Here is a 144,179-nt window from a genome sequence, read left to right as displayed (position 1 = left end):
AACAAACACTACAATCCCAGCCAAGTTTGTATTATGTCTGACATTTCCTATGATAACATTTATTTGTACTTAAATAGTACCTTACTGTTTTTTTAAATTATTGCTATGTTTCCTTATTGCAGTGTGCTATTATAACACATTACGTTTACCTAATAATAAACAGTATCCTGTTGGTTAGTACCATTTTAGAGCCTTTGTTCAGACTAAGTCTTATCAGGTCACCATGCTGTGACAGAACAATGGTTCTGTCACTGGTCTGGCATCATGTCAAACCTATGCTGTCCCTTGTTTTTGAAAGATGCCAGGTACAATAACCACGTTCCCCTATTACTTTATATACAATGCTAAGTCTAAAGGTAAAGCAGACTCAGCAGGATTGCATTGTGTCAGGGACAAAAGTTGATGATTTAGTCCCTGCAGTGCAGACACATACTGTGTACACAATTATGGAGACAGAGCTGGGTCTGTTGATTGGAGTCATGGCTTCCTGGTGTACCTTTAATCAAATTACCTGTTTTACATTAGTCTCTCTATTGTTTGAGATTTACCATGTTATAATTTATTTCATTTTTCCATTGGCCTCTCATGTCCCCGATTGGTCACTGTTGTTTATGTATTATTGGGATAACTGCTATATATTCTGTCTATGAACCAGAATAAAGTGTGTTTGTGATTTACCAAGACAGAGTATGTGTGTCTCTTGAAGCATTCAGATATATTACTGTTTGACGTCCTCTATACAGTAGTAACTCATAGAGAATTGCCAATAGACTAGATAGACCCTATATGAACGACGGATACACTACTCCAAGTATCGAGTCTTAGTGCCTACTATAGAGGTTATATGCCAATATGCCAATATTGAAGACATCAATTTGCACAATAACAATAATAATTTAAAAATCTAAGTGTATAGGTAAGTAACATTTCCCTTTACATTCCCTGTACAGGTTTTATGGTGTTTTCAAAAGTTACAGAGTCAAATATAAGGCTTGTGTTTCCTTTTTTTCACATTAAAATTCGCCAGATTGCTTACGTTGCTTTTGAGACCCTATGGTAGCCCAAGAATGAAAATTACCCCTATGATGGCATACCATTTGCAATAGTAGACAACCCAAGGTATTGCAAATGGGGTATGTCCAGTTTTTTTTTAGTAGCCACTTAGTCACAAACACTGCCCAAAATTGGCGTTTTTTGCATTTTTCACACACAAACAAATACTAGCGCTAACTTTGGCCAGTGTTTGTGACCAAATGGCTACTAAAAAAAGACTGGACATACCCCATTTGCAATACCATGGGTTGTCTACTATTGCAAATGGTATGCCATTATGGGTGTAAATTTACTATACAGTCTCAAAGGCAACGTAACCAATCTGGCGAATTTCAATTTCAAATGTAACGTGCAATATTTGACCCTGTAACTTCCCAAAACACCATAAAACCTGTACATAGGGGGTACTGTTTTACACGCGAGACTTTGCTGAATACAAATATGTGTATTTTATTGCAGTAAAAGCAAACAGTATTATGACATTGACAGTTAAAATGTCATGTAGAACTAAACAAATAACAACATTTCTTATTTTCTCCCATTTTTTTCATATTAAATTATATTTCATAGCTAAATATTTGATACTAAATGAAAGCACTGTTTCCCCTGAATAAAATGATATATAATAAGGGGGGGTGCATTTAATATGAAAGAGGTGAATTACGGTTGGACAGACATATAGCGCAAATGCCAGGTTTTGTTTACGTTTTGTTTTGTTCACAACGTGTACATTTGGCTCAGTCCTTAAGGGGTTAACCCCTTAAGGACAGAGCTTCAGAAGCTTGTCTTTCACTTAATGACAACGGCATTTTTTGCATTTTTTGCTATTTGCGTTCAACTGCAATTTACATTTTACTAATTTATTGCACCGACACATATTATATACTGTTTTTTAAAGGACAGAAAGGGCTTTAATTTGATGTAACACATATATGTATAAATGCTTATTTATTATAAAAAAATACAGAAATATGCAAAAAAATAATTTTTGTGTGTTTTTTTTACAGTTTTTGCAATAATAATGTGTACATAATTAGTGCAGGTTAAGGAAAGTAATTAAAAATAAATTCATTTAGTTGTTCTGAATTACAGAATATATAATGTGTCTGGGATTTTAAGTTTTTTTGGTAGTTACAGGTCACAAAGCACAAGGAGTAAAATAAACTTTTTATGTGGAGCGATTTTAGAATTTGGTATGTTTGTCTTGTAAGCCTAATAGCCATAAAAGAAAACAAAATTGCCACACAAAAGTATATATTTATATAAAGTAGACACCACAGGCTATTTACCTAAGGTTGTTTTGACACTTTCATCGTAGCCATTTTACCGCCAACCTCTGCTAAATATTGGAGTAAAATTGTGTTTTTGGGGGGTTTTCGCACACAAACTTATAACAAAGAACTTCTCATGTGTATTTTGTAAAGTTGGTGTGTGCTATTCCTGTACAAAGTTTTATTATGTGTTCAGTTACTTCTGCTGAGTACAACGGTACCCCCATTGTATGTCTTTGGCACTATTTCGTGAAGCTACAGTGCCATATAGGAGACCTGTCCTTTTCAGTATTCACAGTAGAATTTTGAGAGACGGATTTAATGAGCCTATGCTTCCATTTGGGGTATTATAACAGTTTGACTGTTCAAAAAAAACCCACAAAGGCCTACCATTTGTAAAAGTAGACACTCCAGGGTATCTCATAAGGTGCATATTGTGCCTTAACATGCCCCCGTTTTTTCACCAATAGATGCCAAAGTATGTGGTAAAAAATAATTTTGTGCGTTTTTTACATATGGATTGCATTTGTGCTGGGCATTTTGCATATTTCACATGTACCACTAAGTTCAAACCCCCCAAATTATGTTCAGCTAAGTCTTCTGAGTAAAATGACACCCCCATTGTATGTCTTTGGCACTAGTTCGTGAAGCTACAGTGCCATATAGGAGACCTGTCCTTTTCAGTACTCACAGTAGAATTTTGAGAGACGGATTTAATGAGCCTATGCTTCCATTTGGGGTATTATAACAGTTTGACTGTTCAAAAAAAAACACAAAGGCTTACCATTTGTAAAAGTAGACACTCCAGGGTATCTCATAAGGTGCATATTGTGCCTTAACATGCCCCCATTTTTTCACCAATAGTTGCCAAAGTATGTGTTATAAAATAATTTTGTGCATTTTTTACATATGGATTGCATTTGTGCTGGGCATTTTGTATATTTCACATGTGCCACTAAGTTCAAACCCCCCAAATTATGTTCAGCTAAGTCTTCTGAGTAAAATGACACCCCCATTGTATGTCTTTGGCACTAGTTCGTGAAGCTACAGTGCCATATAGGAGACCTGTCCTTTTCAGTACTCAGTAGAATTTTGAGAGACGGATTTAATGAGCCTATGCTTCCATTTGGGGTATTATAACAGTTTGACTGTTCAAAAAAAAACCACAAAGGCCTACCATTTGTAAAAGTAGACACTCCAGGGTATCTCATAAGGTGCATATTGTGCCTTAACATGCCCCCATTTTTTCAACAATAGATGCCAAAGTATGTGGTAAAAAAAAAATTTGTGCGTTTTTTACATATGGATTGCATTTGTGCTGGGCATTTTGTATATTTCACATGTGCCACTAAGTTCAAACCCCCCAAATTATGTTCAGCTAAGTCTTCTGAGTAAAATGACACCCCCGTTGCATGTCTTTGGCACTATTTCGTGAAGCTACAGTGCCATATAGGAGACCTGTCCTTTTCAGTACTCACAGTAGAATTTTGAGAGACGGATTTAATGAGCCTATGCTTCCATTTGGGGTATTATACCAAATTGACTGTTCAAAAACAAACCACAAAGGCCTGCCATTTGTAAAAGTAGACACTCCAGGGTATATCATAAGGTGCATATTGTGCCTTAACATGCCCCCATTTTTTCACCAATAGATGCCAAAGTATGTGGTATCAAATAATTTTGGATTACATACATATGGATTGCATTTTTACTGTGCATTTTGTATATTTCACATGTGCCACTAAGTTCATACCCCCCAAATTATGTTCAGCTAAGTCTTCTGAGTAAAATGACACCCCCATTGTATGTCTTTGGCACTATTTTGTGAAGCTACAGTGCCATATAGGAGACCAAGCCATATCAGTTTTTACCGAACTTTGAATTTTGACGCTGGGCCTATGTGCAATTTCCAAGCATCTTAGCAGGTTTTAAATTTAAACTACCCCACAAAGGACTACCATTTCTTAAAGTAGACACCCCAGGGTATTTCAAAAGGTATATTCTAAACCTTAGTGTAGGATCATTTTTTTGTTAGTTTGTACCAAGTCTCGTTGCAATTAGCATTTTTGTCTGCCTTTTTGACACACACTTGGAGATGTTACTGTATATTTTGCTATCCTTATGTGTGCTATGGCAGTATAACACCTAATATGTTGCTCAGCTATGTCATCTTAGTGCAATGATACCCCCATATACAGAATAGTTGGGGTAAACTTATCCGGGGGTAGTACACAGTCATCTGCGTCCCGGGCAAAGCTGTCATGGATTCCGAAACCAAAACACAGACAGACCACAAAGAGAGAGAACACAGAGAGAGAAACTTGTGTAGCGGAAGGCAGTAAGCCTGTCCTGCAAAATGCCTGTGTGACTGTGTCCGTATAATTTTTCCCTATGTTGAAATTGCTGTTCGCCTGTTTATTATGTGAATTATATGTTATTCGGTAGTTTCCATCCGTACTATATACTTATGGAAACTACCGAACGGAGGGGCCACCCCGGAGAGAAGTGTGCCAGCAATTAAGGTTCACATTCTTTCCAAACCGCAAGTTAACCGGCTCATTAACAATGTATCTGGGTGGCCGCCATTCGGCATGCGTACACGTGGCGGCGGCCATCTTACGCATGAAAATCCCAGCGGTGTTTGGTCGTCGAGTGTCTGGAACTCAAATCGGACACTCAGACAATCAAACACCGCTGAGACCTCCAGAGCTCCGTAACTGCCGAACGGAGAGACATAACGAATCCCCATTCGGTAGTAATAAAGTACCGAATGAGGGAATCACTATCTAGGTGAATGCAAATGTGGATGGCAATTGTAAATGTCTATTTTAACTACCGAACGGAGACCGACCGCAGGGCCCATTCTCATGGAACCCTTTTCGGATACCAACCCGTGTGCGGTCGGTCAAACTTCACTTGCCTGTAACTGCCGAACCCCTGGTCCGATCTGGGTGAATTTTGGATATTATATTCACCCAGATCAGGGCTACCCAGCGGTACCCTGATATTAAAGATATATGATGGTTTAGGGGTACATCCAAGTTTGGGGTAAACTACTGTACAACTTAAGGGGATTATGACTCACTCTGAGGGGAGGAGATGTGTGGGAGGTAACAAGAATGGTATTGGTTACTGTCCTAATTACTGTAGTTCCCTCCCTTGCATGGGAGCAGGCTTTATAAGAAACCTTGGAATAAACGATTGTCAGTTCTACTCCTGAAACTGTGTGTCGTCCAGTTATTGGGAGTGCTGTGGGGATACTGCTGTACCGTTTTACCTGCTGGAAACTCTGCTGTGGATTTACTAATGACTTGTTCCTGAGCCTTCCTTGGATCTAAAGTGGAGAATAGCTGCGAGAAAACAGCTCTCCGCTACATTGGTTGGCAGCGCTGGGATCCAGACTCACAGAGGAACAAGGATTAATGGAGATTGACCTTTCTACGCTAAAAAGAACCACCTTGAAAGACCTTCTGGAAGCAAAAGGTGTCTCTGCCAGCAGCAAATCCAAAGCAACGCTTATCACCGAAGTAATGGCAGAATACAGAGCAGAGGAGGTCCAGGCCACGGAACAAAGACCTGAAACAGAACAGGAGGAGTTCCAAAGGCAATTACAATACAGACTGGCCTTCTATGGGGAAAACCCACCCACAGAGATCATCTCTAAAACCATGACAGAGGTGCAGGAATTTGTAAAGAGAAACAGGAGACCACAAACACCAGAAAGAGGCACCGCAGGAGCTATAACACAAGAGGGTAAGCCCAAAATTCCCTACCAAGCTTTTAAAACGTATGTGGAAGCAGAGGAGGATATAGATGCCTTCCTACAGGACTTTGAGAGACTATGTACACTGCATAACATACCAAGGGAAGAGTGGGTACCCATATTAGCGGGACGGCTGTCAGGAAGGGCAGCGGAAGCCTACCGCACTGTACCAGATGTGGAAATTAGAAACTATAACCGGGTGAAAGAGATTATCTTGGCCCGGTATGCAATAACACCAGAGGCATACCGGAGACGTTTCAGGGAATTGAAAAAGGTGGACAAAGATTCACATGCGGAGTGGGCTTGCCGACTAGAAAGGGCAGCCCTTGGGTGGATGCAGTCGAGTAAAGCGAGGTCCATGGAGGACTTATTACAAATGCTGCTGTTGGAGCAGTTTTATGAGGGGATATCCTCAGAACTGCAGGAATGGGTGAGGGACCGTAACCCCACCACCCTCACCGAGGCTGCCAAAAAGGCAGATGACTTTATGGATGCTCGCAGACAAACCAAGACAGTGGGTAACAAACCGGCCATGCGGCCACTGGGGGTAAATTCATTTTCTCCTAACCCTCAAACCCCACCAAGATCCCTTCCTCCACCAGCACCAGCAGCAGCGCAGCCGAGATACCGCACACCTGCTTCTGTGCAATGCCACCGATGCCAGAGGTGGGGACATTACCAACGAGATTGTCCGCAGTCCAGGGAACGCAACACCTGGATCCGACCAGGGCCCCCACCACCACCACCGAGAGCAGCAGCACATCATTACCAGGATGAGGTACCACTTCCCTACAGCTCTGCCGTTCCAGTCACGACTGTGGAACAGTGGGAAGTGCTGCATGAGGCCAACCCCTTACAGGCACAGGCGGATAACCGCCAGCACCATAGGCAAACCGTATATCTGGAAGGGAAGCCTATGCAGGGGCTCAGAGACTCAGGAGCCACCATCACCCTGGTGCAAAGCCATTTGGTTCCAGATAAGGCCAAACTTAATAAGACTGTGGCTGTCAGGGTTGCAGGGGGAGCCGTGTATCGGCTAGACACAGCCAGGGTACATTTGCATTGGGGTGCGGGGTACGGGAATGTGGAAGTGGGACTAATGCCGCAATTACCTGCTGAGGTGGTCCTGGGGAATGACCTGGGCAAACTCACCTCCGCATTTGAACCACAACCTACTGAAGAAGCACACCCAGTAGTCACCAGGCAACAGGCCCGCACCCAACAAAACAACGCACTGCCGGAGGTCCAGGTAAGAGATTCCTCCCCTTCCCTAGACTGTATCCCTTGGGCCCCTCCTGACGAGTTTGTAGCCGAGGTAGTCACTGACCCCACCTTACAGGTATACCGAGACAAGGTCACCTCTATCCAACCGGGGGCGGAGGGGGAAAGATTTGTATGGGACCGACAGTTATTATACCGGGAATCAAGTAAACAGATAGATGGGTCAGACCCCATTACCACAAGACAGCTGGTGGTACCTCAGAGGTACCGAACCGAATTACTCCGGATAGCGCACGATATTCCGCTATCCGGACATTTGGGGGTCAGCCGTACCAGATATCGATTGACCCAGAGTTTCTTTTGGCCAGGGATTAGCCAGGAGGTATGCAGGTACTGTAGTACCTGCGACACGTGCCAGAGGGTGGGAAAGAGGGGGGATAAGCATAAGGCGAAGCTGCACCCCCTACCCATAATTGAGGAACCCTTTCATAGGGTTGCCGTAGATATTGTAGGTCCCTTCCGGAAACCCAGCCCCTCGGGCAAACGATACATCCTGACTGTAGTGGACTATGCCACGCGCTACCCCGAGGCGGTAGCTTTAACTAATATACATGCAGAGACGGTGGCTGAGGCGCTGATGCAGGTTTTCTCCCGGATGGGGCTACCCAGGGAGATCATCTCGGATCAGGGCACTCAGTTCACGGCAGAGGTTACCCAACAACTCTGGAAGTTCTGTAAAATTAAGCCTATAATTAGTGCTCCGTACCACCCCCAGACTAATGGGCTCTGCGAACGGTTCAATGGCACCTTAAAGCAGATGCTCCGAACCTTCGCAGAGACTCACCGAGACTGGGAAAAATTCCTGCCGCACTTACTGTTTGCTTACAGGGAAGTGCCGCAGGAATCTACAGGATTTTCCCCTTTTGAGCTGCTATTCGGGAGGAGAGTAAGGGGACCCCTAGACTTGATTAGAGAACACTGGGAAGGAGACCGTAGCGTGGACGGTACCCCTATTGTACCATATGTGTTGGCCCTTCGAGATCGCCTGGAAGCACTCACCAAGACGGTAAAGGAAAACCTACAGGCAGCTCAGACGCGGCAGCGCACCTGGTACGATAGAGGCGCCAGGGACCGCAGCTTTCAGGTCGGACAGAAAGTTTTAATTTTAAAACCTGTTCGACACGATAAGCTACAGGCCGCCTGGCAAGGCCCTTATAGAGTGGTAGAACAACGATGTGACACCACGTATATAATTGGCCACTGCGCAGGGAATGGGGGGCGACGCATGATCCATGTGAACATGCTGAAACCTTACCAGGAACGTTCAGAGGAGGTGACAGCGATCTGCGCCCCCACCTCTGAAGAGAGCGACAGCCTACCCCTCCCCGATCTGTTAGAAGACGGACAGCTGGCTGGGGATTTAGGAGCAGTTGTATTGGGGGATCGGTTGAGCCCACAGGAGCGTATCGAGGTACAACAGCTACTGCAGGAAAAGCAGGAAACCTTTTCTAATGTACCTGGATACACCCCTCTGGCTACCCACCGAGTAGACACCCCAGGTCAACTCCCCATGCGCCAGACCCCGTACCGCATCCCTGAAGCGGTCCGGGAGAATATGCGCAAAGAAATTGAGGAGATGATACAATTAGGAGTGATTGAGCCCTCAGATAGTCCCTGGGCATCTCCAGTGGTCCTCGTACCAAAGCGGGACGGCACGACCCGCTTTTGCGTGGACTACAGGAGACTGAATGAGAAGACCGTATCCGACGCATACCCGATGCCTAGGATCGATGAGTTACTAGACCGGATGGCCAGGGGGCAATACCTTACCACGATTGATTTGTGCAAAGGGTATTGGCAGATTCCCCTGGCCTCGGACGCCATCCCCAAGTCCGCCTTTGTCACCCCATTCGGCCTGTACCAATTTAAGGTCATGCCGTTTGGGATGAAAAACGCGCCGGCTACCTTCCAGCGGATGGTGGACCGTCTCCTAGATGGGTTCCAAGACTATACCTGCGCATATCTCGATGATATTGCCATATTTAGCGATACCTGGCAGGAACACTTGGCCCATATAGGAGCGGTCCTAGACAGGATCAGGGAGGCGGGTTTGACCCTAAAACCAGCTAAATGTAGTATCGGGATGGCCGAGGTACAGTACCTGGGCCACCGAGTGGGCTGTGGTAAGCAGAAGCCGGAACCCGCCAAAGTAGAGGCAGTATCCCAGTGGCCTACCCCGACAACTAAAACCCAGGTGTTAGCCTTTTTAGGGACAGCAGGGTATTATCGGAAGTTTGTCCCCAATTATAGTGCCCTGGCCAAACCCCTCACTGACCTGACCCGTAAAAACCTTCCCCGCCAAGTAACCTGGACCCCGGAGTGTGAGCAGGCATTCCAAAACTTGAAAGACGCACTTGTTAATGCCCCTGTCTTGGCCGCTCCCAATCCAACTAAACGTTTTCTTGTTCACACAGACGCTTCTATGTTTGGATTGGGGGCAGTATTAAGCCAAGTCGGGGCCGATGGCGGAGAACATCCCGTGGCTTACATCAGTCGCAAACTTTTACCCCGGGAAGTAAGCTACGCCGCCATCGAGAAGGAATGCCTGGCTGTGGTGTGGGCCTTGAAGAAATTGCAACCCTATTTGTATGGACAGGCTTTTTCGCTGCTCACGGATCACAACCCGTTAGTCTGGCTGAACCGGGTGGCTGGGGACAATGCCAGGCTGCTGCGCTGGAGGTTGGCGCTACAGCCTTTTGACTTTAACATTCAATACCGCCCGGGTAAGCAAAACGGAAACGCCGACGGGTTGTCGCGACAAACTGATCTGGAGAAATGATCCGTGAGCACCCCGGTCATCCCCAAGCCGATCCGTGTGGGATCAGACTGTGTATGCCGGCTTGTGGGCAAGGGGGAGCAGTGTAGCGGAATGCAGTAAGCCTGTCCTGCAAAATGCCTGTGTGACTGTGTCCGTATAATTTTTCCCTATGTTGAAATTGCTGTTCGCCTGTTTATTATGTGAATTATATGTTATTCGGTAGTTTCCATCCGTACTATATACTTATGGAAACTACCGAACGGAGGGGCCACCCCGGAGAGAAGTGTGCCAGCAATTAAGGTTCACATTCTTTCCAAACCGCAAGTTAACCGGCTCATTAACAATGTATCTGGGTGGCCGCCATTCGGCATGCGTACACGTGGCGGCGGCCATCTTACGCATGAAAATCCCAGCGGTGTTTGGTCGTCGAGTGTCTGGAACTCAAATCGGACACTCAGACAATCAAACACCGCTGAGACCTCCAGAGCTCCGTAACTGCCGAACGGAGAGACATAACGAATCCCCATTCGGTAGTAATAAAGTACCGAATGAGGGAATCACTATCTAGGTGAATGCAAATGTGGATGGCAATTGTAAATGTCTATTTTAACTACCGAACGGAGACCGACCGCAGGGCCCATTCTCATGGAACCCTTTTCGGATACCAACCCGTGTGCGGTCGGTCAAACTTCACTTGCCTGTAACTGCCGAACCCCTGGTCCGATCTGGGTGAATTTTGGATATTATATTCACCCAGATCAGGGCTACCCAGCGGTACCCTGATATTAAAGATATATGATGGTTTAGGGGTACATCCAAGTTTGGGGTAAACTACTGTACAACTTAAGGGGATTATGACTCACTCTGAGGGGAGGAGATGTGTGGGAGGTAACAAGAATGGTATTGGTTACTGTCCTAATTACTGTAGTTCCCTCCCTTGCATGGGAGCAGGCTTTATAAGAAACCTTGGAATAAACGATTGTCAGTTCTACTCCTGAAACTGTGTGTCGTCCAGTTATTGGGAGTGCTGTGGGGATACTGCTGTACCGTTTTACCTGCTGGAAACTCTGCTGTGGATTTACTAATGACTTGTTCCTGAGCCTTCCTTGGATCTAAAGTGGAGAATAGCTGCGAGAAAACAGCTCTCCGCTACAACTTGTAATACCGGTCCTTAGAATGGCCTGGCTATACAAGCAGAGAATTGTCAAGGTACAAGCCGAGGTCAAAGGAGTAAAGAGAAACGGAACAACGATAGGACAAGCCGAGGTCAAGGATCAGAGAAGACAGGATAAACGGTAGACAAAGCCAAGATTCGGTAACCAATCAGACCGATGACTAAAAATCACACCCCAAAACTGGTCTACTTATTCGGCCTGGGTGTGAAAATTTTTAAAACAATGGCCAATACATAGGCCGGGCTGAGAGGGGCAATCAGGGCAGTAATAGCTGGTCTCAACTCTTACACCCCTCTTGTAACACACCCTGCACCTTTTCTGGGGGTTTTGTTTTTTAGGGGTTGGTGGAATCTTAAAGCAGAAGTGACCTGCCTCCATTCTTCTGCTAGGCTCCACTGATGGTCTCCTTGTGTGGCATTCTAGCAGCTTAGAAATAAGCTCAAACTGGAAAGAAAGAAAAGTGCTTTTCAGCCCAGCATTTGCCTTTTTAAAAATGACAAAGGCATTGTGGATTGCCATCTGCATCAGGTATATGCCCACTTTTTTATACCATGCCCTGGTCTTTCTCATGATCAAATATGGCTGCATCAGTTGATCGGACAGGTCAACGCCCCCATATGCCGATTATATTGCCGTATGCAGACTGGCACCCGTTTATATTCGTCTCTGCCACGAACTGCGACCCTCCGAGTGTTTTCACCATGGATGGTGGTTAAGATGAAGACATCCTTTTTATCCCTGTACTTGAGTGCCAGCAGTTCATTCTGGCAGAGAGCTGCTGTTTGCCCCCTTTTCATTTTTTTGTTCGCTAGAGCCTTTGGGAAACCTGTGCGACTCTTCCGAATAGTGCCACAGGCCACGGTCTCGAAGCAATACAACATTTGTAACAGTGGGATGCTATTATAATAGTTATCGATGTATAGATGATAACCTTTATTAAGTAGTGGCATTATTAAGTCCCAGACAATTTTCCCACTTGTCCCTACTGTATCTGGGCAACCTGGGGGATCAAGGTGGCTATCCCTTCCTTCGTATACACGGAAGGTGTATACGTAGCCACTGCCACTTTCACATAGTTTATAAAATTTGATCCCATATCGGGATCTTTTGGATGGGATATATTGTCTAAACTCCAGTCTTCCCTTAAACTTCATTAGGGACTCGTCAATGGAAATGTTTTTATTGGGGGTATATATAGCGGCAAATTTACTGTTAAAGTGGGCAATTAAAGGGCGTAGTTTGTAAAGAAGATCATACTGCGGATCACCTTTTGGGGGGCACTTGTTGTTATCACTAAAGTGCATAAATCTTAGTATGTCTTCATATCTTTCCCTTGTCATTGTCTCGGCAAAAATGGGATTATTGCAAATAGGATGTTTAGCCCAATACATCCTAATTGTGGGCTTTTTAATTAGCCCCATTAACATGGTCAGTGCCCAGAATTGTTTCAATTCTGGCACACTGGTTGGGTACCATCTCTCTTTCCTAGAGATAAGAGAGTCTGGATTGCGTGCCAGATATTGCTCCGCATAGAGATTAGTCTGGGTGACTATCTCCCCAAAAATATCATCCCCCAAAAACAGCTGCATAACATCCAGCGCACTATAGGCAGACAGGTCCGCCTGTATGCCAGGATTGGCTGTAAACACTGGGATGTCTGGGGAAAAATTATTAGGGGGTACCCAGTCATCTGCGCCATGTTCAGCATTAGGGGAATCGTCGATTTCCCCTGATGGTCCTGCAGTATCTGGCACATAGTCCCTGTCCCCTGCATCCCCTGCGTCACTCCCTGCTTCACTCTCTGAGGCAGTGTCAGTCGCCTCTGAGTCGGCCGCTAACAGGGCATAAGCCTCCTCCGCGCTATACTTTCTAAACATTGTTAATACACAGCTAACAAAACTCTAACAAAAAAATATTTATTTATTTTTATTCCCTAATTCCCACTAAATTCCACCCACCAAAATAACTAAATAACAAATTAATAAAATCAAATAATAAAATTTAACCCCTTAGGGTTACAAAAAAACTAAAAATTAACCCTTGAAAGTAAAAAAAAAATAGATCACAGTAGAGTACTGTGACCTGTATATTGATCACTGCTAGCAGTGATCAAGCAGCAGGGAAAGGGTTACATTTTTTTTAACTACAGGGAAAGGAATTTTATACTTTATAAGTACTTAGCAATAACGCAGGGACACAATGTAGCACCGATCCCTCTCTCTCCACTTCACAAACCCACACGAGGTGGAGGGAGGCGGATCAGATATCCCAGCAGCATTGTGACCGCTGTGACTGGCTGTCACAGCGATCACATGGGCTGGGATATCCGGATTTGCTGCTGCTGGTCTGCCCCTGACTCGGAGGGACCCAGCAACAGCATTAACCCCGCGATCGCCGGCACTGCGCGATCGCGGGGTTAATTTTAACGCGTGACGGACGAGGTCCGTCACTCGTCATTAACGCATTCCCCTGAGTGAAGGTCCGTCACTCGTCGTTAAGGGGTTAAACCTCTTCTGCATTGAAATCACAATCAAAAACTTTGTTTACTTCCTAATTTAATTTATTGGTGTTCAAAATACTTAGTAGTCACCTTTGTGTGCTTTTATTAAGTAACATGTTGGATAATTAAAACAATGTCTGCTATATTTAAATTACTGTGTAGAGTTTGCATGTAGTATTTGGAAGCTTGTTTTAATTAATTACATAGTTACATAGCTGAAAAGAGACTTGCGTCCATCAAGTTTAGCCTTCCTCACCTATGTTTTTGCTGTCGATCCAAAAGAAGGCAAAAAACCCAGTCTGAAGCGCTTCCAATTTTGCAACAAACTAGGAAAAATTTCCTTGTTGACCCCAAAATAGCAGTCAGATATCTCTTTGGATCAAACAGCTATTACCCCACTAATTAGAAATTACATCCCTGTATGTTATGTTTTTGCAAGTATTTATCCAATTGCTGTTTAAACATCTGCATGGACTCTGATAAAACCACCTCTTCATGCAGATAATTCCATATTCTTATAGTTTTTACTGTAAAGAAATATTTTCTTTGCCTTAGATTAAATCTCCTTTCTGCCAGCCTAAATGCTGCTTCTTTTGTGTTTGGATCAAACTCATTTATTATTTTTGAAAGAGTTCATATCCACATAAAAACTGTACTGAAATGAAGAAAGTATCTGCTGCGCATAGAAAACTAATTTGTATTGATCTTCAGGGTTCATTTCTTTATCCCCTAAGAAAATATAGATTTTAATAAGTTTTACAGTATTTGAATAAGTCGTCAAGATAGCACATTTATAAGAACGTTACTCATAACCATTTAGATGAGGCATTGAGTAAAGATTTAAGAAAGAAAAACAAGAAACTTCTTGGGTAAATATAGAACGACTATCAAATGATTTAGACTCAATGGGCTTAATATGGTTGGATAAAATAACTTTTGAAATTAAAAGTACAAAATAATATCTTGATAGAACTATATAATTATATGAATTATCTAAAAAAAAGACATAAAATCTAAAATAATATTTCAGTATCCGCTCCAATAGGGGTATTGAAGGGATATCTAATTGGTATAAATCTGAACAAATGGAAACAGGAAGGATATAAAGTCATGGGAGATTTTTATATAGATAAAAACATAAAGTATTTTCAAGAAATCTATGAATTGAATACCCCTTTAAAATCTTAGTTCTTAGCTTACCAAAAAATAAGAAACATTCTGAAAACTGAGTGTATTTAAGAAGAACTGATAATTTCAAAAATAAATAGAATATTATATGATTATACTCCTAGGAACAAATTAAATAAAATCAGTAGTTGGGAACAAGAAATCAAAATATTTTTTTTCTGAAGATTGGGCAAAGGCATTTAAATATAAAAAAAAAAATACATAATATTATTATTTATGAGAATTACATCAAGATTCTACATCGGTGGTACATGGTACCAGTAAAACTTTTTAAATTTCAAACAGGTTCTAGTGATATTTGTTGGCGATGTAATCTGTTTATGGGCACACATTTACATATATGGTGGGATTGTCCAAGTCTTCAATTAGTGAAAAATAAATTGGAAATGGTAATAGGTGGAATTTATGGAATGAATATCCGATTAACCTCTTACACATTCTTATTTCATTTAGATTTACCAGATAGCAATATTTATTCTCATAGACTGATGATACAGATTATAATGGCATCAAACATTTTTATGGCTAGGTGATGGACAACTAGTTTAATCCCGTCGTGGACGGAGATACAAGCTCAGATACATTTTCAAAAAATGATGGAAAAAGCAGTGTATGTTAATATGGGGAAAAAAAGAGGAATACTATAGAATATGGAATCCCTGGGAGAATGTGGACGTTTCAGAGGTGACCTAAAGGCTGATCCCCTCTCCTCCCAACAGTACTCAAGAATGTATGAGATTAGTGTGAATGGATGTGTAATTGAGGTAGACTGTAGCTACGTCATTTTGTTTAAATATAAATATTTATTATAGTACGAAATGATAAAATAATTGTTTTAACAAATGATAAGGTGTCTGATATTAGAACATATTATTATAAAGATGTTATGAATCAAATACCATTATCTGATGTTATAAAAAAAAAAAAAGAAACTAAGAAAAGTCACAAGCTATAAAAGTCATGTGTATAGCACAGAGCGGTATGCTTACAGATAGAGTCACAAGGTAAAAAAAAAACAACTCTTGACAATCAATTTATACATCTCTTTATATTTCACTGTGTGACGGAGCTCCCTTAAAATCATCTGGGTACCTCTTCAAGTCCACTTCGTAGCCACTTGTAGGGACCCTGGAACGCTTCTGCCCCAGTTGCCGCAGCTTGACTGGGGTCCTTCCGGAACTTTTGCACCTGACCAAGCGGCAGCTCTCCTTCCAGGCAGGTATTGTCCCCTCTGCTTATTCTGCTGCTGCTCTTACAGTGACTATAGTCATTGCCTTTACAAAGGCAATTGTAACTCTCAGGCATGGCTCTCGTGATTTATCCCAGGGCTAGAGGGATTCTGCAACAAGCAACCAGGTCCAAAGACTGTCACTAGGATCACTAAAAATCCACACATGACACAAGATCCAAAAAGGAACTGACATACAAAACTTTATTTTTCTCTGGACTAGACCATAGACTCATTACATGTAGATTGCTGTGACAACTTAAATAAAATACAAATAACCAAATCATAGCAAACAACACACATCATTTTATTATAACACAATTACATATTTATAAGGAGATGGGAAGATAATAATTAACAATAAAATATATATTCTGCCTGCAGAATTAGCAATATGCAAATCAGCAAGCCTTGCTCTTCAGTTAGTGCATATAGCTGTTGCTGCAACCAACAGAGGGTGCTATACAGGCTCCACAGCCAAATCCTCCTAGTTGGTAGCAAGCATCAGGAGGACAGGAGAACACACAAGCAATTAACGATAAATACATAATATACATACATTACACACACCCTGCACCTACAATGGGCACAGGGTGACTTAAACATAGGAGTTATCCAGGAATCTAATTGAAGTGTCTATCTTATGTTCCCAGTGAGGGTGACTACCATCACACACTAGAAAAATTGTGACTGGTGAAATATTGAATACAAAATGTTGCCAATTATTTTAAGGACACAATAATGCATCAAAATATGTTGCAGTGTATTACAATTTTACTAGAATGTTGTTTATATCCACCACAATGTGTCTCCCTACTTGTCACAATATCCTATATTGAACACAATGTTAGTTAACTTATAGGTAAAATCATGTTGTATTTGCATAATTTAGGGATACGTTCAGGGTTATAGATTGGATTGGTGTTGGGGCCAGGGCCAGGGCCAGGGCCAGTGCTACCATAAGGTAGTCCAGTGGTAACAATTTCCAGGGTACAAATGAGACTAGAGTGCAGAGAGCTCTTTCCTCCTGTCTGTTACTCTCAGTAGCATGTATTTGCAGACCAAGGCTGATGATATTCTTTAGGATAAATAGAAGTAGGCATAACGGACACCCCTGTCATGTGCTGTTTAAAAATTAAAATTCAAAGGGAGTTGGACATGCTCCCACAGTAAATATAAGCTTGTTAGTGGGTTTGAGTATAATGCTTCAAAAACCCATAACAAATGAGACAAGAAATTCCACACATTTATAGAGACCAATAAAAAATAAGGCTGCTCCAATCTTTCAATGCCTTCTCTGCATCCAGCAAGAGGAGCAGTAAATGTGCTTTGTAGTGAACTGCCCACCAGATCAAAGTGGGTGTCATAGGCTTAAAGAGTTCATGTGAAACAGACCTGTTCCAGATAGATAATACAACTCAGCAACCCAGTGAGTCTATTTGCTTGCATTTTCACCATGATTTTTATGACCGTGTTCAAAAAGGAAATTGGTCAATAATTAGAACATTCTTTTGGGTCTTTGTCCTTTTTGGGAAGTAGGACAATGTTGGCTAAAATTGTTTCTTGGTAAAAATTGCATATTGAGTGAATATTTTGTGCATTGTGTAGGCTAGCTCATATCCATCCAAACCAGATGTTAACATCCAGACCAGAGATGAAATGGCCATTTTTCAGTGATTTCATGACCCAGTGCCTCCAAGTCCCAAAGGAAGCAATACGAGATTTTCACTTTTTATAAGGTAAGTTAGAGAACTCTGGGTGTGGTGAGAAAATGAAAATCTCCACAAGGACACTGTTAATGTTTCTGATGTCTAACATCAGTGATCCAATTTGATGTTGCACCACTGGAAATGACCTAGCCCCACATATCATGTACATCGTGTTATTTTGTTATATTGGATTTGTCATAAAATAGGTCTTTGGACAATTGCAGCCTTTTTGCCACATCCTTCAGCAATACTTGGTTAAGTGATTGCCGGGCCATGTCTCTTTTTTGGAATAAAATCAATTTCTAGGAGAGAAAGTCCTTTTAGTAGAACTCCTAAGTTAATAGGAGGTTGCTGGGTAAATAAGAAGATTGTAAAATTTGTTATGAAGGATAAGCCACTGCATAGAGTGCTCCTGATCAGTAGGAGCCCAAATAGTTGTTTTTATTTGTTTTAATATATAATATTTTTATGTTCAAGATTCCCAAGTTCTCTCTGATAAAATAGGATTCTTAGGGGCCCCTATGATGTGTTTTTTAATTTTTTCGAATGTTGTTTTGTGGGAGGGAAGGTAATGGCTAAAGAAAGTTCAAGATATGTAGAGTAGCTGACTCATTTATTGTCCATATACCTATTCAATATCTGATAGAGTAGCGTTTCTCATCTTTTTCCGGAAAAGTACGCCTGCAGATCTAAAAAAAACACCTAAGTACCCCTGCTTCGAGAAAATAATTTCTACTGATTCAAATTCCAAAAGAAATGTGTAGACACTGATATTTAAGTTAATCCCATAATGGAGAATAGGCCGGATTAAATGTAGTAAAGAATATTTTTTAAATAAATATGACATAATGGGAATATTGTATATGTAAGAAGGAGTGTATGAACTATTAAAAGTCACGAAATGAAAATATAATAAACACAAAATAGTTACACACATAGTACAATGGCACACACACACATTTACAAACAGAGGACAACCACACACATATACTTACATATAGAGGACACTGACAGACACAGTTACACACAGAGTACAGTGAAAACACAGAGGACGCTCACATACACACAGTTATATACAAAGTACACTAACACACACAGTTACACACAGAGTACACTGAAAAACACACACAAACATTTATACAGAGTACACTGACACACACACACTTAAACACAGATGACACTGACACACGTACATTTACACACAGTGGCAATTGACACATGCACTTACTGTTAGACACACTCTCACTGATTTGACACACACTAACAGATACACTTACTTACACACACATTCACTGACAGACATAGACACTCCCTAACAGACATCCTCACTGATTTGACACACACTGACAAACATACACACATTCACTGACAGACACACACTCACTAACAGACACATTCTCTCATACACACTTACACATAATTTTTGTTTTTTATTATTTTTATGTCCACCAAGCCTTTCTACCATTTAAAAATCTGGAGTGGATCCTTCCCTAGGGTCCACTGGAAAACCTTTCCCTGGGGTCTAGTGTGTCTTCTGTCATCTTTATGTGCTTCTTGTTCTGCTCCTTTGGGCTGATGCTGGGCTCGGAGTGATGTCATAACCTGGTTCCCAGGATCACTGCAGGGTGCATGAGGGAGCAGTGCTGGGAGAGCACAGTGAATAAAGCTCTCTTGCCACCTGGCTCCAGCCTTCCCCCAGGGAATGTAATTAGGCAGACTAGGTCTGCCTAAGCAGGTGTCTACTCAGTCTTAGAGTATAGCTGGCTGCCTCCTGGGGGCCCTATAATTGCCAGCTGGCCACCTCTTGACATTCCCCCTGCAGTAGGTGTGCATACCCCCTGGTTTACATGTAGCGTAGGATGATAAACCAGACAGGAGAGTACCTTTTGGTAAATCACTCCATAATGGTATACAATCTAAAATAGAGAAAATGAATTTATCAAGGCAGTTTAATAAAAGTTCTATTGAAGAATCACCCTATACTTATACTAATACTTATTAAAACTCCATCAGTATGTAATTTGTAGTATAGTGTGTTAATGTTGTGAACAGTGATGTATTACCATATATACTCGAGTATAAGTCGACCCGAATATAAGTCGAGACCCCTAATTTTACCCCCCAAAAACTGGGAAAACTTATTGACTCGAGTATAAGACTAGGGTGGGAAATGCAGCAGATACTGGTGAATTTCTAAATAAAATTATATCCCCCCAAAATTATATTAATTGAATATTTATTTACAGTGTGTGTATATAATGAATGCAGTGTGTGTGTGTGTGTATATAATGCAGTGTGTTTGTATGAATGCGGTGTGTGTGTGTGTGTGTATGAGTGCAGTGTGTGTGTGTATGAATGCAGTGCGTGTGTGTGTATATAATACAGTGTGTCTGTGTATGAATGCAGTGTGTCTGTGTATGAATGCAGTGTGTGTGTGTGTATGAATGCAGTGTGTGTGTGTATGAATGCAGTGTGTTTGTGTATGAGTGCAGTCTGTATGTGTGATGCAGAGCCTTGGTAGGGGGTGGGCATTTTTATTATTTTTTTTATATCATTATTATTATTTTAATATTTTTTTAATATTATTAATATTTAATTGTAATTGTATTATTATTTACATTTTTATTTATTTATATTTTTCGTCCCCCCTCCCTGCTTGTTAGCTGGCCAGGGAGGGGGGCTCTCATTCCCTGGTGGTCTTACTTGCCTTTCCTGCAGCTCCTGTCAGCTCCCTTCTCTCACCTCTGGTCCGGTCAGCTCCCCTGTCAGCTCCCACTGTAAGTCTTGCGGTCTCTCGCACCTCTCGCTAGACTTACAGTGGAGCTGACAGGGGAGCTGACCGGACCGGAGGAGAGAGAAGGGAGCTGACAGGAGCTTCAGGAAAGGTAAGTAAACGCTTTCTGCCAGCCCTCAACAGGACCGCCGGGCTTGCAATGAGCCCAGCGGTCCTGGTCTGTATTATGGCAATGTAAGTTGCCATAATACAGACACTCACTCGAGTATAAGACGAGTGGGGTTTTTTTAGCACAAAAAATGTGCTGAAAAACTAGTCTTATACTCGAGTATATACGGTAAATTACTGTTAATTTGTATAGTAGTTTAAATCAAATGGAAGATATATATATATTTTATTTATTGGGCATACCATATGGTCCTAATGGTTCTTATCTGCTGTCACATTCTATGTTTCTATGGATGAAATGTACTGTTTTCTCTACAAAAAATAGCATTCTTTATTTAATGTATTGGTGTAATGATATAAGTATTCACTCTCTCACCTCTGGTCCGGTCAGCTCCCCTGTCAGCTCCCACTGTAAGTCTTGCGGTCTCTCGCACCTCTCGCTAGACTTACAGTGGAACTGACAGGGGAGCTGACCGGACCGGAGGAGAGAGAAGGGAGCTGACAGGAGCATCAGGAAAGGTAAGTAAACGCTTTCTGCCAGCCCTCAACAGGACCGCCGGGCTTGTAATGAGCCCGGCGGTCCTGGTCTGTATTATGGCAATGTAAGTTGCCATAATACAGACACTCACTCGAGTATAAGACGAGTGGGGGTTTTTTAGCACAAAAAATGTGCTGAAAAACTTGTCTTATACTCGAGTATATACGGTAAATTACTGTTAATTTGTATAGTAGTTTAAATCAAATGGAAGATATATATATATTTTTATTTATTGGGCATACCATATGGGCCTAATGGTTCTTATCTGCTGTCACATTCTATGTTTCTATGGATGAAATGTACTGTTTTCTCTACAAAAAATAGCAGTTTATTTAATGTATTGGTGTAATGATATAAGTATTCACTCACAACTAAAAAAAAAAAAAAGAAAAACGCTCAGAAACCTTCAGCCAAATCAATTTGATTAAATACTGATGACAGGTATTCATCAATTAAATAGATATAATGATGTCCTATTTGCATTATTTTTAGTAAGTTTGTCTGAAGAGCTATCTCCAAAGTGAGTAGATTGAGCTGTCTTTAATAGTAAGACTTGGTTCTGAGCTTTTAATATATGTTGTTTATAGCACAAATTTTGCATAATTCTCGAAATACATAAGACATGCAAACTCTTGGAATTGCAATAAACATTTTTTTTGTTTCAGAGGCATTATACTCTTTCAAAAAAATCTATTAATGAAAGAAAATTGTGGAGTGTATTATTAGATGGAAAAAAGAAAAAAACTGTTCTAAAAGCTGTCTCAAGGAAATTATAGCCATGGGAAAGAATTAAAAGAAAGATAGATTTTAATTGAAATCGTCATCAATTAACACAAGAGACCATAAGAAAAATGCACCAGAGCATGAAATTTGATTAAACAGATCTGATGACCTTCACAATCCAGACACTTTGTAATAGATTGTAGTGTGGGCTGAGGAGAAGATTACAATTTCAGTAAAAACTCATACAGAATATAAGAAACACACACTAAGAATGGATAACAGATTAGTAGTATACTCTATAGAAAGCCCACTCAGGAGGTCTCAAATAAGTTTTGACAACATTGTGTCTATATATGTGACATTACAGAAGAAACATTTAATATTACATACAAAGGGAGACCAATAGTGTAGAAGAAAAAATAAAAACACATAAAAATTGAAGCTAAAATGCACTCACAAACATAGGCATAAAAAGGCAGAGTATAGTCAATCCTCTTCAAGCGTTTTTCTCTCTTCTTATTGCAGAGATAGATGCTTAAAATAAAGCACAAAAATAAAACATAGTGTATAACTGTATAATATGAATAAGTAGCTTTATTGGATACACTTACAGGATAACAGAAGTAAAAGGCTCTTCAAAATCCAAATCAATGTCTTCCCACCATAAATGAATATAATCGTCAAAATCAGGATATGGAGACAGATAGGATGAAGAGATCCACAGTAAAAATTTAAATATAAGAATAAAGCTTGCCACCCTACGCGTTTCGCCACAAGCCCCTGATGAAGTCCCTGTGACGAAACGCGTAGGGTGGCAAGCTTTATTCTTATATTTAAATTTTTACTGTGGATCTCTTCATCCTATCTGTCTCCATATCCTGATTTTGACGATTATATTCATTTATGGTGGGAAGACATTGATTTGGATTTTGAAGAGCCTTTTACTTCTGTTATCCTGTAAGTGTATCCAATAAAGCTACTTATTCATATTATACAGTTATACACTATGTTTTATTTTTGTGCTTTATTTTAAGCATCTATCTCTGCAATAAGAAGAGAGAAAAACGCTTGAAGAGGATTGACTATACTCTGCCTTTTTATGCCTATGTTTGTGAGTGCATTTTAGCTTCAATTTTTATGTGTTTTTATTTTTTCTTCTACACTATTGGTCTCCCTTTGTATTTTTAGGTTGTGCAATGTTTTGTGTTGTGTACTTATGATATTGAAGACATTGAGGAGTCTTCGCACTTCCTTAATTGGGGTATTTGTATATTTTTATATATTTCCCCCACTTTGATAGTCACCAAGGTTTTTCTTCTGTTTTTTTGCTTTTTTGCAAATCACCAGTTTTTTTTTTTATATTTAATATTACATGACTGTATAAAAGCAAAACAGACTCAAAGGTCATACAAGTACCTTCTATAAGAAAGGCAAATAAATCACATATGTGGCAAAAGTGACCTTGCAACTGGTTTTTGGAGGGGACTACTTGCCAGCCTTTTACTCTGTGACTATGGCCCCTTTAATTTATTGTGGTTGAGAGACCCTATTTGTGGCTATTGGGAGTTTAAACAATGGTTCTTCGAACTCCCGAACAGTGAAAGTGGCTGCCATTCGACATTCGAACAAGTGGTGGTGGCCATCTTGTTCGTATGGACCAAAACTGCGAATAGACTTCAGAGGAACATAGCTGCAGATGCCCTGGCACTGGTCGGTCCTCCAGCGGCACTTAGCCGCGATTCTATGGAACTCTTTTGGGCATGAAATCCTGTGTTCGCCTGGGCAAAAATATGACTTCCATAAAATTTCTGAACCCCTTATCTTATCTGAGTGATTTTTTACTATCAGGGGTGTAAGGTGATGTAAGATTTATGGCGATATGTTGTGTTGTGGGGTACTTATAAAAAATATGTGTTTTTTTCTGCCTGGGGATAATTACATTAATGCTTTATCTGCCTTAATTATATCACAGGAAGAGGGGAGGGTATGTGTACTGCATGTGGGAGTGTCGATCCTTATTACATTGTTTTTATTGGCTTGCATACTTTGTGTCCTGTTCCCAACAAGGTCCACCTGGGTGTCAACCTTGTTGGGAAACTTGCATAAAAGGCCAGTGTGCCCCATTGAAGCTGAATTCATGTTTTACCCTCAACATAGAGCCTTGTCTCATGTGTGGGGGAAAAGGCTGCATCTACTCTGGGGATTGCTATATCACTATACTCTCCAGGGATTATGATCACTAAGCTCTTTTCCTGTTCCTGCTTGACTCTCTGGAGGAAAAGAGCTTCACCCACTGGAACCTGGAGCCTTGTCGAGGTCCAGGGTGGGTAGGAGATGGTGAGTTCCCAACCAAGCTGTAACGCTGGACGTGGGGACTGCAGTGCTGATGGTGTCTGGAGGAGTGCTTGGAGTTCTCGGTGAGCACTAGGAGCATCCGTCGGCTGAGGTACCCAACCAGATACAGGAAGCTCTGTTACAACATACAATTGTTTAATTTACCTAATTTACCCCTCCTCTAGGTATAATGGACAATAACTTCACATCTCCATTAACAATTAAAAATTAGGTATTAAAATATATAAATGATGTGTATACATAGGCTTCATTGTACTTATATCTGGAATACATGTCTATTATTCCTAAACTGGCAGTTAGCAGTTTCTAATTTGTCTTTTCTGCGTTACATATGGTTGAAGTAGTTGCAAAGTGAAGTGAACTAGTGATTGCATTCAACATGCTGGTTTCTTTTACCTTCCATCATGGAAACTTTATGTTATTAAGAATTCAGCATTTCTCATATATTTCTATGGGAGATGGAAGAACTAGGAGCAACTACCAGGGGTTAAGATTTTCTAGTATATACAAGTCATGCTAGTAATTAACAGTTGGTAAATGAGTGTGATAAACATGGAAATAATGTGTTGTTCGGAATTTTTATCAAGTTTTATTCATAGATGTGTCAAAGTCTATTAAACAGCAAAAGTATATATCAATGGAAACATTACATTTTAGATGGTATTGATGTTCCATCTGAGATGGCATATACTCTTACATGGTTAAATATGTTACTAACGACTAGCTGCTTAATAACATAAAACAGGGTTTGACAACCTATGGTACATGTGCCATGCATATCATGTGAGTTGCCTTTGCATGGCGTAACATGGCAAGTAGACCTTAATGGACTAGATGGGAATCTCCTCAGCCAGCCCGGAGCATACCAGCGCACAGAACGCAAGGGATTTTGTGGTCTGCCTCCCATGTGGTTGAAGCTCTGCCTCTCAATCCAAAATGTCTCAGTTCAGGTTAGCATACTTTAATAAAATTATATATAAAAAATATTCTAAAATTATATATAAAAAATATTCTAATTTTTCAGAGAAGGAAAAGTACAAGAAATATATATAAAAATATATATATATATATTCAAATCATTAAACATAGAGATATGGCTTGATGGACACAATTCAGTTTACATTTTCATATTCTGACCACAATGGAAATACTCATATTTACTAAAGTTTGGATGGCCTGAGGGAATCTGCAGCAATCTCCTGTATGCATTCAGTGTCTGTAGTAAAATCAGTGATTTTGCATGTGAACCCTATATAAGGGATTCAGGAATTTCACAAAGTGCTGATATTAATAAACTTTGGAAACAAATGCATTTGGCATGGTGCACATTCACAAATTGGGTGGGGTGTCTTTAACCCCTTAAGGACCAAACTTCTGGAATAAAAGGGAATCATGACATGTCACACACGTCATGTGTCCTTAAGGGGTTAAAATAAGTATTGAGGGTGGGCAGATCACTGTCGACTGTCTTTCCTCTGCCCATGTGGTACCCAAAAAAGACCCAGGCAAGTACCACCTGATTTATCACCTGTTGTACCCTCACGGGGGTTCAGTGAATGATGACATTTCATCTTATCTCTGTCTGGTGTCCTATGCTTCATTCGATGCAGCGATTCAGATGGTAAAGGGCAGCGGGTTCTGGGGCTTTAGTGCCAAAGTTTGTGGAATCACTTCTTAGGTCGCATTTTTGATGGACAGTATTATGTGGATATGACCCTCCCTATGGGTTGCTGTATATCCTGCTTTTTCTTTTATGAGTGCTTTTTCACTTTCCTGGAATGGGTGGTGCAGAGGAAGGTGGAAGTTGACTTGCTTCTGCACTACCTGGATAATTTCCTGCTGACGATGCTGACGATTTTGAGGAGGTGTTTCAGTGATTACGGTTATGATTCTTTGGTACAGAAATATATTCTGTGGTCGAGGAGTGACACATTCCCCTTGATAAAATTCAGAACCTACGGCTGGACTTGTCTTGCATAAGATCCAGCTGTGCCAACTGCAGTCCCTGCTAGAATTCTGCCTATTAAGATTGTTGACAATGTTAGGCACTTCATCTGGTTTACTCATCTGTTGCAGGAAGATTTGGAGGTGTGGGGTTCCTTCCTTCCTGTTCATCTATAATGGCAGAACCTACTAGCAGAAACCTGAGGAAACCAATGCTGCCCTTCATCTTTATAATGATGTGTCAGGTTCAATTGGTTTTGGGGCAATTATGGGGTCCCAATGGCATGCCAAAACTTGGTTGGACAGCTGGCACACCTCTAGCCTTACTCAGAATTTAGCCTTTCTGAATTTTTTCCCAATTTTGGTTGCAAGTGAGCTGTGGAAGCCTCAGTTGGATGGGTCATTGTAAAATGTGACAACCTGGAGTGGTGCAGACTAAATTAAATAATTTATAAAGTTTTAGATACACAGATATAAATGTGTGATGTAGTATTTATAATATGTTAAATAAATGCTGTGGCCTGTTTCATTTCAAAGAAAGCTGTAAGATCTAAAACTTTAATAACTGGTGTTTTTTTAAGTCCCAAAGTGATATCATGGTATCCTCCTTGTGGATGACATAAATCCCGAACAGTGTTCTAGCAGTAAATCTACTCCAGCAGTTACACCACCAGCAATTTGCCAAGTCACTGCCCCCTTAACGCTACAGGCGTGCACCACAACCATTGAGAGTTATGGGAGATTTACCTGCGCCTCAGGAGGAGGTCTCAAACTGCACTGCGGTGATATTACAAGGTGGGTTATCATCCATTTCCCTGTAGAAAGGCCACTCTCCCAGAACACAGTGTTCAAATGCACTGTGCCTTCAGAGTACTAAGAGCTCCTGTTCCTGTGCAAGCCAGTACCTGTAGAGATTCATTACTTTGCAAATCTGTTCCTGTGCAATCACGTACCTGTGCTGACCTGATCCTGTGTATATCTTAACTTGTTCCTAACAGTAACTGTGCAAACCTCCTCCTGTCAAATTCAATATATGTGCAAACTTGCTCCTACTCAATCGGCCATTCATGTGCAACCTGCTAATCCAGCTCAATCTGCCATTCCTGTGCCACCTGTAGTTCCTGTGCAAACTGCAACTCCTGTGTAACCGGCAATTACTTATCCAGCCTGTGAATACCTTCATAGGCCACTTTCCTATACATGTAATTGAGCTTTCTACAACATATGATCCACTTGTACACCTGTAGAAATACCCACACAAGATGTATTCCTGTGCAGCTAACACTGCCACTGCTGCCCTGTACAAGTATCTTTATTACATGTATCCCTGTGTGGGGATTTATTTATCCCTGTTCTTGAGCAAGATGGACTTTTATAGACGGGTCTGTCTTGCCCTTTTTGCCCTCTTGCCCAACTCCCAAGGTATCAGCAATGAAGGTCAAAACCTCTAAAATATGTAAAATAACATTACAAATAAAATACTTAAACAATATGCACATTAATTAATTTAAACTTTAGTGCAGTAACTCTTATTGACAGGTGATGGCAAGCTACTAGGTGACTATAAGCTAGAATGTTGTAAGATATCAAATAATTTAAATGGTGACAAATAGCATTTAGCTTGAAATGATCAAGAATTTTCATGTATAAGGTGTTATGATCCACAAGATACCCTATTATTAGACTTGGGCATTCGTTTTAGGACAAACATGTTTTCGTTTGAATTTCAGCAATTGGTAGATTTTTTTTTTTTTTTTTTTAAATACGAATGAATACAAATTACAATGAAATAACTGAAGAACGAATTGTTTGTTGGACTAAATTTCATCCATGCAATTTATTCTTTGTTTGTTTATTTTAGTTATTATAAGGAGTTAGCTACAGGTTTGAAGCTCCCTCCTTGTAATGATTAACAAAAGAAGCTGCCTCCTAATTCCCCCACTCCTCCTCCCCTCTGCATGACCTACCCTGCTAGTTCATTTTGGAACTGTGTGTCCTGTGTCTAATTTGTTTAGGGATTCTGGTAACAAAGTCATCAGACCTGTTGGCTGGCTGCATGATCCCTGTAGCATGGGAAAAAAATCAAAAGAGGCCTAGGCCTAAGAGCTGCAAGCGCCTTTATAAAGGCAAGAGCTATGTACAGTGAGGGCTGAGGTGTGGATAACCTGCCTAGTAAGGAGACCAGCATAAAAGTAGGCAGAGGGGATGATACCTGCCTGATCAGGTGGAAGAGCTCCAGTGAGACCCCATTAAAGCTTCAGCGACTGGGTCTTGATTGTTCCAGGGTCCCTGAAGATGGCTAGGAAGAAGACTTGGTGGAGGTACTCGGCACAGTATAGCAGCTCCATCACATAAATTATCTATATACATAACATACCCATGATGCAGTACATTGACACATGTTCCTTTAAATTGGCTGTAACTTTGCTAGCTAGAGTGGTCCTGAAATACATAGAATTTATCTTCATGGTCCTTTTTTCTTTTCTCTGTTTCCATTTGACATTTTTCACAGGAACTCTAAGAAGAAAAATGCAAATATATGCCTTTTTCTAATTCAAATTATCTGTCAAACAATCTCTTATGCTTTCTGCTGGAGCAGCAGTTCTGCTATTGATAGTACCAACCTACAGATTGTAAACAAGGTTTCTCTGCCTTACACAACAACATGTTGCAGGTGGAATCCAGATAAATAATTGCTTTGCAGCTAATAAAACTAGCCTCTCAAGAAGTATAGAAAGGCTTTTCATCAAGCAGAGATAAAAATAGCAAGTGGTTACGTGGATTTAAAAATGAAAAAGTATACATACACACACACACACACACACACACACACACACACACATATATATATATATATATATATATATATATATATATATATATATATATATATATATATATATATATATATATATATATATATATATATATAGATAGATAGATAGATATAGAGAGAGAGAACTTTTTTGAGAGAATATTATATTTTTATTTGAATTTGTATTAAGTTCATTATTTGTCACCAAACCAAAGCATATGCTCAAATTTAAAAATGCAAATATATGAAACAAGGGGAAGGGTGGCTGCACTCACCTGAACATGCATAAATGGGGGTGCTGCTGGGTGCCAAATTATACAATACACAAGATCTAGCGCACTCACCTATCCACTAAACAGCAACTTCAATGTTGAAAGATTAAAAAAAAAAAAACACCTAATCTAGGCAAAAATAATGGGGGTTTAGTTACAATATATGATCATACATTGAATAAGCCTGCCACAACGTCAATGTACCCCATCTTTGGCAGGTCCTACACTAACAGCCTAATGTCTGCTCTTATGAGATTAACCCACTTACTCGGGGGGAAAAATCCATCTGCAGCTCTCTGCAGTACAAGGATAAATAGGGCCCTGGGATGAGGCACCTGTGACAGGGAGGGGTGCAAAATATATTTTATTTTTATTTTTTTCTAAGGTTAAGGGAATAATTTTAGGTTTTTTGGTTGAATTTTTTTTAAATAATTGTTACTTGGTTTTTAATTTTGACTCTTGTTTACCTTTTTGATAGTTGTATTTTTGTTTTCATTTATAAATTACTTCAGCAGGTGATATCACCAGGATATCCCTGCAGTTTATAGAATATATAGCGCTGTGAACTGTCAAATCTCAGCATCAGAGGGACAAACACGCTGTTTCATTGTATCAGTCCAGATACAAATACTTTAAATATGCAGAATTTAAATATACACTTGCCACAATAATTTGATATGTATAAAACCGCCTTCACATGCACTAACTCCTTTTATAGTTGTAATTTTGCTTCAGAGATATATGTATTTTTAAGCACTTTTTAGCAAAGTATTAATGATGGAGAATTATATTGCAAGGGTAACATTTTATTTCGCACTCATCCTTTTGGACTTTTTTCAATTATCTTAATGTGTTGAAAGTGAGAGTTAAAAGGATGCAATTAATGGTCAGGTGAGCTAATTGCAATAATGAATTTCAACTCTTCAGCAGAAATGAAAGTCATATTAAATCACATTGTGCATTAAACTACAATTTTCATAGTTCTTTAAATTATTATTTTATTTTTTTTGATGGTCACTTTCACTAAATCTAGCTAATAACTGCTGTTTGTCAATTGTGCTACTTTGCAATGATTTGAAGACAAGGAACAATGATAGAACTCAATATTTTTCAGAAAAAATAATCTTTAACCCAATCAATCATGCATATAAAAATATATATAATCAATAATTAAATTAATAAAACTGTAGAGCAGTAGTGCATATTTTGCATAATGAAAAATACATATGTTAATAAATATTCTTAGAAATAATTACATAAATGCAAATTATATGTTATTTTTAAACTCTTTAAAAGAACACATATGAAATAGAGAATTCAATTTATTTCAAAGCAATATAAGCTTGCGTTGTGCCATCCTTTACAGTATAATTGAAACACCTTACTGAATGAAATTCACCAACACAATACTCCACAATGTCAAAGCTTTGTTGAGACAGCATCCTTAAAATGAGTACAATATATCCAAATAAAATGTAAAATGCATTACTTGCTTTTAGTTCTGTTTGTATCTCTATACTGCCAATCTCTGATCAATCTGATAGAGTTTAACACTTAAAACAACTGATGTTAGAGAAGAGGAGGGGGGCGGGGAGGGGGTGAGAGGAATGTAATAAATAGCAGAAGATGTGCCTGACAGCGAAATGTGCCTGTTGGCTGAGAATAACCAGAAAAAGTAAATAAACAGAGGAGAGTCAATAAGCTAGTTTAACCCCTTCAGGACGGAGTCAATAGTGCACGTTCTGATCAAAACAAAATGTAAACAAAAACTGGAATTTGCGCTATATGTCTGTTCAACCGTAGTTCCCCTCTTTCAAATTATATGCACCCACACTTATTATATATCATTTTGTTCAGGAGAAACAGGGCTTTAATCTATCATTAACTATTCATATATGGAACATAATTTATTATGAATAAAATAAAAAAAAAGGTGAGAAAATAAGATTTTTTTTTTAATTTGTATTTCCGTCTGCCATTTTAGCTGTGAATGTCATAATACTGTTAGGTTTTACTGCAAAAAAATGTGCATATTTGTAATCAGCGATGTCTCACGAGTACAACAGTACCCCCCATTAACAGGTTTTATGGTGTTTTGGAAAGTTACAGGGTCAAATATAGAACGTTCCATTTTCAAATTGAAATTTTCCAGATTAGTAATGTTACCTTTGAGACAGTGTGGTAGCCCAGGAAAGAGAATTACCCCCATAATGGCATACCATTTGAAAAATTAGACAACCAAAGGTATTGAAAGTGGGGTATGTTTAGTCTTTTTTAGTAGCCACTTAGTCACAAACACTGGCCAAAATTAGCGTTCATATTTGTTTTTGTGTGAAAAAAGCAAAAAACTAATATTTGGCCAGTGTTTGTGACTAAGTGGCTACTAAGAAAGACTGGACATACCCCACTTGCAATACCTCGGGTTGTCTACTTTTGCAAATGGTATGCCATCATGGGGGTAATTCTCATTCCTGGGCTACCATACGCTCTCAAAGGCAACATAACCAATCTGGCAAATTTCAATGTGAAAAAAATGAAATGCAAGCCTTATATGTGACTCTCTAACTTTCCAAAACACCATAAAACCTGTACATGGGGGGTACTGTTATTCTCGGGAGACTTCACTAAACACAAATATTAGTGTTTCAAAACCGTAAAACATATTACAACAATAATATAGACCATAAAAGTGCCGTTCGCTTGTAAAAAATGCGAAAAACTTCACTTTTACTTAAAATATCATTATTGTAATACAATTTACCAGTTTGAAACACTAATATTTGAGTTCAGTGAAGTCTCCCGAGAAAAACAGTACCCCCTATGTACAGGTTTTATGGTGTCTTGGAGAGTTACAGGGTCAAATATAGTGCTTGCGAATTAAATTCTCTGCACTTTCTCCCTGTGTTGTCAGGCATGTCAATCAAATTTTAATTAATCAAATCACATAATTACGTTAAAAGATTATTTAAATATACACATAGAATTTTAATATATATGCATTTATAGGTATTTAAATTATACGTGTATACTAATGTAATCTTTTCTGTAATTATATGTATTTATCTATATATATATATTTGCGGTTATTTGTATTTTATACAACGATAGATATATATAGAATGTCATTCTAAGTGTATTTTGTTACCGATATATATATATTAATAACAAAATACAGTTAGAATGAAATTACATATGTATATATAATTTATATTAAATTTTGTTTCAATATTTTATTTATTTATTTTATTATTTTATTTATTTATTATTTTAATTATACGTATTTATATATAATATATATATGTACATCTATTATATATATAATATATATACATATTATATATATGTAACGTCATTCTAAGTGTATTTTAATATTAATTTATATACTTATATTAATATTAAAATACACGTTGCATGACGTTACATATATATAATATGTATATATATTATATATATAATATATATACATATTATATATATATTAAAATATATTTAATTTATTTTTAAACATGTTTATTTTATTTTTTTTACACCTCCTACCAGCAGGGGGACTGTCTGATATTTCAAACAGTCCCCCTGCTGGCAGATCCATAGCCAGCTATAGGGGGCCATGTGATCGCTCTTTGAGAGCGATCACATGGCCCCCGGGGGCCTCATTTGCCGGAGGGGGGCTGCCTGGGCTCTCAGGCAGCCCCCCAGAAGAGGATCGTGGCGGAGGTGAGTAGTTGCTGGCTCCTGGGGGCTTAAACCGTTACGGCGTTCCATGCCGCCGCAACGGCTTTAAAGCCCATTTAAAGCGCGACGGCATGGAACGCCGTAACGGCGTTAAGGGGTTAAAAAAAAAAAAAGGTATCATTGCAAACTGCAATACTCTGGTATTGTGGCATCTTGTCTACTGGACTAATACAGCTAATCCAATCTAGACTACTATATACACATTTATTCCTGATAAAATGCCATGGCAGTACAACAATGGTCTCCCCTCTTACCCTTTCCCACCCTCAGTCTTGTTTACAGCAATATCCCAGTGCTGAACTTTGTGATGCCATGGTCTATAGCCAGGAAAAGGAAAATTATGTTAAGTAGAAATACATTTTCCTTTTTCTTGGCCATAACTATGGCAGCAGAACAATGGGTAATGCTCCAGCAATAACCAAGGGAGGAAAATAAATACACAAAAACTTCCAGATTACCAATGCAAAATGACAGCACACATAATAAAGATTATCGTAAGTGAATACTGAAAGCCTGCTCTTGCCAAATTATCAATTGTCCAGCTCTAACATCCCTAGGAAAATGCCTGATGAAAGAACTGACTGAGGACCAAATAGTTTTACATATAAGTTCTGGGGAGACTTTGGCTGCTACTGCCCAAGAAGAAGAAAGAGCCTTAGTGGAGAAATATTTAAAACCCTCAGGTACTGTAACCCCTAAGATTTAGTAGTCTGGATTAGCATAGACTGGTGGCTTCTGTAGAAGTTTGAAGATCTCTTCAGGTCCATTAAGAAAGAGAAACAGACAGAATCAGAAGAATGTCAGATAGCTTATCAATAGACATAGATCCTAAGACATCAAACTAGGACAAGAGGAGACGTTTTTAATTTCTGAATCTTCATTTTGATCAATTGGATTTAGAGCTGGAAGAATAGTATATAGAGAAGAGTCACTTTATGACTGAATTCAGGAACAATTCCGAGGATTATTCTATCTTGTTAAAGATAATAAAGGGCTCTTTCCTTCCAATATAGTGCTTAAAGATCTGATAACCGTCTGCGATGGATACAGCTGACTTAATATTAAGCAATTGTGGTGAAATAGAGTTCCATGGTTAAAAGATCAAAGATTTCAAAGCCCATAAAACCAGGGAAGGAATGGTGCAATGGTTTAACTGGAGTATTCATGCTAATACAGTCATCAGATATCTATAAACCTCCATATCAAAAGTGAGAAAAGGGCTAAAGTAATGTAGCGCTGTCCTTGAAAAAAACCTGGATTGAAGAAACTCTAGTACCTCCTTGTTAGAGGGATTGTGAATATTCATCTGTTTAGAATTAGATCAGGAAGAAAAGCATCCCAAACTCTATAAAAGGTAGCCACGGTGTAATGCTTCATTGGCCTTCAGAATGGTATTTACCAGTGCAGCCAATAAACCCTTATCTTTAAGTCCTTCCTTTTCAATACCTAAACATTCTGGTTGATCGAAGATGGATTTTGATGTAGCACTAGACCAAGATAGAGGAGGAATGAACTCTTTGGGAGATCCAGTGGAGGTTCCTTATGGAGCATTAGCAGAAGCATAAACCATGCTCTGGGTGGCCAACATGGAGCTTTCAGGATGATCGATTCTGGCTCTTGTAACCTAGGAGAGGAGCTGGGGAAAAGGCATACCCCGGTTTGAATTACCATTTGCATGAGAGTGTCCTTTATAGAGCTTGGGGATCAAGGCTTCCTGAAAAGAACCTCTGTACTTATCTTTAAATGTAGGTTGTCATGTTGGGAGCAAGAGAGCAGGTGTTACCTTCTTCCTGTATGGTTTATATATGCTACTACAGAGGTATTATCTGATCTCATCTTCACCCATTTGTAATTATCACTGTCTAAGGTATTTCTTTTGGAAAGATGTCATCCTCCATTGTGCCCATCTCATTAGTCCTGTGGTGGAGGACCCGGAGCCTAGGAGGTTCATAACTCTCATAACTGATGATGTTGACAGCCAAAATTTCTCTTATCTTTTTGATAAGTCTTACTGCTCTTTCTGAAGTTGTACTGAGCCATGGACTGCGCTGAACGATGCTCCTAGCTATACCATGCACTGCGAGGAAGAAAGGTAACTTCTGAAGACATTTATCTGCCAGCCACAAAGATGAAGAATTTGAAAGTATCCTTCCACTACAAGTTTTGTTTTATTATGGACTGAGGAGATTCAATGTTTTAATGACAAATGTTCAGGAATCCATTGCACTTGAGTAGATCTAGTGTGGGTCTCCATCTGCCTGATGCTTTTGTTAGAAACAGGTGGGAGTAGAATCCTTGTGTTATTTCTTCTTTGAAACTTTCACAATAACTCATTTTATTTCAAGGGCTACAATGCAATATTACAAATTGTCTCTTTTTTTGTTTCTCTTCCTCTGATAGTAGAATGTCCATTCCTCCAAGAATGAGATTTACCATACTCTTTTCCTGTTCTGTAATACCTGTTGTCCTAAAAGGAAGATAAGTCTGAGGGACTGTTGGATCAAAAGGATATCCTGGCCTTTGGTCTTGAGACAGACAAGCTTTTCTGCCTTCTTCTGATCTCTTGATACATTCATCTAGCAGTATGCCTCAATGGACAATGGACGAAGCAAAAGAGCCTGTGTAGCAGACACCAAGAGAGCCATGTTTCTGGCTTAATGTCTTGTAAACTACCAAAAAAAAGGTGATATGTTTATACTATCTCTTATATCCTCCTCTAAATTATACATTCAAATCTTTAGATTCCTTGAGATTGAGGTAAGTGCTACAGCTGGAAGAAAGTCTGTGCCAGCTTCTACATTGGTTTTGGAGAGGTTCAAGTCCATTCTTTTCTACATAGAGAGAGAGCATGCATTGTTTACAGGCAAAGTGGTACATTTAGCCAGTCTATTTACTGTAGTGTCGACTTAGGAGCAGATACCCAGGTACTAGCATCTGAAATATCAAATGGATATCCCTTGTGTTGTAATTTTTTTCTCAGTTTTAGAAGGTTCTTATTGGTATCATGAATTGGGAAAATATGCTCTATTTCTTTTGACATCTGAAAAGAAATGGCTAGAAGTAAAAGGCTTGTCCCTAGAAGATTCTTTCAAGTTTAAGGACTTGAGGACTCAGGAAATCATATCATCCACTTAATCTGATTCTTGAGAGACTAATATAGGCCAAATATTGTCATCCGAAGTTGATACAATAGAAGTGACTGGTAACCATGAATACATATTGCAAAGCAGGTACATAGGCTTAGTAATAGAAAGATTGACAAGGACTCAAAATAGAATTGTCAGGATACTCTAACCATTCAGATGAAATAGGGTAGAAGGGGGAATACATATAAATGATCTGTATGTGTCTGCTCAGCCTGCTACTCCATGTGTCACTGCAGGAAATACAGTATGGTATACAATCTTGCTATCTTTAGGAATACACCTTTGCACCTTGCAATGCTCAGAGAAATTGCAAATAAAAAAAGCGTTACATCTCAGACTTTGTTGGCCACTGTCAGCATGTTAAATGTTAAAGCTATCGACAGTACAATTATAAAAAGACTGAACAAGTATGTTTGGAAGGGTTGTGAGGAGAAATACTCTTCTCTCTAAAAATAACATGGCAGCATGGTTCAGGCTCGTATCTGAACAAACCACAAGACTTCTGGAACAATGTCCTATGGACAGACAAGACCATAGTGGAGATCTTTGACCATATTGCACAGTGCCACATTTAATGAAAACAAAACACAGCATATCAGCACACACACTTCATATCAACTGTCAAACACGGTGGTGGATGGGTAATGATTTGAGCTTGTTTTTCAGCCATAAGACATGGGAACCTTGCAGTCATTGAATTGACCATTAACTCCTCTGTATACCAACATATTCTAAAGTCAAATGTAAGGCCATCAGTCTTACAGCTCAAGGTTGCCTAAAATTGGATAAATAAGACAATGATCCCAAGCACACCAGCAAATCTACAACAAAATGGCTGGAAAAGAAAATAATCAAGTTGTTGCAATGGCCCAGACTAAGTCCAGACCTCAACGCAAATAGAAAATGCTGTGATTGAATCTTAAGAGAGATGTGCATAAACAAATGCAAGCAAACTGCAATGAACTGAAGCAACGTTGTAAAGAAAAGATTGATAATCCCATACAGAAAATTATTATTTCATGTTATTGCTGCTAAAGGTGGTTCGACAAACTATTGAATCATAAGGTGTACTTCGTTTTTCACACCTGGTTTCTCCATTTAGCTTTATTTTTGTTAAATTAATTATTACAAGGTGTATTATGTCATGTGTTGCTGTTTATCTGAGATTGTATTGCTATTTATCTGTGGTTGTATTTACCTAATTAGACCTGCTAAGGAACAGATGATTGTTATTGTGTTTTGTTATGTAAAACCATAGAATTCAAAGAGGGTGTAATTTCTTTTTCACGTGACTGTATTTAGTATTACTTTCTTGTAACTTTTGATTTGAATTTCTCTGGTTTTCTTTTGTAAATATTCATTGGCCTTTATATTAAAAAAAAGTTTTGATTTAAAAAGGTGTTGTCTTTCTTTAATGTACTTTAATGTAAATATGTTCTTCTTGGGAAATAATTAAGGTTTGGGGCACCACCAAAAACTATGTTTTTCCAGAATACTATTCAATAAAATCTCATCTTCTTTTAATATATTGCAGTGTTTATTGACAATATTTTTGATGTATTTGTTGTTGTAAAATTGTTGGTATTCTTTGCATATCTTTATATTTGATGAGTTCCTCCATTTTTAGCTTTACTTCATAATCAATTGTTTTTTGTACATTTTGTGTTTCTCTTCTAACCTACTTATTTCTGTTTTTTTTTTAAAAGTTCCTAATTTGATTAGATGTAGTTTGATTTCTTACCACCTCATGAGCCTCTCATAATGTTACCCTTTTGACATCTGAATGATCATTTTCCCAAAAATAAAATTTTATGCAATTCCTGATATCTTCTACTTCATGAATAGTATCAAAAATATGGTTGTTTTAATTTAATTGTTTATAGGAATCAGTCTCCAGACCAAGACTTCCCAAGACAGGAACATTATACCTCTTTGTAATTCTACCAATAGATTGTAGCGTTACTTACCTTATCCGGGGGCCGGCCGCGGTCCTCTCTTCGAGCCGCGCGCGGCTCATCCGACTCTCCTAACAGGAAGACGGGCAGTGACCGCGAGATGCGGTCACGTGTCCCGCCTGCAGCTAAGAGCGCGCCGCGAGTCTCGGGCGCGCTCTTAAAGAGACAGTGGGAGCCTAAATTGCAAAAAGGCTCCCATTGGCTCCTGTCATGCCACCCTCACCCTTTTCCCTTAGTTCCTTGCCCTATCGTGGTTTCTGCTACAGTTCCCTTTAGTGCTTGTTGTGTTCAGTTGTGTTTCTCCGTATTTGACCTTGGCTTTGTATTCTGACTTCGTTTTCGCTTTATCCTTGTCTGTACTGTTTGCCGGCTTGCTGATTCCTGTGTACCAGACCCCGGCTAGTTCTCGTTTACGCTGTCTCTTTGTGCCCTTGACCTCGGATCGTTCCTGACTCTGTCTTCTCCTATTACGTCGAGTCCGGCCACTCTAAGGTCCGGTAGACGTATCTCTCCTCTGTGCTGTCTTCTGTTTGGCTGGATCCTGCGTGTAGGGGTATATACTCGTTACATTACGATAGGGCCATGGACCCCGCAGATTTAGCTCAACAGATGGCGTCCCATGAGGCTAGATTTGTAGAGCAGGATCACCGTATGGATCAGATAGCTCAGGCTCTCCAGACGCTCTTAGCTAGAACCATTCCAGCAACCGCACCTAACCCTCCTACACCCCTGCTTCCTGAAGTATCGACTGTGCCTAATGCTACGGCCCATTTAACGCCTCCTTCTAGGTATGGAGGGGATTCTAAGACATGCAGAGGGTTCATTAACCAAATAGAGTTTCATTTTGAGATGTATCCACGTTCATTTCCCACAGAGAGGTCTAAAGTTGGGTTCTTTATGCACCAACTTACCGACAAAGCACTTGAATGGGCAAACCCTATTTGGGAGGCTAATGGACCTATGGTGCATGACTTTCACAGTTTCCTTACAGCTTTTCGCAGAACTTTTGATACTATGAAAAGGTCTAAGAATGCCGCAAGAGCATTAATGAGGGTTAAACAGGGTTCTAGGTCTGTGGCTGATTACGCTATACAGTTTCGTACCCTTTCCTCACAGGTAGATTGGACCAACAATGGGTTAACTACTGCCTTCATGGAAGGCTTATCAGACTCTATATTGGATGAGGTAGCAGCTAAGGAGCTTCCTGTTGCCTTAGAGGACCTTATTGACTACCTCATCGATATAGATAATAGGATTCGTGACAGGCTCTATACCAAGAACAGGAATAGACGTTTTGTTACACCTATTCACCCCAGAGTTAATACACCGGAGAGTGTAAAAGTATCTGAAGAGGAACCCATGCAATTAGGGGTTGCCAAACTCTCTGATAATGAAAAATTACATAGGAGAAGGGAGGGACTCTGCCTATATTGTGGTAGGAGAGACCATATGGTAAAGGAGTGTCCTTTGCTCCCGGAAAACTCTCGCACCTTATAGGGGACTGGCCTTGGGTGTGATTTCTAAGTTTCCTACATTGCCTCCTAACCGACTGCTTCTCCCTGTTTCTTTACATATGGGAGAGAGTTGTATAGTTGAAAATATATACGCCCTGGATGACTCTGGGGCAGCTGAGAATTTTATAGACTCTGGTTTTGTAAAGAAAAACAATATTCCCATCAGGGAGAAGGAGATACCCTTGGCCGTTGAGGCCATAGATGGTAGACCATTGATATCTCCAGTTGTTACTCACGAGACTGCACTGCTACACATGTACACAGGGGTTCTACACTATGAAACCATTCGGTTCCAGGTCATCACCTCTCCCTCTTCACAGTTGGTGTTAGGGTATCCATGGTTACGTGCCCACAATCCCATTTTTGACTGGGAGACAGGGCAGATAAAATCATGGAGTGAAGCCTGCCATGAGTCATGTACTATTGAAGTCACGCCTGTGAATTCTATTAATGTTCCTACCATTCCTCCTTTGTCTACGGCTATACCCTCTCAGTATTTATCTTTAAAGACTGTCTTTGATAAAAGAGAGGCTGACAAATTACCGCCTCACAGACCCTACGATTGTGCTATTGACTTGTTGCCTGGCACTATACCTCCCAAGGGCAGGGTGTACCCTCTATCGGTTCAAGAAAACCGTGTCATGGAGGAGTACATTAAAGAATCATTAGACAAGGGATTTATTAGGAGATCCTCTTCTCCGGCTGGAGCGGGGTTCTTCTTTGTATCAAAGAAAGAAGGTGACTTAAGACCTTGCATTGATTATAGAGGTCTTAATAAAATCACCATCAAAAATGCTTACCCTATACCATTAATAACAGAATTGTTTGACAGGCTCAAACATGCTACGGTATTCACCAAATTAGATCTTAGAGGAGCATACAATTTGATACATATAAAAAAGGACCACGAATGGAAGACAGCCTTTAACACTAGGTCAGGTCATTATGAGTATACCGTCATGCCATTTGGGCTTTGCAATGCCCCAGCAGTATTCCAAGAATTTATTAATGATGTCTTAAGGGACTTTATTCACTCATTTGTTATTGTGTACTTGGATGACATTTTAATATATTCTACAGACTTACACACTCATCACAGACATGTTACGACAGTTCTGAAGACCCTTCTTGCTAATGGTCTTTATTGCAAACTAGAAAAATGTCTATTCGACCAATCCGAGGTCCAGTTTTTAGGGTATTTGATTTCCGCTAAGGGTTTTCGGATGGATCCCCAGAAGCTCGCTGCGGTCATAGAATGGCCTCTGCCGCAAGGTCTGAAAGCCATCCAGCGTTTTCTGGGTTTCTCTAATTATTATAGACGTTTTATCAAAGGTTTTTCGTCTATCATAGCACCTATTACTCGTATGACTAAAAAGGAAGGCAATACACGTACCTGGTCTACCGAGGCACTTCAGGCTTTTGACTTTCTTAAGACTACGTTCGCCTCTGCACCTATTTTACAGCATCCTGTCCCCTCATTGCCATATATACTTGAGGTTGATGCTTCCGATATAGGGGTAGGTGCTGTCTTATCCCAAAGAGAGTCTCCTGACAAGCCATTGCATCCTTGTGGCTTCTTTTCTAAACAAATGTCCAAAGCAGAAAGGAATTATGATGTGGGTAATCGCGAACTCCTTGCTATCATTTTAGCACTCAAAGAATGGAGACATTTGTTAGAGGGCACTAAGGATCCTATCCTCATATTTACGGATCATAAGAACCTATCCTACCTTAGCGAAGCTAAAAGATTGTCTTCAAGGCAGGCTAGGTGGTCACTGTTCTTGTCTCATTTTAATTATATAATCACCTATAGGCCAGGTGATCGGAACACTAAAGCGGACGCTCTGTCCAGACAATTCGAGACTATTGACAAACAGGAGATTGATGTCACTCCTGTCATTCCCCCAGACAGGATAATAGCAACTACTATATTGTCTATTTCCTCGTCCCTCTTGCAGGCCATACAAGCGAAACAAAGCATGGCACCTAGCGAGAGGCCTAATGATAAATTGTTCGTTGACGTTCCCGAGAGACGGGATATTCTGTCACTGTATCATGATACTAAGACTGCTGGACATCCTGGTATTTCCAAAACGGTGTCAGCCGTTTCTCGGTATTTCTGGTGGGATACCTTACGTAAGGATGTTACTGACTATATAAGTGCTTGTACTACTTGTGCATGTATGAAATCCTCTCGTAGAGTTCCTTGTGGGCTGTTGCATCCGTTACCTGTTCCCGAGAGACCTTGGTCTAATCTATCAATGGATTTTATTGTTGAATTACCCCCTTCGAATGGTAACACAGTCATCCTAATGATAGTAGATCGGTTTTCCAAAATGGCTCACTTTGTGTCTCTTCGCAAGTTGCCCACTTCCAAGGAACTGGCTCTTATCTTCGCTAGAGAAGTGTTTCGATTACATGGTATTCCCTTATCTATTGTATCCGATAGGGGTAGCCAATTTATTTCCAGGTTCTGGAAAGCCTTTTGTTCGGAGATGGGTATTTCTCTCTCATTTTCTTCGGCTTACCATCCCCAGTCTAATGGAGCTGCTGAACGTGCAAACCAGTCTCTGGAGCAGTACCTCCGTTGTTTTGTGTCTCACCATTAGGACAATTGGTCTGACCTGCTTCCTTGGGCTGAATTTGCTCGGAATAACGCCACTCATGATTCTTCCGGCAAAAGCCCTTTTTACGTTGTCTATGGCCAGCATCCCGTGGTTCTTCCGGCTGCATTCTCCTCACAGGGCATGCCGGTTCTGGATGAGCATTTGGCTGGTTTGCGTAATACTTGGGAGCAGGTTCAGCGTTCTTTGGTGGACTCTGCTGCCCGCCAGAAGGCTCAGGCTGACAAGCATCGCAGAGCGGCTCCTTCCTATGTTGTGGGGGACAGGGTTTTGCTTTCCACACGGAATATTCGCCTCCGGGTGCCTTCTATGAAATTGGCTCCCCGCTTCATTGGTCCTTATCGCATTATACATAAGGTTAATCCCGTTTCTTATACCTTGGGTCTGCCTAAGAATCTGCGTATACCTAATGTATTTCACACCTCGTTGTTGAAGCCTTACGTACGCAACCGCTATACCCGGCATACTCCCCCTCCCCCTCCTGTCTCTGTGGAGGGTCATGAGGAGTTCGAAGTGTCTGCTGTTATTGACTCTCGTTTCCTTAGGGGTCGGCTTCAGTACTTGGTACATTGGAAGGGTTATGGGCCTTAGGAGCGCAGTTGGATTTCTGCGAATGCTGTTCATGCTCCCCGCCTTGTACGTTCTTTCTATTCGCGTTTTCCTGCCAGGCCTGGTCCTGCTCGCCCGGAGGGCGTGTCCTCAGGGGGGGGTACTGTAGCGTTACTTACCTTATCCGGGGGCCGGCCGCGGTCCTCTCTTCAAGCCGCGCGCGGTCCTGCGGCTGCACGAGCCGCGCGCGGCGCATCCGACTCTCCTAACAGGAAGACGGGCAGTGATCGCGAGATGCGGTCACGTGTCCCGCCTGCAGCTAAGAGCGCGCCGCGAGTCTCGGGCGCGCTCTTAAAGAGACAGTGGGAGCCTAAATTGCAAAAAGGCTCCCATTGGCTCCTGTCATGCCAATCACCCCATACACTTACCTGTTGGGGGTGTGGAAGTGACAGGAGCCAATCACATTAGTTTGAAGGCTACTTATACTCACCCTTTTCCCTTAGTTCCTTGCCCTATCGTGGTTTCTGCTACAGTTCCCTTTAGTGCTTGTTGTGTTCAGTTGTGTTTCTCCGTATTTGACCTTGGCTTTGTATTCTGACTTTGTTTTCGCTTTATCCTTGTCTGTACTGTTTGCCGGCTTGCTGATTCCTGTGTACCAGACCCCGGCTAGTTCTCGTTTACGCTGTCTCTTTGTGCCCTTGACCTCGGATCGTTCCTGACTCTGTCTTCTCCTATTACGTCGAGTCCGGCCACTCTAAGGTCCGGTAGACGTATCTCTCCTCTGTGCTGTCTTCTGTTTGGCTGGATCCTGCGTGTAGGGGTATATACTTGTTACATAGATATAGTTTTAACCAGATGTAAGTGATGGTGAGATATCAGAACCATGTCTATTTTTGTATATTTTTGCTGCCAGGAAAAAAAAAGTTCAATCTTTACTTTATACGAACTATCCATATGAAGCATATAATATTCTCTTAACCCTGGCAATATTAGAATACAATAGATGGGACCTACCATCAGAGGACTCCCTTTCAGAGTCCAACATTATAATAAAATCTCCCCCCACAAGTGTTAAACCTTTGGCAAAGGCTCTTAACTTTATTTATTTACTATATATGATGATTATTTGAATTTGAATAATTATTTGAATTTCTCTTGTTTTCTTTTGCATATTCACTTCATCACACGCTGTGGTGTCTCACAAACTTTTGTGAGCACAACACTAAATCGGAGCACTCATTGGAGACACAACATTAAAATAGAGAGTTTTGATCTGGACTGTATTGTTGCCAACTGAGGAAGCTGTACCCAGTGAAATGCATTTTGGCATTTTGTTATTGGACCTATCAGGACTGTGATAAGTGCACATTACATTTATTTGTTTTTAAAGTAATTTGTAATAAATACATACCTATAGCACTACTTGGCAGTCTGTCCACTCCAGATTTCCAGATGACTGTTTCACCCCACAAATTGACACCAAGTGTCACCTTAGCGCCAAGGGCAATAGGGCTCTAGGCAAGGGAAGAGTCTAAATATAAATTTTAGTACATTGAAGCATTTTTATGCTGACATACTACACTGTTATTTTCTGTGTGTTTTGGAGAGTACCAACATTGGAAGAAGGTGGAGGGCTGCCTGATAAAGGCACTACTATGCAATTATTGAGCCTTATACAATCAAGCTCCACTCAATGTGAGTTTACTCACCTGACCAATTCCTGCACGTTGCACTTTTTATTGTACTATCTACATACTGTTTTATGTTCTTGTTTTACATGTTTTAAGACTATATTGAGACTTCCTCTGTTTTTTAGGGGCAAGAACTACTGCATGTAATTGTCAAGCTCTCCACAATTAAGTTATGGAGTTATCACTTATAATCACTGTTTTTTGTATTAAAATGTAAACAGTACACAAATAGGTATAAAGTCTAAAATGGACTAATTTGCCTTAACTAAAGACATTACTGGTGTTGAACAAATTGTGGAGTGTTTTTTTTGAGTGGAAAGGTAAACCACATCAAAATATATCCAGTGGAGCACTAATATTTTACACTTACCCTTAAATAGGGTGCATTAAAGTATACCAAATGTCTGAAGAAGGGAAAACAAAAATAAACAAAATCTTGTGTAGTACATCTAGACAGCTAGATTTATTGTGAGATATATATCTAACTCACTCACATGGCTCAGAGCCTGGGGGGATAGACTCAGATCACAAGCATAGGGGTATTTAAAGATAATACCAAAACTTCTATTTGAAGATCCAAATGCTCAGAGAGAAGAGAAAAAGAGACAAGACAGATATCTTGTGTATTATCCTCAGTATATATGTCTATAAAATAATGCAGGTCACTGCTCACCTTATTGAGAGCCAAAATACTGTGCTATGCACACTGTGCCTTTTTTAGGGCACTACTCTGCTTTGCAGCAGGAAACAGCAGGAAGACGTGGGACTTAGATAAATGTAAAACTATTTATCAGACCAAAGTATTGGAAAATAAAAACAAACAAATAAAATACCACAAGTTGGTAGTCCCAAAATGAAATCCTAGCCACCCGAGATGCATTTCGACTTGTTCAAAAGGCTTTTTCAATCGGATTCCTTTTCTTCGTGCGCTTTGCCAGTTTATACCTGGTGCTTCTTAAGCAGCCAATCCGTTGGCTCGTATAAGGGGGTATGTTCGGACCCATCTGATGATAGTTAACTCTGTATACACGGAAGTGACGTATCAGGAATCTCATGACGTCGCTTCCGATTCTGCCACATTTTTTTTCATCTGTCCCATTTGTCCGTGCATAACTGCATCTCGGACAGGTTATTCACAATGTCCATTATGATGCATTATAAAAAGATATTAAAGAAAAACATAATCAGTAGAACATACTTCTGAAAGAACTATATAAATTAGGTAATACAAAATTGGCTTTACTTCATTGAGTATGCATTCCAAAATACAATGATTCAAAAGGGTTTTCAGTATTTGCATAGTTTTGTATATGAATATAGAACATCATATATATATTCATACTTTTCAATCAAAGATAATAAAGCAAATACCAACTATCCAAAAGAACAATACAAATATTTGATGTGTACATAAAAAAAAAGAATTAAAAAAAATATAAAAAAAATAATTTTATTAAAAAATGACAAAGTTCGAAATTATTATTTAAACCCTTTGGATGTAGAGTATCTAAATCGAATATCCACCTCATCTCTGATTTTTTTAATTGCATCATCTCCCCTCTAATTTACTGGTGTTACCTGGTAGGGAGTAAAGGTCTTCTCAAGGTGCGTCCCTTCCTGAAAAAAAAGTGGAGCAATCCCTTCCCTCCTTCCTGTTATTCTCCTCTCTTCCTCTTCCTCCTTCTTCCTCCACTTTACCTCTCCTATTCTCCTCTCACCACATTTGAACCAAACTAAGCTTTATATTTAATGTTACATCATTTTTTATTCTCTTCTTCTAACAAGTAAACATTTTTACAAAATTTTACAAGGAAAAAATGTACACAACTTCAGCACAACTGCCTTTATCTCTTAAGCTATTAAGTTATGTTTTAAAGATTAAAGGCATGAACAGTGCTTTTTTCTTTTTTTCTTGCTCTTTCCTCTCCCATTTTCTGTAATAGTCAATAGATTGTAATATGCAGTTATTGGGTTGATGTTCAAACCTTTTAGTTTGAATCACCGTAGTTCTAGGAGCAGTATAGCTCAGAACATGGAATGATCTTTTTTATAAAATACTGAGGACAGACTTAGAGCTACAATGTAAACATTGCAGTTCTCTGGGCTTCCGAAATTGAAACGGACCATTGGTCCGTTATCTGATGATTGAAGTCCTCATGCTCTGCATGAGGACCTCCAGCATCAGATTTTCCCCATAGGAAAGCATTGATTAATGTGGAAATCATAATGTGAGGGTGGCATTTGCTGTGCATGCATAATAGGTCTCCCCCGCCAACATCAGCTGATGTCGGCGAGGGAGGAGCATGAGCTGAGCCTGACCCAGCGCCGAGGGACTGAATTCAGGTAAGTGACTGAAGGAGTTTTAATTAGAGTCGAGCGGACACCTGGATGTTCGGGTTAACCGAGTTCGGCCGAACTTCATCTAAAAGTTTGAGTTCGGGCTCGGGCTCGAACTTGACTCGAACTTGACCCCGAACCAGAACCCCATTGAAGTCAATAGGGACCTGAACTTTTGGGCACTAAAATGCCTCTAAAAATGTCCTGGAAAGGGCAAGAGGGCTACAAAAGGAAGTCAAATTGGGGTAAGAGTAGGACAAGTGCCCTACAAACAAATGTGGATAGGGAAATCACTTAAAATAACATAAAATACCTACAAATTAAAAATACAGCTGAGCCATAAAATAGCACTAGTTGGAATCTTTGATTTTAGCTTTGGAAGAACATAGATGGAAATCTAAAGCAAGGCTGTCAGGAGGATCACCAGAATTATCCATTTGAGAGAGGGTTGGAGTGCAGGGTATTCTCTTTCATTGTTCAAACTGAGCTCAACTCCTGATGCATGGAGAAAAGGCCTTCACAAGCCTCTGCTATTGTGTACATAGTTTATACTAAGTGACCCATAGGTTGAGGAGGCGGTGATCGTGGCGGTGTAGGTGGAAGCGGCGGTGGAGGAGGAATGCTGACGTTCGGGGCCAGGGATCGCAGGTGGGTAGGTGGGTGCTTCCTCTTTCTCTCCAGTGTTTGGGAGATGGACAGCTGAATGCTTCCATGGGACATTGTGGAGATGCTTGGGGAAGGTGGCGGACGTGCTGGCGTTGCTGCCACATCCTCTGTTTGCGGGGTGGAGGAAGAGGTGCAGGAAGAGGCTGAGGTGCAGGAAGAGGCTGAGACAGCAGCAGAAGAGGAAGCAGGAGGAGCCTGAGACCTTTCTTGGTTTTTGACTTCAAGGCCGCAAGTGTACTATTTAGAAACAAAAAAAAATTAATTTTTGAAAAGTGCGATGTAACCACAGTATTTAGCGGTTCTATTTGACTCTCAGATATGAAGTGCACCGCAGGCCGCAAATGTACTATTTAGCACCCAAAGAATTTGAATTTTTAAAACTGCAATGTAAGCACGGTATTTGACGGTTCTATTTGACTCTCAGATATATAGGAATGCAGGCACCAAATTTACATTTTAGCACCTAACGAATTAGAATTTTTAGAACTGCTATGTCACAGCAGTATTTGACGGTTCTATTTGACTGTCAGATATGAAGTGTACTGCAGGCCGCAAATGTACTATTTAGCACCCAAAGAATTTGCATTTTTAAAACTGCAATGTAAGCACAGTATTTGACGGTTCTATCTGACTCTCAGTTATGAAGTGCACCGCAATCCGCCAATGTACTATTTAGCACCCAAAGAATTTGAATTTTTAAAACTGCTATGTCACAGCAGTATTTTTTTTTTTTGCATTTTGCATTTTTCTTTATTTTTCAAAATATTTTCAAGAAGAAAAGAAAAAACAAAAAATACAAGGGGGTACACAAAGGGAAAAGGAATAAGGGTACAATCAGTAGTGTTAAATCATTTTGGCCATACACTTGTACAATACAATACATACAATATTGTGCATTTATCATATTGCATTTATATAATATATATAATATATAGATCCTGTCCATATTTATTATATTTAACCTCGTTGATACTTGTGTGTCCACTCTATAATTCCCCTCAGGATATATTAACAACTACTAGAGAGAAAAGAAGAAAAAAAAAAAAGGGGGGGAAAGGTTCACTCCGAAACGTTCATATATTTAAACTGGTCTAACAATAGAGGCTTATATTTTGTTTAGTTGCTTAATATTATCAAATAGATTATATATCCTGCTTATTGTATATATCTTGAATGTTATGTTAATGCTCGGCCTATGTAAATAATGGAGACTCATTAACCCCTCATCGACACACAGCATATATAGTATGTCACAACTCCCTTTTATTCCAGAAGCCCGATCCTCAAGGGACTAGACCAAAGTTTTAAAAGTTTTAAAAGTTGTTATTGATTTTCATTAGTTTCTACTGAGTTATATTCTGAGTTATATTCTGATAATAGCTAGAGTATAGGTTTAATTTCTCACATCTTATTCTAAGTGTATACCCCATATGTCTATTAAGCTTATATTATTATTATTATTATTGTCTTTGTATATAGGTTTTCCAGCAGTTAGCTACTTTTAAGCTTAGTTTCCCAATTTTGGTCTGGTTCCACATGGTAAGCTCGTAATCTGTAGTCAGAGACATTAATGTTTTGATTTCGTCTGTTAAGGGTAAGTTTGTAGTCTTCCAGTTTCTAGCTATAAGGATTGACACTATAGATAATAATAAAAAAATTAGTTTACGCATAGATTTAGGTGTGTTGTCCGGAAAAGCTTTGAGAAGTAGCATTTTCGGTGTGTGATCCAACTTATAAGATGTCACCTCTTGAATCATTAATTCAACCTCTCTCCATAAGCTATTAACGTTTTCACATGTCCACCATATATGAAGCATAGTTCCTTTATAAGAGTGGCATCTCCAACATGTATCTTGTATGTCAGAATAAATTGCATGAATGCGAGTAGGTAACATATACCATCTGTATAGGATTTTCCGTGATATTTCAAAGTGTCCTGTACATTAGGACATTCCCATATGTGCCGTAAAAATGTTGCTCCATTCATCTTCTGATATAGTTTCTTGGATATCAGTTTGCCAATCTATCATAAATTTTGGTGTTGCTGTTTCTCTTGGATTTGTTAAAGTGTTCTAACAGAGCGATAATACTTTCCTAGGTGGGGTAAGTGCTATACACATCTCTTTCGAGTTATTCGGTGTCCTACATATAAATTGTTGTTAGACAAAAGAGCTTTAATCTGCCAATATGCAAATTTAGATTGTGGAAGGAGTGTAAATTCCGATTGGAGAGCCGAAAAAGACTTTAACCCCTCTATCGTGTAGAGTTTAGAGATATGTGTAATTCCCTTTCTATGCCATTGTAAATAAGGAAATGTTTCATTACAACTATACAAACTTTTTATGGGGGTTGCCAATGACCATGGGTGCCCTGAGCATAAGCTTCCTCTATTACTGTCCCAGATTTTAAATAAAAGTCTTGTCGAGTGTAATATGTTGGGGGTTACTTTCGGTTTTTGTTGGGGGGGGGCATATTAAAGAATAAAGGTCCTGGGTTCCACAGCAATATTCTTCTATTGCCCCCCATTGTGGAGTATATCTATATATATATAGCTGAAAATAGGTCTTTTTCCCTTTTTGTAAATCTAATTCCCAGATACAGAAGATAATCTTCCCTCCAATCATAATGATTGTCTAGTTTAAGTCTGATTGGAGAGCTGTCTGAAGGATGTTGGATAAAAGTGACTGAGATTTTCATCTGAACAGCTGCGGGTATTAGAGGAGAGGTTGTTGTAAATAGTTGTCGTCCATATCTGGATACGGAGCAATGAGAGTCAATTTGTGATTTTCTGGCTTGTTTCTGTAAATAGTAAGAGACATTAGGGGTATAGTATGAGATGTGCAAGGGGCCCAAACTCCCTTATTCAGGGGATTGCATGGTACGGAGGTTGACATTGTCTGTTGGAATCCTTGATCTCTGTTGTGGTGAGACAAATCGTTGGTCATTTCTTCTTTTTTTGGCAGGTGTGACCCATCGTTGTCTTTGAGGGAGAATTGCTGTATCCTGTTGCGGATGTATCCCGTTCCAATCTATGACATTGGTGACAGGTAAGTCGAGTGCTTGAAGGAATGGGGGAACATCCAGCATAGATGAGATTGACAGCAGGTTTCCCTTGTGATTCACTATTAGGGCAAAAGAGAACCCCCAACGGTATTTAATATTTCTGTTCCTGAGATGTTCAGTAACTGGTTTTAAGGCTCTACGTGCCTGTAGATTGTACCGGGAAAGGTCCGGGTATATCTGCACTGGATGCCCATGAAAAAGGAGAGGTTGAGAGGTGTCTCTTAGAGATTTTAAAATATTCTCCTTTATTGAGAAGTAATGAATCCTGCAGATGGCGTCTCTGGGGGTTTCAGGTGAAAGGCCCCTAGGACGCAGGGATCGGTGGGCCCTATCCATTAAAATTCTATTGTCACTTTGTTCTCCCAGTATTAGGTTAAAGAGTTCTGTTAAAATTACCTCTATGTTCTCACCTTGAGATTCTGGTAGGCCTCTGATTTTCAGATTGTTCCTTCTCCCACGATTATCAAGATCGTCTAAGTGCCTCTGTGTGGATGCTAGATGCAGGGAGTGGGAGTCTATTGTAGTTGTAATGTTGGTTAATTGAGCTTGGATTACGTCTCTTTCTTCTTCTAGATCCACCACTCTGAGATTCAGCTGGCGGACCTCTGTGCCTATCGCCTCCATTTTCGTATGGAACGTGGCTTCTAATTTTCCCATTGTGGTTTGTATATCGTTTTTCATACTTTGTAAATCCATTTTTGAAGGCAAGTTTTTCAGCAATGTACGAATGTCTGCCTCATGTGTTGTGTCGGAGGAGATGTGTGATATTTCTGAGGCTGAGGGGCTGCTCGGTTGCGGATCTGTGTCCGCCATTACGAGAGGGGACGCCGCGGCCTCCTCCCCGCGATCAGGATTTTCTTTAAAGTATTGGGTTAATGTTCCCGATTTCGCGGAAGGTGTTTTCCCTGATTGCCCCTGAGTGGTACCTTGCTTCTTCTGATTGCCCATTTCGTTTATTGGTCTCCGATTATAGTGGATTGGTGTCCGGGTCCTTTGGAGCTAATTCAGCATGCGTCCATTAGGCTCCGCAGTCGGCCACGCCCCGTCTAGTTTAAGTCTATCTTCTTGAGATTTATGAATATTAAAGCACATTGCTTGCGATTTGCTTGTGTTAAGCTTATAGTACGAATTTTGACTATATAAAAGTAGTTCTTTCTTTAGGTTTGGTAAGGAGATATGTGGCTGAGTGATTGTAAATAAAATATCATCTGCATAAGCGTTAAGTTTGTATTCGCTCCGCCCTATTTGAACTCCCTGTATATCTTTATTTTGCCGTATTGCTGTAAGTAAAGGCTCTAAAGCAAGAACATAGAGCATCGGCGATAAGGGACAACCCTGACGTGTTCCATTAGTAATGTTAAATGGTTTTGAACAAAATCCTGAGGTCAATACTGTAGCTGTGGGATTACTGTAAAGAGCCTTAGTGATTGAAAGAAAGGCAGAAGGGAATTTGTGTTCGTTCAAGGTTTCACGTAAAAAGGTCCAATTCAAGCGGTCAAAAGCTTTTTCAGCATCTAAAGATAATACGACACTTTCCTGCTTAGATAATTTTACAAAATGATAAATATCTAATACCTTCCGTGTATTATCTGACCCCTGTCTGCCTGACACAAATCCCACTTGGTCTGTATGAATTAAAGTAGGTAAAATAAACTTCAGTCTTTCTGCGTATATTTTTGCGTATATTTTAGCATCTATATTCAATAATGAAAGTGGTCTAAAATTTTGACAGACCGTAGATGGTTTCCTTAATTTCGGGATGGTAATTATTTGTGCCGCTAAAAATTCTGTAGGGAATTTTCCTGCCTTAGTGCCTTCATTAAAAAAAATGGGTCAGTGGGTCAGCCAGGGATTCCTTAAACAGAGTTTAATACAAATCAGAAAAACCATCAGGTCCTGGTGCTTTCCCTTTGGCCATTCTCTTTATTTGTTGAATTACTTCTTCTTTTGTAATGGGAACTATAAGCTGTGCCGCTTGCGAATCCTTTAAGGTAGGTAGATTTAATTTATCTAAATATTGACCTATTCCTCTGAAGGTTGGTTTTGGAAGATTTTTTTTGATCTTTTAGGTTATACAATAGCCCATAAAAAGCTGCAAATTCCTCACAAATCAAATTTGGTTGAAGAATTTTTTTTTCCTGTCTTAGAAAGTATAAATGGAATTCTAGATTGAGTCTGTTTATCGCGGAGTCTCTGTGCAAGTACTCTGGTAGCTTTATTACCCATAGAATATGATGTCGCCTTTAGTTTTTTCAAAGCAATGTTGGTTTGTCGTTGATGGATTTCATTAATATCATTTTGTATTTGTTGTATGCTGTCTTGCAAAAACACGGATGATCTTGCCTGATTCTGTTTATGGAGATCTTGAAGTTTCTTTAGGAGGTTCAGCCTAGTTGTTTGATTAGACTTTTTAAGATATGAAGCTCTGCTTATAAATAGACCTCTTATTACTGGTTTATGCGCTGACCATAATGTTGTGGGGTTTATATCTCCGGAGTTGTTTGTATCAAAATATTGGCATATTTCTTGTTGAATTTTATCCAAGAATATAGGGTCATTTAATAACTGGTCGTTTAATCTCCATGGGCTTCTGTTTGTATAATTGTATTGATCTATTAAACTAAGTACCGTATATACTCGAGTATAAGCCGACCCGAATATAAGCCGAGGCCCCTAATTTTTCCCCAAAAAACTGGGAAAACTTATTGACTCGAGTATAAGACTAGGGTGGGAAATGCAGCAGCTACTGGTAAATTTCTAAATAAAATTAGATCCTAAAAAAAATATATTAATTGAATATTTATTTACAGTGTGTGTATAATGAATGCAGTGTGTGCGTATGAGTGCAGCGTGTGTGTGTATGAGTGCAGTGTCTGTATGAGTGCAGCGTGTGTGTGTATGAGTGCAGTGTGTGTATGAGTGCAGCGTGTGTATGAGTGCAGTGTGTGTGTGTATGAATGCAGTGTGTGTGTGTATGAATGCAGTGTGTGTGAGTGCAGTGTGTGTGTATGAGTGCAGTGTGTGTATGAATGCAGTGTGTGTATGAATGCAGTGTATGAATGCAGTGTGTGCAGGGCCGGTGCAAGGATATTTGCCCCCCCCCCCCCATATGTCCTGACCTCCCCTCCTCCTCCCTGAGTGGTCCTTACCTCCCCACCCCCGTGTTCCTTCACCCCCCTCCCCCAGTGGTCCTGACTCACCCCTCCCCTAGTGGTCCTTACTTCCCCCTCCCCTCCCCTAGTGGTCCTTACTTCCCCCTCCCCTCCCCTAGTGGTCCTTATCCCCCCCTCCCTCCCCTAGTGGTCCTTATCCCCCCCTCCCTCCCCTAGTGGTCCTTATCCCCCCCCTCCCTCCCATAGTGGTCCTTATCCCCCCCCTCCCTTCCTCCCATAGTGGTCCTTATCCCCCCCTCCCTCCCATAGTGTTCCTTTTCTCCCCCCCTCCCTCCCATAGTGGTCCTTATCCCCCCCCCTCCCTCCCATAGTGTTCCTTTTCTCCCCCCCTCCCTCCCATAGTGGTCCTTATCCCACCCCCCAGCCTCCGATAGTGGTCCTTATCCCCCCTCCCTTCCATAGTGGTATAGTGGTCCTTATCCCCCCCCTCCCTCCCATAGTGGTCCTTATCCCCCCCCCTCCCTCCCATAGTGGTCCTTATCCCCCCCTCCCTCCCATAGTGGTCCTTATCCCCCCCTTCCCTCCCATAGTGGTCCTTATCCCCCTCCCTCCCTCCCATAGTGGTCCTTATCCCCCCCCTCCCTCCCATAGCGGTCCTTATCCCACCCCCTCCCTCCCATAGTGGTCCTTATACCCCCCCCCTCCCACAGTGGTCCTTATACCCCCTTTTTTTATTATTTATTTTTTTATTATTATTATTTTTTTTTATTATTATTATTTCTTATTTTATTTTTTTTTCGTCCCCCCTCCCTGCTTGATACATGGCAGGGAGGGGGGCTCTCCTTCCCTGGTGGTCCAGTGGCAGTTCAGTGGGGGGGAGAGGGGGGCTGGCAGAGCTGTACTTACCTGTTCTGCAGCTCCTGTCAGCTCTCTCCTCCTCCGCGCCGTCCGTGCAGCTCCTTCTATCAGCTCACACTGTAAGTCTCGCGAGAGCCGCGGCTCTCGCGAGACTTACACTGGGAGCTGACCGAGGTGCTGAACGGACGGCGCGGAGGAGGAGAGAGCTGACAGGAGCTGCAGAACAGGTAAGTTACAGCTCTGCCAGCCCCAGTCTGTATTATGGCAATGTAAATTGCCATAATACAGACCTTGACTCGAGTATAAGCCGAGTTGGGGTTTTTCAGCCCAAAAAATGGGCTGAAAAACTCGGCTTATACTCGAGTATATACGGTATAACTGGATTATGATCTGATTCTGTCGAAACCCCAATCTCACAAAACTTAACTTGTGTTAAGTGTGAGCTGTGCATATAAAAAACGTCTATGCGTGAATATGTGTTATGAACTAGGGAATAATGCGTATATTCTCTAGTATTAGGGTGAAACGTTCTCCAGATATCATAAAGTCCATAGCCTGTTAAAGTTTTGTTAAGAGTATTACATTTCTTATGTAAAGATGAATTTCTTTTTCTTGAATGGTTTACTGTTGAATCCATGTTAGGATCTAAGACATGATTAAAGTCTCCCATGATAATCGTGATGCCGGTTTGGAATTTAGTTATTTTATTCATGAGTGACTGCATACATTTGTTTTGGTTCACATTGGGAAAATATGCATTCACTATAGTGCATGTAGTATTATTTATTATGCAAACTAGAATAAGAAAATGGCCTTCTGGGTCTGTATGTGTTGCTATCTGTTCAAAAGTTAATCGATAACCCAATAAGATTGATACACCTTTAGTTTTCTTAGGAGATGTTGCATGGTATTGAAATGGAAACTACTTCAGATTTAATATCGGTTTGGAATTGTGTTTAAAGTGAGTCTCTTGTAAACAGATTATATCGGCTTGTGATTTCCGAATTTCTTTAAGAATCATAAATCTTTTATGAGGTACGTTAACATTGTGAGAATAAATTTTCATTTTTTAACCTGTAGGTTATATTGAGGACCTATGAAGTGAAAAAGTCCAGAGTAAAAAACAAAAAAAATGAAAACACAAAGCAAGGGAGGGAGGGAAAAGCAGAGGGCAGGAAATAGATAAGGGGAGGGAAAGAAACAATTCAGGTATTGGGCTGTACAGTGCCGTCCCGGGCGCACAGCAAACTACACAGTACAACCTGAATATGGCTTATTAATAGACTAAGTCTAAACAATAGGGTGATACTTAAATAAGTGTCAGAGTATCCAAATGACACTTCTTGGGTGGGGGTAATGTGAACGGTTAGAGCTATAGTGCCAGCTACGCTGAGCTCTTCTATGCTTAGCTGTCCCGAAATGTAGATTATATATCTCCGTAGATAGTATTTATAGATCTTTGTAGATAAAAGTAGACTTTTAAGTAATAAAGTATAGGGAAAGAAGAAGGGAAAAAAATTAAATAAAAAAATAAATAAATAAAATTAATTCCAGAATAACTCCCAAACAAATACACCGATACTCATTTACAAATGGTGCGCTACTGTATATAAGACCGACCACTGAGTAGTATAGTGCAGAAGTAGTTCTTATTCCATATCGCTAGTCTTTAATAGTAGGCTTTAAGCTAACAAAATCCTTGCTTTAAACTTATATTTAATTTCTTAAGTCTATCCGCTTCCTCTGTTCTTTAACTTTTAATATTTAGGCCTGTATGTCTTCACTTGAAGTATTAACGTATTACCTAGTAGATTAGTATTGATTAGCATTAGTAGCATAAGGTCAACATAACATCCTACTTCTCCATCAAACATTATATCAGCACAACAAAATAATTAGGTAACACCTCGACTGGCTGCCCTATTACATTCCTCTAGTGTCCTATATCGACATATATCATAACCATATTATTTTATCCTTATAAATTCTAGTATCTATTAATAGATACACAAGTGTATTTATTAAGGTGGCATTAACTTATTAATATTCAACCTTAACCCATATTCTTGCAAAATCCTTGCATTATAATAAGATATAACTTGCAAATTTATGCACCTTAATAAAGCACTACTTTGAGGTTATATAGTGCCCTATAATAGGGTGTAGCATGTTTCCAGTTATAATACGCTATAAAAACTAATACAGGTCTAATATAAATAAACAAAATTATATATTTTTAAACATAGTATCAAAGTGTTTTAATTAGCGGTTGTCGAATAAAAAAAATATTATAAACACTTTACACTCATAATTGCAGTCTTGATGACAATGTAGTTGTTAAAGTAGCATTAGCCTAATAATTTCCTCTATATTCTTGCAGGGTCATTGTATTATATAAATTAGGAGAATTTTTTTTCCTTTCTTTTTGTTTTCCCCCTTTCTTTCCTCTCTCCTCCCTCTTTCCTTTTTTTGCTAATTTATGCTTTAATTTAATGTCGCTTTAAACTCGCCTCCAGCTTAATAAAGCGGTACTTTAAATTTATATAGTGCCATATAGTAAGGTGTAGCGTACTTTAGATTATAATGCCCCCCCAAAAAAACATTAAATCTAATATAAATGGTCAAAGTTATATTTATGAGCATGATATCAAAATAGTCGGATAGCGTTTTCCAGGGGGGAGGTATTATAAAGGGGATTTAAAATCCTGTTTGCAGTCTTAATAACAGCTGAACAAATTACCTCTATCTTTCCTACTATCACCCCTTTCCCATCCATTCTCTTCCTTTTTCCCCTTCCCTCCTCCCTTCCCTTCCAATCTTTTTTTTTCTTTAAGCTATTATTAAATAATAAGGCATAATTAAGTACAGAAATACCAAGTTACCAGTTACAGGATTTAATAAAGGATCCTAAACAGATTATAGATATGTCGCAACGAGTATTAAATAGTGTCTCTCCAGCCTAAATTAGCCTAAATTAATACACATTGGTCCCTACATCCTTATAATCCTTTATATAATCTGTTAGTTCCTTCACTAGCGTGTCCACTTTAGCATATATAGATTAGTCTATTTTATTATCAATCAATATATTAGCATGTTAATTCATAGGTTTAGTATTAATCCGCATATTCAGTCTATTCTATTATCTATTATCTATTATCAGTTAATGTTTTAGTATACCAGCATGAGTTAAATAATAAATTAAATAATAGTAAATAAGTAATGACAGTAGTAATAGCATATAATTAAATCATCTTAGGCTGTATTTATATCTAGTTAAATAATTAGTATTTGCTAATGTCCTTTATTATTATCCCTTACTGCCGCATCTCATTACATATTATTATTATTATTATTATTATTATTATTATTATTATTATTATTATTATTGCCTTTGTAATATAAGCTTGTGTGTCAGCACCCTAAGGCACCCTTAGGCAATTAATAGTTAATAATTGATACTATAAAAGTTATCTAATATAGTTAACACCATTAACACCATTAATTGGCTTCTTGGAAGTTACCAACCAATACATATTATTATTAATTGATAACATTATAACATTATAATAAGTAATAAATAATAAGTAACTTGCGGTCTTATAGTCAACTTTTCAGGTGATTCCTTAATCCTGGACGGCTTGCTCAAAAAAAAAAAATATATATATATATATATATATATGTACAATAAATACACAAGATCCAGCGCACTCTCCTATCTACTAAACAGCAACTTCAATGTCGACAGACTTTATTAGTCTGTAAGAGTTTTTTTAAAAACACCTAATCTAGGCAAAAAAATGGGGATTTAGTTACATTATATGATCATACATTGCATAAGCCTGCCACAACGTCAATGTACCCCATCTTTGGCAGGTCCTACTCTCACAGTCTAATATCTGCTCTTATGAGATTAACCACTTACTTGGGAAAAAATTCCATCTGAGGCTCTCTGCAGTACAAGGCTAAATAGGGACCTGAGATGAGGCACCTGTAACAGGGAGGGGTGCAGAACCAAGGAGTTGGCTAGACTCCCAAATATATATAGGAAACATGGGGGGATGGTTGCACTCACCTAAACATGCTTAAATGGGGTGCTGCTGGGGGCCATATTATACAATAAATACACAAGATCCAGCGCACTCTCCTATCTACTAAACAGCAACTTCAATGTCGACAGACTTTATTAGTCTGTAAGAGTTTTTTTTAAAAACACCTAATCTAGGCAAAAAAAATGGGGATTTAGTTACATTATATGATCATACATTGCATAAGCCTGCCACAACGTCAATGTACCCCATCTTTGGCAGGTCCTACTCTCACAGTCTAATGTCTGCTCTTATGAGATTAACCACTTACTTGGGAAAAAATTCCATCTGAGGCTCTCTGCAGTACAATGCTAAATAGGGACCTGAGATGAGGCACCTGTAACAGGGAGGGGTGCAGAACCAAGGAGTTGGCTAGACTCCCAAATATATATAGGAAACATGGGGGGATGGTTGCACTCACCTAAACATGCTTAAATGGGGTGCTGCTGGGGGCCATATTATACAATAAATACACAAGATCCAGCGCACTCTCCTATCTACTAAACAGCAACTTCAATGTCGACAGACTTTATTAGTCTGTAAGAGTTTTTTTAAAAACACCTAATCTAGGCAAAAAAATGGGGATTTAGTTACATTATATGATCATACATTGCATAAGCCTGCCACAACGTCAATGTACCCCATCTTTGGCAGGTCCTACTCTCACAGTCTAATGTCTGCTCTTATGAGATTAACCACTTACTTGGGAAAAAATTCCATCTGAGGCTCTCTGCAGTACAAGGCTAAATAGGGACCTGAGATGAGGCACCTGTAACAGGGAGGGGTGCAGAACCAAGGAGTTGGCTAGACTCCCAAATATATATAGGAAACATGGGGGGATGGTTGCACTCACCTAAACATGCTTAAATGGGGTGCTGCTGGGGGCCATATTATACAATAAATACACAAGATCCAGCGCACTCTCCTATCTACTAAACAGCAACTTCAATGTCGACAGACTTTATTAGTCTGTAAGAGTTTTTTTTAAAAACACCTAATCTAGGCAAAAAAATGGGGATTTAGTTACATTATATGATCATACATTGCATAAGCCTGCCACAACGTCAATGTACCCCATCTTTGGCAGGTCCTACTCTCACAGTCTAATGTCTGCTCTTATGAGATTAACCACTTACTTGGGAAAAAATTCCATCTGAGGCTCTCTGCAGTACAAGGCTAAATAGGGACCTGAGATGAGGCACCTGTAACAGGGAGGGGTGCAGAACCAAGGAGTTGGCTAGACTCCCAAATATGTATAGGAAACATGGGGGGATGGTTGCACTCACCTAAACATGCTTAAATGGGGTGCTGCTGGGGGCCATATTATACAATAAATACACAAGATCCAGTGCACTCTCCTATCTACTAAACAGCAACTTCAATGTCGACAGACTTTATTAGTCTGTAAGAGTTTTTTTAAAAACACCTAATCTAGGCAAAAAAATGGGGATTTAGTTACATTATATGATCATACATTGCATAAGCCTGCCACAACGTCAATGTACCCCATCTTTGGCAGGTCCTACTCTCACAGTCTAATGTCTGCTCTTATGAGATTAACCACTTACTTGGGAAAAAATTCCATCTGAGGCTCTCTGCAGTACAAGGCTAAATAGGGACCTGAGATGAGGCACCTGTAACAGGGAGGGGTGCAGAACCAAGGAGTTGGCTAGACTCCCAAATATATATAGGAAACATGGGGGGATGGTTGCACTCACCTAAACATGCTTAAATGGGGTGCTGCTGGGGGCCATATTATACAATAAATACACAAGATCCAGTGCACTCTCCTATCTACTAAACAGCAACTTCAATGTCGACAGACTTTATTAGTCTGTAAGAGTTTTTTTTAAAAACACCTAATCTAGGCAAAAAAATGGGGATTTAGTTACATTATATGATCATACATTGCATAAGCCTGCCACAACGTCAATGTACCCCATCTTTGGCAGGTCCTACTCTCACAGTCTAATGTCTGCTCTTATGAGATTAACCACTTACTTGGGAAAAAATTCCATCTGAGGCTCTCTGCAGTACAAGGCTAAATAGGGACCTGAGATGAGGCACCTGTAACAGGGAGGGGTGCAGAACCAAGGAGTTGGCTAGACTCCCAAATATATATAGGAAACATGGGGGGATGGTTGCACTCACCTAAACATGCTTAAATGGGGTGCTGCTGGGGGCCATATTATACAATAAATACACAAGATCCAGCGCACTCTCCTATCTACTAAACAGCAACTTCAATGTCGACAGACTTTATTAGTCTGTAAGAGTTTTTTTAAAAACACCTAATCTAGGCAAAAAAATGGGGATTTAGTTACATTATATGATCATACATTGCATAAGCCTGCCACAACGTCAATGTACCCCATCTTTGGCAGGTCCTACTCTCACAGTCTAATGTCTGCTCTTATGAGATTAACCACTTACTTGGGAAAAAATTCCATCTGAGGCTCTCTGCAGTACAAGGCTAAATAGGGACCTGAGATGAGGCACCTGTAATAGGGAGGGGTGCAGAACCAAGGAGTTGGCTAGACTCCCAAATATATATAGGAAACATGGGGGGATGGTTGCACTCACCTAAACATGCTTAAATGGGGTGCTGCTGGGGGCCATATTATACAATAAATACACAAGATCCAGCGCACTCTCCTATCTACTAAACAGCAACTTCAATGTCGGCAGACTTTATTAGTCTGTAAGAGTTTTTTTAAAAACACCTAATCTAGGCAAAAAAATGGGGATTTAGTTATATATATATATATTTTGAGTTTAAATTTAATTTTAAGCCAGAGTTCTTTTTAGTTCTTTTTAGGTCTGAGTACCCGACCTTCTTCTCGGGGGTTCCTGCTAGGATCTTTATCTTTATCTTGCTCGTGTAGTAGATGAATCTTCAATTTCTGTAGCAGTTCCTCGCCTTCTGCCGGTGAAGTCAGTGTTATATTTCTCTCTTTTTTAAGAATAATAAGCTTAACTGGATACCCCCAATGATAAGGTATGTTGTTACGTCTAAGGGATTCTGTTATATCCTTGTAAGTCCGTCTACGTCTCATGGTCTCTGCTGATAGGTCTGAGAACAAAGAAATTCCTCTAAATCTCTCCGATATATCTTTTTTATTTCTGTGAGCTCTTAAAATCTGCTCTTTGATGTTAAAAAAGTGAATCCTTATGAGGACATCTCTTGGTGTAATGGAGGATAGATGTTGTGGTTTTGGTACTCTGTGCACACGATCCAGTAATAGCTTTTCAATTAAAATATCTGGTAGTAGAGTTTGGAAGAACTGTGTAACATAGGCTGTTAAGCTTTGTGTACTTACCTCTTCTGAGATACCTCTTAACCGAACATTATTCCGTCATGACCTATCCTCCAAGCTCATGATTTTAAGATCTTGGGCGGCTATCTGTTCTTCTAGCCGCACAAAACGTTTTTCAGTCTCAGTACATGAGTTCCGTAAACCCGCCTCCAAACTATGCATGCGTGCAGCTAACTCTGTCAGATCTTTCTTAACTTCAGCAATAGCGTCTGTGCACGTAGACTGCATTCTGGTCACTGCACTGTCAAGCATAATTTGTAATACCCGTTGTGTAAGTGGAGCCTCCAGAGTTTCATTTGGTTGCTCCGTTGGTTGCTCCGTGTCTGAGAGCTCAGCGTGGTCTTGAGGCATATACTCAACTTGTTTTGAGGGTTTAGCCACGAAAAAAGCTGACTTATCCCTGATCTCTGCGGGCTTCTTGGCTCGCTGAGTCGACATAATAGACCAGGTAGACCGGGTGAACCGGGTAGACCGGGTGAGTCAGATCCTCGAGGGTCTTTTACGGGCTTCTGCAGCAGGGCTACAATTTAAATTTACAGCGAGGTTACAGGACATAAATGTTTTCCCAGTCGTCGTATGAGCCCGAGCCACCCGAGCTCGCTTAGCTAGCCACAACTCTGCTCAACATCCGGTCCTGCCCCCCCCCCCCGTCAAAGCAGTATTTGACGGTTCTATTTGACTCTCAGATATGAAGTGAAAGCCCCAAATTTACTTTTTAGCACCTAAAGAATTTGAAATTTTAAAACTGCTAGGTCACAGCAGTATTTGACGGTTCTATTTGACTCTCAGATATGACGTGCAGGCACCAAATTTACTTTTTACCACCTAAAGAATTTAAATTTTTAAAACTGCAATGTAAGCACAGTATTTGACGGTTCTATTTGACTCTCAGATATGGTCGCAAATGTACTATTTAGCACCCAAAGAATTAGAATTTTTAAAACTGCAATGTAAGCACAGTATTTGACGGTTCTATTTGACTCTCAGATATGAAGTGTACCGCAGGCCACAAATGTACTATTTAGCACCCAAAGAATTAGAATTTTGAAAACTGCAATGTAAGCACAGTATTTGACAGTTCTATTTGACTCTCAGATATGAAGTGCACCGCAGGCCGCCAATGTACTATTTAGCACCCAAAGAATTAGAATTTTTAAAACTGCAATGTAAGCACAGTATTTGACGGTTCTATTTGACTCTCAGATATGAAGTGCACCGCAGGCCGCAAATGTACTATTTAGCACCCAAAGAATTCAAATTTTTTAAATTGCGCTGTAACCACAGTATTTGACGGTTCTATTTGACTGTCAGATATGAAGTGCACCACAGGCCGTAAATGTACTATTTAGCACCCAAAGAATTTGAATTTTTAAAACTGCAATGTAAGCACAGTATTTGATGGTTCTATTTGACTCTCAGATATGAAGTGCAGGTACCAAATTTACTTTTTAGCACCTAAAGAATTTGAAATTTTAAAACTGCTATGTCACAGCAGTATTTGACGGTTCTATTTGACTCTAAGATATGAAGTGCAGGTACCAAATTTACTTTTTAGCACCTAAAGAATTTGAAATTTTAAAACTGCTATGTCACAGCAGTATTTGACGGTTCTATTTGACTCTCAGATATGAAGTGCAGGTACCAAATTTACTTTTTAGCACCTAAAGAATGTAAATTTTTAAAACTGCAATGTAAGCACAGTATTTGACGGTTCTATTTGACTCTCAGATATGAAGTGCACAGCAGGCCGCAAATGTACTATTTTTTTTAAAACCAACAATGTAACAGTAGTATTTAAGGGTTTTATTGGACTGCAAGAAATGCAGTTCGCAAATGTACTATCTAGCACCAAAAAATTGCAGTATTTAAATATGCCTAGATGTTTCCCACTGAGCTACCAGAAGAGGATTAAAGAAATGTGCCTGGCACACATGCAGTTGCAAGTGCACTGCACTCTCTGTGGCACTGGGGCAGGGTACAAAGATGTAGTATTATAGCACCCACAAAAATAATTGCTGTAGTTTGCAGATTCAACACCAGAATTATTTCCTAATCTGTCCCTCACAGCTGCAGCATCCTCTCCCTACACTAATAAGAGCTATATGTGCTCATATAGAGGCTGGGTCACATGCTGCACGGGCCAATCACAGCTATGCCATTAGTAGGCATGGCTGTAATGGCTTCTAAGGGCACACGAGTCAAACGCTTGTTGATTGACTGCCCTGCAGCCTTTCAAAACGCGCCATTAAATCACTGAACACCGAACTCCAACCCGAAAATACACTGATATGTCCGTGTTCGTGTCCCGGGTCCACAAACGTAATGTTCGGTACAAACCCAAACTTTACAGTCCGTATTCACTCAACTATAGTTTTAATCCCTTCAGCCCCACGGGAGGGGTTGCGCGAGAGAGGGAGGCTCGTTAGAAACCCATAGTGCCAGCAAAACAGCTTTGTTTTCCTGGCACTATAGCATCCCTTTAAAGGACCACTCCACACCCCTAGAGCACTTCAGATTACAGCAGTAATTTATTGGTGAGGAGTACACTCACTTAATCCCAGTTTATAAAAGTGCTGATTGCTATTAGGCAGGTGCTCTGGGCAATTGCTGCCTCTTGAGGTCAGTGCAAATAAGCTATCCAAACCAGGAAGGAACAGGACCTGGGAAGCCAGATGGGTAACCAGTATAATTTATAAAAGTAGCAATTTCTATTTAAATCTGCACTATTTCCAAAATGGAAAAAAAGAGTGCACACTCTTCACACATAAAACTTTTTCAGATAAAGTGCTTTAGACATCTGGAGTGTCCCTTTAATCTAGCAGACTTCATATAGCTCTATATATTTGGATAGAAAGGAGTACATTAAATTATTAAAGAGCTACAACCATTAATTTCAGAGGACCCCACACTCACAAAAATAGTACCTGAGTCCCCCATACTAGAATTCAAATAACTGCCTAACATGAGACAGAGATTGGTCTGCAGCAAATTGACCACATACCAGGAGTTCACACAGAATGGCACTGTACGATGCAACAAATCACTCTGCAAACTGTGTCAACATATATGTGGCAATAACACAGCCAGATACAATAACAAATCATACAACATCAAGGGATCATATTCGTGCACACCTGCGAATGTGGAGTACATGATACAGTGTACAGTGTGTGAAAAAGGTTGCTACATTGGAAAAAATTGGCCTTAAGCTGTATCTCAGAATGAATCTACACAGACACTCAATCAAGGAAACGGATATTGTACCCCTGTTGATCATCACTTCATCCAGACTGGTCACTCCATCGAAAACCTCAGGATTAAAATTCTTAAATTGAATTTCAAAGACTCTCATGAACAAAAGACATTTGAGATGAAAATGATCTTAATGTAGACTCTGACTTTCTCACACACTACCAAAACTTTTTTATAAACACACATCTTAATGTATTATATACTTATATAGTTCTTATATAGTTCTTTTTCAATATTTTCACTTCACCTTTATTGGATTAAGTTATATACATACATATATGCAGCTATATACTTGCATGCCCTGCTCTGCTGTTTGTTTGTTATTCTTTTTAATTAGCTTATTGACTTTCCTCTGTTTATTTACGTTTTCTGGCTGTTCTCAGCCACCCTGCACCTTTCACTTTCAGGCACATCTTCTGCTACTTATGACACCCCCCTCACCCCCCTCACCCCACTTCCCTCCTCTAACATCAGTTGTTTTAAGTGTCAAACTCTATCAGATTGATCGGTATTGCTTCAGATCTGAGGAAGAGAGGAAAGCTTGAAAGCTCTTGAAAGCTTGTCTTTGAAATATTATGTTAGTCCAATAAAAAAGGTATCATTGCGCACTGCAATACTTTGGTATTTTGGCATCTTGTCTACTGGACTAATACGGCTAATCCAATCTCTCTCTCTCTCTCTCTCTATATATATATATATATATATATATATATATATATATATATATATATATATATATATATATATATATATATATATATATATATATATATATACATATATACACACACACACATATATTATATATATATATACACACACACATTTTCAGGTACAGATAGTAGCCATATTAGTCCAGTGATGCAGATGTAAAAAACAGATAAAATTCGTATCTTGAAATACCTTTTTTATTGGACTGGGAAATGCTTTAGACTTTAGAAAGAGAGGTTCTCCTGAAAGCTTGTCATTAAAAATTCTGTTTGTCCAATAAAAAAGTTATTACAAGATGCGCATTTTTATGTTTTTAAAATATATATATATATATATATATATATATAGAAAATCCAACAAGGTAGCAGCACTCACGGAATACTTTTAAAATCCAATCTTTATTTTGAACTAATTAAAATGAGGTCGACGTTTCAGTCCTACATACAGGACTTTCCTCAGGACCAAACACCTGGTGTTTGGTCCTGAGGAAAGTCCTGTATGTAGGACTGAAACGTCGACCTCATTTTAATTAGTTCAAAATAAAGATAGGATTTTAAAAGTATTCCGTGAGTGCTGCTACCTTGTTGGATTTTCTGGATATTCAAGCCCTGGCTAAGCACCCGGACCTAGAGGCAAACTACAGCGTGAGTGCAAGAACTTTCTCCTTTTTCTTTCTATATATATATATATATATATACAAAAAAATAAATGGATTCCTGCACTCACGCTAATACATCCCTTGATGACCGGGTGCCAGCCATACACAGCTTATGTATCCAAAAATCCAAGTAGATGGCTGCACTCACGGTTTTATAAAAGTCCAAAGTTTATTGTAGTAAAGTTAAAATATCTGCGATCAACGTTTCAGTCCTTCCAGGAGGACTTTCATCAGGATCACAAAAGCAAACATCACATATTCAACGTTTTTATACAAGACATAATTAGTTAGTTTAAACAAATTAAGTGAATTGGCTTACCCCAGGTGGATGTTACAGTCTGGCTGGCGTACCTGATTCTCCAGTGCGCATGTGCAAGTGTACTCCGTCCCCTAATGTGACGTCATATTCAATCGACGTGTCTGTCCGTTACCATAGCGACGCAAACATGCAATACGTCGCTATGGGGATAATATAAACCGGACAGTGGAACATAAGTGTATTGTTAAGACACCGTGATCATTATTACAGTATGGCTAATGCCTATTATGTAAATATATACTTAATGAAGTGAAACCGGCTGAGTGGTGATTTTATACAGAAAACAGTAAACATTAATCCTGCTCCCTAATAATCTGGCAGGATATCACTTGATACATCACTAAGGAGTGCACAATACATATAAAGTGCCAAGTATAAATGGTGTATTGAAATGGAGTCCTATTATAACACCCCAATAGAGATTGTAAATTATTAATTATAATTACAATCTATTAGTGCCAAATTTAAAGTGACAAACGTGTAAAAAAATGCTAACCTGTGCTCATAAAGTGCTCTTAAAGTGCTATGGTGGTGTTTAGAAAGGTGCTAAATATATATACATTAAGTGTTTTATGTGCAATGTATCAAAGAGAGTCTAACTATATACATATTATACAAAAACCCACACTTGTTGATATATACATATAGGGAATCTGTCTGAGATATATATATGGTATGTATTGAAACTATATATTCCTCTCTCAAGGAGTACAACGTAGTGTATATTAGAGCTAAGCATTATACTATTAATCATTATAGTTGTACAAAATATACAGTATACTAAACCATTACTAACAATATCTCAGACAGTACAATTAAAATCATAAACTAAAAACATATAACATAGAATTATTTCTCTAAATTGGTGGAGGCTGAAAATGAATGCAGAAGCATCATTAATCAAATTGTTTAAATCCTTTGTATTTTTAAAGCAAACCTATATCATGAATCAATATCGAGTATGATTATTGATTAATTAAGAGAAACACATGAGCACCCATTTGGAAAACAGATTTCAATGCATCTTGGAACAAAATGAAGAAGAGAGTTCTGCCGAGAAGTCCAATCAGACTACAAAAAAGAATGGAAAGAGATGTGTTCATTTAACCCTTTCGGGGATACCGTATCCAGCTCAAAAATCCAAAAAGTTTCTCTATTGAGCAATAGTCTTCCCCGGTCTCTATTCGATGCTGGGATATGTTCAATGGCCACAAACTTCAAAGTAGCTAGTGGATGTTTCAACTGTAGAAAGTGTTTGGCTACTGGTTTATCGGAGGCTCCGTCTCTGTATGCCAACCTGATACTCGATCGGTGTCCTCTTATCCTCTCGCATAGTGCAGTCTCTGTTTTCCCTATGTATACTAAGCCACACGGGCACGTTAATTTATAAATAACGTGTGTAGTTCTACACGTTATAGTGCTTTTGATAGAGTATTGTTTGTTCGTGTGCGGGTGTAAAAAACTTTTAGCTGGCGTCATGTGTCCACATGTAACGCACCCGAGACATCGAACACAGCCTCGTATCTGACTGGTAGTATTATTCGTGTAGCTTAGAACAGGATCAGTACGCACTAGTAGATCTTTAAAATTTTTGTTTCTTTTGAAACAAATGAGCGGTGCTTCATGGAAGACCTTGGGGAGTGTGTCGTCCAATGCTAGGATTCTCCAGTTTTTTCTAATGGTGGAAGAAATTGATTGGGTGGCTTGATGGTGTGTGGTAGGAAAAAACAACCTTTGAGCTGATGTTCGATCTTTAGGTGCTCGAGGTTGCCTAGCTTCTTCCAATGCCTGGTCCAAAGTAGACTGCTGGTATCCTCGTTGTAGGAATTTATTTGTCATCTCTATTAGTTGCCTCTCTTTAGTAGTATCATCGGAGTTGTTTCTCATCACCCTCAGGTACTGCGGTTTTGGAAGTGACTTTATCAGTGATTGAGGGTGGGCGCTGTTTGCATGCAGTAGTGTGCTCCTATCCGTCATCTTGGTGTAAAGGCTGTATTCTATCTTGTTAGGACCAATTGACAGTTCGACGTCCAAGTATTGGACTTTTTCAGGACTGATGTGTGCCGTCAGTCTAATAGGTGATGGCAGTTGGTTAAGTTCCTCCACCATGGTATGTGCCTCCGTCACTGTGCCTTTCCAAATGATCAAGAGGTCATCTATATATCGATAGTACCCCTGTATTAGATGGCCATATGTTGTCAATATGTAGCATTTTTCATATATGTACATATATGCGTTTGCGTACATGGGGGCCATTGCTGCCCCCATGGATGTACCAGACACCTGTAAGTACCAAGAGTTCTCAAACCGGAAATATTTTTTTTCTAAAGCCAGTGCCAGGATCTCTAAGACAAATTCAATGGGGGGTCCTTTGTATACAGTTGAAGTCAACAATACTTGACGCATAGCTTCTATCCCTTCATCATGAGGCATCACCGTATACAAGCTCTTCACATCCATAGTAATGAGAAGTGATTGATGGTCTGTAAACGCAATGTCCCTAATTTTGCTCAGTAGTGTAGGTGTATCTTTAATGCACGTTTCCAGTTGTTCTATTGGCTCTTTGAATAAATAGTCAAGCCATTTGGCTAGAGGCTCGAGAATACCCTTGATTGCGGATACAATGGGACGGCCTGGGGGATGTTGGGCATCAGGGCCGGCCTTAGGGGTGTGCGAGCTGTGCGGCCGCACAGCCGGCCGGGATTTAAAAAAAAAAAAAAATATATATATATATTTTTTTTTTAAATTTGCAGCGGGGGCGGAGCTTACCGTGCGGCGGGGGCGGAGCTAAAAGCGCCGGAAAACTGCTGCAGGGGAAGCAGGAAGGAGTCCCTGCTTCCCCACCAAACAGTCACCAGGAGCTGCACTGCCTCCACAATGAGTGATTGTCAGGTGAGTGTGACTCTCTGCCTGTGTGTATTACTGTCTATGTGTGTGTATGACTGTCTGCCTGTGTGTATTACTGTCTGTGTGTGTGTGTGTATGACTGTCTGTGTGTGTGTGTGTATGACTGTCTGTGTGCGTGTGTGTATGACTGTCTGTGTGTGTGTGTGTATGACTGTCTGCCTCTGTGTGTGTATGACTGTCTGCCTGTGTGTGTCTGTGTGTATGACTGTCTGCCTGTGTGTGTCTGTGTGTATGACTGTCTGCCTGTGTGTGTCTGTGTGTATGACTGTCTGCCTCTGTGTGTGTATTACTGTCTGTGTGTGTGTGTATATGACTGTCTGCCTCTGTGTGTCTGTGTGTATGACTGTCTGCCTGCATAGGCGTGCGCACGGGGTGTGCCGGGTGTGCCTGGGCACACCCTAATCCCCACAGCACGCCTATGTATTGAGACCGGCAGGGGAGATCTCAGGATCTCCGCTGTCGGCTCATGCAGAGCCGGCGCTATCCTAGCGCCGGCTCTGCTCTCAGCCTCCCGACCCACCGACCCACAGGCAGGGAGGGAGGCAGGAGAGGACCGGCGGAGCTCTTGCCAGCAGCTCCACCGGGTTCCTCTCGCGAGATTTGAGCGTTGCCGCAGCAACGCTCAAATCTCGCGAGAGTGAACTCTAGCCCCGCAGGGTAGAGTTCACTCTCCACTGGACCACCAGGGATGGCGGTAGCATGGTCCCCCCTCCCTACATAAGGTAACAAGGGAGGGGAGATATTAACTCAACGGCACCTCACCTCACCTCCACTGGACCACCAGGGAAGGCAGCAGGAACAAGAATCCCCCCTCCCTACATAAGGTAAGAAGGGAGGGGGGATATTAAGTCATGTACCCCCACCTCCACCCCCCACAATCACCCACACACATACAGCACACACACCCACACACACAGCACCTTCACACATACAGTACCCTCACACAGCACACACACACATACAGCACCTTCACACATACAGCACCCTCACACAGCACCTTCACACATACAGCACCTTCACACATACAGCACCTTCACACATACAGCACACACATACAGCACCCACACACACAGCACCTACACACACACACAGGACCTACACACATACAGCACTCACACATACAGCACCCACACACACAGCACCTATACACATACAGCACCCACACACACATACAGCACCCACACACACATACAGCACCCACACACACATACAGCACCCACACACATACAGCACCCTCACACAGCGCACACACATACAGCACCCACACACACAGCACCTACACACATACAGCACCCTCACACAGCGCACACACACACATACAGCACCTTCACACATACAGCACACACATACAGCACCCACACAAACAGCACCTACACACACACACAGGACCTACACACATACAGCACTCACACATACAGCACCCACACACACAGCACCTATACACATACAGCACCCACACACACATACAGCACCCACACACACATACAGCACCCACACACACATACAGCACCCACACACAGCACCCTCACACAGCGCAAACACACACATACAGCACCCACACACACAGCACCTACACACATACAGCACCCTCACACAGCGCACACACACACATACAGCACCTACACACATACAGCACCCCCACACACAGCACCCCCACACACAGCACCCCCACACACACAGCACACATACAGCACCCACACACACAGCACACATACAGCACCCACACACATACAGCATACAACACACACACAGCGCCCTTACACACACACACACATACACAGCGCCCTTACACACACACACACACACACACACAGCAGTGTGTGTGTGTGTGTGTGTAAATAAATATATATATATATATATATATATATATACACACATACATATACACGCGGCGTGTGTTTGTGCTTTAGGGTGCACACCCTAATACAATAGGCTGCGCACGCCTGTGTGTCTGTGTGTCTGACTGTCTGCGTGTGTGTGTGTGTATGACTGTCTGCCTCTGTGTGTGTCTGTGTGTATGACTGTGTGTGTGTCTGTGTGTATTACTGTCTGCCTCTGTGTGTGTCTGTGTGTATTACTGTCTGTATGACTGTATGACTGACTGCCTCTGTGTGTGTCTGTGTGTATTACTGTCTGTGTCTGTGTGTATGACTGACTGTCTGCCTTTGTGTGTCTGTGTGTGTGTGTGTGTGTATGACTGTATGCCTGTGTGTGTGTGTGTGTGTGTATGGCCGTCTGACTCTGTGTGTGTGTGTGTGTCACATACAACCAATACACGCATATCACACACTGTTAATACACCCATTACAAATATCACACATAGCATACATATCACACACAGTCATCACACCTACTATCACATACACAGACAACACAAACATTACAGCATACATGGATGACGGGGGGTGGGGGGGCGCTGTGAAGATTTTTCGCACAGGGCGTCTAAATGCCTAAGGCCGGCCCTGTTGGGCATCCTTGTGTATCTTCGGGATACTGTAAATGATGGGACTTCTTGGATTAGCCTGATTGAGGTATTGGAATAGGTCTACATCAATGCACCCTGCTCTTACACCCATAAAGAGTGTGTTGTGTATGTTGCGTTGAAACTCTACAGTAGGGTCATGATCCAAAAGTAAATACATATTCGTGTCTTGTAGTTGATTTCTCAATTCCATTGCATAATCTATATAGTTCATTATCACAATCCCCCCTCCCTTGTCCGCGGACCGTATAATGATGGATTGGTCCTCTGCCAGACTTTTGATGAGTTTTCTCTGGTGTTTTGTAACATTTTGTCGCCTGTAACTAGGCTTAGACATTGTACTGTGTGCTTCTTTGTTAGTCAACGATAAGAATGTCTTGATGGAAGGTTTACTAGTTGATGGATCAAACGTTGATCTGGGTCGAAATTTATTCTTGGGTTCATGATTGGCTGTAATGTTAGTAATTTCTCTTTTATTGAAATGTTCTTTTAAACGAAGATTCCTCCCGAATTTGAACCATTCTACTTCCCACTTAAATTGATCAGCGTGGGCCGTGGGGACAAATGACAGTCCTAAACTTAGGAGTTCGGTCTCTTCTTGTGTTAACGGCCTGTGGGATAAATTAAATATAGGAATCACTTCCTGAACGGCGGTTTGCCTCTTGGCATCGCTTTTTGTTTGCCCCCCTCTTCTGGGTCTGCGCTTCCTCTTGCACGGCTTCTTGTTGAAGCTCCCATCTCTGCCGTCTCTAAAATAAGTTGAGGAGGTTGGGAGGCAGTCTCATTTTGGTCATTGTCAGAAGCTGACTCACCAGATGTGGTATCTATAGTTACTATTCAGGGCTTAATAATTCTCTTGCGTGGCCTTTTAGATCTTTGTGTGTTGCTGCCAGTTAGCCATCTGTACACTCGATGGTCCAGATAGTCTTGGTGGACTCTTTCAAACTTCAGTTTTTTGAACTTAATCAGTTCATTTTTATACTTCAATAGATCTTCTTGCAGTTTATGCAGCAGTCTCTGCCCTTCAGTGGATGCTAATAACAAAGCATGCTCGGTTTCAACTTCCAGAATCTTTTTGTCAACATCAATTAGGTCCTCTTTAACATCTTTAATGATGACTAGCATCATGTCGAGTGATGCTTTATTAAGGACCATAGTCCAATCTTTGCACACCTTTGCCTTGCCTCTGCCAATCGTAGGTATATTCAAAATTCTGAACCCTCTGGGGATTCTCTTAGCTTTGTAATAATCTGAAAGGAATAGTCCATGCATATCCAAATCAATCCTTTTCCTATGTAGTCTCGAAAGCTTGAAATAGACATCCTTAGCAGTCAGATTATTAGGCAGCTCCAAACCTGTTTGCTCCCACAATATGGTCTCTGCTTGCTCCTGTGTAAATTGCATGGTATCTGCCTGCTCAGCATATGCTCCAGCTTGAAATAAAAATGCATCCATACTGGTAGTTTAGTAGATAAACCAAAAACAAATATAATCCGTTTAAAAATATATCTCAAATAATAAGGTTGGTTAGGGGTTACCACACTATTCAATAGTGGTTAAATCCAATATTAGGAAAAATGCTGGTGCAAGGAATAGGTTACAGCCAATAACCATAGCATATACAAAAAAATAAATGGATTCCTGCACTCACGCTAATACATCCCTTGATGACCGGGTGCCAGCCATACACAGCTTATGTATCCAAAAATCCAAGTAGATGGCTGCACTCACGGTTTTATAAAAGTACAAAGTTTATTGTAGTAAAGTTAAAATATCTGCGATCAACGTTTCAGTCCTTCCAGGAGGACTTTCATCAGGATCACAAAAGCAAACATCACATATTCAACGTTTTTATACAAGACATAATTAGTTAGTTTAAACAAATTAAGTGAATTGGCTTACCCCAGGTGGATGTTACCGTCTGGCTGGCATCCCTGATTCTCCAGTGCGCATGTGCAAGTGTACTCCGTCCCCTAATGTGACGTCATATTCAATCGACGTGTCTGTCCGTTACCATAGCGACGCGAACATGCAATACGTCGCTATGGGGATAATATAAACCGGACAGTGGAACATAAGTGTATTGTTAAGACACCGTGATCATTATTACAGTATGGCTAATGCCTATTATGTAAATATATACTTAATGAAGTGAAATGGTCTCTCTCTCTCTCTCTCTCTCTATATATATATATACACACACACATATATTATATATATATATATATATATATATATACAAAACCAAAAAAGACCAGCACTCTCAGGATTTGCAAAAAATAGAAAAATATTACTTTACTCCGTAGTCAACGTTTCAGCACCACTTGTGTGCTTTCATCAGGACAGCATACAAAACATAAATGAAAATACATTGCTTAAATAAGAACATCAATTAGATTGGGACTCACCATTCAGGTCTGACGCCAGCTAATTAGTGATGGATTTCAGCCTCTAGCCGCAAAAACGCCGGGAAACATCTCCTTCCGGCTATTGCATGCACTGTCACATGATCCGAATGACCACGTGACGTAACCGATCACTATGGAGATCGAGACGCTATTTGCGTCTAATGATCCGCCCTCCAGTTACTTCCTGGTAGATCGTGTGTCCCATCACTATGGGAACGTACTGCGCATGCGCACTAGGTCTGCCATTCCGAAATCCGGATGCATTCTCGTAATAAATACGAGTAGCTAACTGTCAAAGTATTAGGCTTTAAACATAGACAACGCCAAGGGAATATATACAGAGGGGTGCATATGGACTTCTAGCTACCCCAATAGAACCAAAAGTTAGACATATCCTCCCGTGACAAAAAAATATTTAAAGGTGTAGTGGACTCTAAAGACACTTTATACAGGTCTTCTATAGAACAGTGCTCAAATAATTTAAAGGTATAGTGGATTTAAAGACATTTCGTACAGGTCTTCTATAAAGCAGAGCTCAATGCTATTACTATGTGATAAGCCATCCCAATTGGGATGGACAGAGTTATTAAAGGGCAATATAACCCACCATCTTGAGGATATTACCTAAGTGTCATAATAAGCAAGATAAAGTCATGCCTGCTTTTTAAGCGTGTATAATACCGTGTGTGGTGAACATCTTGATAGATGTAATCTCTCTATATAGTGATATCAGTTACTAACATGCAACTTTGCTGTTATGTGTGAGTGCTAATTTACGCATAAAGTGCATAATGCTGCAATGTAAATAAAAATACAAACGTGAACTGAAAAACCAATTCAAATGTGAACTAAAAAAAGTGCCCAAACAAATACTTACACTGCAGTGAGCAGCTGAAGAAATTAACCTTCCATCCTTCCCAAAGAGTTAAATAAGGGTAGTCCCAAACTCCCAAGCGAGAGGGCTAACCCCTCCCATGCGAATACCTATACTGAGACCAATGTGAAGAGAGTTATAATATGGCAGCCAGATACCCAAATGGGGTTTCCCAATCCAAGAGATAGAGTGAGCATAATATTAAACATTAAATCATAATTAATATGAATTAAAAATAGAGGAAAACTTAAACTCATCATAAGGAGGGGTTGGCGCCCTTACACAGCTGGATACCAAGCCCCATTTCATAGATTACCATAACGTGGTTTCTAAGGCCCTTACTCTTGTAAATTTTATCACAAGAAGGCTATAAATGACAATTTTTCATTTAGTCCATGTGGGGCTAATGTTCCCAACTTTTTGATCCACCATGTTTCTCTTTGTAATAAACGTTCCTGTCTGTTACCGCCCCTTCTTGAGACGGGGACATGATCTATGGCCACACACTTCAATGTTGTGAGAGGATGCCCTCTTTCCAAAAAATGACGTGCGACTGGTTTGTCAGACTTATTGTCCCTATAGGCCAGTCTAATGCTGGACCTATGTCCCCTAATCCTTTCACAGAGGGCCGTCTCGGTTTTCCCAACGTAGTTGAGTCCACATGGGCATGAGAGTTTGTAAATTACAAAGTCCGTCCGGCAGGTAATTCTGTGTTGTATTTTAAAAGTCTGTCCCGTATGTGGGTGATTGAAGGTTTTACAGGGGATCAAGTGACCGCAGGTTACACATCCTAGGCATCTTATGCATCCATTGTTGCTCGTGTTCCTATTTGTCGGCAGGTAACTCTTGATGGGATCAGTCTGAACTAAAAGATCCCTTAAGCTTTTGTTGTTTTTATATGAGAACATTGGTTTGTTCCGTATGCTTTCTGGAAGACTTTTATCATTCTCCATGATGTGCCAATTCTTGTTAATCTCTCGGCAGATGTTAGTTGTGGATGAGTTGTATGTCATTGGAAAGGGGGTTCGGGTTTGTTTGTCCCGGGTCATTGTCAAACCCTCGGTCATGTATTCCCTGGCCTTCCTGAGTGCTGAATCCAATACAACTCGTGTGTAGCCTCTCTGTGCAAATTTATTATACATTTGTTGCATTTGTTCCTCACAGCGGCTCCTCTTTGAGTTGTTTCTTATAACCCTCAGAAACTGAGAATAAGGCAGTGAGTCCTTCACGTGTTTAGGGTGGGCACTTTCATAGTGGAACAAGGGAAAATAGAATTCCAGTTATACACTAAACCCACCGACCGTAATACCCTGCTCCACTATGAAAGTGCCCACCCTAAACACGTGAAGGACTCACTGCCTTATTCTCAGTTTCTGAGGGTTATAAGAAACAACTCAAAGAGGAGCCGCTGTGAGGAACAAATGCAACAAATGTATAATAAATTTGCACAGAGAGGCTACACACGAGTTGTATTGGATTCAGCACTCAGGAAGGCCAGGGAATACATGACCAAGGGTTTGACAATGACCCGGGACAAACAAACCCGAACCCCCTTTCCAATGACATACAACTCATCCACAACTAACATCTGCCGAGAGATTAACAAGAATTGGCACATCATGGAGAATGATAAAAGTCTTCCAGAAAGCATACGGAACAAACCAATGTTCTCATATAAAAACAACAAAAGCTTAAGGGATCTTTTAGTTCAGACTGATCCCATCAAGAGTTACCTGCCGACAAATAGGAACACGAGCAACAATGGATGCATAAGATGCCTAGGATGTGTAACCTGCGGTCACTTGATCCCCTGTAAAACCTTCAATCACCCACATACGGGACAGACTTTTAAAATACAACACAGAATTACCTGCCGGACGGACTTTGTAATTTACAAACTCTCATGCCCATGTGGACTCAACTACGTTGGGAAAACCGAGACGGCCCTCTGTGAAAGGATTAGGGGACATAGGTCCAGCATTAGACTGGCCTATAGGGACAATAAGTCTGACAAACCAGTCGCACGTCATTTTTTGGAAAGAGGGCATCCTCTCACAACATTGAAGTGTGTGGCCATAGATCATGTCCCCGTCTCAAGAAGGGGCGGTAACAGACAGGAACGTTTATTACAAAGAGAAACATGGTGGATCAAAAAGTTGGGAACATTAGCCCCACATGGACTAAATGAAAAATTGTCATTTATAGCCTTCTTGTGATAAAATTTACAAGAGTAAGGGCCTTAGAAACCACGTTATGGTAATCTATGAAATGGGGCTTGGTATCCAGCTGTGTAAGGGCGCCAACCCCTCCTTATGATGAGTTTAAGTTTTCCTCTATTTTTAATTCATATTAATTATGATTTAATGTTTAATATTATGCTCACTCTATCTCTTGGATTGGGAAACCCCATTTGGGTATCTGGCTGCCATATTATAACTCTCTTCACATTGGTCTCAGTATAGGTATTCGCATGGGAGGGGTTAGCCCTCTCGCTTGGGAGTTTGGGACTACCCTTATTTAACTCTTTGGGAAGGATGGAAGGTTAATTTCTTCAGCTGCTCACTGCAGTGTAAGTATTTGTTTGGGCACTTTTTTTAGTTCACATTTGAATTGGTTTTTCAGTTCACGTTTGTATTTTTATTTACATTGCAGCATTATGCACTTTATGCGTAAATTAGCACTCACACATAACAGCAAAGTTGCATGTTAGTAACTGATATCACTATATAGAGAGATTACATCTATCAAGATGTTCACCACACACGGTATTATACACGCTTAAAAAGCAGGCATGACTTTATCTTGCTTATTATGACACTTAGGTAATATCCTCAAGATGGTGGGTTATATTGCCCTTTAATAACTCTGTCCATCCCAATTGGGATGGCTTATCACATAGTAATAGCATTGAGCTCTGCTTTATAGAAGACCTGTACGAAATGTCTTTAAATCCACTATACCTTTAAATTATTTGAGCACTGTTCTATAGAAGACCTGTATAAAGTGTCTTTAGAGTCCACTACACCTTTAAATATTTTTTTGTCACGGGAGGATATGTCTAACTTTTGGTTCTATTGGGGTAGCTAGAAGTCCATATGCACCCCTCTGTATATATTCCCTTGGCGTTGTCTATGTTTAAAGCCTAATACTTTGACAGTTAGCTACTCGTATTTATTACGAGAATGCATCCGGATTTCGGAATGGCAGACCTAGTGCGCATGCGCAGTACGTTCCCATAGTGATGGGACACACGATCTACCAGGAAGTAACTGGAGGGCGGATCATTAGACGCAAATAGCGTCTCGATCTCCATAGTGATCGGTTACGTCACGTGGTCATTCGGATCATGTGACAGTGCATGCAATAGCCGGAAGGAGATGTTTCCCGGCGTTTTTGCGGCTAGAGGCTGAAATCCATCACTAATTAGCTGGCGTCAGACCTGAATGGTGAGTCCCAATCTAATTGATGTTCTTATTTAAGCAATTTATTTTCATTTATGTTTTGTATGCTGTCCTGATGAAAGCACACAAGTGGTGCTGAAACGTTGACTACGGAGTAAAGTAATATTTTTCTATTTTTTGCAAATCCTGAGAGTGCTGGTCTTTTTTGGTTTTGTATCTATTGTGCAACCAAGCACCGGGTTGAAATCTTTATTGGTAGGAGTGCAAGACTTTTTTTGTATTTTGTATATATATATATATATATATATATATATATATATATATATATACGAGAAGTGAGAAGAGCACTCCAGAGGACTTGTTTAAAGTAGTTTATTCCGTGTATAAAAAAAAATCGACGTTTCGACCCTCAGGTCTTTATCAAGATGCTAAACAGAGTACAACCGTGACATTATATACCCTAACAAATGAAAAAGTAATCACTTACCCTGAAAAAGCTGTGCGCCCCAAAGCCATGTGTGAACGCTGATGTGTGATTGCAGAGACTGCCGTGGCGATCCCGTCAGTGAATGATGACGTCACAAGAGGTGCGACTGGGCAAAAACGTGATCATGCGTCCAGGGCCGGTGCAAGGATTTTTGGGTACATAGGCGAAGATGTATTTTTCCGCCCCCCCCCCCATTCAAAAATAACATCTTCACCTATGTGCCTCTTAACCAGCCCCTCTCCCCGTCCATTATTGGTCCCCTCCCTTCCCTGTCCCTTAGTGTTCTTCTGACAGTCACACACACTCAATGACAAACACAGAGACTCACTGATCTGACACACACACACTGATTGACACTCATTGACAGACACACTGATAGTCACACAGACTCAATGACAAAGATACTCTCACTGATTTGACAGACACTCACAAACACACACTGACAGACACACATATACACTGACACACTCACATGCAACACTCATACAATCACTCACAGACACACATACACTCACTCACGCACACACTCACAGTCACTCACAGACACATACACTCACTCACGCACACACTCACAGACACACATACACTCACTCATGCACACACTCACAGTCACTCAGACACACATACACTCACGCACACACTCACAGACACACATACACTCACGCACACACTCACAGACACACATACACTCACACACAGTCACTCACAGTAACACATACACTCACTCACGCACACACACACACAGAGACACTCACTCACACACAGACACTCACACACAGACACACACTCACAGACACTCACTCACACAGACACATACACACAGACACTCACTCACACACTCACTCACACAGAGACACATACACACTCACACACACAGTCACTCACAGACACACACAGTCACTCACAGTAACACATACACTCACTCACGCACACACACACACAGACACATACTCACATACACTCACTCACGCACGCACACACACACACATACTCACAGACACTCACTCACACACTCACACAGACACTCACTCACAGACACACACTCACAGACACACACTCACAGACACACACTCACAGACACACACTCACAGACACACACTCACAGACACTCACTCACACAGAGACACATACACACTCAGACACACAGACACTCACACAGACACATACACACTCACAGACACACAGACACTCACTCACTCACACACACAGTCACTCACAGACACACAGTCACTCACAGTAACACATACACTCACTCACGCACACACACACACACACACACACACAGACACATACTCACATACACTCACTCACGCACGCACACACACACACACATACTCACAGACACTCACTCACACACTCACACTGACACACACACAGACACTCACTCACAGACACACACTCACAGACACACACTCACAGACACACACTCACAGACACACACTCACAGACACACACTCACAGACACTCACTCACACAGAGACACATACACACTCAGACACACAGACACTCACTCACACAGAGACACACACACTCACTCACACACACTCACACACACAGACACACGCACTCACTCACTCACAGACACACACTCACAGACACACAGACACTCACTCACACACACTCACACACACACAGAGACACATACTCACTCACAGACACATACACACAGACACTCACTCACACACACACTCACACAGACACTTACACACACAGACACTCTCACACACAGACACATCACATACATTCACAAATTATTTTAATACATAAATAATATCCACCCAGCCTCCCTACCTGGAGAGCTGGTGTGGATCATTCCCTGGGGTCCAGTGGGGCTGCTGGGCGGCGTGCGGCTGTGCTGCGATCAGGCGCTGCGAGGGAGCTCTAACCTCTCTGCTCTGCTCCCTCGCGGGCTGTCTGCTGATGCCGCGGGAGCAGGAATATGACGTCATATTCCGGCTCCCGCAGCATCAATAGACAGCGCGCGAGGGAGCAGAGCAGAGAGGTTAGAGCTCGCTCGCAGCGCCTGATCGCAGCACAGCCGCACTGGGGGCGGAGATGGTGGCCGGCAGGAGGGAGAGCTTCCCTCCTGCCGGTCACTGAAATCTTGCACCCCCGGAGCCGGTGCGCCCTAAGGCGGCCGCCTGTGCCGCCTTATGGACGCGCCGGCCCTGCATGCGTCTCGGTAACCAAGGGAACCAAGTGTGGGCAAACTTACGTGATGTATGTGAAGTTACGAAAATTCCGAGAATTAAAGAAATATGGGAGTAGACTAGATTTCATAGTGGAACCGAGTACTGGAATGGACATGTGCTGTATGCATAAAATAAGGATCCTAACAGTTAATGGACCCAGTGAAGAACGGCATAATATATGTATAGTACACATCTTATCGTATGGAAATTCTTAGGCAACTATCTGACATGACCACGTACAAGAAAATTGCGTTTGACCCCACAAAGACCATCACACAAAAATTACAAGCTTTGGTCAACAGGGGCGTCACGGCTGGCTGGATTGACGATCAAACTGCTAACTATTTGATTGATTTACACCCCAAAATTCCTTTACTGTACACCTTACCGAAGGTACACAAAGACGCTCGAAACCCCTCTGGACGTCCCATCGTCTCCGCCAAACGCGGTATATTGGAACCGTTGGCCAAATTCATCGACCACCATTGCAAAATGCCCACGCTATCAATACCTACGTGCCTCAAGGATACCTAGGATCTTCTCGCCCATCTCAAACAAGTCATCCTCCCGGATGGCCCCATTACTCTGGCAACGGTAGATGTGAAAAATCTATACACAATCATACCACATACCGAAGGGATAGACGCTATGAGACAGGTTCTCATTCAGTCTGACCAATATATGGGACCTCCTATTGAGTTTCTCCTTGAATGCCTTGACTTTACTTTGAGTAACAATTACTTTCGTTTTGAGAAATCTTTTTACGTTCAACAAACTGGAACGGCGATGGGATCGGCCATAGCTCCGAACTACGCCAACAGTTATATGTATTCATATGAACAGAAGTACATTCTATCAAGATATCAGTCCAACCTCATTCTATATCTTCGATATGTGGACGATATCTTCATGTTGTGGGCAGGTCCTCCTTTGTCCTTTGAGACCATGATCCAAGAGTTAAACATGATAAATTCCCCGGTACGTCTTAGCCATTGCTGTGACATTGAGAGGATACAATTTTTAGATGTAGAAATCTTTCGCTCCCACCAATCCATTGGGTATACCCTATTCAAAAAAAGCTCGGACCGCAATATGGTCCTGCATGCAACAAGTTTCCACCCCAGTGCACTCCAGTGCACCCCAATCACTCCCGACCTCACAGTTCCTCAGAGTCCTGAGGAACAATTCAGACTTGGACAACACTAGGACACAGATCTCTCTGATGCAACAGGCGTTTTTGAAAAGAGGATACTCATATCCAACATTGAAACGCTCACTGGACAGGGCTTGGGAGATTCACAACAAGCCTGGCACACAACCTACGATGCTGGTTAACAAACCCAGGATTGTCACACTACCTCTATTATATCACACGGCTAGTGACCAAATCGCCAAGGCTATCCGTAGGAGATGGGACTTATTATCCTCCGACCCTACACTACATTCTGCCTTTGTACATCCCCCCCGCATCGCCTTTAAACGGAATCGGAACCTCAGGGACATTTTGGTCCACAACGACTGCCCTGATCAATATGGGACACAAAAAACTTACAGCAAAACAGGCTGCTTTAAATGCACCGACTGTGTCACTTGTGGCCACATGCTCACAGGTTCCTCATTTGCCCATCCACACTCAGGGAAGCGTTATCCCATCAAACATCACATTACCTGTCTCACCCCCCACGTAGTCTATTTAATATCCTGCCCTTGTGGACTATACTACGTGGGTAAAACCGATCTCACACAACGAGACAGAATGCGAGGCCACCGCTCAGGCATCATGACTGCTTTTAGGGACAGCAAGACAGACAAACCGGTGGCCAAGCACTTCTTGGAGATGAACCACCGTTTACCCACGCTCAAATTTATAGCCATTGATCACATCCCCCCTCTGTCTAGGGGGGGTGATCGATCTAGGATCCTGCTCCAACGGGAGGCATACTGGATTAAGACACTGGACACCTTACATCCCAGGGGCCTTAATGAATACGTCTCTCTTCACGCTTTTTTGGATACGCGCTGATTTATTTGAACTCTCTTGGAATTTAAAAAAAAAAACTTAATTGTCATGTCCATCAAATCTTGGACACATCTATCATGGCCGTCTGTAGTATTTTCAGTTGTTCACTATCATGTTTTTTCATCTTTATTATGTTCCTTGACCTATTTGGTCTACCTGTTCATTCATCTGCCTAACCTCTGCATTATGATGACTTCTACCATTTTCGGCGTTGTTACACGCCACCGATGTACTTTTGAACTTCATACTGTATATTTGTATATAACTGTCTGTACATATTTAGTCATACTCTGGGCTCTATTTATTTTCCATTTTTTCACCAGCATTATCCTCATAAGACCCTCAGCGGACGGCCCCAGTATTGTGACCATCCGCTGCACGATCTTCTGCATGCCACAGCACCTCTTTATTATCTCTTGCACATACTCTCATATATGCACACAGCACTTTAGGACCACTCTTCACAGGTTTGCTTACTTATATAGATGTCCTTTCACGCTTTGGTTGGTCACGTTCGTTATACAGATTCACTCACTCTACACTCAGTCCCCTTACATTGTTCATTATTTCCCATCCTCACATACACCTTAGTACACTTAGTTTTCACTCTCCTATACATGCTCTTGGCGGCTAGGTATTTTTATTTGTATTTTTATTTTTATTTTTATCATTTTCATTTTTATTTTTATTTTCATTTATATTTATTTTTATTATATTACTTATACCATGTGTACTATACATATATTATGCCGTTCTTCACTGGGTCCATTAACTGTTAGGATCCTTATTTTATGCATACAGCACATGTCCATTCCAGTACTCGGTTCCACTATCAAATCTAGTCTACTCCCATATTTCTTTAATTCTCGTAATTTTCGTAACTTCACATACATCACGTAAGTTTGCCCACACTTGGTTCCCTTGGTTACCGAGACACATGATCACGTTTTTGCCCAGTCGCACCTCTTGTGACGTCATCATTCACTGACGGGATCGCCACGGCAGTCTCTGCAATCACACATCAGCGTTCACACATGGCTTTGGGGCGCACAGCTTTTTCAGGGTAAGTGATTACTTTTTAATTTGTTAGGGTATATAATGTCACGGTTGTACTCTGTTTAGCATCTTGATAAAGACCTGAGGGTCGAAACATCGATTTTTTTACACAGAATAAACTACTTTAAACAAGTCCTCTGGAGTGCTCTTCTCACTTCTCGTATATATATATTTACGCTCTGCAGCACCGAGGCTTTTTTTCGGATCCAGGTAGAGTGCCAGATTCTGAACATTTTGTATATATATATATATATATATATATATACACACACACACACATATATTATATATATATATACACATACACACACACATTTTCAAGTACAGATAGTAGCCATATTAGTCCAGTGATGCAGATGTAAAAAACAGATAAAATTCGTATCTTGAAATACCTTTTTTATTGGACTGGGAAATGCTTTAGACTTTAGAAAGAGAGGTTCTCCTGAAAGCTTGTCATTAAAAAATTCCGTTTGTCCAATAAAAAAGTTATTACAAGATAAGCATTTTTATGTTTTTAATATATATTTATATATTGTGATCCTTGTTAGTAGATAGCACGGTCCTCTAGGGCAAAACATGCACAGTCCTTTTATTTTCTTATAATCCCGGCAACTTTATTTGTAAATTTACACATCAGGCAGCAGCAAACGAAACATAAATGCAATGATGTAACACAAATCCCTACAACAAAAAGCCTAGCTCGTCTGAGCACTAACTCACATCAGATTCCCTATCTATCAGGGGTTAAACTATAACAAAATTTGTGGGTTTCACCAACCTAGTGTATTTGTCCGCTCTCAGCACTCCAGTGCTCCAAGCCAGCCTTGACTGCTTCTTCTCAGCACTCCTAGTGCTCCAAGCCAGCACTCCCAGTGCCTAGTCTCCTTGACTCTCTTACTGGAGAGAACACCCTCTCTCCTACCTGCTTCCTGAGAGGAAGCTAGCAATCCCCCTGTACCTGCCTAGCAGGGAGTGGTTTATTCCCACTGCTACCAGCTGATCATCTGCAGCTGAGTAGTGGGTTGGAGACTGTCCAAAAACCCTGGCCTGGATCTTTGTCTCCCAAGAAAACCACTAAACTGTGGAGTGGAGCATTGGCCCACCCTTCTCTCCAAATACTCCACCCCAGGGGCCCATAACTAAACAAAGCTTTGTGTTGTGCAACACAAAAACTACATGTACTTCCCCTGGGGTTAGAAGGCCTCTCTGCCTTCACTTTATCACAATATATATATATATATTGTGACAGAGTGTTGGGGATGGTGGTCAGGGGTGTATATCTGGCACCCAGACTTTTACGCACTATCCTGACATGTGGGTAAGCACATGCAGCCCCAGGGAAAGTTAAGTTGAAATGTAGCTATATAACTGCAGTTAAAGCAGGGTGGAGTGAGGGAAGTGTTTTGAGGAGAAAGAAGGTTTGTTGCTTGTTGTATCCTGTTGTATCCTGCTACTTCTTAACAACAGAAAATAAACAGTCCAGAGGCCTTTGAAACTGGACTTTGTCTTGCCCTGGCTTCCTTACCCTAGAGGGCTGTGCAGTTGCCAAAAGATCGTGGACAAACACACACAGGGAAGTAAGTTTGTCGCAATATATATATATATATGTGTGTGTGTGTGTGTGTGACGGATCACCTGGCACCCCGACCGGGTACCTCAATCGCTGCTTCCTAGTACTTACGAGCATCATAAGCACTGTTCTGGAACACCATAACCACAGTAAACCCCATGAACCGCCGCAGTTTGGTTGGGGTATCACTGTCCTCCACCCACCCTGGACCCAAGATAAGAATCCAGCTTCCAGTGGGTAGACCTCTCCTAGTCCAAAAAGCGTAGCAGGAACAGCTCTTATAAGAGCTAGTGATTATACTCAGGGGAGTATAGTAACTACAGCAATCCCCAGAGTGAATGTAGTTCTCCAATCCCCCAATCATGAGCCAAGACTTCATGAAGGGGTAAACAAATCTCAATTTAATGGGAGCCACACTTGGCCTTTTTTGACAATCCCCATGCAAGGGGTACGCCTACATGGACCTTTTTGGGGACTCCAACAAGAAAACACAGACCAATAAGAACAATGATTAAATGCCCGACACTCCCATAACAACATACAATCCCTCCTCCCTGCTTGGGAGATAATTGGATCAGTAACTGAACTAATTTCTGTGCAAAGAAAAAAACACCCCACAAGTACCCTAAAAATACATAAAACCCCACACATGTTACATCCCCTGATAGCCCTGATCTGGGTGACCAACATATCCAAAAATCAGTTCAGGGGTTCAGAAATTTTATGGAAGTCATAGTCTTTACCGACCGCAGTCTATAGCCGAAAATAGTTGCAGGGCATTCGCGGCTAAGTCCCCCTGAAGTCTATGAAGTCTAGGTCCATACAAACAAGATGGCCGCCACCTCGTGGTCGGCCATAGGAATTGCACGAACATGGACTAGCCATTGCCCCATTTTCTTGGAACTGTTTTGGGCTTCAAACTCATGGCCGGCCATTCAGAACTTTACCCTGGTGGCGATTCAAATGGATCTGAGCAATATTTGGACAACTTGGGCACTCAGATCTGGGCTATCCAGGGATATAATACATGTGGGGTAAATATTTGGGGTACGTTTGGGGTTTATGAATATGTTTTGTATGTTTCCTTGTAACTGAGAGATAATTGAGTTACTGTTCCCTGACTCAAATATCTCCCAGACACAGGGATGCCAGGGAGTGGCTTGTAATATGTTTGTATGGAGACAACATGCTGGGGGTCTTTGTATAAATTGAGAGTTTTTTGCCTGAAAAAAACAGATAATTTTCAGAAGTATGTCTTGTCTAGTTACTGGGGAAATGCAAGTTATAATCACACAAGGCTTTAGTCTAGCTGAGAGGGAAAATAGCAGAGGTAACTAACATCCATATCAAACAAACTATACAAGCATTTACTTGAGTGTAATTTTTTTCCATATAATCCACCTAAACTTTTTTGAGAAAGTGTCTAATCAAAAATGAAAAATGTACCTTTTTACTATTTTTTTTTTAGCGCTCTGTTCCCACTTCATTTATTGCAGTCTTAATGTATGAAATATTATAGCTACATTTGTATTTTGAATAAATAAATCAGCACTTGATTTTAAGGTAATTTGCTTTATACTTTATTTTTTCATGGTGCCTTCATGATTGCAGTGATATCATTTTTACCTGTTATATTTACTGTGGAAATATTGAATTAAGATGCTAGCATCCAGGACCCTAAAAAAATGTTTTAAATGAGTCACTACAGTTAACAAATTTATTGGATGGAGTTTGGGGAAGTAGCACACTCCGTTTCTGTGTACATCATTATTTTTTATTTTATTTTTGACAATCTTTATATTAATTTTGTCATATGCACACAAGTGCGCATATAACAACAGGTGACACACGAACACACATCTGATGATTCTACAAGAAAGAACAAAATAACATGTGCAATATTGCCAACATAAGGAATATACAGATCATTGTAGATTTCAGGTGCTCACAAACATGGAGCCAAATATGAACATATGGCTCTCATGGTTAGTGCAGAGAGACTCTTAATAGGATGTTCCCATCCCTGTTCCTGCTGGTCTGGAAAAGTGCTGTACCAACCTTTGCCATCAAAAATTGTACCCGCCAGGGGTGCCCCTTGCCCCCCCTCCTGTTTGCCCTCTCTCTGGAACCGTTTCTGGAGGCGGTCAGACGGGACGGAGGCTGTACGGGGTACACATGTGGCCGAAGAGAACACAGAGTCGCGGCATTTGCCGACGACATGCTTTTCTTCATAGAGCAACCAGCGATTACACTACCCAAACTCCTGGCCTTTTTCTCCCATTTTTGCTCCCTCTCCAATCTCAAATTAAACCTAGATAAATCGAAAGCAATGGGTCTTACACTCACCAGTCACAGAGACACATTTACGCGCTCAACCCGCTCTCACATGGCGAACTGATAACATAGACTTTCTTAGTGTATGTAGGAGTGTGTGTGAGAGGTGTTTCCTGAGTTGTCTACGGGCAACTGTCAGTTGCATGAATATATCATCTGTCAGGGTGCTTTTGTAAGCCTGTTCTAACTGTGTAATTCAGTTGAGGAGGTAGGTGATGTGTTCGGTGCGTTCCTTTTTTAAGTAGTGTATGAAGTGTATGTAGTGTCCACGGATTACGCACTTATGTGCTTCCCAGTACGGGAGGACGGGAAGAAAAGGAAGAGAAAAATATAAATAAAAGAGAGAAAAAAAGGGGGAGGGGGATGGGGGAAGGTGGTAGTAAGACTGGGAAGGGAGAGTGGAATTGAGCAATCAAGCAAACTCGACCTTGCTTGGATGTATACGGCCTAAACACCCGGGACTCCAGATAACTCCACCCACCCACCTCAACATAAAATATGTATTTTGAGAGTACCAACATAGCCATACAGACAGCAATATAAGATGTGGAGTGCGGGAAGAGGCACATGTCCGCAGGGGATGGTGATTGCATCCATATCAGTGATATACATACTCAGGGTATAGGGGAGTGTCGTGGGTTACCATACCAGTTACCATACCAGTGTGTGCAGGAGACGGTTAAGACCATACTCCCGGGCGGCGCCAGTGTCTCCAGTCCCTTCCTGAGCACCACCCACCCAAAGTGTTGTATGGTGTCTGTCCAACCCCGCCGGTGTGGGAGGGAGCTGGGGTGCGTCAAGGGTGTCCAGCAGTCCAGGTGCCGGGGTTGGGAGGCCGGGGGGGCACGGGCCACTTATCGGGCAACGCTCTTACGGTTCATGTCCAGGGTAAAGGCCCAGTTTCAGAGAATGGGGGACGTGGGCCGAAGGGGTGCGCTCACCTCCAGGGAACAATGCGAGCCCCTACTCCTCAGGGCCATCCGAGCACGTTCTGTGCTGTGAAGGGTTGGATCTTCCTCCTGTGGCGGATGCCCGGGTGGGTCCCGGTAGCGGTGCGTGCCCTTGCTGGCATCCATCAAAGATCCAATTTGCTATAGGCACCGCATAGCTCTTAGGAAGCAAGGAACATTGTTGGGCCAACGGACCGCATGCCAGGTGTTATCCTGGAGACTGAAGGTGTTCCCCCAGCAATAGAGGATTATTATTCCTTTATCCTGCAGCAGTCTTGTAAGTGGCCTCAGGGATCTGCGCACCTCCAGAGTCAGAGAGGAAAGGTCCTGGTACAGGTGAACTTGCGTGTCCATGAATTGGAGAGGGGTCCTGGAACGTACCGCTCTCATAATGGTTTCCTTCAGCTGAAAGGACAGTAGGCAGCATATGATGTCTCTCTTTAAACCGTCTCTCCTAGAGAGCTGGAGGACTCAATGTTGTATTCTACAAGTGCTGAGTCGCCAAGGATCTGCATGAACTGGTTTGGTAGTATTTCCTGCAAGCGCTCGCCCTCAGTCTCAGGGGAGGCCCCTGATGCAGATATTATTCTGCTGGCCCCTGTTGTTCAAGTCCCCTACCTGCAGCCAGAGGTCAAGGAGCACGGAGCCCTGCCTGGAGGCCACTAGGTCCGCTGCCTGTATGCGTTGCGTAAGGCGCTGGCCCTCCGTATCCAGCTCCTCACTTTTCCAGGGCCTTGAGGTCTCTGCGCACAGCCATTATTTCCTTGCAGATTGCCGCTCTCAGTTTTGACACCATGGCTGTCTTGTTGCTACGGGTTAGCATATTTGCGGATATGGTTGCAAGTTCAGCAGAAATCTGGGTGAGTGTCTCTCCTCTGGTTGAGCCAGGGAGGGAGTCAGCCACACTCAAGGAGCCCGGGAATGCCGGCGCCATCTTGCCCATCAATTGCATGTTTGGTGACTGCCCAGCATAGAGATAAAGTCATCCATCGGATCTTCTGGCTCTCTAGTGGGGCCCATGCCCGAGGGTCCATGAGTCATAGGGCATTTAGTTTTCTCCATTTTTCGCTTTATAAAATGCTGTAGATTAGGGTTTTGTGATCCTGGGCCTAGGAGCAACTACAGCATGTGTCCGTCTCCATCCATAGGCAAGCCATGTTTCCCATTATTTATGTTTTATCATATTCATGTATACCTAAAGACAGCACTATATGTATTGTGTTTTGTCTTGCATGTTCACGCTGAGCAGAATAGTATTCTTGAGGTGGGATTATACCACTTCATGCTGTTTTATTGGTGCCACATCAGGCTCATGAGCACGTGAGTCCATTTGCTTGATTTTATTAATAGAACCCATATATTGGAACATACTTCACTATAGAGTGCTCTTGTTCTTTTTACCATCGCTAACATATACCCCACTGAAGACCTATATCCACAAAAAGTGATGTTTCTATATATCACAAGGTGGGGATTTGCGCTGCAAAAGTTTATACCCCAAAGCTGGCTTGAAACTTTGTACAATATAAGTGTATCCTTTTATTTATTTTATATAGTTTCTAAATATAGTCCACCATTGGTCCACCAAATAGTCCACCATTGGTCCACCAATAGTCCACCATTGGATGTTTGTTTTTATCATACATATACTTCCCAACAACCCAAAAATCTCAGCAAGTTATCCCAATGCTGACCAGGAAGAAAGACTACACTGATAAGAACTCTCTCATTTCTATATTGTATATACCACATGCAATGCAAGCTCAGCCACATGCCTCTGATTGGTTTGCCTATTATGGGTTTTTATTTTGCCTTTTCATACGAATGAACTAAGAGTGTGAAATTTTGATGAATTTGTATTAGTTCAAAAATAAATAAAAAATTCCCAAGTATACACTGAGTGACCACCATCTGAGTGCTGAATAAATTGATCTCTATACCCTCCTCCTGATCCCTTTTTACCAGGTACTCCTTGACATTTATGTTTACAAAGTTTTGTAAATATCTGTCATGTCTGTAGCATTTTTGTTGACCAAAAGGTAATGGAACTAGACATCATAGTAATTTATTATTAATTATTATGTTTATTTTTCTGCTGTTGCAATACTCCACATTTAATCAATGCCAGCTAGGCTAACTAACAGGTTACCATCACTGGCATGTGTTCTGTTTCTGTCTGTTATCATGTGTCCTTGTGCCAACCACTTTTATCTGCAAATTGTGTTGGGTATGTGTTACCTGACATTTTCATTGTATTTTGAAAATGCAATAAAATAATTTACAAAAACATATGGCTCCTTTTTAATGATCAACATCTGACATTTCTTTGAAATGTAAGTGTATCATGCTTTTGTGGGATTTCAGAAACATAAACAAAAACCACTTACCTAAGATTAATCTAATGCAGACACTTAATGTTAGCATTTTGTCATTTTTATTTTTTTTATATAGGTTACCTTGGACTGTTTTAAGAGCTAGTCACGATCTTCTGTATACAAATCTGAATACTAAATAAATTGTGTGTAATGCACATCCTTTGTACTGAGAGCACCATGTTCAAAATAGCTCTTCAGTACATCTCATTGTACTGTCAATTTTTGTTCATGGAGATTTATAAATATGAACTGGATTGTATGCACTGCAGTGTGGAAGACTTCTGAAATAAAGCAAATTATTATGTATTTTTTTATGCAAAAAACAAACAAACAAACAAATAAAAATAATGTTTCATTAACCCCATTCCCATTAATTGCTAACTGTAATCTAACCTTTATGTTGCGTCAAGCATGTGTTAGTGCCTTGAGCTAGTGATGTACCGAACGGTTCGCTGGCGAATAGTTCCTGGCGAACATGGTGTGTTCGCGTTCGCCATGGCGGGCGAACACATGCGCGGCTCGATCCGCTCCCTATTCGTCATCATTGAGTGAACTTTGACCCTGTACTTCAAAGTCAGCAGACACATTCCAGCCAATCAGCAGCACACCCTCCCTAGCAGACCCTCCCACCTCCTGGACAGCATCCATTTTAGATTCATTTGGAAGCTGCATACATTTTTTTTTATTTTTTTTTATTTATTTATTTATTTATTTATTTTTAAAGTATATATTTTTGTAGTGCATGGAGGTATAACAAATTAGCATGTGGTACCCCAATGGCATTCCTCATGCTTTTCAAGTAACAATTGTAACAATAGGTTATATGTTAATACCCTAGACTGCGCGGAGAAGATGGATTAATTTTTTTTTGCGCTCGGGTTTTTTATTTTATTTTTAATTTCGACGGGTATGATGGCTTTTTATTTGCCCTTTTTTGAGGCTGAAAAATGAAGATTTTAGAAAAAAGAAGACGTGGAATAGTAAGTTGAATTTTACTTTACAGGGTAGTAATTATATTCCCCCCTCACTATTTTTTAGGGTGAGGGGGGCAGGTAGGGGCTTTTTTATTTGGGTGTGTGACTAGGGGCTTGGGGACCCCTAGTCACCTTTGATGGGGGAGGGGGGGATTTTCATTTAGGGCCCCCACCCGCCGCTCACGGGTGGGGGCCGGGGGGACAGTAGGTCCCCCCCCCCCTTTTTGTAACTTAGGGCCCCCACCCGCCGCGCAGGGGTGGGGGCCAGGGGGGAGGACAGTAGGTCCCCCCATTATTCTTTTATAGGGCCCCCACCCGCAGCTCAGGGGTGGGGGCTGGGGGGAGGACAGTAGGTCCCCCCCTCTTATTGTAACTTAGGACCCCCACCCGCCACTCAGGAACCATGTTACTCTGTATATAGCGGGAGCCATGTTTACACTGTATATAGAGGTAACCATGTTACTCTGTATATAGAGAGGAACCATGTTTACACTGTATATAGAGGGAGCCATGTTACTCTGTATATAGAGAGGAGCTATGTTTACACTGTATATAGAGGGGAGCCATGTTACTCTGTATATAGACGGAGCCATGTTATTCTGTATATGAAGGGAGCCATGTTTACATGGTATATAGAGGGAAGCCATGTTACTCTGTATATAGAGAGGAGCCATGTTTACACTGTATATAGAGGGAGCCATGTTACTCTGTATATAGAGGGAGCCATGTTACTCTGTATATAGAGGGAGCCATGTTACAAGGTATATAGAGGGAGCCATGTTATTCTGTATATAGAAGGAGCCATGTTTACACTGTATATAGAGGGAAGCCATGTTACTCTGCATATAGAGAGGAGCCATGTTTATACGGTATATAGAGGGAAGCCATGTTACTCTGTATATAGAGGGGAGCCATGTTACTCTGTATATAGAGAGGAGCCATGTTTACACTGTATATAGAGGGAGCCATTTTACTCTGTATATAGAGAGGAGCCATGTTTACACTTTATATAGAGGGAGCCATGTTATTCTGTATATAGAGGGAGCCATGTTATTCTGTATATAGAGGGAAGCCATGTTACTCTGTATATAGAGAGGAGCCATGTGTACACGGTATATAGAGGGAAGCCATGTTACTCTGTATATAGAGGGAGCCATGTTACTCTGTATATAGAGAGGAGCCATGTTTACACTGTATATAGAGGGAGCCATGTTACTCTGTATATAGAGAGGAGCCATGTTTACACTGTATATAGAGGTAGCCATGTTACTCTGTATATAGAGAGGAACCATGTTTACACTGTATATAGAGGGAGCCATGTTACTCTGTATATAGAGAGGAGCTATGTTTACACTGTATATAGAGGGGAGCCATGTTACTCTGTATATAGACGGAGCCATGTTATTCTGTATATAAAGGGAGCCATGTTTACATGGTATATAGAGGGAAGCCATGTTACTCTGTATATAGAGAGGAGCCATGTTTACACTGTATATAGAGGGAGCCATGTTACTCTGTATATAGAGGGAGCCATGTTACTCTGTATATAGAGGGAGCCATGTTACAAGGTATATAGAGGGAGCCATGTTATTCTGTATATAGAGGGAGCCATGTTTACACTGTATATAGAGGGAAGCCATGTTACTCTGCATATAGAGAGGAGCCATGTTTATACGGTATATAGAGGGAAGCCATGTTACTCTGTATATAGAGGTAGCCATGTTACTCTGTATATAGAGGGGAGCCATGTTACTCTGTATATAGAGAGGAGCCATGTTTACACTGTATATAGAGGGAGCCATTTTACTCTGTATATAGAGAGGAGCCATGTTTACACTTTATATAGAGGGAGCCATGTTATTCTGTATATAGAGGGAGCCATGTTATTCTGTATATAGAGGGAGCCATGTTTACACGGTATATAGAGGGAAGCCATGTTACTCTGTATATAGAGAGGAGCCATGTGTACACGGTATATAGAGGGAAGCCATGTTACTCTGTATATAGAGGGAGCCATGTTACTCTGTATATAGAGAGGAGCCATGTTTACACTGTATATAGAGGGAGCCATGTTACTATGTATATAGAGAGGAGCCATGTTTACACGGTATATAGAGGGAAGCCATGTTATTCTGTATATAGAGGGAGCCATGTTATTCTGTATATAGAGGGAGCCATGTTTACACGGTATATAGAGGGAAGCCATGTTATTCTGTATATAGAGGGAGCCATGTTTACACGGTATATAGAGGGGAGCCATGTTACTCTGTATATAGAGAGGAGCCATGTTTACATTGTATATAGAGGGAGCCATGTTACTCTGTATATAGAGAGGAGCCATGTTTACACTGTATATAGAGGGGAGCCATGTTACTCTGTATATAGAGGGGAGCCATGTTACACTGTATATAGAGGGAGCCATGTTTACTCTGTATATAGAGGGAGCCATGTTTACTCTGTATATAGAGGGAGCAATGTTACTATCTGATGTGGTTAACTATGATTGGCCCTGGCATGTTTGTTAGTCTGGCCTGCATGGTTGTCTGGCATGAATAAAAGTAGCATGTTTCAACTATATTAGTAGTTAGACTAGTTTGCACTAAAACATGTGCAAATGGGGAGTTTGCGGTTGTGCAAATGGACTGTTTGCGGTTGTTTGCGGTGCGTTAAACGTGGAGTTTGGTCTGTCACTGTGAAGCGGGCGTAACCCTTACACTACCTGATCAATACAACATCATACCTGATGTTTTAAAGCATGTTATTCCAAACAATTTAGGAATGTTAGGTGATTTATGCCCTTTATGGATTAAAAACAGACTCTGCATCAACTATGTAATTTTCCATGGGAATTTTGCCATGGACCCCCCTCCGGTATGCCACAGTCCAGGTGTTAGTCCCCTTGAAACAACTTGTCCATCACTATTGTGGCCAGAAAGAGTCTCTGTGGGTTTTAAAAATCGCCTGCCCATTGAAGTCTATGGCGGTTCGCCCGTTCACGAACATTTGCGGAAGTTCGTGTTCGCCGTTCGCGAACCGAAAATGTTATGTTCGTGACATCACTACCTAGAGCAGGAATCTCAAAGTCTTGCCCCCTCTTGATGTTGCTGAACTAGAACTTGGCTGATTATCTGGCCTTCCATTGCATTCAAAGAATTTAAGTAGTTGTTTGTCATTAATACCTGGAGGATAGCATATTGAGAACCCCAGCAGAGAGTGATCCTTCAAGTTAAATAATGCTACTTTGTTGTCCTATAAACTATAATGATCACGCTTTTAGCTGCTTTATCACAGTGTTGTCTATTTTTTGGGTAAATAAATATCCAGAGACGTAATAAGCATTTAAGTGACTCTTCATGGTTTATGCAAAAAAATCCCGTTAAATATCTCACTTTTTTGTTTATTTCAACAATCAAATGTCTTAAACTGTTCCTACAAATATATACTACTTTTATGTTTTTGTATTTTTATATTTCTTTGATCTATGACATGATGACCCAGCTGGATATATAATAATTTACTCCTTAGATAGGCATGCAGTCACCATCTAAATTAAATTTTTGCTCTGTTTAGGAGTGTGTTCATACTGGATGTAAAACATAAAAATTACAACACAACTTTAAAGCAATAAATGATCTGAATATTTTATGAACAGTTATAAAAAAGATCTATGCTTAATAAATGCATGTGTGTTCCTCATTTACATGGCAAATTGAATAAATACAGTTGTAATTTATCATAAAAAGAATCAAGTACAAAGTAGTATGGCTGGATGCAATTATTTGCTTCAGGATATTTTCATTTATTTAAATCTACACTTTTTTTCTAGATGTTTGTTGCAGACATAATGAAAAACACAAGTTAATAAATGTGCATTCCATATTTTAAAAAAACAAGGTCTCGCATGGGTTAGTTCTGGAATTGAAATGAGCTATGCTTTCTGGTAATCACTTGTTGCTGATGAAAATAAACATTTTGTAGTGAGTTTAATAAATAGTTAATAAAAAAGACTTGTAATTGAGCCCAAATTTGATAGAACTATGGGCAATTAAAATATACTGTTTCTATACAGGTAGAGCTTCTGTTTTCATTTAGTTTAACTGTTCTTTGCATGTATTTGCTAGTGTTGCAGGTTCTATTATCAGTGGTATTATTATGTGGGGATACACATTTAATTATTGATGAAAAAAAAAAAAAACACAAGAGTTTAAGAGGACACAGCTTACACAAACATACCTCATGATATGATTTATTGTTGTCAATTCTCTTCTTCTGGGGGAGAGATGTTTTATCATTCTCACACTTATCTATACAATTCAGAGACAATATGTGTTACAAGTGGGAATTTCTTGTAAAAATGAACATTTTCTTAGAAGTGGGGTTTCTCTTTAAAATTATAATGTCCTGCCATTTAGCAATACAAAGTGTTATTTCTGGTGCCTACCAATTTAAAATCTATCTATCTATCTATCTATCTATCTATCTCTATCTGTCATTTTTCTAGCATTTTTCTAGCTATTGATCTATTTTGATCAATTTCTTTGCAAAATGCCATACGGTAATGCTTTATTCAGACTATTATTCATATTTATCCAAAGAAGTCTGCATTTATCCAGGTAGAGATAAAGAAATTACCAATCTAACCAAGTATATTCATTAGAGATGTCCCGAACAGTTCGCCGGGAACTGTTCGCCGGCGAACATAGCTTGTTCGCGGTCGCCGCGGCGGGCGAACATATGCGATGTTCGGTCCGCCGCCTCGCATATGTTCGCCCGCCGCGGCGACCGCGTACAAGCTATGTTCGCTGGCGAATAGTTCCCGGCGAACTGTTCGGGATATCTCTAATATTCATACATTATACATTCCTGAAATTTTTAATAGGCAACAGGATGTGCCGAGTCCTTATTTAGCTTAGTATGTTTTATTGCTTGCTCTTTATACTGAATGCTAATAAAATAAAAGATGTAGGCTAGTGAATCTGTAAAATGTCCACTCTGCTTGTCATGTAAAGTAAGACTAACATAAGTCATAACATTCCTCTGATTTTCATCCTGGAAAATATTATTTTTATGCAGAATAACAGTGATTAATAATGATTCAGTGGCAATGAATAATGCCTGATTTCAGTATTTGGTGCATGACCCCAGTATTGCCTGCAGCAAAAATGTGAAATTAATAATTTTAGGCAGCAGTCATGGATCAAACAGAAGAAAAAGTGCTATTCTGTAAGAGGAAAAGACAATGATGCACTGGAGGTGTGAGCAAATGACATGTGGCCAATCAATTAAAGAAAATGACAGAATATAACCGGTAAGAAAAGCTGTTTTTCATTGTTGAGAGGTAAAAAATTATAACATAATTTAAATAATTATATTACTATTTAAAACACAGATTTTTCTTTCTCCGTGTAATAATTTGGAGACAAATGCAATGGTACATTTACAGTTGCAAGAAAACGTATGTGAACCCTTTGGAATGATATGGATTTCTGCACAAATTGGTCATAAAATGTGATCTGATCATCATCTAAGTCACAACAATAGACAATCACAGTCTGCTTAAACTAATAACACACAAAGAATGAAATGTTGCCATGTTTTTATTGAACACATTCACAGTGCAGGTGTAAAAAGTATGTGAACCATTGGATTTAATAACTGGTTGAACCTCCTTTGGCAGCAATAACTTCAACCAAACGTTTCCTGTAGTTGCAGATAAGACGTGCACAACAGTCAGGAGTAATTCTTGACCATTCCTCTTTACAGAACTGTTTCAGTTCAGCAATATTCTTGCGATGTCTGGTGTGAATCGCTTTCTTGAGGTCATGCCACAGCATCTCAATCGGGTTGAGGTTAGGACTCTGACTGGGCCACTTCAGAAGGCGTATTTTCTTCTGTTTAAGCCATTCTGTTGTCGATTTACCTCTATGCTTTGGGTCATTGTCCTGTTGCAACACTCATCTTAGCTTCAGCTGGTAGACAGATGGCCTTACGTTCTCCTGCAAAATGTCTTGATAAACTTGGGAATTCATTTTCCCTTCGATGATAGCAATCCGTCCAGGCCCTGACGCAGCAAAGCAGCCCCAAACTATGATCCCCCCACCACCATACTTCACAGTTGGGAAGAGATTTTGATGTTTGTGTGCTGTGCCTCATTTTCACCACACATAGTGTTGTGTGTTTCTTCCAAACAACTCAACTTTGGTTTCATCTGTCCACAGAATATTTTGCCAGTACTGCTGTGGAACATCCAGGTGCTCTTGTGCAAACTGTAAACGTGCAGCAATGTTTTGTTCGCAGAGCAGTGGCTTCCTCTGTGGTATCCTCCCATGAAATCCATTCATGTTTAGTGTTTTACGTATTGTAGATTCGCTAAAAGGGATGTTAGCATTTGACAGTGACTTTTGTAAGTCTTTAACTGACACTCTAGGATTCTTCTTCACCTCATTGAGCAGTCTGCGCTGTGCTCTTGCAGTCATCTTTACAGGACAGCCACTCCTAGGGGGAGTAGCAGCAGTGCTGAACTTTCTCCATTTATAAACAATTTGTCTTACAGTGGACTGATGAACAGCAAGGCTTTTGGAGATACTTTTATAACCCTTTCCAGCTTTATGCAAGTCAACAATTCTTAATCGTAGGTCTTCTGAGAGCTCTTTTGTGCAAGGCATCATTCACATCAGGCAATGCGTCTTGTGAAAAGCAAACCCAGAACTGGTGTGTGTTTTTTATAGTGCAGGGCAGCTGTAACCAACACCTCCAATCTCATCTCATTGATTGAACTCCAGTTGGCTGACATCTCACTCCAATTATCTCTTGGAGATGTCATTAGTCTAGGGGTTCACATACTTTTTCCACCTGCACTGTGGATGTTTACATGGTGTGTTCAATTAAAACATGGCAACATTTCATTCTTTGTGTGTTATTAGTTTAAGCAGACTGTGATTGTCTATTGTGGTGACTTAGATGATGATCAGATCACATTTTATGACTAATTTGTGCAGAAATACATATCCTTCCAAAGGGTTCACATACTTTTTCTTGCAACTGTATTTCACAAATATAATTATATATATTTTTTTTATTCTGGCTTATTAAAGTATATGAAACCACCATATTAGTTAATCTTATTTCACTAACATAGTATCCATTCATTTAAAGTAAAATATAGAAATATAATACAAAACAAATTTAAAGTTTTAATCAGGTTTAAACCAGGTTTATGTGTGTGTGTATATATATATATATATATATATATTTATTTATTTTTTGTGTGTGTTTATGCAGGTTAGTTAAAATACACAAGTATGAGTAGAAATAACCATGTTTTAATCATGGGAAATACATGTAACATACAGTTATTTTGTGTAGATGACAGCCCTAGAAATTCATCTGTTATTGAAAGACCACTAATATTAGGTATGCAAACATATATTCCTAATGTGGAGTGGTTTAGGGGCTTTTTAGATTTGTGGCACTCCCTAAATAGTTAAATAAAATTGTACTATCTGCCTTAGGCCCCCCACCACGACTTACAGTCATGCCATAGCTAATATCATTATTACAGATGATCTCAGCTAATTCAGTGCTTTCCCATAGTAAGGTATTGGTGTAATGTGCATGTTTGGCAATTCCTATGTTGGGCTAATTAGCAGTGTTTGCAATTGTCAGCCTGCATTGACAAGCTGTAAACACAACAACCACTACATTTAACTGTCATGGTTATGGTGCTTTGGGTGTCCCTTTAGGAATTTCAAATGCTTATATTTGCTCCTCAATGGCCAACAGTTATACAGTTCTCTTTAAGATTCCTGCCAGCCTTAGTTAGTCTCATTTTAGTAATTCTGTTTTATTCTTCCACTAATACAATATTTAAACAATGAGCCTTTTCTGAAAAGCATGTGAAGAAGGCAGGTGATGTCATCAGCAACATCTTGAGAATGCACTTTTATTGACATAAGGTTAAATTTAAGAGAAAAGCCACCAGTGATTAAAGACGGATAAATAATTGGAAAAAAGCTTACTAAAACCAACCTCGAGATCTATACTTACAACAAATTATAGTGATTCATCGCTATATGAATCACTAATGATACATGAATCATTATATGATACACAAATTTAAAATGAAAAATATGGTTCAAGTTTGATGTTGAATATTTGACCTTTATTTAAAATATGAGAAGTTTAGCTCCCACAGCTTAGGACATTATTACAACACATCAATTACTGAGTGCTTTCGGGGATAACAGAAGCATCAATGTGTAGGTACACCAAAAACACTTATGTAAGAGGGATTTAAAACACTTAGCTTATTGGATCACACCACTCCAAAAGGTACTTTCACTGATAGAAGAAAATTAGGACTGTACTGCTGGGCGTTTTTGTTGAGAGGAAGAAGGGGCTTGAATTTTTGCAAGTAAGCATTTCATTTTTTTTTTAATCTGTCCTATTTGGGATTTACAATATTATCTTAGTGGTTTACAGTTATTTCTTCTATATATTTACATCTGGTGTAAATTAAAGACTAATTTAAATATTTCTGAGACGTTATTGTTCTGATAAGTCCCACAACACTGATAAATAAAATGTGCAAGATTATTACCAGTTTCTACCATCTTTAATTTATTTTTTATTTTTAATACACATTACAATAGCTTCTCATTTGCTTTATTTAGTTGAAATATATTGTGTAGAATGTCATGAATGTAGAACCATTTTTCCAACAATCTACTTTATATTTATATTATATATTTTGCATTATTTTTTACATACCGTATATACTCGAGTATAAGCCGACCCGAATATAAGCCGAGGCCCCTAATTTTACCCCAAAAAACTGGGAAAACTTATTGACTCGAGTATAAGACTAGGGTGGGAAAAGCAGCAGCTACTGGTAAATTTCTAAATAAAATTAGATCCTAAAAAAAATATATTAATTGAATATTTATTTACAGTGTGTGTATAATGAATGCAGTGTGTGTATAATGAATGCAGTGTGTGTGTATGAATGCAGTGTGTGTATATGAATGCAGCGTGTGTATGAGTGCAGCGTGTGTATGAGTGCAGCGTGTGTATGTGTGCAGTGTGTGTGTGTGTGTATAAGTGCAGTGTGTGTGTGTGTATAAGTGCAGTGTGTGTGTGTGTATGTGTGCAGTGTGTGTGTGTATGAATGCAGTGTGTGTGTGTGTATGAGTGCAGTGTGTGTATGAGTGCAGTGTATGTGTGCAGTGTGTGTGTATGTGTGCAGTGTGTGTGTATGTGTGCAGTGTGTGTGTATGAGTGCAGTGTGTGTGTGTGTATGAGTGCAGTGTGTGTATGAGTGCAGTGTATGTGTGCAGTGTATGTGTGCAGTGTATGTGTGCAGTGTGTGTGTGCAGTGTATGTGTGCAGTGTGTGTGTATGAGTGCAGTGTGTGTGTGTATGAGTGCAGTGTGTGTGTGTGTATGAGTGCAGTGTGTGTGTGTGTATGAGTGTAGTGTGTGTGTGTATGAGTGCAGTGTGTGTGTATGTGTGCAGTGTGTGTGTGTGTGTGCGTGTGTGTGTTGCAGTGGTGGGGGGGTGGGCAATTTTATTATTTTATTTATTATTATTTTTTATTTTATATTATTATTTATATTTTTTTCATTAATATTTCTTCTTATTATTTTTTATTTTCGTCCCCCCTCCCTGCTTGATACATGGCAGGGAGGGGGGGCTCCTTCCCTGGTGGTCCAGTGTCATTGGTAGTTCAGTGGGGGGGAGAGGGGGACTGGCAGAGCTGTTACTTACCTTTCCTGCAGCTCCTGTCAGCTCTCTCTCCCTCGCGCCGTCCGGTCAGCTCTTCTGTCAGGTCATACTGTAAGTCTCGCGAGAGCAGCGGCTCTCGCGAGATTTACACTGGGAGCTGACCGAGGTGCTGAACGGACGGCGCGGAGCAGGAGAGAGCTGACAGGAGCTGCAGGAAAGGTAAGTAACAGCTCTGCCAGGCCCCTTCTCCCCCCAGTCTGTATTATGGCAATGCAAATTGCCATAATACAGACTATGACTCGAGTATAAGCCGAGTTCCGTTTTTTCAGCACAAAAAATGTGCTGAAAAACTCGGCTTATACTCGAGTATATACGGTAAATGCAGTTTTAATCAACTTTATTCAACCACCATTGGAAATCAAGATTTACAGACTTTCAGCTGTTTGCAATGAACAAATTAAACAAAAGCTATTAAAATAGCTCAACACAATAAATGTTATATGGTTCCCCAAATTCAACTGAAAATGCAACTTATAATGACTTCTCAAGCCTCAGAATTATTCAACCACCTGCACAGAATTCATCGCAACAGCACAAACATACAAAACAGGTGTTGTCTAAAGCACACTTGATGCAACTAATCAATGACTTCATTAGTTGCACCAGGTATGCTTGAGCTGGAACACTTGAAATACATAAACTGGCTAGGGGTTTATTGAGTTTGACTGCATATTAGAAATAAGTCAAAAGTATGTTCCATGAAGTTAAGAGAGGTGATCATCACCCTTCACGAACAAGGAACATAATCCACAAAGACAGCGAAGGCACTAAATGCTTTGCATCCTCTGGCACTGGAAATCTGCAGTGTGTGGTGGACAAGATGGATTAATTGAAGTATCTGAAAATGTCATGCCGTCTGTGAGGAAGCTGAATCTTGGGCATCATTGGACCTTCCAACAAGAAAATAATAATAATAGCATACCTAAAATTCCACCAAGGAATAGAAGTCCTGGAAAATTCTAAAGTGGCCATCACAGTCACATTGCTTGAACCCCATAGAATCTCTCAGGTGGGATTTGAAGAAGGTGAGCTAGAGGCCATTGCTCATGAGCAATGAGCTAAGATTCCTCAGGATCACTTCCAGAAGCTGGTGTTGTTTTGTTTATTTTGGTGCACTATACATTAACGGTACAGGTAATATGAGGTACATGCTCCCAGATACCCATTGTAGTGGAGCTGCTATGTGAGAGAGATGACATGATAATGATGCAGTCATTGTGGACCTGTCTATAGTACTCTTTTGCAAATATTGTTGTGTGCTTTATTGTTATCACACAACAAACTTGAGCAGCACATTTCATGCATTATACAACTTTTATTTTAAATTTGACAATTTTTATTGTTTTGTCAATTAATAAGAACTTGGGGTTACAGAAAGAAAAAGGGGGGTAGGGTAGGTTAGCAAGTAGGTTACAAGCACTTCAGATGCACTTCTGTTATTTACATTTACATTACTTTTTATACATACACATTTTTTTTATTGTTTATACACACATTTATAGTGTCAAATCTTATTGCTTTGTGTATCACATTAGGTATTTATGACTTTCATAGTACAGAAATCAGTAACCTGTTCTTTGTTGTCTTAAAGTGTTCTGGTGTAAAAGCGATTTGCTGTTATATATTGTGTGTGTTAGAGAGTCTTCAATTTCTGCTCCTTTGAGTGCTCAGTTATGCCTTAGTTCTAGTATCTAGCTGGGTCTCATTCCTTCTTGTTTTGACACTTTTGGGAGTTTGGTATTTTCAGGGTTTTGAGGCCTGGGATAAGAGGTTGTCCCAATGTGTTTGGTCATTTAGTACTATCTCTAGGTGGCGGTGCTGGTTTTCCGGATATAGTTATGGGGTAGTGTATGTTTTGGTTAAACAATCAACATTTTCTTTCTGTTATTTTCCCACTTCTCCCAGGCTATTTCCCAGTATTGTCTGTGCTTTTTGTGATTCTTGTTGGGGGGTGTATTTTGTCGTCTCATAGTAATCTCGAAATGGCAGGATTGGTTTATGTATTGGATACACATTAGTAAGGTGGGTATTGTGTGTGTGGACCAATTCCGTGCCAATGCGCCCAGGTCGACTATGTTGATATGGAATATAAGGTATTTGTCTGTTCTGGGGACCGATCCCGGTATATCAAATAAAACATAATGTTCCAATCTATGGGGTAGGGTATGCCCTGTATTGTCTGTAATGAATTTGGCTATGTCTTTCCAATATTGTTCTAGGAGTGGACAAGTCTACCAGATATGTGTCATTGTTCCTATAACCGTTTTGCATCTCCAGCACTGTGTAGGGATAGCCGGGCTATATTTGTGTAGTCTCACTGGCGTCAAGTACCACCTGTATAGGAGTTTTTTGGCTAGCTCTATGTGTCTGGAGCAGAGGGAGAAGGCTTTGGGGGTTAAAATCATACGTTCCCATTCTGGTTCATTGAATGTTTTATGGAGCTCTTTTTCCCAAGCTTTGATAAATTTGTGTTCCTTCAATGTGTGTTTAGAGGGCAATGTTGCGTATATGGAGGATATGATTTTCAATGGTGGTTTAGTCCCCATATACATTTTTTCAAACTGTTGTCCCAGGAAGGTGATGTTATTCTCCTGAGTCTAGTTGGCGATATGAATAGTGTGCTGTCGTTGGTAGTTTGTGGGAGTCTTGCAAGTTAGGAAATGGCGTTAAACTCGTATGTGTAAGCATTTGGTACAGAAAATATATGCCATGTCTTTCCCATATTCTGTAATTAAAGTCTGGGTTGAGGTATGCCAAAGATTTGAGTGGTATGGCTCTGGATATTGGTGAGTTGTTCGTGAGGGCCTTCTGGTTCATGTCCCAGATTTTTAGGGTCAATTTAGTGGTTGGGAGACAGTCCAGTGTTTGTGGTCTTTTTTTTGTTGGGATCCACACAAGGTTGTCAGTGCTTGCACCGTCAGCCCATTCTGCTTCTAAGTGCTTCCATTGTGGTTCTTGTGTTCCCGGTCTCGCTTGTATTATGCTGCTTAATATAGCAGCGTGGTAATATTGAAGTTTGGCAAGCTCATGCCTCCTTCGCTTATTGGTTTATGCATGACTTTTAGTGCTATGCGAGCTCTTTTGTCGCACCACACAAACCTAGTAACCCAGCGTTGGAGTGCAGTGAAGTAGGTTGGGGGTATATGTATCGGTAGAGATCTAAATACGTATTGTAATTTAGGGAGGATTATCATTTTGACTGCCGCTATGCGGCCAGACCAGGATATAAAGGATGTCTTCCAGTCTTGCAGCTTATGTCTATAAAAAGTAGTTAAATAGCGCTGCATGTGATTTTGTGAAGCGTATACCTAAAAATGTGATGTGATCGTTTCTCCAATCATAATTGCATGTTTTTTTCAGTCTGTGAGTTATGGCCAGGGGGAGTCCTTTGCTTAGGGCTTGCGTCTTGGATATATTTAATTTGTAGTATGACATTCTGCTGTAAGTGTCCAGGATGGAGTGAAAGTGTGTTAGGGAGATGTCTGTGTTTTGTATGGTCAGGAGTATGTCGTCTGCAAATAGTGTGAGTTTATGTTCTTTGCGTTGTGTGCTGATGCCCGTGATGGACAGGTGTTGCCTAATGAGAGCCGTAAGGGGTTCTAGTGCTAAGACATACAGGAGAGGTGAGAGGGGGCACCCCTGTCTGGTCCCGTTGGTAATATGGAATGGGTTGGAGAGGAATCCGGCATTAGTTATTCTAGCAGTGAGGTTACTATATAGCGCCTGCAGAGTGTTCATAAATGCTGGCGGGAAATCAAATTTCAGTAGTACTGCCTTTAGGAAGTTCCAGTTTAGCCTATCAAAGGCTTTTTTCCGCATCCAATGATAGGAATAAGCTGCCTGCTCTTTGTTTTTGAAGGCTATATATGAGGTCTAGGACTTTTCTAGTGCCATCTGTGCCCTGCCTGCCTTTCACAAAGCCCACTTGGTCTTCATGTACTAGCTTGGGGAGTATTGTGGCCAACCTGTTAGAGTATATTTTTGCTAGCAATTTGACATCTGTATTTAGAAGTGAGATGGGATGAAGATTTTGTCCTTTGTCTGGTATTTTCCCTGGTTTAGGCAGTGTGGCGACATGAGCTATAAGCATCTCTGGTGGCATGGTTCCTGTGTGGATTATGTGTTGGAATGCCTGTTGTATGTATGGGATGAGTGTGGGTGTGAAAGTTTTGTAATAGTAGTTTGTTAGTCCATCTGGTCCTGGGGGATTTCCCTGTGGGTAGGCGGGAGATCGCCAGTTGCAGTTCTTCCGTCGTGATTTGTTTAGACAGTATGTCTTTCTGCTCATCTGTTAGTGTCGGTAGTGGTATCTGCTGCAGATATCCGTCAATGTCGGAGGAGGTGGGTTGGTGTAGGGTTTTGTCTTCTTTTAAATTATATAGATTGCTATAAAATGTCACGAGTTCCTTGTTCATGTCTTGTGGGTTCCAAAGTGTATGGTTATCTTTAGAAAGGATGTACGGGATTTTAGCATTCAATTGTTTTTTGCACAGCATGTTGGCCAGTAGTTTGCTAGCTTTGTTTCCTTGGGCATAATGGGTCATTTAAAATTTTTGCAAGGTGTACGCCGTTTTTTGGAATTGTTGTTCATTGATCTTAGCGGTTATGGTTTGTATTTTTGTCAGGAGGCTTTGTTGTCTCGTTTGGTAGTAGGTTTGTGTGGCGTCCTTAGCTCCATGAATAGTTTCATGAGTGCGACTCGCCTTTGCTTATTGAGATATGACGCTCTACGGATCAATAGTCCCCTTACTACTGGTTTGTGTGCTTGCCACAGTATAGGAGCAGTAATTTGCGGGGTGTTATTGGTGGCAAAATAGTGTTTGAGGAGGTGAATCCCTGGTCATACAGAAGTGAGTTATTCAGCCTCCATGAGCCCTTGCCTTTATAAGAAAACGCGTCTGTAAGTATCAGTGTCACAGGTGCGTGGTCAGACCAGGTTATGTCACCGTGTGTGCATTGATGCGTTTGTGGGAGTCCTGCGCTGGTTGTGAAAAAATAATCTATTCTAGAATGGGTTCTGTGCACTTGGGAGAAGTAGGTATAATCTTTATCTCCGGGGTGCAATGTGCGCCATACGTCATATAAGTTAAATTGGAGTAGGATTTTATTGAGTAAGATACAGGCTGAGTTGAGGGATTTTGATCTAGGCTTTGCGGTGTTTAGCGTTGTGTCTATTTCGGGGTCTAGAATATGGTTCAGATCTCCACAGCATACTAGTAAGCCTTGTTGTATATTGCTTGTTTTAGCCAACAAGCTTTGTAAGAATTGTCTCTGGTTTTCGTTCGGTGCATATAAATTAACTATGGTGTATGTTACATTGTTAAGATTGCATATAAGTACAAGGTACCTTCCTTTGCTGTCTGTGAGTATTTTAATTGGTTCAAATGCTACCGATTGATGCACCAGGATGCTAACTCCCCTCGATTTGTGACCGTATGTGGAGTGATATTGGTGTGGAAATTGTTTAAGGCCCAGGGATGGTGTTTTTAATCGTTGGAAATTAGTTTCTTGGAGACATATCACATCAGCAATATGTTTCTTCAGTTCTGTCATCAGCATTTGGCGTTTTTGGGGGGAGTTGAGTCCCCGGACATTATGTGAATATATTTTCATTAAGGGTGTGGTCCATTGTATGCGTGGTGTTAGTCTTTGGGGGGCATAGTCTAATATACACTAATGTTTGGCAGTGGTATACCAATAGTAATTTTTGGGTATGTATAGCGGCAGGTTTTTGTGTGTTCGTTCTTTCCCAGAGTTGGGCAGTGTTTGTTATGCAAACTTGATTTGAGATCTTGGCGATTACTGACTCTTGTGGGTTTTCATTTGGCATGTCGTTTTTTGGATCTGTGTGCAGATTAGTGGGCATGGGTGTGCTTTGGTTAACCGAGTGGATTGTAACCTGGGTTAAGGTTAGGTGGGGGAGGAACTGGAGTCTCAGCGAGAACTCAACTATATACAATATGGCCCAGATGTTGTTCTTGGTACCCCTTGTTGGTACCATGGGGGTGGTGAGCATGCGTGTATGGAGGAGGCTACCTGGGCTCCTTCATTGTTTTGGTGTGATTTAAAGACCCCGAGTTGCACTTGGGGCCAACCCCCTATTCACAGAGTATGCAGAGTGTGCCTTAGGCGAGAATAGTGTTTCTGACTTTGATTTGTTTGTGGAGCTGGATTTGTAGGATCCATAAGCTAATGGTGTAATTTATGTGTATATGGGTGGTAAGCATGGCAGATATATTTATACATTAACATGGCAATAATCACATACATTTATACAATACCATAATAACATATTGGTTTCCCCTGCATAAACGTGTGATATCCTATCGTAATTCCCTTTAGTATATGGAGATAGGGTCACATATGGTCCCTGAGTATTCCATCATGTGATATTGGATACGAGGATTCACATGGGGATTTTAATATTTAGAGAGGTTAACTTATTTTTTTTTTTTATATATATATCAGCTGTGTAATTTTCCGATATAGTATGTGTTCCGCAAGGCAGGTGAGCAGAATTTTATTGTTGAATCCTGTCTGCCTGTGTAGTACCATGCCATTTTTAAGCCGTCTGCGCTAGTGGATCTAGTGGTATTTTCTTTTAGTTCAGTGTTCCTGCCTTAGGGCTCATGTAGATTACTCGCTTAGGCAAGATAGGGTTGGTGTTTAAATCAAAACCCTCATCGCATGGTAGTGGAGGGCATATCTATGCTAGGTAGGGTGCAGGCCTCGGCTGTCTGGGGTACAAGTATGTATAGGCATATTACAATTATTATTAATTATATGTTTCTTTAGTAAAAACGTGGTAAAACTAGAGTTAACTTTGGAAATCATGAACGTTACATTTTTTTTGTATTTTTTTTTTATAATACGTTACCAGCCATTGTGTGTTAGGGCATATTGGTTGTGCAATGTACCTGGTACAAGTCCATGGCTGTTATGCTTTCTGCCACTCTCTTGGCAGTTTGGTGGCTTCACGTGGTGATTTGTTCGGTGGAGGTAGGTTCCATTCCTGGAGAAGTCTTTCTCCATCCTCTCTGTTGTTCCGTTTTTGGAGATTAGAAGTTTGAGAGGATGTCCCCACCGGTAGGGTATTTGGTGCTGCCTGAGGATGGTGGTAATTGGTTGGAAGGTTTTCCGTCTTCTCAGCATCGCCGCTGACAGATCTGGGAATATTTTAACATCTGCATATTTACTGGGAATATTCTTGTTGTTCCTGCTTTGTTTTAAGATAAGTTCCGTTATGTGATGGTAGTGGACACAAAGGATTACATCCCGGGGTACTGAGTCCGGTAGGTGTCGAGGCTTAGGTATTCTGTGCGCTCTATCCAGGAGCAGCATATCAGACGGCATGTCCGGCGACAGTGCGTGGAAGAAATCATGTAAGTAGGCCTGTATATCAGCAGGAGTCACCGTCTCCGGTATGCCCCGCAGTCTAAAATTGTTTCTTCGTGCTCTGTCCTCGATGTCCATGAGTTTGTTTTCCATGGTAAGTACATTTGATTGCAGCGTGTTCACTTGCTCTACTAGTTGATTGTGTGAGCCCAGATTTTCCTCCATTCTCTCTTCCACGCGGGAAGTTCGGGCGCCCAGGGCTCCTATATCTTTTTTCAGACCTGACAAGCCAGCCATCCAGCTAGCCATCATTCTGCTAGAGAAGGCTTCTAGTTGTTCCATGAGGAATTGTTTAGTGACAGGTTCCTCCAGTGTCTGGTCGGCTGTTTCAATCAAGGGGCAGCCGTCATTAGAGTCTTCCCCGCCATCTTGTTGGCGCAGTTGCGCTGTATGTTTAGATGATGGCATGTTTTGGCCAAAAAAATTGTGTTTATCGGCTTTAGTAGTTTTCCGTTTCTGTTTAGGTTGCGACATGATGTAGTGGTGGAGGTCTAGATCAGTGGTTTCCAAACCTGTCCTCAAGGCACCCCTACCAGTCCAGGATTTGGGGATTACCCGTTTGTGACTAAGGTGTTTTTAGAAAAAAAGAAAAAAAAAACACCTTAGTCACAACTGAGTAATTCCGAAATCCTGGACTGGAAAGGGTGCCTTGAGGACTGGTTTGGGAACCACTGGTCTAGATCCTCTGTAGTTAGGTTTAATCGCCTTTTTTCAGAGCCCATGTGCTGGAGCTAAAGATTATGCGTCCATCTTGCTCCGCTGGTAGCCACGCCCCACTATACAACTTTTTTAAACGTTATGGTGAGATTATTTATATATTAATCTAGTTGATTGATAGCAATTCAAATAAGTATTGGTTTATTCTTTTGAGGATTGCCATTCTGGAGTCAAGAAGGATTTTTTCTTAGCTTGTTGCCAAATTGGTAGTGATTAAGGCTGGGTGTTTTGTCTTCTTTTGGATCAACAACAGAAACAAATGTGAGAAAGACTGAACGTGCATACATGTCTATTTTCAACTATGTAACTATGTAACTTTTACTTTTAGTAGTACTTTTCATACACTGTACCACTTTTTTTTTATTCTTTATTTTATTAGTGCGAAAAGTAACAACAAGCGTGCATAGCCACGATAGCATCTGCAGACATTTTTCAAAACATTTCAAAGTGTGGCAGTTAAGACAGCACATTTTTTTTATATATATAACAAGAGGTTAACAGGTTATTCACATCATTGAATTAAATTTTAACATGCTAAGTTAGGACGTGTATTTAACTAATTTATATGTAGCTTTGCATCGTTAGGAAAGACAGCCTTTACGTTAAAAATGTTAATTACATGTTATTAACAGTTAACACTAAGTAAAAGACGGTGGTTTTAAACATGAGTTACATTCTTTATGCTTAACTTTTGTTATTAATCAATAGCGGAGCCACAGTATTTAAGGGTTAACAGAGGTAGCTTAGCTTAATGGTTGTGTTTCTAAATAAGTACATTAATACACAGGCTAGTAGTGTTTGTCTAATTAGATGTCACAAAGGTTAAAATGAATGCAGGCATAAAGCAATTAACGATAAAGACCTCGCTTGGTACATGTTAACATGAAAACAAGATTAATAAGCAAATCTTAAATGTCAACTGGCTGACCAGGCTAACCCATGATAGGCAGGCATAATACATGCTCCACTTGTTAGTGTCGTCCAGAAAACATGTTTGATGCGTTAAAGGCTTGGGAATGGGAGCAGAGGAGGTAGCCATATTAAAAGATGCATACATATCTTTGAGGCCTATTGGGCGACTGTTAAAACATACACAGAATGAGACAATTAAACAATTTGAGCCATTGCCACAGGTCATCTTGCCGGAATGTGCCGTGCCTTCGAGCCGTGATAGTCCCTCTCAGCCTATTCCCATCAGGGGCAGTTTATGCACCCACTGAAGCCAGAGGCCCCATCCACTGCTTTCTCTGGGGATCTACTGCAGCAATGTTGCGGTGAGGAGAGTAGGTAGACCCTGGGGTCCTGTCAGCTTTGGTCGATTGCGGTTTGTTAGGCCTCTGAGTGGGAGCTGTAACGGCTGTGTCAGGTTAGTCCAGATGGTGGCGAGTAGCCAGGGAGAAGTTGGGCTCACCCCTCTGCTCCGGGTTTGTGTGAAGGCCAGTATCGTTGCTCCAGGGGCTCGGGGTCTTTTAAAGGCCGGGCCCTTTCCCTTTGGGGTAGGTCTGGAGACCATGGTGGTGTTCCGCCGCCTGCGGCGTATGAGCCTCTGCCTTTGTGGGGGATACATCGGGGTTTCGCCCTTTAGGGCCTTCAGCCCGGATGGGATCGGTTGTTGAGTGGTCGTCAGCTTTGTCAAGTATATACCCGGGGGTCCGCCGGGCCCTCTCCGGTTGTCGCTCTCACGTGTCTGCTCGGCACCCAGGTTCGCCTGTGTCCGTAACTGTGCGGCAATGTGTCGAGCTTCCACTCTCACCCAGAAGTTCTCTAGCAGCATTTGCAGGCGAGAGTTTAAGGATTCGTCTGGGCTAAGCTGGCATTCTGGCAGCGCATGGCCTTCGTTAGGTTGAGCATCCACCATTTTGGTGTTGCTTGCGGCCTGCTGGTTTGGCACGTAGTTTCGGTTGTCGTCTTCGTTTGTAGGCTGCGTGAGTGTACAGGATTTGTTGAGTGGGACCGGGATAACCCCCGCCGGTCCCGGGTTAACCCCCGCCAGTCCCGGGGGGGTGGGGGGGGCAGCCAGATACTGCGGGTGCTGCATGCTTTTAGAGTACAGGGAGAGCGGCCGCTTCTCCTCTGCTCTGTGAGATGTAGGCCTTGATCCTCTATTCTGGGTTCCCTGCAAGTTATCCAGTCGTGTAAGGTGTCCCCCGGTTCCTCAGCCCCTGTGGCACAGGGTGAGGTAAACTGGGGTTCAATATTAGGCGGGTTCCCCTTGTTTTCTGCCGATATTTGTGTGCAGGATCGGGAGCTCACTGACTTCGTGTCTGTTCAGCTCCCCGGTCAGGCTCCGCCCCCCCCTGGTTGCTATATTTGTTATATATTATAAGTGGGTAAATATTGGATGCGCACTATTTTTATGTATTGCTATAGACATCAAATTACTAAAGAGAAATATCATTATACTGTGGTTTTATACACATTTATGCTAACTTGTGCTTTGTGGCTGTTAATATAATTTGGTTAGTTATAACCAAATATAACCAATTTCTGAATTGTTTTGGTGGTGGCAGCTATTTTACTAAATGCGGGGTGTTGGGTGGTGTTAAGATGTATTTTTATCATTATTTTTAGTCTAGTGCCGTCAAATAGTGATTTTTAACCATTTTTACCCAAATGAAGCAAGCCACATAACTCCCTGAAAGTGATGGACAACTAGGACAAAAGCACTATTTCACTTGTATAGGAAGTAAACATAACATAGATTATCTTTTGAACATGCGCAAAAGTAAACATTTTCACAATTTTCTCAAAATTGAATCAAGTGACAATTCCTAAGTGAACATATTCTAAGTAACATTCATATTTCAAAGGGTTTAGTTAACTATTTTATAATTCACATATATACTTTTCTCTACAAGATATCTTTGTGACAGGCATCTACATAACAGAACATTTCAGAAAAATCAACTTTGTTACAGTGACAATTTAAAATGTACAGACTGCAAAGATGAATGCCTAACTGTTTGAATTATAGAACTTAGGTTTGGCTGAGATGCAATTAAATGTCAAGCATTTTTTTATATAACGTCTAACAACCACCTGTGATAGTACGTTATATTTGCTTTAAAATAAAGTTCAGGAACATGACCATTTGCTGGTTTCAAACTGTTAACTAAACCATTTTTAACATTTGAAAGAACAGTGACTTGTAAAGTAGGAAGTTACTGATCAATGACACCCTTTTCCACATGGATAGTGACATATCAAACATACTATTGTCCCTACTCCATCTCACTGCCCCCCAATCTCCTTTATTCTCATTTAACCTTACCCTCAACCCCCCTCACCCCACCGTCAAATTCCCTCAATATGTCACAGTCCCATTTCCTACTCCATGCACTATTGCCCCATTCCCCCTCCATCAGCTATGTCCATTTTCCTCAGCTCAAAATATTTACTTATTTTGAAGACATTCCCATTAGCTTATTTTACCATTGTGTGTGGGCCTTATCTGGTGTCTAGTGTGAATGCACAAACACAGAACTTTGCTTCTTCCATTACCAATACACTGCTAATGTAATGAAGCTCAAGGCCAGATTTTGAGCCATCGGCTGTCTAAGGGGTGACTACACAGAGAATACATGTGAACATGTTTCGCTCCAATATATACTCCAAACAGAGAGCTGGATTTTTTAAAGGAAAGTAAGGGTGCCTAAAAACAATGATGTGCATATAGGCTCTTTAAATGTGAATCCAGCCCTGGCAAAATGAGACATGTAAAAAAGTAAAATAGTGCGTAGGCGCTTCACTGAAATTATGACAGTTTCGTATATAGTGAAAATATACAATTAGTGGTATAACCAGTACCCTAGTGCTTCCCTTATGCACCAGATATTCGTAATACAATTTAAAGAAACATATACCAGTATATACACCTCCCCAATGTGATAACAGCAAAAATGGGTAATATTACCAATATACAATTTGACTGTAATACAAACAGCGTAGAGCTTGATTGGGATATAGGCTAAAACAAGAAAAAAATAAAAAACAGCATAGTGCAAACTGTATAATGACTGATGAATAATAAATGAATATAGGACTTTCACTCACATTCTCCAGAGCCGTACCAGGCTCTGTAAATCAGGCTCAGGGGTGCCAAGTACTGGCTAGCGATCCAGGTGATTCAGGTAGATGAGACTCCAAGTATAAGTGCAAAATATATTTATTGTTAAAAAATATATAAAAATGTATGCACTACTGGGCACTATGGGGGTGGAACCCAAAACAGACAATAATATAATATAGGCCAAAATTGGAATTCCACTTACCCGTATTTGTATAGTAGCCCAGAGTGTGAAAATACACATAAAATAACAAATAACAATTGTATAAGATCAAAGCAGACGCGTTTCGGCTAGCTTCTTACAGTGTTTGTCTCCATGTCCTGTTGAGTCTTCTTATATAGGTCCTATCTGTGCCATTCACCTGGATTTAATTCCGTGCCGGCGTTGCGTCACTTCCGGTTTTGCGAGTGACGTCACTTCCGGTCTTCGGCCAGCTGGAACGCACGCTGAAACGCGGCGTTCAGGATGTAGGTTACTCCTAACTGTAGTAATTGAGTCCCCATAGCAACACACTCCATATTTGCAGGATGTAATAACAAAATGAAAGAATAAAAATTAAAAATGGAATCAATATAGAATATACACAATACAGATTCTAATCAACTATCATTAGTCTCTCTATGTATAGAGAGAAACTTAAAGGTATATAGAACAATGTATTTATAAAAAGCCATTAAAACACATATTTAAACACAGCAATGTGTAACCTCAAAAATCCCCATATATGGAGAACAATTAGACAGAAAGCTAGTGGAACCTCCAGTACCTTGATAAGCAGGTAAATACAAAAAAAGGAAAAATCCAATAATTAAAATAAATAAATAAATAAAATAAATTCTATAAAAAATGAATAAACTCAAAATCTAAATTCAATCCCTTCGGGGACAAGGTATTCACACCGAAGATCCACTTGCCCTCTATCTTAGCCAACTCCTTAACATTATTCTCGCCCCTCCAATTCTTAAATTTCTTAAAGATAACAGTATATGACAACAAGGAAGGATCACCACCATGTTTTTCAGTGAAGTGTACAGATACACTATGTTTCATATACCCCCTCTGGATATTCCCCACATGCTCGGCAACCCTGGTTTTAAAAGCTCGCATGGTCATTCCAATGTACTGCAGTCCACATGGGCACCAGAGGAGGTATATGACATTAGTGGAATTACAGGTTAAAACCTGATGGATTTTAAATGTACGATTGGTAGAATAAGAGGTAAATTCTGTCTGTTTTTGTTTGCCAAATAAGGTTTTCTTACAGGCCAGGCAGGATTTACAGGGATAGAAACCCTTTTCTAGTCCAAAAAGGTTTTTTCTTTCCACTTTATCCTTGATGAAACTTGTAGTTAGATGTTGCTTTAAATGTTTTGCCCGTCTATAGATAATCCGTGGTTTATCACCAATAATTTCCCTCAGATTAGGATCTGATTTAAGGATACGCCAATGTCTGTTAATAATGTGCTTAATTTGCTTGGCGTCCTCACTAGAATTTAAAATGATTGGTACTTGGTCGGCACACTTCCTCTCCTCACTAGACATCTTTTTATTAAAAATCTTGCTTCGATCCATCTTTTTAATGGAATTAATACATCTGTCCAATTCTTTGATGTTATAATTTTTCTCTACAAACCTATTCCTCAAGCAGACTGCCTGTTCCTCAAACACTTTAACATCACTACAATTCCTGAACAGCTTAAGGAACTGGCCTTTAGGGATACTTTGTAGCCAAGAATCATAGTGGCAACTGGACGTTTCTATGTAGCCATTAACGTTTACTTTCTTAAAGAAAGTCTTGGTCTTTATAACTTCATTGTCTACATAGATATTTAAGTCCAGAAAGTTGATGTTTGATGAACTATACTCACTAGTCAATTTAATGTCTGGATGTTGAAGGTTCAGGAATTCTAAAGATGATTGCAGTGATTCTTCATCACCACGCCAAATAAAAAAAGATATCATCTATAAACCGACGCTAAAGGACCAGGTTCTGCGCCCAGCCACCTTGCTCTGTTAAAAACGGGTTTTCCCAATGTGCCATGAATAAATTAGCGTAGCTGGGCGCGAACCTGGTCCCCATCGCAGTCCCCTTAAGCTGCAAGAAAAATTTGTCGTCGAACCAAAAATAATTATTACAGAGGATAAGTCTGATTCCATCTAGAATAAATTGTATCTGTAATTCTTTGAATTCACTATGATTCCTAAGAAAATATTCGATTGCTTCACAACCAGACAGATGTGGTATACTTGTATACAAGCTTGAAACGTCACAAGTCATCAATAGCATATTATTATCCCATCTTATCTCTTCAAGGAGGTCCAACAGAGACATAGAGTCTCGCAAATAAGATGGTTGTACTATCACCAAGGGTTGTAATTGTTTGTCTATATACTCTGACAAATTACTCAGAAGTGACCCCACCCCTGACACGATGGGCCTGCCGTGTGGGTTTTCCTCACTTTTATGTATCTTTGGCAGGGTGTAAAATACTGGGGTTCTACCTATGACATAGTCCAAATATTGGAACTCATCCCTATTTAGGATTCCCAGTTGTGACGAAACCAATCTCGCCACATTGTATTGGAGGAGCCTGGTTGCCCGCCTGCTGCCTTTGGATTATGGACCGGCAGCTAAAGGGTTAATTTTACTGTGCAGAAGGATTTATTTCTCCCTTTCTGCACAGCAGTTCAGTAGATTTCATCTACCGAACAAACAGCCGTTCACCAACCTCCCCAGAGCCGTGGGAAGCCGGCCGGCGTTGTTAATTGGCCACCCAGAAGCTGGAGTGTGCTGCCAATTTACCTCCCTGAAGCTGCGGTTAATTGCCTGTTAACTGTGTGGCCGCTGTTACACTTAGCGGCCGCTAGGTGGCGCTGTTCTGGAGCTCCCCGGGCAGCCAACACTTTTCTGCCCGGCTTACATGCACCAAAATCGGACACTTTTATGTGCAGGCACCGCTGAACCTCCAGCCCCTGGTTCTCATTCGTATGAATTTGGTGAATGCAGGGAAATTCGGTAGTTTGTTTTATGTGCTGTAGTAACCCAGATAGCCTGCCATGGAGCCTGTTCGTATAATTAAAGACTTTGGCTCCATGGCAATTAAAATGTATTTGTGTGATCTGGGTGCCATTCACCTAATAATGTGCACCCAGACATGAGCTATCTGGGGATATGTTACATGTCTGTGTTTTATGTATAAAATGTGTCTGTATGTATTTTAAAGTGATAGTCTGTTTCTGTGTCACCATGTGCATAATGGAGTCTGGCCTTTGTCTTAGGAGATAATTGAATTACTTCATTAATTATCTCCAGGGCAGGGAGGAGGAAACCAAGATGCATTGTGGGAAAGTATTGTGGCTGTGTGTACGAAAATGATACATGTCTGTCTGCTGTTTCAGTCTTCCATCTGGTCCCCTAGGGGAGTGTCCACCAGGTGGGAGACCTGCATAAATACAGGGGCAGGTAGCCCTGAATAAACAGACCACTGCTTGACCTTCAACACGGAGCCTTGTCTCGTTCTTGGGGGGGATTCACTGTATGCTGTTGGAGATTTGACTGCTAGGAGTGTAAGCTGATGTCTGCTTTTCCTATTCATCTGTTAGCAGCTATTTGTGAGGTTCCAGCTGGAGTGCTACCTTATTCACCTATATCCAGTTCGTGAGTTCTGATGTTCTGCAGTAGCTGTGCCTTTCTGAGAAAAGGGGATTATCGCCTAAACGGATTTTAACCCCTCATATGCTGAAACGGTCCGTTACAATTGGTGGCAAGCGGCGGGATCGTTCCTACAGCCAGAAGGACAGCTACAGAGCACCATTTCTTTGGATTTACAATTTGAGGGCAACGCATGTCTGAGTACAGCGACCCTGACAGCACCAGGATGGAACCAGCAGGGGAGTACAATGAGGGTGTCATGGATGACCGAGATGCAGTCCGCAAAGGCATCTGGTACCAGGCACTGGGTATTGTGGAATATCTGCGGGACGAGAGGCTCCCCAAGGACGAGCAGCGACAGCAAAAGCGACTAGCCCTGCGGATGCCTTTCCTGGGAGAGCAGCCCCTGGAAGAGTGGGTAGAAGATCTGAAGTACCTGATAAGGCGGGAGATGTGGCTGGAGGATGCCTACCAGGCACTCTGGTGGTATGAAGCTCAGTACCTACCCCGGACAGCCGAGCATGACAAGCCAGAGGGAGAGGAGTTTGATGGTCCTGGCTTGTTATGGGAGTCTTTTTCAGAGCCTGAATTTGGGAGCCCCACACAAGCCCGGTTCAGTGATCTCTTTGAGTGGAGGGAGAGCAGGTATGACTGGGACGACACTCAGGAGATAGAGCAAGACCTGGTCTACCTAGTGACCCGAGAGATGGAGCTGGAACAGGGCTACCAAAATCTGTTCCACTCCAGTGAGAAGGCTCAGCAGGGAAGTGCAGACCCAGATCCAGACCCCTTCAGCTGGGAAGATATTGTACAGTTTTACTGGGAAGAACCCCAGGTGGCCAGTGGAGATGGGACCAAGGTCTCTCCACCAGTCCTGCAGGGAATTGGGAGCCCAGTCTCCATTCCCCAGTGGCAGGCTGAGTTACAGGGGGCAGAGGTAGTTGGTCCTACCCCCCAGCAGCAGAGTGATATGCCGGGAAGGCAGTGTAAAGTGCAGGGAGAGGAGAGCAGCATCCTCCCTCCCCAGCGGCAGGCTGAGTTACAGGGGGCAGAGGTAGTTGGTCCTACCCCCCAGCAGCAGCGTGATTTATTGGGAATTGGGAGCCCAGTCTCCATTCCCCAGCGGCAGTGTAAAGTGCAGGGAGAGGAGAGCAGTGCCCTCCCTCCCCAGCGGCAGGCTGAGTTACAGGGGGCAGAGGTAGTTGGTCCTACCCCCCAGCAGCAGAGTGATATGCCGGGAAGGCAATGTGAAGTGCAGGGAGAGGAGAGCAGCGTCCTCCCTCCCCAGCGGCAGGCTGAGTTACAGGGGGCAGAGGTAGTTGGTCCTACCCCCCAACAGCAGCGTGATGTTTTGGGAATAGAGAGCCCAGTCTCCTTTCCCAAAAGGCAGAATGTCCAGCAGGGAATAGAGAGCCCAGTCTCCTTTCCCCAGCAGCAGGACACTGTATTGGGAGGAGAGACAGTCGGTCTCCCTCCACAGATGATGAAAGTATGTATGGGAGAGGAGCTTGCTACCAACTCTCCCCAGCGGCGGATCCATAATGTGCAGGGAATAGAGAGCCCAGTCTCCTTTCCCCAGCGGCAGAGTGTTCTAGTGGGAGAGGAGCCTGTTACCCCCTCTCCCCAGCGGCAGCCTAATATACCAGGGGGAGACTGTAAACCCCCCACCGGTGCAGATGGGACCGTGGTCTCTGCACTCACCACACAGGGGGTAGGGACGGTCGGTCCTACCCCCCCACGACAGAGCTGTGTATCCAAGGGGGAGACAGTCCGTCTCCAGCAACCAGGCTCCAACCAGACTACTCCGGTGGTAGTACTGGCACCAGGACAGAGTACCGCTGGTCTCTGCCCACTCAGCAACCCACCAAGGCAGCCTACCGGTCCCCCACACAGCTGTGGTGAGGCACCTGGACATGGACAAGATTCTCCTCTACCCAGGTGTAGTAACCATTTATTGTGGGTGGGCTGTACTGGTTTTTCTGCTTTGTGGGTGGGCTGCTGGACTAACAAGGGCACTGACCGGCAGGAGGTCAGGTACCCTGTTAGTCTTTTTGGAAAGGGGGAGAGATGTGACGAAACCAATCTCGCCACATTGTATTGGAGGAGCCTGGTTGCCCGCCTGCTGCCTTTGGATTATGGACCGGCAGCTAAAGGGTTAATTTTACTGTGCAGAAGGATTTATTTCTCCCTTTCTGCACAGCAGTTCAGTAGATTTCATCTACCGAACAAACAGCCGTTCACCAACCTCCCCAGAGCCGTGGGAAGCCGGCCGGCGTTGTTAATTGGCCACCCAGAAGCTGGAGTGTGCTGCCAATTTACCTCCCTGAAGCTGCGGTTAATTGCCTGTTAACTGTGTGGCCGCTGTTACACTTAGCGGCCGCTAGGTGGCGCTGTTCTGGAGCTCCCCGGGCAGCCAACACTTTTCTGCCCGGCTTACATGCACCAAAATCGGACACTTTTATGTGCAGGCACCGCTGAACCTCCAGCCCCTGGTTCTCATTCGTATGAATTTGGTGAATGCAGGGAAATTCGGTAGTTTGTTTTATGTGCTGTAGTAACCCAGATAGCCTGCCATGGAGCCTGTTCGTATAATTAAAGACTTTGGCTCCATGGCAATTAAAATGTATTTGTGTGATCTGGGTGCCATTCACCTAATAATGTGCACCCAGACCTGAGCTATCTGGGGATATGTTACATGTCTGTGTTTTATGTATAAAATGTGTCTGTATGTATTTTAAAGTGATAGTCTGTTTCTGTGTCACCATGTGCATAATGGAGTCTGGCCTTTGTCTTAGGAGATAATTGAATTACTTCATTAATTATCTCCAGGGCAGGGAGGAGGAAACCAAGATGCATTGTGGGAAAGTATTGTGGCTGTGTGTACGAAAATGATACATGTCTGTCTGCTGTTTCAGTCTTCCATCTGGTCCCCTAGGGGAGTGTCCACCAGGTGGGAGACCTGCATAAATACAGGGGCAGGTAGCCCTGAATAAACAGACCACTGCTTGACCTTCAACACGGAGCCTTGTCTCGTTCTTGGGGGGGATTCACTGTATGCTGTTGGAGATTTGACTGCTAGGAGTGTAAGCTGATGTCTGCTTTTCCTATTCATCTGTTAGCAGCTATTTGTGAGGTTCCAGCTGGAGTGCTACCTTATTCACCTATATCCAGTTCGTGAGTTCTGATGTTCTGCAGTAGCTGTGCCTTTCTGAGAAAAGGGGATTATCGCCTAAACGGATTTTAACCCCTCATATGCTGAAACGGTCCGTTACACCAGTACTCTACCCCTGCCCAAGAGTGATGAGTATTCCTTTCTAATCTGCCCTATGGGGTCACCCTTTAGTTCTTTATATGTACTTTGATCATCCAATTGCCTATAGATTTCCTTCATATATTGATCTCTACTTTGTATAACCACCCCACCCCCTTTGTCGGTGGGTTTTATAATTATTTCTGTTTGTCTGAAGCTCCTTTAGTGCTTTCCTTTGGTAAAAATCCATGTTATCCCTTTTATATTTCATCTTACTATTGTTATTTAGATTTCTCACATCCTCCATAACTAAACGTTCAAATACCTTCATTCCTCCATTTATCAGATGCCTAGGAAAAAATGTAGATGTCTTTTTAAGCTGAGTATGATGAAACTCTTGGGGGCCTTCTAAGGACTCTGGAGGGGATATCTTGTCAAAAAATAATTTAATGCACATTTTCCGTGTAAATTTATTTATATCGATAAATGTGTCAAATGGCTTATTAAATTCTGATGGGACAAATTTAAATCCCTTTCTTAAAACTTCAATTTGGGAAAATGCCTATTGGTCTAGTATCCTTCCCCTTTTCCTTTCCCTCCAGGATTCTTCCTGCTCTATTTCCTCTCCTGTTCACTGATTTCTCTCTTTTTTTTATTTTTTATTTTATTTATTTTTTGTGGGAAACCCGTCATCTCTCTCCTCAAAGGGCCCTGCCCTAAAAAAAGGTGACAATGTAGGGTCTCTCGCATCTCCTGGGAAATTCTCAGATAATACTCTAAATCTGTTGTGATGCATAAACTTCGTATAATTGTAATCTGTCCCATATTGGGAGCCCTGTCTCCTTTGGTATGATCTATTCCTGTCTTGGTAAGATCTTTTATTTGGTGTATATTGGTCACAAAATTGTTTATGTTTTGTCACATTTTGTCTCATTACAGGGTATTTATTAAATGGAACATGTGGTTGTGGGGATTCCTTCCTCTGAAAGTGTACCACCCTACCTCTAGAACATGATCTACTCTGGGGTTGAAATTTCTTTGAGAAAGAGCGAACTTTATTACAAGCATAATCGCTCTTATCTCTCAGAATTTTTTTCTGAGACATAATGAGACATGATATCTTGGCATCTTGCTTTATCACAAGAGTGAGGTTTGCAGTGGCCCCAGTAATGCAATAGAAAGAAAAACAAAATTACACAGTTTTAGTTTGTAATTCATTCCTTCATTCTTCTCAGACATTTTGAATTATAAAACAGTTTTGAGATTCTATGAGATACCATGTCATATACAAAAGGTATGCAAAATGATTGCAAATTCCTTAAATGCATATGCACTATAAGAGTTATGCTTGATTGACCCAGTTACCGTATATACTCGAGTATAAGCCGACCCGAATATAAGCCGAGGCCCCTAATTTTACCCAAAAAAACTGGGAAAACTTATTGACTCGAGTATAAGACTAGGGTGAGAAATGCAGCAGCTACTGGTAAATTTCTAAATAAAATTAGATCCTAAAAAAAATATATTAATTGAATATTTATTTACAGTATGTGTATAATGAATGCAGTGTGTGTGTGTATGAGTGCAGTGTGAGTGTATGAGTGCAGTGTGAGTGTATGAATGCAGTGTGAGTGTATGAATGCAGTGTGAGTGTATGAGTGCAGCGTGTGTGTATGAGTGCAGCGTGTGTGTATGAGTGCAGCGTATGAGTGCAGTGTGTGAGTGCAGTGTGTGAGTGCAGTGTGTGTATATGAGTGCAGTGTGAGTGTATGAGTGCAGTGTGTGTGTATGAGTGCAGTGTATGAGTGCAGTGTGTGTGTGTGTATGTGTGTATGTGTGTATGTGTGTATGAGTGCAGTGTGTGTGTGTGTGTGTGTTGCAGAGCCTTGGTGGGGGGTGGGCAAAATTTTTTTTTTATTATTTTTTTTATTATTATTTATTATTTTTATTTATTTAATTTAATTATTATTATTATTGTATTATATATTATTTAATTATTATAATTTTTTTATTATTACTAATAATTTTTTTCGTCCCCCCTCCCTGCTTGATACATGGCAGGGAGGGGGGCTCTCCTTCCCTGGTGGTCCAGCATTGGCAGTTCAGTGGGGGGGAGAGGGGGGCTGGCAGAGCTGTAACTTACCTGTCCTGCAGCTCCTGTCAGCTCTCTCCTCCTCCGCGCCGTCCGTGCAGCTCCCTCTGTCAGCTCCCAGTGTAAGTCTCGCGAGAGCCGCGGCTCTCGCGAGATTTACACTGGGAGCTGACCGAGGTGCTGAACTGACGGCGCGGAGGAGGAGAGAGCTGACAGGAGCTGCAGGAGAGATAAGTAACACTCTCTGCAGCCCCCACAGCCCCAGTCTGTATTATGGCAATGCAAATTGCCATAATACAGACTATTGACTCGAGTATAAGCCGAGTTGGGGTTTTTTAGCACAAAAAATGTGCTAAAAAACTCGGCTTATACTCGAGTATATACGGTACTTGCCTAACACCAAACATCAGTACTACATAGGACATTTAGTCTGAAATAATCCTGAGAATTCCTAGATTAAAGGATCACTATAGGGTCAGGAACACAAACATGTATTCCTAACCCTATAGTGTTAACGCCACCATCTAGCCCCCCTAGATTCCTCATGCCTCCATAAATATAGTAAAACTCTTACTGTATTCAAGCCTGAAACTGTAACTCTGCATGCTGTTAGACAAGCAGTGTGCTGACATCATCAGAAGTGGTAGCCTGATCCAATCACAGTGCTTCCACATAGGACTGGCTGAGACTGACAAGGAGGCAAATCAGGGGCCGAGCCAGCACTATTCAAACACAGCCCTGGCCATTCAGCATCTCCTCATAGAGATGAATTGAATCAATGAATCTCTATGAGGAAAGTTCAGTGTCTGCATGCAGGGGGAGGAGATACTGAATGTTTGGATGCATTTTAGGCAGCCATGACCCAGGATGGATCTCTATCAGCTATCTGAGGAGTGGCCAGTGAAGTTATCACTAGGCTGTAATGTAAATACTGCATTTTCTCTGAAAAGACAGTGTTTACAGCAAAAAGCCTGAAGTTAATGATTCTACTCACCAGAACAAATTCAATAAGCTGTAGTTGTTGTGGTGACTGTAGTGCCCCTTTAACCTACAAAGGCTTTCATACAGTACATGGTGAGGAGGGGAAGGAAGGTAATATTTACGATTCCTTTGCTGAGATACAATACAGCTATTTTGACCCACTGATTGGTGAATACCAGGCCTTGAGAAAAAAGAACATAAATAGGAATTTTTCAGCTTGATTTCAATTTCCATACAAATTAAATTTAGCCCATCAATACAAAAGGTCAGAAGGGATGAGTTACTGTGCATGATGACTTCAATTATGCCTGCAGAGGTTTCCTTCTGTAATTTAGGGTGTAAATTTCAACATTCATTAATTAAATTGTCTACTCTTTTGTTATCTTTAATACAGTTGAAATGTTATAAAATAAACAGAGGAATTAAAATTGCAGCTGCAAGAATCACTTTTCATTCAAATAACTAGTAATTTAATAGATAAAATGTATTAAAACAAAGCGATAAATAAAAACCTTGAGAAAAGATTGTCTGGTAAAACATTCTGTTCCATAGCCACAGTTCTTATCAGTTCTGAGAATTAAATTACCACATGCGTAGGAAAGTCAATATTTGTGAATAACTGTGAAATTAAATGGTCACTTAGAAATTACTACTTTTTCCCTTCAAGTGACAAGTACAAATCAAGACTAATGTGCAATAAACATGGAAGGAAAGGCAAATCCATTATTAAAAAATAAAGGCCTTTAAACAAACTAGATATCATGACGTGCATAAAAAGACTGATTTTTGTTTATTAGAAGAAAATAATGAAATACGTTCATAAGCTATGAAAATGTGCTTTCTATCAATACATGTAATGTATAAAATGTTACTATGTCTTTTTGTGCTTAAATCATTTTTCATGGTTTTTCAATTTAATTTTCTCTGAACATGAGTCTTCTTTTCTGCTCTTTTCAATCAAGTTCCTTTTTATAAGCTACCATATCTAATACAAAACGAATGAATTGAGAACTATAGTTCGCACATTACATAACGCCAGCATCAATTGAACAAAATTCCTTTTTATTCTGTAGTCACTCTTTAATACCAGCAAAGTCTTGAACAATGTATTTGATTAGGTTTTTCTGCAGGGAGTCTGAGAAAATGCAGAGCACTGGCTTTTTGGTTATGATAACTGCATGGCTGTCACATCAAAGCAATTGAGAGGTTTGAAATATAAGAAAAAACAAAAGTAAGGATAGAGAAGCTAATCAAAGATAATGTTTTGCTCTACATTTAATAAGACTTAAGCAAATGCCGGACATTTCTACAGTACTTTCAGTACTGGTTGTATTATAGTGTGAATGTATGAAAGGGATATAATAGCGTATGCATTATGTTCTAAAAAATTGTTGTATTAGCCATTTAAATAAGTAAATAACAGAAATTATACAGTCATCATGATATCCGTAGCAAGGAGAAAGCGAGTATGTTATGAGCATTAATATAATATGTGTGTTCAGCAACATTCACTAACAGGTTTTGCTATGTCAAATAAGACAAAAAGGTGTTTTTTTAAGAATTTAAATTAGTGCCTTGAGGTATTGTGTTTCTCTACAGAACAGGATACAGTCGCCTGTATATTAATCATTTTCACTGCAAAGTTCTCAACCTATGAAAAAACATAGAATAACTTTTTGAAATTGTTGAATATATTGGTAGCAAATAAATATACAGGAATAGTTGTAAACAGATTACTGTTCAGAGATCTCTTATTATTATTATTATTATTATTATTATTATTGCAATTTATATAGCGCCAACAGATTCCGTAACGCTTTACAATATTAAAAAATGTAATTCTATTATAAACAAAGAAAGACCTTCCTGACTGCTATAAAGCAGCTATGAAATTTGCTATACAAAAATGTTGCTGAAGCATGTACAGGAAGGAAAGTGGGGGTCACTAATTACAATCCCTTAGCACACATACTGTCAGGATCCCGCAGGCGGCTGCGAGGGGAGGCTGCAATCCGCTCGCGGCACTCACCCTCCAGCCGTCCGAGGTCCCCTTCCTGCCATGTGTTCGGCGGGCGGCATCCTCCCAGCCACGGGTGCCGCCCGCGTCTTCTTCCGGGTCCCCCGGCGGCAGCATGCATGACGCTGCACGCTGGGAGACCGGCCAATTTGTTACACGCCGGGGTCAGTCACCTGACCCGGCGTTAAAGGCACAGTGCCTCAATCACAGTGGGAGGTTTAGATATCTCCCATGTGTGATTGTTAATTCTGATTGGAAATTAGCCAATCAGAATTAACCTTCTGGTTTAAATACTTACCTTTCCTGTTCCTCCCTGCCCTGTTGTGGTCTTTGCTTTATAGTATTGATTCTGAACGTGTGATTTCTGGTTACGTACTCTCTGGCTTGTTATACTGACTTTGTGACTTTCTCTACCCTTTGACCTCGGCTTGTTTCTCGTTATTCTGTTTTCTGGTTCCCCTTACTCGGCTTGTCTCCTGACTATTTTGTGTGTGCTTAGCCCGGCCACTCTAAGGACCGGTACTGCACACTTTCTGTGTGTGTGTCTGTGTGGGTGTTAGCGTGTTGGGTTCCCCGAATCGTGACATTACAACAGGGCCATAATGGAACCTGCTGACATACCACAGCTCCTAGTTAATCAGGAGGCTAGAATGGATGGCTTGGACCACCGTATGGATCAGTTTGCTCAAGCTTTGCAAACCATACTGGCTCGCACTGCACACTTGCAGCCTGCCATTCAGGAGGCTGCTGCTGCTGTGCCCGAGCCCATTCCCACTCCGGTACCCGTTCCTGCCCATGTAGTGCATATGACGCCGCCACAGCGCTACAGCGGTGACCCAGCATTGTGTCGTGGTTTCCTCAACCAAATTGACATCCATTTGGTGATGAATCCACGTTCCTATCCCACTGACAGATCTAAAATAGCCTTTTTGATAAACCACTTGTCAGGGAGAGCTTTAGCATGGGCTAATCCCATGTGGGAGAATGCTTCCCCAATGTCCTTTGCAGACTTTTTGACCGCTTTCAAACGCACATTTGATCAACCCGGTAGGGTTGCTTCTGCTGGCAAAGCTCTGCTTAGGGTCCGACAGGGTAACAGATCTGTAGCGGATTACACTATCGAATTCCGCACTCTAGCAGCTGAAGTGGTTTGGAACAATGACGCCCTCGTAACAGCCTTTCAGGAGGGTTTGGCCGCTTACATACTGGATGAAATAGCATCCAGGGAATTGCCTGTTCTTTTGGATGATGTTATAGACTATGTGATCCTTATTGATAACCGTATTAGAGAGAGGCGTAGTCAAAGACGGCTGGATACACGGGTGTTACCTGCTCTACCCAGTACTGCATTACTAGCACTACCCGCTCCTAGGCCACCATCCCCTGAACCCATGCAATTAGGCGCTACGGGGTTAACTGAGGCTGAAAGAGCGTACCGTAGAAGGGAGGGGTTATGCCTTTATTGTTGTAAGAGGGGGCACCACTGTAATGCATGCCCTAAGGTACAGGGAAACTACAGCACCTAAGGCCTAGAGAGGGGTCGGCCTCGGGTGTTATGACTTTGTCCCCTCATGTGTCCATCTACAGACCATTTATTACGGTTTCTCTTTTGGTCAATAAAACCACCATAACAACTAAAGCCTTGATTGATTCAGGTGCAGCAGACAACCTTATGGATGAGAACTTTGCCAAAACCGCAGCCTTGACTTTGATCCAAAAGGCCACACCCTTGGCCGTTGAGGCCATAGATGGTAGACCGCTTGAGAAACCTCTGGTAACCCATGAAACCCAAGAAATCATTATGTCTGTGGGTGCTTTGCACAAGGAAAGGTTAACCTTTCAAATAATTGACTCCCCTACTGCTTCCATCGTTCTGGGTTTTCCCTGGTTAGTTAAGCACAACCCGGTACTTGACTGGGGTTGTTTAGATATACTCTCCTGGGGGGAATCTTGTCAACGAGACTGTATGGCTCATGTACGTCCTGTTTGTTCACTCAATGTGCCCACGGCTAAACCACTTTCTGTTTCTGTCCCTTCTGTGTATGCAGACCTTGCATTGGTTTTTGAAAAAAGGGAAGCAGATAAACTACCCCCATATCGGGAGTATGACTGTGCCATAAACCTGTTATCGGGTACTATGCCTCCTAGGGGTAAGGTCTACCCTCTTTCTGAGAAAGAAAACCAGATCATGGAGGAGTACATACGGGAATCCTTAAGTAAAGGTTTTATTAGAAGGTCCTCTTCTCCTGCTGGTGCTGGTTTCTTTTTTGTGGCAAAGAAGGAGGGCGACTTGAGGCCATGTATAGACTACAGGGGTCTAAACAACATAATGATTAAAAACGCCTACCCTATCCCCCTCATCACTGAGTTGTTTGATCGTGTGAAAGGTTCTAAGTACTTCACCAAATTAGACCTCAGGGGGGCTTATAACCTCGTCCGTATAAAGGAGAATGACGAGTGGAAAACAGCGTTTAATACGCGCAGTGGGCATTACGAATATCTGGTCATGCCTTTTGGACTGTGTAATGCCCCTGCTGTGTTTCAGGACCTCATAAACGATGTCCTTAGGGATCTTTTGCATGTCTGTGCCGTGGTGTACCTTGACGACATACTTGTGTATTCCCCTGATTTGAAGTCACACCATAATCATGTTAGGATGGTGCTCAAGAAATTATTACAGAACGGACTCTACTGTAAGTTAGAAAAATGTTTGTTCGATCAAACCTCGGTGCAATTCCTTGGTTATATAATTACTGAACAGGGTTTCAGTATGGATCCTGCTAAATTGGAAGCCATACTGTCCTGGCCACTTCCCCAAGGACTTAAGGCTATCCAGCGTTTTATAGGATTTGCCAACTATTATAGGAAATTTATAAAGAACTTTTCACCCCTTATCTCTCCTATAACGAAACTGACTAAGAAAGGTCTACACCCTAGGGTTTGGACTCCCGAAGCCCTTAAGGCCTTCGAAACTCTCAAGAAGGCATTTGCCTCTGCTCCAGTACTGCACCACCCTAATCCTTCTCTTCCCTTTGTTATGGAAGTAGACGCTTCTGAATCAGGTGTGGGAGCTGTACTGTCACAGAGGTTATCGCATGACGAACCCCTCCATCCCTGTTGTTTCTTTTCAAAAAGGTTGTCCGATTCAGAAAAGAATTACGATGTTGGGAACAGGGAACTATTAGCTATTGTGTTAGCTTTTAAGGAATGGAGGTACTTATTAGAGGGTTCTAGACACAAAATCATGGTTATTACTAATCATAAAAACCTCTCCTATATAGCTGACGCTAGAAGGTTATCTGCCCGGCAGGCTAGATGGTCTCTATTTCTTTCACGTTTTCAATACGTTATTACCTATAGACCTGGTTGCCGTAATGCCAAAGCTGACGCTATCTCCCGACAGCATGAACCTTTAGAATTTGTTAACCTGAAACCTGTACCTATTGTTCCTGCGTCTCAGATAATAGCTGCTACCCGTTTGGTTGTTTAATCTCCTTTTCTTGATAGTATTAAGACATACCAAACCCAAGCACCCCCTGAGACGCCGACCGGTAAACTATATGTTAAAACAAAGGACAGAAAAAAGCTGTTAACTTTATTTCACACCGCCAAAACTGCTGGTCATCCGGGGGTAGCCAAAACCTATAAGGGCCTCCTTCAACAGTTCTGGTGGCCTTCGCTTAAGCAGGACGTAGTAGATTTTGTACAGGCTTGCCGGGTCTGTACGCAGTGTAAGTCCCCTAATGTGAGACCCCAGGGTCTACTCTTGCCTCGGTCTATACCAAAGAAACCATGGACCCACTTATCCATGGATTTCATTGTAGACCTTCCTCTTTCTGATGGTCAGACGGTGATTTTGACTGTGACGGATAGGTTCTCTAAAATGGCGCACTTCATTCCGCTTAGAAAGCTTCCTTCTGCGATTCAGTTGGCTCAGGTGTTTGCCAAAGAAGTGTTCCGCTTGCATGGGGTTCCTCAGGATATCGTGTCTGACAGGGGTCCTCAATTTGTCTCTCGGTTTTGGAGGGGCTTTTGTGCTGAGATGGGGGTCTCCTTGTCGTTCACTTCCTCCTATCACCCGCAATCTAATGGTGCAGCCGAACGTGCTAACCAGTCTGTGGAATTGTATTTGCGCTGCTTCACTAATGCGCACCAGGACGACTGGTCTCACCTCCTTCCGTGGGCTGAGTTTGCCAGGAATACGGTGTCTCACTCGTCTACTGGCTTAAGTCCTTTTGAGGTTGCTTATGGGTTTCGGCCTTCTGTCCTTCCCGGTGCATTCTCCGACAAGGGAATGCCCGCCTTGGACCAGCACCTCGCCTCTTTGCGGAAGATGTGGGATCAGGTCCATGTTGCGTTGTCTCGTTCAGCTGCTGCTAAGAAGAGGTTTGCTGATCGCCGTAGGGTTGCGGCCCCTTCTTATATTCCGGGTGATAGGGTATGGTTGTCCTCCAGGAACCTCCGTCTCAAGGTTCCCTCGATGAAATTTGCTCCCAGATTTATTGGTCCCTACAAGGTGTTGCGTAGGGTTAACCCCGTTTCCTACTCCCTTGACCTGCCTCCTTCCATGCTTATTCCGAACACGTTTCACGTCTCGCTTTTGAAACCCTTGCTGTGTAACCGGTTCTCTCGTCCCCTCGGGTGGCCCGTTTCCCCTCGCGCGGTCTCCAGTGACGTGTACGAGGTGGCTGCCCTTCTCGACTCTCGTGTTTCTAGGGGTCGGTTAACGTATCTGGTGGATTGGAAGGGGTACGGCCCTGAGGAGCGGTCTTGGGTTTCGAGCTCTGATTTGCACGCTCCCTCTTTGGTCCGCTCCTTTCATGCCCGGTTTCCTTTGAAGCCTTCTGCTTCCCGCCCTCCGGGCGGTCTTCGAGGGGGGGGTAATGTCAGGATCCCGAGGGCGGTTGCGAGGGGAGGCTGCAATCCGCTCGCGGCACTCACCCTCCAGCCGTCCGCGGTCCCCTTCCTGCCATGTGTTCAGCGGGCGGCATCCTCCCAGCCACGGGTGCCGCCCGCGTCTTCTTCCGGGTCCCCCGGCGGCAGCATGCATGACGCTGCATGCTGGGAGACCGGCCAATTTGTTACACGCCGGGGTCAGTCACCTGACCCGGCGTTAAAGGCACAGTGCCTCAATCACAATGGGAGGTTTAGATATCTCCCACGTGTGATTGTTAATTCTGATTGGAAATTAGCCAATCAGAATTAACCTTCTGGTTTAAATACTTACCTTTCCTGTTCCTCCCTGCCCTGTTGTGGTCTTTGCTTTATAGTATTGATTCTGAATGTGTGATTTCTGGTTACGTACTCTCTGGCTTGTTATACTGACTTTGTGACTTTCTCCTACCCTTTGACCTCGGCTTGTTTCTCGTTATTCTGTTTTCTGGTTCCCCTTACTCGGCTTGTCTCCTGACTATTTTGTGTGTGCTTAGCCCGGCCACTCTAAGGACCGGTACTGCACACTTTCTGTGTGTGTGTCTGTGTGTGTGTTAGCGTGTTGGGTTCCCCGAATCGTGACACATACAGCAAAACTATGATACTCTATGCACAAATACATTGCAAACCAGTACCCAACCTCATGCTGATGAGTTACATTAACAACAAAACAGCTGTCCATGAGTGGTTCACTGGCTTTGCATCTTTTCCTAAGTTGTGATTGAAAGCTGTTGTATACAGCAAATACAAACTCCAAGGATTCCCTTTTTAAAAGTAGAATAAGAGGCAACATTTTAATTCTATGTTGAACTAATTTGCATATGCCCACCCAGAATCGTTTGTGGTAGTAACATCACTGCAAATTTGTGATTTATGTGGGAAAAGCAAGTCTTATGGCTTGATTGGTGGGCAGATCTTTGTTTAACGTTGTATTGAATATCCTCAAATACATTGGAAAGATCTGAAATATGCATGTTTATTTCAGTAATGCATTGTGCGTCTGTATTTTATCACCATCTGCATTATTATGTTTTGAGTTTTTTTACCATCACAGACACTCCTAACATAAAATCTTATTAGTATTCCGTCTTTTTACTAGTATTGCTTTTTAACACACTATTTACATAATTTATGTTTTATTTTGTTTTTGTCATATTGTTTCAATATTTATTTGCTTGTATACGATTCACTATTTGTGACATATCTAAAATATTTATTTTTTTATTTTTGTGATGAATAAAGTTTTAAATTCAATTTAATATGCTATCCATAGTGTCCAACTTGTTTTTTTTTTTTTTTTTTTAAAAGGTCCACAAAAGGTAGAAAGTTTGCATTAAATTTGCAAACTGCATAATAATATTATTTGTCGTATTGTAGACCAGGTGCTACAAAACTCGACTGATGTATTTTAAAAGAAATCAGCTACAAGTGTATTCTAATTCTCTGTTTCAAAGTAACTTTTAAAATTGCCTGATTCACATTTGATACATTAGTTATGTATGAAATATTTCTTGAAATGCTGGTTCCCTTTTAATTATTATAAAATGTCATTCCCCTCACCATTATTTTCTCTGCAATGCCATTCTCTTATAATTAGCATACAACATTAAAAAGGGCAACATTGCTTTCTTGTCTATCTTGTATATTTATTTATCTGCAAAATGAAAGCCATCCAAGTTTTCAGCTAAAATAAACAACGCCTGCTTTACTTCAATTTCCTTACTCCCCCAGGAAACACATTCTTCTAATATTTTCAAATCACAGGCATCATTTTCGTTTACCCTTTGGTAATAAACTTCCTTGCATTCCTTCACATGTGGTCAAGGTGCTCTTCAAATATTTATTCCAGAGCCTCTGAAATGTGAATTTCTGCAATTTGTTCAGGCATCTGGCATTGGGAGGTTGACTCAGGTTGATTCAGTCTTAATTTGCTTAACATTTATACATATATACATATATATTTTAATAATACCATATCCAGTGAACGTGAATGCTAAAAATGTCATCTTTGTTACAGAGAATATGGATTTAGAAGCTTTAAAAGCTCTTCTTACTTGGGGTGTTAATCACTGATCAAAAATGCCTGGATGGAAAAAGTTGCTAGAAATAAATTGTAGGCAAATTCACTAAAGTGAGAATTAAAAGTGAAATTTTAGACGAAATAGGTGAATTGAAAAATGATCAATGCCAGATGTGCTTCTAATTCAGCTACTTTGTGCTTGGGAGCTTCCATTACCTCTCCTTAGATAAGCACTGTGGTTTTAACTGATTGCTCTTAGTTTTTCGTTCAGATGTGCCCAACAAACTCTAGTAACAAGTCCAACTGTCCTAAAATGGTATAAAATGGGGAGACTGCTAGAACACTCTTGGCACCAAAGCCACTGGTGCTTGGAGTGGTCATTTTACAGATAGTGCTTCTCACATTTTTCCTTGAGCATATTTCACCTAGTCAAGTTAAAATGCTGTTAAAAAACGGTGAACCTATTAAACGTGTGCATTTGGTTTTGTCCAAATAGAAATTCTGTCAAATTGTGGGTGATTGACAAGTCATTCGAACCGTCATATTGCTGAATCATGAAACAAACGAAACAAGTAAATGCCCATTTTGTTTGCTTCATGATTCAGCGTTCTGTCCGTGTTGCCAAAAATGATGATTGATGGGAAAAAGATAATTTATGGTTACAGTTACTATTTTTTTTTTAATTAACAGATCACGTGAGAAGTGACAAATAGAGGGAAAAAGGAGGAGTAGTAAAATAAATCTACAGTTATATATTTGTATATTATATATTATGTAGAGTCTGGCTTTTTATTTTTGTAAGAATGACTAATCAAACAAAAACTGTCATATTTGTCTTAATTTTCAAATAATGATTCAACGATCAGCATAATGGAAGAATGGAATAATGAACTAACAGGAGGTGAAACTATATTCTATCATTGGCCTTTTGTCCAGTTTACCATTCAGATTAGATGAGAATTTTAACTTTGTGGTCACTGAACCTTATAAGTACAAGGACAATGATACATAGTTGGCCTCTAAACAGAAATGTAACAGTAATTTATAAATATACTATTTAAAATGTACTTCAAGTGTAAGAGTTTTAAGTTTATACATAATACCACTATTCCATAATACTTAACAATACAATCCCTCTACTTTACAACTATTTGCAGCCTAAAAATACATCAACATTATACAGTAGTGCCACCATGTTGAAATTTAACACAATCCATAATCTCAATCTAAGTAAAAATTAAGTGAACAAACTGCCATTCAGTTAATACTCTAGTGCTATAAATACCCAATCCTTAACAGTATATCTTGATCATGTGACATAAAAGTGCTTAATTTAACATCTACTCGCCCATCCGGGCCAAGAGCCCCTCGAGGCACTGACTCCAAGCATCACTCGCTGAAGTGGAGGATCGCCCGCCGACAAAGGCGCACATCATCCATATTCCATGCTTACCCCGGGAAAATGTATGCCCTGGTTCCAGAAACCACCTTAGTCGGTGAAATGGCGAAGCAAGCCCTCAAAGTTATACACTGCTACCGCAACATACCTGAACTCTCAAGCACGGGCTCCACTCCTGCCACTGGTGGGGATAGGATGATCCATACATTGGTATCGCGTCTTGAGCTCCACTCCCACGATGGCGGTCGCCGTGACGTCTGACCTCTGACTGACTGGTGATCAATCTTTAAAATATGCCTCTCTGCTGGCCCGTGTGTCAATATGTTATTGTTTTTTTTTAAGTCTTTCACACTCTCTTCCCTACCTGCCCATAACATAAGGGGGATGTTTAAAGCTCTAACGCTGGGGTGCCCTGGAGGTCAGTGGTTTAATAACACTATCTGACAATCCACAGTTTATGCTAGATTTTATTTCTGCTTTGGTATCCTCCTGCATTGTGCCACTACTTGACACAATGCATGATTATCTGAGCCTGTCTGAATAGCTTAGTTTGATAAAACTTGCTGTGCATGCTTTATATACTAAAAATCATAACTAGGATCTCTCACCCTGCTTAGCGGTACATGCAGGAACAGTGTTCCTCTTACTTTACATGTTTTATTACCTTCACTTATACAAATGTGTGCCAATCCTGACAAGGAATTTACTCTATAATCTTTTTGTGTTACCCTTGCATGTTAAAAAAATAAAAATTAAGTGCAGTGATATTGAGAACCATAATTCGATAAGCTTTGTTATAACTCTGATTTTTTACTCTATGTCTCCAACAGCTTGTATACTAACTCATGCACTGCAAAAATAAAGAATTATAAAAAGTGCTTAATTTAAGCCCAAGGCCACATGCATAAGTGAAAAATAAGGAAGATAAACCGTTTACATAAAGAGCAAAAAGGGCAAATATGGTAAGTGCAAAATACAAGCACATAACGTGCAATATAAAAATCTGAACACCTAAATCATGTCTAAACAAACATATGCATATAAAGTGCAAGTTGTGAATACACAATCCTGTGCATGAATGTGCAGAAACACGTTCACATCGACCATGTACATAGGTTTAATGTGAGCCCATAACCGAGTGAATAAAGGTGCATAATACAATCACAGAGCAATGAGAGCACATTTTCATGTACTCTCATTGCTCATTGCAATGTCTTACAATAAGGTGATTGTAATATAGCTCCCTGTACCGGTGGCTGGGTACCTCCGCCAAGGATCACTTCCTAGCTGGAACAGGGGACAAACCACAGTACTTCTGCCCACAGCCGTCGTGTCGTGACTGGGTTCCTGGAACCGCTCCCTCCTGGAGCCTAATGGGAACTCGCTCTATTCACCCCTGGCACTGGACGACACTCAGTCCTGGGAGCTCTAGTCAGGGCCGGTGCAAGGATTTTTGCCGCCCTAGGCAAAAAAAAAATTGCCGCCCCCCCATATGTCCTGCCCACCATGTGACATCACAATGCCCCGCTCATATGCTCTGCCATATGGGCCAATGTCAGTCTGCACAAAGTGTATTTTATCTGAAAAGACAGTGTGTTTACATTAAAAAGCCTACAGGCACAGGCTATAGACACCAGAACCACTACATTAAGCTGTAGTGCTTCTGGTAACTATAGTATCCATTTAATGTGAGGTAAATTAGAGATTAGTGCCACTAATAATATATTGGATTGCCTACTTACCACCAGATGAGGACAATAGGCTGATGATGGGCTCAGTCTGGCTCCACAGGTCTGGTGTAGAACAGGAAGCAGCGCCATTTTTTGGGGCCCCTTACACAGCTCAAGGTCTGGGCCCCCAGGGCTTGACCGTGAGTATGCCTACAATTTCCACACATAAATCCACCTACATGGCCCACCCATGAGTTCTCTCACAGGTAGTGGAGTGTATGTGTGTAGGGGATGTTTTATGTGTTATTGTAGAGGATGTAATGTGTGTATTCTTATAGAATGTAGTGTATAGGGACACCAATTTGTGTAAGGGATGTAGTGTGTGTATAGTGGATGCAGTGTGTGTTTGCGTGTAAGGAATGCATTGTATGTTTCTGCTTGTGTGTGTGTGTAAGGGATGCAAGGTGTGTTTCTGTGTATGTAATTGAATGCAGTGTGTGTCTGTAAGGGGTGCATTGAGTGTGTAAGAGATGCATTTTGTTTCTGTGTGTAAGAGAATGAGTGTTTGTGTGAGCGTAAGGGGTGCATTGTGTGTTTCGGGTGTGTCTGTGTGTAAGGATGCATTGTATGTTTCTGTGTGTGTGTGGGGGGATGAATTGTGTATGTGTGTAGTGTAGGGTAGGGACTGAGAGGGGAGCAGCTCTTAATTTTTTTTTTCCTCCTGTCCCTCAGTGTTCTCCCTTGGCCCCCTGTCCCTCTGCAGTCCCCCCTTGGTGGCCTTCTCACTCCCCCTCCCCCTCTTAGTGGTCCTCCCTCCCTCCCTCAGTGGTCCTCCCTCCCCCCTTTGGTGGTCCTTCCCCTCTTCCCCCCTTAGTGGTCCTCCCTCTGGCAAACCCCTAGTGGACCTTCCCCCCTCCTCCCTAAGTGGTCCTTATTCCCCCCTCTTCCCCAGTGGTCCTAACTGCCCCCCTCCTCCCCCAGTGTTCCTTAGTGCCCCCCTCCTCGCCCAGTGATCCTTAGTGTCCCCTCCCCCTCCTCACCCATTGGTCCTTAGTCCCCTCTCCCCTTAGTGGTCCTTAGTCCCCCCTCCTTCTTCCCCAGTGGTCCTTGGTCCCCCCTCCTTCTCCCCCAGTGGTCCTTAGTCCCCCCTCATCCTCCGTGATCCTTAGTATCCCCTCCCCCTCCTCCCCCAGTGGTCCTTAGTCCCCCCCTCCTCCCCCAGTGGTCCTTAGTCCCCCCTTTTCCCCCAGTGGTCCTTAGTCCCCCCTCCTCCTCCCCCAGTGGTCCTTAGTTCCCCCCTACTCCCCCAGTGGTCCTTAGTTCCCCCCCTCCTCCCCAGTGGTCCTCCCCCCCCTCTCCTCCCACAGTGGTCCTTAGTGTCCCTCCTCCCCCAGTGGTCCTTAGTGTTCCCACCTCCCTCCTCCCCCAGTGGTCCTTAGTGCCCCCCTCCCTCCTCTCCCAGTGGTCCTTAGTCCCCCCCTCCCCCAGTGATCCTTAGTGTCCCCTCCACCCCCCTTGTGGTCCTTAGTCCCCTCCACCCCCCTTGTGGTCCTTAGCTTAGGTCCCCCCTCCTCCTCCCCCCAGTGGTCCTAAGTGTCCCCCCTCCCTCCTCCCCCAGTGGTCCTTACCCTCCTGCCAATGTAGCGTGGCCAGGCGGCGCGGAACGCGGGACAGGAACCTTTGTTTCCTGTACCTGCCCGCCGGCGGACTGAAAGGAAGTGAGCACTTCCTGTCAGTCCGCCGGCGGCCGGGTACAGGAAACAGAGGTACCTGTCCCGCGTTCCACGCCGCCCGGCCGCGCTACATTGAGAGACCGGCAGGAGGGAGCGCTCAGGGGGCCGGTCACTTAAATCCGGCCGCCCCCACACAGCAGTGCTGCGCCGCGTGGGGCTTGTTAAAGCGCTCAGGTGGCGCAGCATGAGGAGATGCACCGGTGATGACCTGGTGCAGGGATCCGGCGCCCCCTGCTAAGTTGTGCCCTAGGCGGCTGCCTAGGTCGCCTTACAGGTGGCGCCGGCCCTGGCTCTAGTCCTTACAAGGACTTTTCCCATTGAATCCTCCACACTGGAACAGTGATTTGTGATTAGCATTTTCCCCTCCCTGCTGGAATACGTTTATAGGCAGCCACAACTGGCCTTATATGCAAGTCCTCATATAGGCCTTATATGGAACTCCCCACTTGGACCTGAGAGTAGACTACAGTAAAAACATATACACGATTACATTGGCTCTCAGGTCCAGGACACTCCCATACAAAACAAGATAATCCCTCCCCTGTGTCTGGGAGATAATTCACTCAATTATCTCCAGGCACACAAAACACACATTTCCCAAACACCCCAAAAGTACCTTAAAAATACATAAAAGGTTACATCCCCTGATAGCCCCGATCTGGGTGACCAACATATCCAGAAATCCCCCTGGATTTTCCTGGAACTCATAATTTGACTAACCGCACGCATGGTCCTATGCCCAAAACAGTTCCAGAGAATCAGGCCTTGCGGTAGGTCTACTTTGTTAGTTTAAAACCAAACAAACTACCAAACATAGTCAATATTCTTACCCTGGAGCCTGTTTCCCTTGTTCGTGGGAACGTTTTCACCGAACAGTGTCTTTCTAATTGTTGTAGAACAGAACATAGGCGGTCATGGAAGTCCAGCGGTGTTTGGGAGTTTCAGTGTCTGAAAATAGTTCCATGAACTCAACGATAAAACACCACTGCCTGTGTTCATGAAAACAAGATGGCCGCCACCTCGTGGTCATCCATAGGAAACGTGGCCACCCCGACGAATACTTAGAACACTGCTGTGGAAATTGCTACAAAGTAGCAATTAGGCTTAACAATTGCCAGGATGGTCTCCGGAGACTTTTACATAAAATTTTACAGGGCCCATAGTCTGTGGGCAGGAGGCTGGCAAGCAGGCTTCTCCAGGAGCTCGTGGAAAACCCACTTGGAAAGGGGAGCTTGTTACAGTGATCACCACAAACATTTGCAAAAGTGCAAATGTGAGCACTATAATATGTACAAATATGTGCAATGCCATATTATATTCTTAGGAAACTATCGGTTATAGATTGAGTTCAAAAACATCACCACAGAGGACATAAAACTATCTCCAAACCTATGGGTCTTACAATACAGACTGTATTGTAGCTTTTCCTGTAGCTTTTTCCAGAGGGAAGAAGATTGAAGAATCCATTATTGGATGAAATATGTCCTTAATGATTCACTTATACTCTGAGCACAAAGTTTGTTGTAGATTTCTTCAATCAATGTTCAATCAATGAGTTAAGCACCAATAATGTATTGAGCAGGTTTCACTACTCGTGGAAGAGCCTTCCTATCAGCTACTGAACAGTTACTGTACAATGATAAAATACAATTTGTTAAAATGCTTTCAATTGGACAACGGTAAATATTTATCATTATCTGTGGTGATAATGATAATAATCTGTCTTCCTTCAGCTTCCTCAAAAAAAAAAAAAAAATAATCCATTCAAATGACGTGCTTCTCAAAAGGGGGAGAAAAGGAGTAGAGAGTGAGCTGATTTCATGGGCAAATCAGCTCACTCCTTTGACATAATCTACAAGATCGTCAATGATGTCGGCAGCATCTCTGGTTAACAAAAAAAAGAACCCTGAGTATACTATATAAATCTAAAACAGGGTTTTTTCTCCACACTTTGACTTTGACAGAGAGATGATGCCAGGGGTGTATCTAGAAATCTGTTAAGGCAATAATCTGCTAAGGCCCCCAGTTCTCAGCTGTCATACAAATGCTTTGCCAGCTGTGGTTTACTATTTACCCATCCTTACAGGGTTCTATTTGAATGCAGTATCTGTGATTGTAGGCATGCTTTTGTATGGAATATATTTGTATAAATGTTTGTGTATAATGCTGATGTTTGAATGCAGGGTGTCTGTTTGTGTGTAGTGTTATTTAAATCCAAGGGTGTGGGTGGTATTGGTGTTTGAATACAAGTTTTTGATTATGCAGTGTTAGTGTATAATTACAGGGGTGTGTTTTTCTATGACATTATTGTTTGACTACAGGACTGACTTTGTGTACAGTGTTGGCATGCATGCAAATGTGTCACAAATACATATGCACTGTCATGCACACATACAGGGACACATTATCATACACATAAACTCCCATACACTGCCACACATAGATGCCCACAGATACACTCCAAGAGATACACACACAGATAAACACATACACAGTTACATTGACACATACATGCACAGATTAACACACAGAAATTCACAAACACTGACACACATGCACCTATGCACTGACATATAATGACAAACCTGCACAGATTTACACACACTGATCCACAAACACTGACACATATATACAGATACACTGATACACACAAACACTAACACATATGCACAGATACACTGATACACACAAAGACTGACAAATATGCGCATATTGCGTTTATCACATTAATTTTGCATTATATATAAATTCACAATGCTCTGACAATAGATTATTAAAATAAGCCCTTGCTTATTTAGCACTAGTACTATTTCATTTTTCTTCCATGGTGGAATTAGTGTAGGACCCACCAATAGTAGGATACTGTAAAGTAGTGATAGGCTTAGCACAGTATGTCCATATGGTGAATCCCCATATTTGTTTACTGAGATAGGTGATTTTAGGTAGGCTTATAAAATGTAAACAGTTTTTTCTATTTGTGCACTGTTTTTTAATCTGTATTATGAATACATTTTGGTCACTACAGCAGCACCTCTCCTGCAAAATGCATGTTCTGAGTGTGCCCCCAATTCCTTTTGGTCCTTACTATGTAAGTTTGGAATCCAGACCAGATTCCGTTAGGGTTGAGCACCCTGCCCAGCCTCCCAGCCCCCCAGCTTTAGATGCCTCTTTGGAAGTGACCACTGGTAGGTATATATTTGTGGAGGTTTTGGATAGAAATTTCACGTTTATGATATATAAATTATTATTATTATTATTATTATTATTATTAATATTATTATTATTATTATTTTATAATTTATATAGCACCAGCAAAATTCCATAGCGCTGTACAATGGTATATATACATAGTTAATTCAATGTTAAACAAAAATCTGCACACCAGTCAAGCCATAAGACTTGCTTTTCCCACAGAAATCAAATATAAAAAGATATGTGTGTATCTTGTATATACATATATGTTTATTTGGGGCTTTACTAATTATGTTTTTTCTTTTCTTATCATTAGGGGGACTGCCTGACAGGCAGGCAGATCTATGGCCAGCTTTTAGGACCATTTAGGACCATATGATTGATCTGTGAGAGCAATCACATGGCTACCAGGGGTCTAATTTGCTGGGGAGGCACTGCCTGGACTCTTAGGCATTCCCCTAGAAGCAGATGGAGGCAGAGGTGAGTAACGCGGACCAGCCATTACAGGTTAAACACAAAGATAATGTAAATAAAAGTTTGTATATGATTTTTTTAGCAGTCTTCAAATATAAGATCTTTTCAATGCTGTGTTTACTATTTACAAAATGATATCACATCATTATATCACAGCAGTCATGTAACAGTGATGTAATTTTGGTGCCAACATTCAAATTTGCTAACCTCTATATATTCACTGTTTGATGAGAACCCTGTAATCACTAAATAAAGCCCCATTTAGGCGAAAAGCAATGTGTAATAATTTATTTATTTTATGTTTGGTTTTAAATAATAAAATATAGTTGGATTTAACTGGATTCTGGACATTTATACATATTTAATAACATACTTTTCTCCTGTTCCTGACTACATTCTGTTGAAGACTGCAGAACATACTATCCTTGGGAATTGTACCACCTATGCTGAAAATTTTCAGCGGTCTAATTGCTCTTATAAATGTGAGTACAGCTTTTATTTGATTTTATCCTATTTACCTTTTTTTTTTTAGGGAAAAGTTGTTTCAAGTGGACTAACACCTTGTCTGTGGCATGCCGGAGGGGGATCCATGGCAAAACTCCCATGGAAATTACACAGTTGATGCAGAGTCTGGTTTTAATCCATAAAGAGCAGAAATCACCTAAAATTTCTAAATTGTTTGGAATAACGTGCTTTAAAACATCAGGTATGATGTTGTATTGATCAGGTAGTGTAAGGGTTACGCCCGCTTCACAGTGACAGACCAAACTCCCCGTTTAACGCACCGCAAACAACCGCAAACAGTCCATTTGCACAACCGCAAACTCCCCATTTGCACATGTTTTAGTGCAAACTAGTCTAACTATTAATATAATTGAAACATGCTGCTTTTATTCATGCCAGACAACCATGCAGGCCAGACTAACAAACATGCCAGGGCCAATCATAGTTAACCACCTCAGATAGTAACATGGCTCCCTCGATATACAGTGTAAACATGGCTCCTCTCTATATACAGAGTAAACATGGCTCCCTCTATATACAGAGTAAACATGGCTCCCTTCTATATACAGAGTAACATGGCTCCCCTCTATATACAGAGTAACATGGCTCCCCTCTATATACAGTGTAAACATGGCTCCTCTCTACATACAGAGTAACATGGCTCCCTCTATATACAGTGTAAACATGGCTCCTCTCTATATACAGAGTAACATGGCTCCCCTCTATATACAGTGTAAACACGGCTCCTCTCTATATACAGAATAACATGGCTCCCCTCTATATACAGTGTAAACATGGCTCCTCTCTATATACAGAGTAACATGGCTTCCCTCTATATACCGTGTAAACATGGCTCCCTCTATATACAGAGTAACATGGCTTCCCTCTATATACCGTGTAAACATGGCTCCCTCTATATACAGAATAACATGGCTCCCTCTATATACAGAGTAACATGGCTCCCTCTATATACAGTGTAACATGGCTCCCCTCTATATACAGAGTAACATGGCTCCCCTCTATATACAGAGTAACATGGCTCCCCTCTATATACAGTGTAAACACGGCTCCTCTCTATATACAGAGTAACATGGCTCCCTCTATATACAGTGTAAACATGGCTCCTCTCTATATACAGAGTAACATGGCTCCTCTCTATATACAGAGTAACATGGCTTCCCTCTATATACCGTGTAAACATGG

The sequence above is a fragment of the Pelobates fuscus genome, chromosome 1, assembly GCF_036172605.1.
Source record: "Pelobates fuscus isolate aPelFus1 chromosome 1, aPelFus1.pri, whole genome shotgun sequence".
Taxonomy (NCBI): domain Eukaryota; kingdom Metazoa; phylum Chordata; class Amphibia; order Anura; family Pelobatidae; genus Pelobates; species Pelobates fuscus.
This window is presented reverse-complemented; position numbering follows the sequence as displayed.